Source organism: Rhineura floridana, chromosome 1 (assembly GCF_030035675.1).
Source record: "Rhineura floridana isolate rRhiFlo1 chromosome 1, rRhiFlo1.hap2, whole genome shotgun sequence".
Classification (NCBI taxonomy): Eukaryota; Metazoa; Chordata; class Lepidosauria; order Squamata; family Rhineuridae; genus Rhineura; species Rhineura floridana.
Genome location: NC_084480.1, coordinates 190,155,259 through 190,299,437, shown reverse-complemented (window position 1 = coordinate 190,299,437; position 144,179 = coordinate 190,155,259). Strand labels below are relative to the sequence as shown.

The 144,179-nt window shown below is 41.1% G+C and overlaps 1 pseudogene; it reads left to right on the top strand.

The window, feature by feature from the left end:
- The first annotated feature begins 99,357 nt into the window (after positions 1-99,357).
- On the top strand, positions 99,358-101,962 carry LOC133377145 (serine/arginine-rich splicing factor 5-like; annotated as a pseudogene).
- The last annotated feature ends 42,217 nt before the right edge of the window (positions 101,963-144,179 follow it).

The following is a 144,179-nucleotide window of genomic DNA, read 5'->3' as shown; positions in this document are numbered from 1 at the left end:
CTGCACAGAAATTCAGGAAGATGAGCTTGGTAGCTCCACCGAGAATATCTGGATTAAAATTAATGGGGCAAGTAATAAAATGAATGTGGTGCTTGGAGTCTACTACCGACCACCCAATCAAGGAGAAGACGAGAATGTAACTTTTGAAAACCAAATTGCCAATGTTTCAAGGAGGCATGATGTAGTAGTAATGGGAGATTTCAATTATCCCGATATCTGTTGGGAGACAAATTCTGCCAAACACAGCCCCTCCAAGAAATTTCTGACTTGTGTTGGAGATAACTTTCTCGTACAGAAAGTGGAGGAAGCAACCAGAGGATCAGCTATCCTGGGCTTGATTCTAACCAATAGAGATGATTTGGTGGATGAAGTGGCAGTTACGGGAACTCTCGGAAAAAGTGACCACACCATACTTGAATTCTTGATTTTAACAGAAGCAAAAGCTGAAAGTATCCATACGCACACCCTGGACTTCAGGAAAGCTGATTTTAATAAACTCAGAACAATTGTAAGTACAGTGCCATGGCAAGCCACCCTAATGAGAAAAGGAGCCCAAGATGGGTGGGTGTTTCTAAAAAAGGAAATTCTAAAAGCGCAGTGGCAAGCAAGTGCAACAAGGAAAAAAGGGGGAAAACAACAGAAGAAGCCAATGCGGCTTCACAAAAAGTTTAGAGATGACCTAAAAACAAAAAAGGACACATACAGGAAGTGGAAAGAAGGCCAGGCCACAAAGGAAGAGTACAGGCAGGTATCACGGAATTGCAGGGATGGTGTCAGGAAGGCTAAAGCTGAGAATGAGCTGAGGTTAGCGAGGGATGCTAAAAGCAACAACAAAGCTTTTTTCAGGTATGTCCATAGTAAAAGACAGAGAAAAGAAATGATGGCACAGCTACTCAATGAGGATGTCAAAATGATAACAGATGTCAAAGAAAAGGCAGAAGTGCTCAATTCCTACTTTGGCTCAGTCTTCTCCCAAAAAAGGGTCTATGACCCTCCCGGGAAACATGAAATAGAAGGGGCAGGATTGGAGCTTGAGATTGAAAGACAAATGATCAAGGAATACCTAATCACTTTGAACGAGTTCAAATCGGCAGGGCTCGATAAACTGCATCCTAGAGTATTGAAGGAACTGGCTGAAGAACTTTCAGAACCGCTGTCTATTATCTTTGCGAAATCATGGAGGGCTGGTGAAGTGCCGGATGACTGGAGGAGAATTAATGTTGTCCCTATCTTCAAAAAGGGCAAAAAGGAGGAACCAGTGAACTACAGACCAGTCAGGCTAACATCAATCCCTGGAAAAACTCTGGAGCAGATTATAAAGCAGTCAATCTGTAAGCACCTTGAAAACAATGCAGTGATTACTAGGAGCCAACATGGATTTATGAAGAACAAATCCTGCCAAATTTATCTCATTTTTTGACCTGGTAACCTCCCTTGTAGACTGTGGGAACGCTGTGGACATAATATATCTTGGCTTTTGACAAAGTGCCCCATGATATTCTGATTAGCAAGCTAACTAAATATGGGCTGGATGGAACAACTATCAGGTGGATCCACAGTTGGCTCCAGAATCGTACTCAAAGAGTGCTCATCAGTGGTTCCTTCTCAAACTGGGTGGAAGTAACAAGTGGGGTACCACAGGGCTCGGTCCTGGGCCCAGTGCTATTCCCCATTTTTATAAATGGCTTGGATGAGGAGGTACAGAGCATGCTTATCAAATTTGCAGATGATACAAAATTGGGGGGCATAGCTAATACCGTGGAAGACAGAAACAAAATTCAAAGGCACCTTGATAGTCTGGAGCATTGGGCTGAAAACAACAGAATGAAATTCAACAGGGATAAATGCAAATTCTACACTTAAGAAAAAGAAACCAAATGCACAGTTATAAGTTGGGGAATACTTGGCTCAGCAATACAACATGTGAGAAGGATCTTGGAATTGTTGTTGATCACAAGCTGAATATGAGCCAACAATGTGATGTGGCTGCAAAAAAGGCAAATGCTGTATTAGGCTGCATTAACAGAAGTATAGTTTCCAAACTGCGTGAAGTATTAGTTCCCCTTTATTCAGCACTGGTTTGGCCTCATCTTGAATACTGCATCCAGTTCTGGTCTCCACACTTCAAGAACGATGCAGACAACCTGGAACAGGTTCAGAGGAGGGCAACAAGGATGATCAGGGGACTGGAAACAAAGCCCTGTGAGGAGAGACTGAAAGAACTGGGCATGTTTAGCCTGGAGAAGAGAAGACTGAGGGGAGGTATGACAGCACTCTTCAAGTACATGAAAGGTTGTCACATAGAGGTGGGCTGGGATCTCTTCTCAATCGTCCCAGAGTGCAGGACACAGAATAATGGGCTCAAGTTGCAGGAAGCCAGATTTCAATTGGACATCAGGAAAAGCTTCCTAACTGTTAGAGCCATACGACAATGGAATCATTACCTAGAGAGGTAGTAGGCTCTCCGACACTGGAGGCATTCAAGAGGCAGCTGGACAGCTATCTGTCGGGAATGCTTTGATTTGGATTCCTGCATTGAGCAGGGGGTTGGACTTGATGGCCTAATAGGCCCCTTCCAACTCTACTATTCTATGATTCTATGACACCAAAGAAACCACTTAACAAATATGGAACAAATTTTTCAGTTGCAAGAAAACTAAATTTGTCTGCTTTGTGCTTGTTCCAGTATGAGAGGAAAGAATTATAAATTCTCCTTTTTGCTCCCACAAACTCCACTGTGATCTAACCTTTCCATGACCTTCAGGCCCCTGATAAGGGCTGGCATAATCATCTGCCAACCTGACAGCTGCTTGGGTGTACACGCCCCAGTGAGGCCCACTGATGCCAATGCCTTCCCACCTGTTTTGGGTCTTCTGCCCACCCTTTTCCTCAGTTGCAGAATTATCTGGCAGTTATGTCTAGGGAGTGACCCGCCATGTTAAAATTCCTCTCAACATTTCAGGACACCTGATATAAAGCCACTCCAGGGGGTTGTAGGAAGTTATGAAGGGTGGTTGCCTCTCACATTCAGCTGCTGCAGCTAGGTAAGCCCGACAGCCATGTTAGCCCATTAAAGGGGAAGGGGTTAACAAGGGGCATCCACAAACCTTGAACCAATCACGCCTCTGATATTTCTTCAAAACTCCACTGCTCCTTCTTTCTTTGCCCCCTTCCTACAAGACAGACAAAAGATAGCTTTCAAGCCAATCCAATCAAGGTCAGTGGCAGTTCGCCCATCACTATTTCAGAGAGCGCTTTGACTAGACTAAGAGATGAGAGTTATAAGAATTCTTGCATTTTGGGAGTAGCACAGTTGCTCCTCCTCTTTGACACCATCCCAGGCATAAATGGTTGCTCCCCTTCCATGAATCATTGTGGGTTGTCATTTGTCCACACTTAAAATGATGGGCTTTTATTTAAAAAGTTACATTTCCCACTGCCAGTCCTTCATCCCTCCCCCCCAGAACCACTCACATCAGGCAATACGGAATCCTGCACTCTAGCACCATTATTCCCATGGTGCTCAAATGACTGCCCAATAAAGTCTGCCTTCAGAATCTCCTCCTCATTTTCACTATTGCAATTCGACCTGGTACTGGGGTGAAGCTGACTAGGTTGAGAAGCTACACTACATTTCTTGGGTTAGTAAAGGTGACAACAGGACATCTAGAGCTGTGAATGAGTGAGGATCACATGGCTTTGCCAAATGCAAACCAAGTCAAACACAGGCTCAGGTGGTATGTTGTCCAGTAGCAGCAGAACAGGCTCATTGAAGGTTGCCAGATTAATCTTAAATGACCTGTGATGGTTTTACTCCTCCCTTTTAATTTGAGGTTCTACAGAGGTGGTAGAAGAAACAAAAAATAAATAAGGCATGTCTGAAATATAGGCAGGATGGCATGGCGGGTTGAAAGTCTGCTCGGTGAGTCATATGCATGTCCCAAGCATTCCTCTGTCACCCTGGGGCTTCTGAGAATGTGTGTGTGTATGTCTAGGAAGAAAGGAAAACTTCAAGTTACAGTGCATATCTTTCAGAGAGCAAATTGATTCACAAAAGGAACCAAGCTATTCAGAGTCAGTCATGCTTCCCTGAAAGCCTTGGGCAAAGACTTATTTATCATCCCTCACTCTGTTCCTGGAGCGCTATGAATTTGCTTTCTAGGTTGGCAGTGCAGGCAAAACAATGCATGTCTATCCTTTCAGGCTAGCTTTTTGCTCAGGACCTTGGAGCTAAGCAATGAAAAATAAAACTGAGAAGTATGGTAATAATAATAAAAAATAGAAGCAATCCAGTAGTTCCTATGCACCAGTGATAAAGCTTTGCATAAGAGGCTTGTACTCATCAGGTTTCATTTCCTCTGCTTTTTTACTGGTACTGTGCTGAAGATATCTCAGAGAAAGTTATAATCGCCAAGGTGAATATTAATATGTGTTCAATATGCCCATGAACAACAAGCTCTGCTTCTTGTAAATCCACTTTACTCCTTTTTATGGTTCAGGTGGCACATAGTGTGAAACCTATAATTAGCTGTAAAATCCTTACTCTGATTATGGTGGACAAAGATTTCCATCTCTAGAGATCACTCCTAATAAAAATATTAGCGATTTAGTACCTTGGAGATGTACAAGGTAAGATGATTATTGTATGTCTCTTCAGTTTGAGATGGGCCAAGAACAGTTAAATTAGGACTAGTGAGCCTCCAGGTATTGTTTGTTTGTTTGTTTGTTTGTTTGTTTGCTTGTTTGTTTGTTTGTTTGTTTGTATCCCACCCTTCCTCCCAGAAGGAGCCCAGGGTGGCAAACAAAAGCACGAAAAACTTTAAAACACATTGAAACAAAACATCTTCAAAAACATTTCTTAAAAAAAAAAGTTGAACTCCAGCTTCCATCAGCCCCAGCCAGCATGTTCAAGGATGAACATAAAATCATAGAATAGTAGAGTTGGAAGGGGCCTACAAGACCATCGAGTCCAACACCCCCCATGGTGAGAGATGTTGTCCAGTAATACCTGAAGGACTACCAGTTCCCCATCCTTTGATGCAGCATTTGCTTGGTTCACTATGAGCAGACAATTCTACAATACAAAAGACACGCAAGTTACATGATCAAAAGTGCTGAATTACATCTTTAGGTCAGGGATGAGGAACCTTTGGCCCTTCAGATGTTGCTGAACTACAACTCCCATCAGCCCCAGCAAGAATGGCCAGTTGTTGTCTGAGCTGGGCCACAGACAGCAGTCTGAGGTGAGCTAGAAGCTGAAACCCAAGAGCCATGAGTCAGCCAGTACTCAGAACCAAAGAACATGTTGGAACCATGGGGCAAACCAGGAGGAATGGCCATGAAGCAAGCCAGGAATCAGCATCAGACAGTAACCAAGAATACAGGAATGGAGCAGAGCTCAGGAAGATGTTCGCCCTCTTCAGTCACTAGTCATATGAAGAGAAAAAGCAAGTGCAAAGGGACTGTGGGGGCCTTCTTTTAGCCCTGCTTCCATCACCCTACTGTTCGTGCCAGCTGCTCAACATGTTCAGCTGTAACTCCTGCAGCGGAGAGACATATAATTGTGGAGGTTCCCTGGATGATTTAGAACTCAGGATCTTGTAGACTTGTGAGTGACAAGCACAATGACTGTGGGGATAAAAGCACCTTTTACACTCACTTTCCCTCTTTATGCAAATAATGAGCAAAGTAGGTTCTTGTTGCTCAAACAAGGCTCAAATTCACCTCGAAGCAGTTTTACACTCTTTCCTGCCGAGCAGGGCTGGTTGAATTGAATTGAATTGAACCTTTATTTTTACCCTGCCCTTTTTCCAACCTGGAACTCAGGGTGGCTTACAAATAGAACTACATGTAGTTCTAAAGGGCGGCCAGGTTGGGCACTGGCCTGAGGGCCCCAGAGCTACAGGAGACCCTGAGGGGCCCCTGAGGGGCCCTCCACTCCCCTTCCACGATCCATGCCCCCCACACACCCCACTTACCTGTCAGCCAGCTTTTCAGCATTGCCCTTAATGAAGATGGCGGCCGCAGCTTCCCTAAGGTACTGAAGCCACTGCCACCATCTTAGTTGATGGCAGAGATGTGCACACGTAGCACGCACGTGTGCCATCAACAAAGATGGCGGCGGAGGCTTCATTCCCCTTAGGGAAACTGCAGCCGCCATCTTCATTAAGGGCAATGGTAAAGACTAGACAGGTAGGGGGCTGTGGGGGGCACTTACACACACGCGTGCACACCCACCCACCTGGGGGCCAGGGCAAGCTGATACCCAAGGGCCCCTGCATGCCTGGAGCCAGCCCTGCTGCCAAGGACAATAGAGCATCCAACCAGAGTGAGCAAAGTCAGTCCAGGACCTGATATACTTCACTGAGAAGCTGTCACCTGCAGTGCAAACGTTCACCACAAGAGGGAAATGCACACAGATGCAACAGTTCCTGGCAGTAGTATAGAAGAATATTCCTGTTTTAAATGTAGGACAATTCTGTGTTCAGACTGACCTTAGTCTCCAGTCTAGGACCAACATCAAAATTGAGCGTGTATGTAGCATAGATGGTTATGAGCTCTGTGTCTTGGACCACTGCAAATGGCACAGATCACGGATGTATTGCCCCTACCCAAATCTACCAGTGCAGGCATGGCCACTCAGTTTGGACCATGCTTCATTATACAGGGCTGCTTCACACATGACAGACATTTTTAACTATTCTCCACTTGACTGACATCTAAATGTGTGAACCGACCTAAATGAAAAACGTGCTTGAGCAGATATGAAAGTTCTAAGTATGTGTCAGTCTAGGGTAATTCTCAGAAGGTGGTACCTGTATCTGGGAGCAGCTACTGATCCACACCAATACTGTAGAAAAGCAACTTCTGGTCCATGAAATCCTCTTGAAGATCAGCAGTGGGGGGCTAGACCTTCAGGTAGGAGGGCAAAAGCTTGGATGGGGGTAGTAGGAACATTTTAAATCATGAGGGAATCTGAAGCCTTCTTCCCCTCCCCTTTCCTCACCTTAAAAAATGCCTCGGCCATCTTTCTGTCAGAGGAATGACACAACATCATCACAGAGCATCTTCCCAGGGGCATTTGTAGGCCCATTTCCAAAATGCGTGGGAGTTATGTTGCCAGAAAGTGTTCAACCAAGCTATGACAGAATTGTTGTTATTGTTAAATTTACTCCCTGCCCTTCATCAGACAGTCACAGGGCCTCTTACCAATGTAAAACTCAGTATTAAAAACAGTTTTAAAATTAGGAGAAAGGGGGAGAGAGAGAGAGAGAGAGAGAGAGAATAAAAAAAGCCTTTAGGTAGGTTTGCCTTTAAATGCAAAGTGAATTAAATCCATCCCCTATCTCCAGTCCCAGCCATTTATCATAAGGAGCCACACACTAAATCAAACACCCAGCTAGTGTTAATGTGAGAGGGAGAGAACTGATCTTACCCACTCTACCTCCTGTGTCCCTTCCACTGCTAGCCAGTGCTGGCCCTATTTAGAGGAAAACCATTAAAATCAATGAACCTAAAGTAGTTATGTTCATTAACTTCAATGGGTCTATTACAACTAGCATTGGATTCAACCCACAGGGAAGAGCTGCCCTTACCAACATCACCCTTCCTTCTTCAACTGAAGGAGTGAGTTGTAAGCACAAGGCAGAAACTCTGAGTGTGAGAGAGTTACCTACATATGGCAACAAATCCCTAGCCCCTAGTAAAGCAAACACACACGCCAGAGAATTAGCCTGACAGCATCAACAATAATCCATCTCTGTTGCTTGCACTGGGAGAGGCCCAATTCACAATTCCACTGCAGAGTGCTAAACATTCCCACACAGTTGTGTCCCACACTAAAAAAGGAAGTCACAAAGAGATAGATCTAAATGCAACCTGAGATAACAGGCCAAAACCAAATGGAAGCCCAGAGGCTGATATGCACAGATGCGAAAGGAGAGTCCGGAGTTGTACAACATACACAGTAGGAACATGAAATGTGAGAAGCATGAACCAGGGAAAGTAAGAAATTGTCAAACTAGAAATGGAACGCATCAACATTACAATACTTGGTGTGAGCAAACTAAAATGGACAGGAATGGGAAATTTCCAATCAGGCAACTACAAAATATTTTATGCAGGAAATGAGAAATTAAGATGAAATGGGGTTGCTTTAATAGTGAGAAGTGATGTAGCAAGAGCAATTAGGAGCTACAATGCAAGGTCTGAGTGAGTGATATCAATGAGATTAAATGGGAAACCTATCAACATAACCATCATCCAAGTCTATGCTCCAACAGCAAACACAGAAGAAGAAGAATCTGAGAGATTTTATGTAGAAAAACAGGAAGAAATTGATCACACACCAAAACAAGATGTTCTGATAATCATGGGGGACTGGAATGCAAAAGCAGGGAACAGAGAAGAACTGGAAATTGTGAGGAAATAGGGTTTAGGACAGCGTTATCCAACGCCCCTTTGCAAAATCTTTTTGTGCCCATCGCCCCCCTCAGATTAACTATATGTCAATGCTTTATAAAAACAAAATTATACTGTTTAGGGTAAATTTGCTCACATATACATTCAGGGTACTACAAAATACTGTAATTGGCTTTGAATGTAGGTATTTGTGTTTATTTACAGGTATGTTGCTGTGCAATATCAATATCAGCATTAAATCTTGACACAAGTACTAACAGCATCATAATAACAGTCAGGAGTTGCTCTCTACAGAACATTCCAGGGAATATTTTGAATACCGCTATTGGTCTCTTAAGACAAACATGCACATTAAGCTGATTATTTACAGCACACCAACCACTGCACTGAAGAATTCAAAGATTTTAAATGGCTTTACGCAATGATTTATTTATGTATTTTGATCAAGGAACTGGCTTATGACACACATAAATAATCTCTACAAAGCATTCCTCCCAGGCTTTAATCACAGCAGGTCAGCACGTTATAGTTCTAGGTACACTTTACATCAGAAACTGACCTAATGCCACTTCACCAGGGGAGACAGAATCAAATGCAAGGAAAACTTAAAGTGGCAATGTGAATGCGTAGAGAGGAGGAGAACATTAAAATGCACTGTCCATACACTGCATCAAAAGCTCTTTTAGTTTCCCCTCAAAATTCCTTGGATGTTCTCTTTGACCAAAACTCTTCAAATTCACCTCAATTTCTTTTGCATCAGAAGAAATTTGGACACGTATATTCTGCACAGCCTTAATCAAGATATACCAGGTAGAATAGACCTGTGCAGATGTATTTATTCTATGCTGAATGGCCATGGTTGCTGCTTACTAAGTGGTAGCAACATGATGTCAGAGTCACTGGTAAGCTTCTTAATAAAAATATCATTCTATAATTTAAAAACAAGAGCTTGCTGTCGTAGTAATCAATTATGCTATGCCTAGCTGCTCCCTGCATTGCAATTGATTTTTTTTCCCCTTTGGGGCAGAACTGCAGCGCAAGCAAATTGTGCATCTGTCTAGCATCTAAATTGCCATTAGGATTCACTGCTTAATCATTTAACTATAGAACTGGAAGAGACCCATCTTGTCCAAGGTAAGATGTATAGCACCCAGAAGGTTGATGAGAGATATTAATATCATCCCTTTTCAATCCACCTACCCTTAATTAATCACAACTCTAAATAAGTAGTAGGATCCAATATGAAACCACACTGCTTTTTTCTATGAGGATACAATGCTGCTCCAAATCTGCGAACACCCAGGCTGCCAGAGAGTGTCTCACTTGAAGGGAACTGATTAGCAACATGTGCTCAGATTTAAGCCGTAACCCCCAATGATGCCATGAAAGATGCAATGTCCCTCCCTAGCTTACCAGATCTGCTAGGCTAGCTTCTTTAATGGTTTCCTGACACCTTTTCACGCTGAAAAAGTCCTCCACATAATTTTACCAGGAGTGGCTGCCTAGCAACTAAGGGCTCACCTAGCTCCGCTGTAAGATGGCTGGAGGAGGACTGGGGTGAAAGAAAGGCCTAGCCTGGGTTTGGAGGGAGGAGATGAAGAAAAGGTGAATACTGCAGAGAAGGGAGGGAGAGAATACACATTTTCGTTGCCAGTAACAACCAAGTGCCTAGCACAGTGTTTTTCAACGAAGGACCCATGGAATCCTTAAGCTCCACAAAGGGTTGTGAAAAATGTGACTACCTCCCACCTTAGAGACTTCACAATAATTATTGACTAATTATATAGTGTACACTTGAATTTTGTATTTAAGAAATAAATTGCTGACTACCAATTTTTTACTTTGGGGAGGCAAGAAGGTGGGTGGGGATTCCACAGGATATCACAATCATAGGATATGATCTGATGAATCAGAAAGATTTTCAGCTGGGGCTGAGGGGAAAAGCAAGGCCTTTTGTGTTTCTTCTCTCAGCCCAAGGCAAGCCACTGTTACTGGTTCAAGCCAGCTGAAAATCATAATACAACTGAGGTAGCAAGCTAATTACAAAGGACATCTGCATTGACTGCTTAAGAGATTTTTAAATATTAAACACTCAAAAATGCTTTTAAATAAATAAATAACATTTGCTGAAGAAAACAATTTTGTATCTTCACCTTCCAAGTGAAATGGAAAAAAGGAACAAAACATGAATTAGACACTTGTCACACATTACCCCTCAGTCAGTGAGATGTCTCCAGCTAGTGAATCCCCCTGTTATCACAGAAACTTTGGGGTGGGAAGGGTGAACAAGAGTGATGTGGAGGGAGGGGAAAGGAGCCAGGGATGGTCCAAATCACATGGATGTTATGATAAAATAGACACTGAGAGAAAAGGAGTAGAGGAAACATAGATAGATGGAAGCAAGTTACCTAAAAAGGAGATGAAGAAAATAAAGTATTAATAGTCAGGGAGCCCAGCTGACACAAATGTCAAGGTAACATGTGTGTTAGCCAGCTGTGTGACCACCCATTTCTTTATTAAAGCATCTGCCAAAACTGCAAGGACACAGCAAAGGCATGGTGTGCCAGGAGCTAAATCCCAATAAGGTAAATCCTATAAAAGCATATTTATTATTTATTTTATTTTATTAAGCTTATATACTGCCCGACTAGCAACAGCTCTCTGGGTGGTGAACATTAAAAATACAATAAAAATAACACAATACAGTATATCACAATACAAAACTGTACAAAAAACTGTACAGTCTAAAATCAAAATATAATAATTTAGAATTAACAGGAATTAAAATGCCTCAGAGAAGAGAAAGGTTTTAACCTGGTGCCGAAAAGATGATAGTGTCGGCGCCAGGCGCACCTCCTCGAGGAGACTATTCCATAGTTCGGGGGCCACCACTAAGAAGGCCCTAGATCTTGTCACCACTCTCCGGGCTTCCCTATGAGTCAGAACCCGGAGGAGGGCCTTTGTAGTAGACCGTAGTGTATGGGCCGGTTCATATCGGGAGAGGCGTTCCGACAGATATCGTGGTCCCGCGCCGTATAAGGCTTTATAGGTAAGTACCAACACTTTGAATCTGGCCCGGAAGCATATTGGAAGCCAGTGCAAACGGGCTAGCACAGGTGTTATATGCTCAGACCGCTTAGTTCTTGTTAGCAGTTATAACCCAGGAGCTCAATTCTAAGGATGAACTCTGTTGAAACTTAGATTTCAGCTCTGCCTTAACAGGGCAGCTTTGAGGGGTCACAGTAAATCCAAACCAGAATCCTAGATCATTTCACATTTTGGAGAAGTAGTAAGGGATGCAAGAGGTCAGTTCCTCTAAGCATTAGCATTGGAGCCTATGCTCATTGACTTATTCATAAATGACAGGGAGTTAGGGGTGAGCAATGAGGTGGTCAGGTTCACCCCTGTTTAGACCTTGAACCTGAGGAGGAACAAGGATAGCAGGACTCTCTAGCATATCTTCACACTGCCAGTGACCTTGAAGAGCTAACAGATCTAGGTTTCCCTGCCTTAGGAGTGGAGGCCCCCACACCAACTGCCTGGGTTCCTGGTCATTTCTCAATTCCCACCCCTCAATCTCCCCCCAACAGCACAAGAGCACCAGAGAAGGTGTGCCGGATAGGAACTTCAGAAATAAAATTATGCATGGTAATCAACTTCAGTGAGCCACTGGACAGAATGTCACCTCAGAGTTTCCCTTGCTCCACCTAGCGGCTTCAGCTAGCTTTGTATATGAAGTTATATTAAGGCTGCAGTTTTATGCACACTAGAGAATAAGCATTATTAAACCCAGAGGTGTCTGCTTCTGAATAAACATGCATATGATGCAAATAGCAAACTCCCCAACCTTCATATGTGGCTTTGCAAGGCAAGCAGTTTAAAGAAGTTCCTAAAGCAAACCAAAACTTTTTAATATGCCCCCTCCCCCCACACACACACACAAAAGTCTGGATTGAGTCAGTTAAACTCAAAAATCCAACCTTATTTACTGCATACCTGGGCAATTTTCTTATTTGCACCTATGATGGTTGACACACCTAACCATAAATTGCCTCTCCCCAAAGGCTCAGTTTCTCTCAAATGTAATCTGGCTGCAAATAACAGGGGAAACAATATGTGGTGTTTCAGTTTCTAATCCCAAAGGAAAAAAGACATGAAGACATGGACCAGAATGACATAGACAAGCCTTCCAAAGAGAGAGCATTAGAAGTCGTATAATCCATATTAACAGTGCCATCCACTCCCACAATCCTGAATCAAAACTTGTATAGATTTAGTCCTCATTTTACAGCTTTTTGTTTTCAACAAAGGAAACCCGATAAATTTAATGTATCTATACGAAGGGTTTCAGCACAGATAGTAAATATCACTCTCATCTTGACCCTAGAGATGTCAGTTCACATTCTAGTCCTTCTGAGAATATATTGAATCATGGAAGGTTTTCATTCCAGTATCAATAAGCCAGAAGCTTCTGTAGGTGAACTTTAAGCATGTATAAGTACATCTTAAGAGAAGCTGAAGAACATTCATTTACAATTTGAAAAATTGGGGGGGTATCTCAGAATCACCAATGTGGTTGTTTTTAACATTTTTACAGCAAATGATGTGCTTTCCTGCTTTTAATGTTCTTTCTCTATATTGCTTTGCATGCACAGTTCCTCACTTCTCTGAGTGGAACAAAGTAGCCTCTACAGGGTCTCTTTCCTCAAAGAGAGAGAGGGGACTGTCAACTTATGAATTTTGCATTATCTGCTATTTACACATGTATATGTTTAGCATGGGAGAAGACCAGTACTCTGGCTAACAGTGCTAGTATATAAATAGTTTCAGTTTCCCCAGAAGCTAATAGCATGCACTTGGATCCCTCCAAGGCATCTGCTTTCAGTCAGGTCCATAACTCACTCTCCGTAGTGGATAGAGTACAGAACCATTAGCCAGGGAGTAGGGATGGATGAATTTGTGAATTTCAGTTCTCTAAATTTCTCATTTTTCCAATCTTAAATCAAGTTCTCCATGTTTCTGCAAAATATAAAAAACCCTCCTGAACATTTGTTAACGTTTCAATGCAAATTTCTCCCAATAAACCCATTTTTGTATGCAGTTTTGATGAATGTATACATTTTTACAAGCGGTGTTTCCTAATATAATGCATGTGGAATGTTATTTTCACTAAAATATGTGTTTCTACATACATTTCACCTTAGTATATGCAATTTTGTACATATTGTTTGGTTGGAGAACTGTTTTGCAAATGGGCTCGTATTTCCTAGGAGGAAGATATGAATTTCAAATAATAGTTGTGCTTTGGTTTGAGAACTGCAAATTAAGAACATTCTCACTAAAATGCAAACAAAAACAAATTTCTCCTCCATCCCTACTAGGGAGTCTCTCATTTAAACCTCATCTTGATCACAGATTCAGTGGCGGGTGGGGGGAAGCAAGGCATGGAGATAATGCTAACAAACCTTATAGGGTGACTGGAAAGGTTACAGAAATATTACATGTACTAAATGTTTTGAACACTCAAGAAGTCCTCTGTAATTGATGATAATGATGATTTGGCCACATTGCAACTCCCAGCTGTTTTTTCTCTCTGCACAAACATATAGGGTTTGCCCTAGATTAGGGCTCTCCAACCTTTTTGGGCCCAGGGGCACATTTGGACATCTAATGAACTGTTGTGAGCACATTTGGACATCTAATAAACTGTTGTGGGCACCACAAAATAACTATTTCACAGAAGAAAAACTGGTGATGTTCAGATCCTCTCCCAAACAGGCAAAACACCTATACATACCCCCAAACAAATAAAACACAGAGGGAGAAAAAGCAGGCCATAATCCTCAACTAACACCACCCAGTCTTAAAAGCCCTTCAATTTAAAAATGAAATTTGGGAGGGGCAGAGGGCCTTTGCGGACATCAGGGAGAGTATCTGAGGGTGCTGTGGTGCCCATGGGCACCATGTTGGAGACCCCAGTCCTAGATAGTTGCATATACCATCTATCCTCATACAAGATATATCTTCCAGGTAATCCAGCCATTGAGACGGCATCTTCAGCTAACTCTAGAAACATCAGCTAACCATCACTAAATATGACCAAGTAATCAAGTATGTAAAAGACAGCACTTGACTTAACCCCTTATCATTTATGTTGCCATTGGTTATAATCAAGTGAGCTTTCTAGGAGAAACACTGAAACTTTTAGTGGGTTTGGCTGCAAATTCTTCAAACCAGCAAAAGTCCACAATCGCCAACCATTCTGACAGCCATACTTGTTATCCTATGCAGAACAGAAACACAATGCCTGTACTCAGACATAATGCTAAGCTACGCTTAGCACTGCATGATGTGAACAAACCTTAAGTTCATCAGCTCCCCCCTCTCCTCCTCTGACATGGGCAGTGCAGAGGAGATATAGAAACTTTTGCTTCCATTTAAACTAACCATAGTTGAGTGTTATAGATGAACCCGAACAAATCATTATTAGTCCTAACTATGGCTTACTGAAACAACCCAACTTCAAAGCATAATTTATGAAGTTTGCTTGTTTCAATAAACCCTAGTTAAGATTAACCACAGGTTAGGGTTCATACATAATACTAAACTTCTGCAGTTAACACTAAACCAGGCCCGGTGCCATCGTACATCCAGGTTGGGCCCTGGCCGAGGGGCCCCGAGGGGGGCTGAGAGGTTGGAGCTCCCACTCAGCGATCTACAGCAGTGTCAGGTCATGCAACCTGATGCTGACACATACAGGCAGGAACTCCTAGGTGCACACACCCATACAGGTGCATGGTACACACCCGGCACACTATGAGCACATGTCTGTCATTGCCCAAGATGGTGGGGGCATCTTGAGTGATGGCAGGTGTGCACGGGCAGTCCATGCACACTGACATAGGAGGTAGGTGGGGTGGGCAGACATATTTAAGCCCGCACTGTCTGTATGAATTATGTGGACCAACAAAAGTCAGTATAGGCCAGTCTGCCTGTGTATACATCAGGATCTGCATGCACAGTAACAACACATCCAATCTCCCAACACAGAAACTTTCTGTATACAGTCCCAGACATTGGTTTCAGCAGCTAAGAATCTCTACACTAGCTTTCCAATACAAAATAGTAATTGAAGGCCCCAGGGACAAATCTGGCCCCCTGATGAATATCCATTGCCAACCCAGAAGCCAGAGAAGTATATGAGAAAGAGATGGCAATAGGAATGGAAAGTCCTAGCAGTCTAGTACAGGGAAGGAGGAGTGTCATGACCCACCATTCTCCTTGCCTTCTCCTTATAGTGGCCCTCCTGTAATACTAGCTATTGAGCAGGGCTTTAAGGAATCTGCTTCTGCAGTATATAACCATCTCACTAAAGGTGATAAATGGAAAAACACTCTGGAGAGAGAGTAATTCTTCTACAAATCTAAATGTCTATCTTCAATGCTTTGGGGGGGAATAGTCTCTAAAACCTTCCTGAGATAGCTCTGAACTGCTGGCCATTATTCCCATATATTAACCCACCTGTGACCTTTGCTAAAAGATAAGCTCTAAGCATTTTTACTTAACCCACAGACCTCTCTGCAACATATACAGACAGCAAATGTCAGCAAATACTAGAGATTATCTGCAAGGTAGGTAGTGTAGGCTACATCAAAATATCTCTCAAGATATTATTAGAAGTCATAACTATAAATTCAACATCATTTCATATAATGATTTTTTTAAAACAAAATTCAGAATGTTATTGACAATGCTGGAGGGGGGGAGTTTAAGCCCCGGTGCTTGAGGGGAAGAGTAGGCAAGGATAAATAAATCCATATAACACTAAATTCAAAACTGAAAATAGCTCTCCCTAACACTCAGGAAAACTTCAAGGTCTAAATATAACTGTGATGGAATATGCTAGTCATCAAGCCCCTCCCCCCCTGAAAGCTAGATGCTCAACTAGCATGCCACAAGTCTTCAGTTCATTACCCACTATGATCCAGAAATCTTTTCTGAAATTACTGTTGTCTAGCCTGCTGTTCTGCATATAGCTATTTTCATTTGACCTTGAAAAATAATTGATATCTACCAGCTCTCTACTTTCTCAATAAAATATTAAATGTATATTATTTATTTAAGTCATTTCTATACTGCTTTATATTATTTGGGAAACAAATCTCAAAGTGGTTTACAACCTAGATTAAAACATTGAACAAAACATCACAAAATATTAAAAGAAAACATTACAAATTCAGGCCAAATATAAAAGACACATTCAAAATAGCATAATTAACAGAAAAATAAAAGTATTCTCTTAAACATAAACATTATGAGTTAAGAATCAAATACAAACTCCCAAAACAGCATCATTAGTTAGTTAATTAAAACAACTATACTAGGAGCTGCACACACACCCCAGTAATCCCTCCCAAATATGTCCTTAACAGTCCTCCATGTCTAAATCCCACTCTGATTCATTCCCACAAACCATACAGATAACTTATCTCCAGCCAAACCACCATAAGGAACAAATGCTTAGCCTACAAAAATACATAGCGGCCACCGCAACCGCACCCTCCTCGTTTCTCACCCAGGTAGGGCCATACTCAATACCAGTTCAGTTTCTCATACTGAGTGGTACTGGGCATCTTTGAAGGATACAAAAACATGACAAGCCAGACTCTCAGTCTGGGCAGCACATGCACAATTCAACTATAACCCAATAATACAACATCACACACTCTCTCTCTACTGGATAATACATTCAACAGTACAATGTTTAAAGGGGGTGATGCCCTCATAGAGACCCCAAAAGTTCTGCATTGCTGCAGCCTTCATAGCTAATCTGTGGGCTGGGCACAGTCAATTAGCTGCAGGCATTTCCACTCTCCTCCTCTGGAATTAGCAATAGCGTCCTGACTCTACCTTTTCAGAGGTGAAAGAAATTCATGAGGCAACAAAAAAAATGGAACTCTTCAGTAAATCTCATAAGCCAAGTAAAAGTATCTTAGAACTTCAGCAAACATGCGCATCTATCTTCAGTGGCCAGCTGATTAAGTCTCTTGTGGAAAGCCTCAGCATCAGTTACTGAATTCTGCTGCTACTGCTGCTGCCGCAGCCTTCCCCTCCTTCGCCAAGCTGACGCGGCCGCCTTCACCACCACTGGCCTTGCCTATCTGCTTACCTGAGGCTGAGCCAAGGCCATTGCGGGGCCGGTGTGAGGGGGGGCATCCTCCGTGGGGAAAAGTCTTGGCGGGTCTGCCGGTACAGCCAAACCCCTAGAAATGCACTGAGGAGGGGGCTGGACTTGATGGCCTTATAAGCCCCTTCCAACTCTATGATTCTATGAAAAGGAATAGGAAACCTTCAACTCAAGGGCCACATTTCCTCATGGGCAACCTTCTGGGAGTCATATGTCAGTGGTGGTTAATGAAGCCAGTGGCAGAAGTGGACAGAGAAACAGAAGTGACTCTTACCTTTGCACAGTAGGCTACATTTCAGGCATTCAAAAGCCCGAGGTTTCTATACACATATATACACATCTCTCAATCCAGGAAAGCAAGCAGCATTGTCATAATTCAAGAGTACATTCCAGTCAGGCAAAACCGCTTAGGATGAAAAGCAGGGCTGGTGAGGTATGGCCTGGGAGAGTCCTGAGGGCTGGACAGATAAACCTGAAGAGCTATACCCTTGACCTAGAATGTTTGCACACACACACACATATATACACACACCAAAGTTATTAAGATAGCATCATAGCATGAGAAGAGACCTCAAAGGTCATCTAATCCAACCCCTAACTAGGGTTACCAGGTCTCCGGTTTTTGGCTGAAGTCTCCAGTTTTTTTGGGGGGGGGCTCCCGTTCTCCGGCTAGCACCCCTTAATCTCCAGACTCTCAGCTTCAATTTTAAAAAAATAAAGGTTCTAGGTGGTCTGGTTCCCGAGATATACACCAAAACATCAACTGCCCCCCATGCGACGGTTAAATCTGTTTTAGAGATCTTTATAACAGCTCCTAGTTCTAACTACAACTCCCAGCAGCCCAATCCAGTGGCCATGCTGGCTGGGGCTGATGGGAGTTGTAGTTTAAAAAAGTAACTTTTCCAAGCTCTGGCTCTAACCCCGCCAATAAATGAAGCCAGGGTTGTGACTTGTTGATCCAGGCATGCCTAGGCTTAATTTCAAAGACAGAAAATTGTGGCTTTGAGATTTTGCAGTTTGCGTAAGTAATATGGCTTAACGTGTTTGTTTTTTTCTTGTGTGCAAGAGTCAGACCCTGGGCTATGAAATATGAAAGCATTTAATCCAATACTTGCTTTCCATGTACCTGGAGTAAACCCCATTGAACTCCATTAGGACTTACTTTTGAGTAGACATGGTTAGGATTGTGTTGTAAATTAATGGGACTTTTGAGTAAACATAGCACAGACTTGTGTTTGTGTTGTAAATCTTTCTCTCCTCCTCCAATCCTATTTTTAAAGCAATTAGGCAGGGTTTACCTAGGTATCACAGTTCTTATTATGTAGGAAACTAATACTGATTTTTTTTTAAAAATGTTCCTCAATGACCAACTGGTTTGACAATAAACTATTATATGGGGTGCATTTTTACACGTGTGGGGGGGGAGCCTTTCCAACAACCCTATGAGGTAGGGTTGGTGATTGGAAACCAAGGCAGCTCACAATAAGAAATAAATCCCTTTAAAAACCAATAACCATAAAACAAATAACTGTATAAACAGTTGCAAAACAGCTTAAAGTGGCATGATTCCAAATTTTGGGTTGGGTGAATGAAGTTTTATTTGTTTTTATTTATTTATTATTTGATTTATATCCCTCCCTCTAAGCAGGAGCCCAGGGCGGCAAACAAAAGCACTAAAACACTTTAAAAATCATAAAAACAGACTTTAAAATATATTAAAACATCTTTAAAAACATTTTTAAAAGCTTTAAAAACATTTTTTTAAAGAAAAGGTTTAAAAACATATAAAAAAGCAATTCCAACACAGACACAGACTGGGATAAGGTCTCAACTTAAAAGACTTGTTAAAAGAACAAGTTCCTTATCACTTGTGGGTACAGTTTTCCCTGGTTGAGTAAGCCCCACTGAATACATTGGGACTTGCTTCTGAGTAAACAAACATAGAATTGCACTATAAATATCTTTACAGGTTGTGTAACTAATAAACATATTTGATAGTCATGCTTATATAAATATTTTGTCATACTATGTCCCAATAAGTATCCGATTTCACTCTATGGTTGTACAATACTTCCTCTACATTTTAAGTATGCCTTGGGGTGGTCATGGTTCTCCATTGTTTTCATCCTAAGGGGCAGATAGGCTGAGAGATGGTGAGTAGCCCATAGTCACCCACTACAGTTTATAGCTTATTTCCATTTTGAAAAATTAATTAAAACAATTTACATGCAGGCAAAATTTATTAAGTGGATTCACACAATACGTTTAAAGCACATCCAACTTGCATTTAAAGCGCACAACTTCCCCTAAAGAATCCTGGGAAGTGTCATTTCCCCCTCACAGTTATAGTTCTCACCACTCTTAACAAACTGCAGTTCCCATGATTCTGTGGTGGGATTCATGTGCTTCAAATGGGTGTTGAATGTGCCTTAAATGAATGGTGTGCATCTGCCCTAGGTATGATGTGCATTCAAGAGTGAATTGAAAAGAACAATTTTAAAAGATACTTCTTACTCTTACTCATTTCTCAGACCTCTTTCTGAAATGAAGGGTCAAATCTGTAAAGATGTTTGGAGCAGCCACGTTAAAAGATAAGGCAGGGCATTCCAGGCAGGGGGTTGCCAACCCTGCTTGGAGATGGATGTCTTTGCAGAGGATCCCTAGTCAAGCTTTACCAACAGCACAATCCAAACTATATCTACTCAGAAGTAAGTCCTATTGAGTTCTATGGGGCTTAATCCCTTAGTAAGTGTGTTTAGAATTGTAGCCTTCAGGAGCATCCATTTTTACTCCCCAATGCTCCCATCTAACATCTCCACAACACTAGGCTCCTTTGTCCCTACAGTGCCCTTCTGGTGAATGGCCTGGCCTGAACGCACTTAAACCCTTCTTGCCGAAAGCAAGTAGGCTAGATTAAATGTTCCCTACCCAGGCTCCATCTTTTAGCTAGGATTTCTATTTTAATTTCCAATCAGATGGTTTTTTTAATTCTATGCTCCCAGCAACTGTGATTGATACTTAATGTATCATGCTTAATGACATCACTCGGGCCCGCCCCGTGACATCACTTGGGCCCACCCCATGACATCACTCAGGCCCACCTGCATGACATCACTAGGGCCCACCCCTCAAATCTCAGGTTTTGGAATGCTTCTGACCTGGCAACCCTACCCCTAACAATGCAGGAAATTCACCATTAAAACATCCCTGATAGTGGCCATCTAGCCTCTGCTTAAAAACCTATGGCAAAGGAGAGTTCATCACCTTCTGAAGCAGCCTGCTCCTCTGTCAAACAGATAATACCATCAGGAAGTTCTTTTTAATGTTTAGTCTAAATCCCTTTTCTTGTAATTTAAACCCATTGGTTTGGGTTCTGGCCTCTAAGCAAAAGAAAAAAAATGTTCCATTTTCTGTGTGACAGCTCTTCAAATACTTAATTACAGTTTTCGCATTGCCTCTTCATCATCACATCAAGTTAAACGTATCCCAGTTCCTTCAGCCTTTCTTCACTGAACTTGGTCTCTACCCCAACACCATCCTTTGGACACATTCCACACACTGAACAGCTTCAGCACAACCCCTGAGCAATATTCTATAATAAAGGAGGCTTAGAGACAGAGCTGGATATTCCAAACCACCATGGACATGAAATCAAACCCAGGTATTGATGGGAAGAATAAGGACTCATCTAGATGTAAAGCATCCCAGCACAAAGGGGGAAGTGTGGATCAGATCAATTAATATTGGAATTTGCACAGATCAAATTCCTCAAGTATCCTATTTGTATCTGAAGTTAAATGGAAATTATACAGCCACGAGAGTGGCTGTATACTATAGCCAGCATGGATTTTTCACATTCCGCAATGTTAAATGGAAAATACCCCCACATGCCATTCTGATGCTTCCCATAAGCTCATTTCAAAACAAAACCTTACAAAACTTATAGTTTTGAACTCAGAAATGCTTGCTTAACAACCCTGTCAATTTTCATGGTGATACACAAAACAGTCAGAGAGAATTGAGAGTTCAAAGTCTAAAAAGAGAGAAAAAACCCTCAGAGCCCTTTTGGACGTTTTTTTGCCAGAGTTCTCATAATCTGTTGAAATTCATTAAAAATCAGCCATGTTCACAGAGTACCTGTAATCCTAATACTGACCTTGCCCATACTCTGACCTTCATCTACTGCAGTTTAAAAGTTAAAAAAAATGCCTGGTTGATTTTTAATTAATTTAAGAAATTTTGGCTGGAACCCTATTATAACGTGGGGCATGCTCAGTAAGGACCAACTGTCAGTGTTCTAAAAGCCTCACAGCTGCTGGGCTTGGCTAATAAGAGGGCCACACCCACACCAGACTTGATTTCACTTGGGACAGTCATGGCTTCCCTTAAAGAATCCTGGGAAGTGTAGTTTGTGAAGGGAGCTGAGAGGAGACTCCTATTCCCCTGAGAGAATAGTTAACAGTCAGCCACTCTGATTGAAGGTCTGTGAGAGGAACAGGGCGTCTCCTAGCAACTCTCAGCACCCTTCACTAACTGCACTTCCCAGGATTCTTTGGGAGAAGCCATGATTGGCTTTCAGCCATGGCTTTGAGAGAAGCCATGATAAATTGTTTTAAATAGTTTTTAAAAGATGTGTTTTTAAATTTGTATATTTGTTTTTAATGTTTTTAGTTATTGTAAACCCCCTAGAGAGCTTCGGCTATGGAGCGGTATATAAATACACTAAATAAATAGATAAATAAATAATGATTGTCCAAAGTGTAATAGAGGCCTGGTGTGGATGTGGCCAGGGACAGCTTTGTTTTAAATTTCGGAGGGAGGTAGGGTTGCCAGGTTCAGGGCCTGAGACTGATCCTGTATCTTTAGTAGAAGAGAAAGTCAGCCAAGTGCAGGTGTTCTTGCAACAATGTAATGGGAAAAACCACAAGGTAGAATTCTCCCTTCCCCCTGCCCAAGTTTGAAAGATACAGAAGACATCTTGGTTGCCAGGCCCAGCCTGGTCAGTTTTACCTATCCTAATCATGATTGCATAGGAGTAAATCCAATTCAACTCAATAATCATACAAATGATCATACCTACCTTTTCCCTCCTTCCCCTTTCCTCTCCCTTTCTCCTCCCCTGCCCTCTTCCTTCTGCCTCCTCCCCTGTCCACTTCAGGCTTCCCTCCCCATGGTCAGTTTTACCTTTCCTAAGCATGATTGCACAGGAGTAAATCCCACTGAACTCAATAAACATGCAAATGAACACATCTGTCCTTCTTCTCCCCTCCCCCTCCTGCCTGCTCCCATCCCAGTCCTCCCCTCTGCCTTTCCACCCCTCCCTCCTCCCCCTCCTCCCTTCCCCATCCCCTGTGGTCAGTTTCACCTATCCTAAGCATGATTGCCGTGTGTGTGTGTATAAATCCCACTTAACTCAATAAGCATGCAAATGATCAATCCATTCTCAGCAAACTTGCGCAGGATCCAATTTCTTACCTCCCGGATTAAAAAGCAAGGAAATTCACTAATACGCAAAAAACCTTGCGGTTTAAGAATGTACCTATAGCCCACAGATATTTCTATCAAACTTTAAAAAGCAGGGAAATTGGGCAGCTATAGTGAATGCACCAGGGGAGCAGGAAACCTGAACTCCTCTCTGAGATATTGTACTGCCCTACAAAGTTGTCAAAAAGCAAACACCATTTGGGTTGGTCTTTCACAGTCCAATCCACTTGCTGTGTAGCTTGGAAGAATTTGGTAACATGTGCCTCTGAGCACGGTGAGTGGTGGCAACACCTGTAATCAGCCCAAATAATAGGAAGAAGATATGTCCTGTGCTGATCTTGTTTTAGCCGGGAGGAAGCAACATTATTATGACAGTTGATACAGTTGAGATGGTCACTTTAAATATGTCTGATTTACTTTGCAATTTTAGTGAAGTTTCCTATAGGAAATCATTTTCTTTTGCTTTTGTTTCTATGAATATGTGAAGTACAGCAACACTTTGCAAAATTTATACTAAAAAAAACTCCAAACATAATTGTGGAATAATGGCACTGACTTCTGCAAAATAGTGTCCAGTGGACATCAGAAGTATCTCAATTTGCACAAGATAAGACAGTGGAAGGTGAAATATATTCTAGCAAAATTCTAGATGTGCTGTATGTTTTTAATTGATTATGAACACCTTGCCTTAAATACAGTGGTTTAAACATAGCAGGCTGAAAACATGCATCCTCTTTTTTCCAACAGCTAAAGTCATTCCTGAAGTAGCAACATATTGTGATCAGTCTGATTTTACATCAAACTGCAGTTTCAGATTCAACTGTTAATGCATCCAAAATAGAAATAGAACATAACCTCCAATATAAAACACAAAAGACTGTCTTCACCATCACATGACAATGACCAATAAAAAGGCTTTGAAATAATAAAAATACATTTGACACAGATTTCAAGAATGAATAAGGAGCGGGAAATTTTTCTGGTTTAGATTTTCTGTAGAAATATTAGTAACACAGGAAAGAAGCAAAGTAAGAAGAACACGAACAAACATACAAAAATATAATTCTCCATCTTTGGAGATGGCAGGTGTTGCCACCACTCACCATATGCTCAGAGGCACATGTTACCAAATTCTTCCAAGCTACACAGCAAGTGGATTGGACTGTGAAAGACCAACCCAAATGGTGTTTGCATTTTGACAACTTTGTAGGGCAGTACAATATCTCAGAGAGGAGGTCAGGTCTCCTGCTCCCCTGGTGCATTCACTATAGCTGCCCAATTTCCCTGCTTTTTAAAGTTTGATAGAAATATCTGTGGGCTATAGGTACATTCTTAAACCGCACGGTTTTTTGCGTATTAGTGAATATATATAATGTAATAGCTATTCATTTTATATAACATAAACACTATATATGCTTTACATATTAAGGCAGTCCAATATTAAAATACCTTGGGAAAGCATCAGTGGAGCACCTCCTTTAAGGAGTGGGCTCAGGCCAAATGTCCGATTCATTCTATGAATGCTCCAACCAAAGATGCAATTGTGAATATTTCATTTTCACATCAGCTGTACTGGAATCAAATACAAAAAGCACCACAAGTAATGACTGCACTCATTTTTAAAAGGTACTGTTTGTAATATTTGCAAGAGTTTAAATGAATCACAAATACTTGTTAGAAGGAACAAACTTTACATAACAGTCTGTTGCAGCATAACCAAGAGCTCTGCTTTCGTTTTCCTACTGTCCCTCTCCCAACTGATTCCCCCATCAACTATATCTAATTCACTTGAGTTCCTACTCACATTACATCTCCTTTTTAAAATATATATATATATATATATAGAAATTACTGTCTATATCGAATTGGTTTTCTGATCACTCTGCCTCTTGATGTAGTAACAGATAACTCAGAGTCCAAAATCTTTCATCTGTTTTGCAGCCACTTCTTCTGCCCTGCATATATTCACTGCACACTCAAGGGTTAAATCACTCTCAGTAACTTGGCTCTCAGTCTGTCTGTCTGTCTGAATGCCACACACTATGCGATCCTTAATAAGAGAATCACACAGCTCCCCAAATTCACAGGTCTAAGCCAAAAGCTTCAACTCAGTCACATATTGGTCTATCCTTTCTCCTTCACTCTATATTCTAGTGAAGAACCTGTGCCTTTCATAAGTAACATTTCTTCTGGGCACACAATAAGCTTTACATTTATTCATCAAAACTTGAATTTCATATTTATCTGCATCATCATCAAACTGGAAAGTATTAAATACCTCTTTTGCTTCTTCACCTGCCACATGCAGAAATAATGCTGACTGGAGTCTCTCATCTTTCTTATCTGCTCCACTTGCAATGCAGTACAATTCAAACCCTTGCTTCCATCTTCTCCAGTTCTCTGCTGCATTTCCTTCAAACACCAACATTTCTGGAGGCTTCAGGTGGTCCATTTTTCACTGCCTTATGTTTTTAGATACTCTTCTGACACCATGTAATATTTGCAAGAGTTGAAATGAATCACAAATACTCGTTAGAAGGAACAAACTTTACTTAACAGTCGTTTTCCTACTGGTCCCTCTCCCAACTGATTCCCCCATCAACTATATCTAATTCACTTGAGTTCCTACGCACATTACACTGTTGATTTTTTTTTGTTACATGGCTTTCATAAATTCATCAAAACACAACACCAACATTCCAGGCTTATCTTCTTTTTGCTAGTCAGCTTTAACTCTCCGAGATTAAGCTGGATGCACTCATTGTGGGGTAAACAGATTGAGAATGCGCTGCTGCCTGCTTCTTTTTGTGATGAATCACTTACTATGCTTTCTTGCAGATGTGCACCCAGAAAAACACATACATAAAGGAAAGAAATGTCATTCCCAAAATGCTACTAACTCAGGGGACAATAGCAGATATTATAGGATACCTAATTTGTGCTAGTGTCATGAAAAAGTGAATCCATCAGAAAAGAAATGTTATGTAAATATGTATATGTGCATGCATATATTTTCTAAGAATAAGTACATAAAAAGAGAATCACACTGGATTCCTGCAGGAAAGACTTTTCCTAAATACCCCCCATACCCCCAGGATTGTTCCCTAGGCTCAACAGCTGATGAGCAGAGGGAACAATCCTTTGGAGAGGATTCAAAATGCAGGAAGGAGAGCCAGAGCTGCCTCTTCTTCCTGTCTGATACTGGATCCCCTAACAGCCCCAGGTCGCTCTGGGTCATCCAGTCTGACCCATAGCAATCTGAGGCCCTCTGAACCCAACTCGGTCGAGGCCACAAAAGGTCCAAATGGACCTGGTTTGTCTCAGGCCTCAACTGAATATGGTGCATAGCCCTAATGATTTCCATCAAAATCAGGAGGAATTTAGTTATATCCCATTGATTTAAACAGTGCTTAAGTGCTCTCCATCTTCTCTAGATTGTGACTAGCAGACAGCCTTCTAAAAACCAAACTATGGCTCACTTTGGCTGTCTGCCTAGCACATTGATAATTGATAGAACAGGTCCGCAAATTTGTGACCTTCCAAGCCATACACAGCCCATCAGCCATGTTCACAACACTTCAGGAGCTTGAGTGAGGGAGTAGTCCCTAGTAGCCTCAAGGAGGCAGTAGTAAGACCTCTCTTAAAGAAACCTTCCTTAGACCCAGATGACCTGAACAACTATAGACCGGTGGCGAATGTCCCCTTTTTGGGCAAGGTTCTGGAGTGGGTGGTTGCCGGTCAGCTCCAGGTGCTCTTGGATGAGATCGATTATCTGGATCCGTTTCAATCCGGTTTTAGGTCTGGTTTTGGCACTGAAACAGCCTTGGTCGCCCTGTATGATGACCTTTGTCGGGAGAGGGACAGAGGGAGTGTGACTCTGTTGATTCTCCTTGATCTCTCAGCGGCGTTTGATACCATCGACCATGGTATCCTTCTGGGGAGACTCGCGGAGTTGGGAGTTGGAGGCACTGCTTGGCAGTGGTTCCGCTCCTACTTGGCGGATCGTCACCAGAAGGTAGTACTTGGGGAACATTGCTCAACTCCTTGGACTCTCCATTGTGGAGTCCCTCAGGGGTCGGTTTTGTCCCCCATGCTTTTTAACATCTACATGCAGCCTCTGGGTGCCGTCATCAGGAGTTTTGGAGTGCTTTGCCACCAGTACGCTGATGACACGCAGCTCTATTTCTCCTTTTCATCTTCTACAGGTGAGTCTGTGGATGTGCTGAATCACTGCCTGACCGCGATAATGGACTGGATGAGAGCTAATAAACTGAGACTCAATCCAGACAAGACTGAGACACTGTTGGTGAATGCCTTCCCTGCCCAGATGGTGGATGCTTACCCTGTTCTAGATGGGGTTACACTCCCCTTGAAGGAACAGGTTCGTAGTCTTGGGGTTCTTTTCGATCCTTCCTTGTCTCTGGAGGCGCAAGTGGCCACGGTGGCAAGGAATGCATTCTACCACCTTCGGTTGGTAGCCCAGCTACGCCCCTATCTGGACAGGGATGGCCTCGCCTCAGTTGTTCATGCTCTGGTAACTTCTAGGTTGGATTACTGTAATGCGCTCTACGTAGGGCTACCCTTGAAGACAGTTCGGAAGCTTCAGCTAGTGCAAAATGCAGCAGCCAGACTGCTGACGAGGACCAGCCAGTCAGCGCATATAACACCTGTTCTGGCCTGTTTGCACTGGCTACCTATTTGCTTCCGAGCCAGATTCAAGGTGCTGGTTTTGACCTATAAAGCCTTACACGGCATGGGACCACAGTATCTTGTGGAACGCCTCTCCCGCTATGAACCGACCCGGTCACTTCGCTCAGCGTCTAAGGCCCTCCTCCGGGTACCAACCCATCAGGAAGCCCGGAGGACAGTTACTCGATCTAGGGCCTTTTCTGTAGTGGCCCCCGAATTGTGGAATAGCCTCCCCGAAGAAATACGCCTGGCGCCGATGCTTCTATCTTTTCGGCGCCAGGTTAAGACCTGGCTATGCTCCCAGGCATTTTAAAGCGTTTAATGTTACAATTTTAAATCTCTTTGTTTCAGTTTATTTATTGTGATATTTTGTATTTCTGTACTTTTAATCTTTTGTACACCGCCCAGAGAGCTATTCGCTATGGGCAGTTTAAAAATGAAATAAAATAAATAAATAAATAAATAAATTACCTTGGTTTTCTGCCTTCTAAAACCTGCAAAAATGGGGGAAGGGTTATGCGTGCAGCAGCTGGAAAACCATGATACATAACTGTATCATGTATAAATAACTGCACACAGTAAATGAAATCAAGTGTGTGATAGGTTCAAATACCATCAGAACGTTTTAGCAATACTGCTGGACTTCCGGGAAGGATTGCTTCGCTTGTGCCTGCCTCTGAGACGAGCTCTCGTCTCAGAGGAAGCTTTTTCAGTTTTAAAACAAGTCAAAAGGTTTTTTTTGACTGGTAAAAACTTTCTCCCAGGCAAGGGAGAAACGAAGAGATCATCCACAAGCTTCGTTGTGTTTGTTGGGGGACTTGAACTCATTAGGATTGCCTATGAACGAAGGACCAGCCAACAACGTCGGACGGAGCCAAGGAATTTCAAGCAAGCTCAAACTGATTAAGCGAGACGTTTTTCTTTTCTTCAAAGAAAAGCAGATTTTAACAGGCAAGCATTCTTCTTTCTATCCTTATCATTGGGCTTAAATTGTTGCAGTAAAAGAGATTTGTTAAAAGAATCAACAGTAAAGAATCCCTGGGTGAGTTATAACTTTTCTCTTTTATACACGGAATTAAGGCGGAAGGAAATCGAAATAGCTTATCTTTGTTTTTATTGCAAAAAGCTGGCCTGGAATTGAGAATTATAAAGATACAAATGGATGAGAGATATCTAATCTGAGGAGAAAATTTTTGATTTATATGAACTTTTGAGTATTATATGTCTGGGACTATTTTTTCTGGTCTACTTCATTTTGACGAATCTGCTTGTTCTTTATGCCACTAACTATTTGGATGCTGTGAACTAAATTTGTTTTCCATTCTTGGACACATAAGAGATAAGGCAGTTTGTGCTGTCTACATTATGATGTCATCAGGTTTGGAATATTAACTCCTTTGTTGCTGGAAAAAGAAATAAATTGCTCTTTGCTTGGGAATAGTGCTATATTGGAAATTGAAGGGTTTTTTTTTTCTTCTTGGTTTTAAAAATGACAATTAAGAAAGTGGCTGAGACCCTGGAAGTAAATATGTTTCAGAAAATAATGGATGAGATTGAGATAACGAAACAAGAACTTAGACATGGCAAACAAGAGATGAAAATTGAATTTGGCAAAATGAAGCAGGAGCTGAAAGAAATAGGGGATTTTATGAGAGAGGAGGTTGATGAGATCAAACATATAACTAGACAAGCAATAGAAGAAGAAAGAAAAATTAAAGGGAAGATGCAAGTCCTGGAGTTTGGAACAGATATATCAAATGTGGAACTGGAAAAAGATTTGGAGTTTATGGACCTTAGAGATAAAGATTACTGTTTGGAATTCAGCGTTGTCCCTGAAGAAATTGATGAAGATATCAGAGATAAAGCTATCAATGTTTCAAAAAAATTTCTGGACTGGAATGATGTGATGGAGCTTGAAATAGAGAAAATTTATAGAATTAATTACAGATATGTGACAATGGAAAAACTCTCAAGAGATGTGCTAGTGCATTTTGTAAAAAAGAGGAACAGAGATATGACTTTACAACAACATTTCAGTAACACATTCAGAATTGATGGCAAGGAAATATTTGTGAGGAAGGAAATTCCCATCAGACTCTTATTATATGACTATGACTATGACAGCAAGATTATTATGGATGCAAGGATGGAAGATGGAAGAATGGCTATTGAAATTACTGGACCTAGCAGACTTGATGAGATGGATTAATCGACATGTTTATTTGGAGAAAAATCGATGGATATATTTCTCAAGGACTGGAAACCTCTCTTTGACTTTTTGCGGAAAGAATAAAGTGATGTTAATGAGATTTGATGATTAATTAAGATAACTACTGGAGGAAAGTGATTTTGTAATATATTAAGAGACAGGTTTGTTATATATTATAGACCTATAACTGATCTGCGACAAATCGGAAGTCAATATTTTATTTTATTGTATTAGTTATTAATTTGTTTTTGTTTTGTTTTGTTTTGTTTTGTTTTGTTTTTTGAAACTTTGAATAAAAAATTAATGGGAAAAAAAAAGAACGTTTTAGCAATACTGCCTAAGATTTCCTTGCCTCATACCACAAAAAGGTATACATGGAGAGCAGATGAATTACAATATTCCATTTATACTGTCAGAATGTCAGAATAAGATGTCAGAATAATGTCAGAGTAAAAGGGGGCAGATCATTGGTGTAATCCAGTACACCACTTTATGCAAACTTATAAATCACAGTCATTTAAGATGGTCCTCTGGGAAACCCTGGGATTCTGTAGTAGTTTATCAAAGACCTATGAGAGTACTCGGTGTTGGCTAAGCTTCCGTGAAACACAGCTTGCACCCTATTACTGACCTTCCCCTGCAATATCTAGGCACTAGGAGATTGATCTGATTGCCAGATTCAGTTTGGACCCAGAAACTCAGCACTTTGGAAACAGGCTCAGCTCGCTTTGGTCTGAGGCTCAGGGTATGCTCAAGACTGCTTTATTGCCCCTCTCCCCCACCCCATTTAGTAAATGTAAATTTGGGGAAATTTAAAAATGGCTATAACTTTTTTCCCTTTTGACTGAAGTGGATGAAATATGCAACATACTAGCCCTTCCAGAGTGGATAACGCCTGCCAAATTACAGGCAGATTGCTAGGGCTTTTGAACTGGGCACCTTTAAAGTCAGTTTGGGAGTGTAAAGAACTAAAAGGGATTCAGTTTCAGGTAAACTCATTACCTCTAATTACAAGCTGGATCTGTAAGTTACAATGAAGCTATCCCTCCACCTTCTCCCCTCCATGGTGCTTCCTCTCCCCCCCAAAAAAATCCCACCCATAATGACATTACTTTTGTTTTCAGTTGACACTTATCTGCAGCAATTCTAAACAAATGTCTGGATAGACAAGATGCCACAAAGCACTTCAGGGTCACCACTTCAACTCAGGATACCATGTACAGAGCCCATTTCACCTTTGACAAGGTCCAAATCCCTCTGAGGCACTTTGCTTCAACTCGGGATTTAGTATTTGTTCAAATTCAATGATAACCCTAGCAGCCGAAGATAAAATTGCCTATATTTCAGGGTGTGTTTTCCTTTTGTGCAGGGTGACAGTGAAACCAATATGCCTTGCTAGCCTTTTGTGAATGAAGTCTGCGCTACTGAACTTGAACCAGAATCCTTTGTAATTGACCTTAGTCAAACAAAGATATCTGAAAATGGTTACCTATAAGTAAAAAGTTGAAAACATACTGGATGGTATTCAATTCTAGTCTCACTCAAAGTAGATCCATTGATGTTAATAGACATGACTAACTTAGGTTCATTAATTATAATGGGTCTACTCTCAGGAGGACATAGTTGAATACAACATACTGACTTTGATTATTATAAGCAATGTATTTGTTAGTGACATCCTTAAACAATATCAATATTAATAAGGAATTACTTTGTTAGTGATTTCCTCACAGCCACATAATTGCAGTATTTCCACATTCAGTGAAATCACTAGTTGTGTGATTCTTTTGTCTCCTCACCATGTAGTAACACATCCTTACACTCTGAACTAAACAAGGCTTTCATGACTAATATATTATTGACGAATGTTTGACCATTTAATTTGTATCTTGATGCATTAAGAATGCATTCTTTGAGTCTCACTGAAGAACACATAGGGAAAGGATAGTAGAAAGATAGGGGTGAGAATCCCCCCTCCCCTGCTTTGTTTATAAGAACCTGCTCATGCTGATTAACCAACCTGGATTGAGGGGAGAGGGGCATCCCCAATAAAACCTTCCTCTTAAGATGTTCTGAGTGATGCTGTGCAAATGCACAGTAAAAATGTTGTCATTTCAGTTGTGTGCCATTTGAGAGCCTCAGAGCTCTGCCACTAGGCATCTCATAAAAAGGAGTTCATAAAAAGTTCATGCTTTCTTCCAAGATTTTGAAAGCCTGAGAAGTTCCTCCCACCCAAAAAACCCTCATCTCTGTTGTCCTTTTTACAAGAGAGAGAGAGAGATAATAATAACTAACCAACTGAATAATGAGCACATTTTTAAAGTAGCTACTTTCTTCCTGATGCCCCTCTTTCCTCTTTGAATGAAGTGCCACATGCTGATCGGATTCTCTTCTGGTGCTGGTCACCTTACGAAGTAGGCCTTTGACCAGGGTCGGCTCCAGGCATGCCAGGGCCCTTGGGCCTCCACCTACCTGTCTCCTGTCTTTTACCATTGCCCTTCATGAAGATGGCCACCACGGTTTCCCTAAGGGGATGAAGCCTCCACCGCCATCTTTGTTGATAGCACGCATGCATGCTATGCACGTGCATCTCTGCAATCAACTAAGATGGTGGCAGCAGCTTCAGTACCATAGGGAAGCCGCGGCCGCCATCTTCATTAAGGGCAATGCTAAAAGGCAGGAGACAGGTAGGTGGGGCAAGGGAATGGTGGGCAGGCGGATGGTGCTGCGGATCACGGATCGTGGAAGAAGAGCGGAGGGCCACTCGGGGGGCCCTCAGGGGTTTCTGTAGCTCTGGGGCCCTCAGGCCAGTGCCCCACCTACCTGTATAAAAGAGGAAAGCGACCCAAGGGCCACAGTGACTCAGAAATCTATTTATATATTTTATTTACAACTTTTATATACTGCTTTATTGTAAGAAATCTCAAAGCTGTTTATAGAAGGAATTAAAACAATAAATTATTGGCAAAAGACAGCTATTTCAAAATATTCAAAATAATAAAACCAACACTGAGTTAAAAACAGGAAAAAAATAGCTTCTACATGCATGGGTAGGCTTGACTAAACAACAATTTTTTAGCAGGTGCCAAATGAATACACTGAAGGTGCCTGCCTAATAGAAATAGGCAGGGCGTTCCAAAGCGTAGGTACTGCCACACTAAAGGATCAATTTCTTACAAGGGCAAAACAAGTACTATGTGGCCTTGGCTGCTGGCTGCCAGGATGTTTTTAGTTTTGGTTAGGAACCCTGTCTGGTTGTGGGATGCTGAGTTTTCTGTCTTTCTCATAGGAATCTTGTTGTGGTTGGTATGGTATTGCATTTAGGAAATCATCACTGTTTTTCTATTTGCATCTCATTTACCTCTGACCTTACTCCCTTACATCCATAGAAGCAACAATGTGGTCAGCTCAACCCCCTTAAACCCACTGATGATGCATCTTGTTATTTGCATGATAGTTTGTTTCTTGGCCAATAGTGGTAAAAGAGAATTCACATACTGGAAAGTGTGGCTTCAATTGCAGTTGTTCCCAGTCTACTGTCTGTGAAGGTAGACCAAACCATATGTGTTTTCTCTCTGTCAGTTATTATTCACTGGAATTGGGTTGGCTGTCTAAGTGAGTTTATAGCAGCCAACAGAGTAGGCAGGAAAGAGTAGAGAATTCTTAACTCTTACTCTTTTCTCAAACCTCTGTCTGCAGTGAAGGGTCAAGTCTGTAAAGAAGTTTGGAACAGCCATATTAGAAGGCAGCCAGGGCATTCCAGCCAGGAGGTTGCCAACCCTGCTTTGATATGGATATTGTTGCAGAGGATTCCTAGTCAAGCCTTACCAACAGCACAATCCTAACAATATCTACTAAGAAGTAAGTCCTGTTGAGTTCTTTGGGGGTTAGTCCCTTAATAAGTGTGTTTAAAATTGCAGCCTTCAGGAGCATCCATCTTTCCTCCTGAGTGCTCCCATCGAACATCTCCACAACACTAGGCTTTCTTCCTACAGTGGCCTTCTGGTGACTGGCCTGGCCTGGGGGCACTTAAACCCTTCTTGTTAGAAGCAAGTAGGCTAGATTAAATGTTCCTTATCCAGGATGTTTAAGCAGGTAAGAAGGAATGATCCCATCACTTAAGTTGGACCTGGAAACACCCTTATTTAGTTAAGATTTCTATCTTAATTTCCAATCAGATAATTTTTTTTAGTGGTATGCTCCAAATAAGTGTGGTCAATGCTTAATACTTCATGCTTAATGACATCACTAGGGCCTGCCCCTATGACATCACTAGGGTCCACCTCTAGGACATCACTAGGGCATGCCCCATATGACATCACTAGGATTCACCCCTGAAATCTCAGGGTTTGGGATGTTTCTGACCTGGCAACGCTATTCCTGACTATGCTGACTGGGGCTGATGGGAGCTGAAGTGCAACAACATCTGGATGGCTGCAAGTTCCCCATCCCTATTCTACACATTACAAGGAAGTTATAACGTTTACCTCCCCCCGCCCCATCAAGCCAACAGAGTAAACATGCTCTGTCCCAGTGCAACATAAGATTGTGACTTAGATGCCAGCATGATTCATTGCCCTTTGAATGTCTCAGGAAGCTTTAACAGGTAGTTTTTAGGGAAAAGGTCTTTCCTTCCGCAGTATGAAATCATTCTGGTTGTCTCTTTGCTTGGAATCTAATAATTATCCTTTAAAGTTAGTCACTTATTATTATTTTGCCTTGATACCAGTCTTTTGATGTCTTTATACTTGCATTTCAAAAAAGAAATGTTTTTTCCCCAAAGACACTGAAATATGTGATAGATACATCCTGGGAGTCACAGTTGCCCATATCTCTCAATCAGTTGTTACTCTCCCCGCATGTACCTGCAGGAAAACATGAATGTTGCATCAAATGTGGTGCATGAATTTGCTATAAATGTTAGCAGTCATTAAAGTGTGAAGGTGGATGTGTATGTTGTGAAGGTGGATGTGTATGTTGTGTTTTGTGCCTTCCTGTCTAATAAAATAAGCCTGCAATTAAGCTATTGATGCCACTGCCAGAAGCTGTGTTATATATTAGCTCCCAGGAACATGGATGAGCTTCCTTGCATGTTTACATAACTCACAACTTATTATGTTTCTGAGAGATGACATCACTTGCCCATTATGTAAAATGCACAAAGAAGGCCAAATGTGCAGGCAGCCATTTTATACATTTTCAGAAGAGCAACCACAGAGGAAGCAGCAGTCACACTCTTTTTACTATTTTCAAGGGATATGCATCATTTCTGTGTACTTCCCAAATTATGAGATGTAGCAATGATTCAGGAGAGGTGTTCCTATGCCTGGGTTAGACTGTGCCATTAACAAGGTGTCTCAAGTCAGATCAGCACCCTAAAGTCCAAAGTCCCTTTTGGGACCCAGGGACCCAAAAAGCTGTATTTTTCCAAGCAACCATTGCATTCTTTTCAAAAGCTAAAACAAGCTGATAGGAAACACCCCGAGCTTGAGCAGGAAGGGGGTGGAGGTGTGGGGGGGAATCTTTTGTTTTGACAGACATGTCTAGGTTTTAATCAGAATGTATTATTTTCAAAAAGCATTCCAATCACAGTGATTTGAGGGAGGGACGCTGAAGTAAATATTAAAAACTGTGTTTGTTTTTCATATAGAACTAAGCCTTCCCGTATGCAAGTCAATGGAAAAATTGGTGCTATGCCCAAAAATCTGGAGGGGAGGGAGAAGTCCACCACTATCCATGTAACAGGATCCTTACTGAGGAAGTGACTTTTCCAGTGCCCCAGGCTTTCATGGGCATCCATGTTCTTTTTTCTACCTCCATCCCCACTCCATATTATTCTGCCCTTGCTGGAGAACCTCTGCAGCTATCAATCTGAAATTTGGCAGGCTTCATTTCCTCAGAAAGGTTGAACATGCCTGTAAATTGTGTCCAATTCTGGCAGAAAATGACAGAGACTAAAATAACTCTTGCACAAAAGCTCTTGGATGTATTTGCCAACTAGTTGGCAGGCTTAATCCACTCTGGAGGGACCCCTATACGTGCAAATTCCATCTACTTTTTTGAGAAAGAGAAAGATAAAAAGTTATAGTCATCTTTAGATTCCCCATTATAGCAAGGGGAGAGAACAGTGCTTTGTTTTAATAGATCTAATTCAATCCCAAATAACTAATTGAATTCAGGTGCGTCATCATCCAGAGTCAATGGGGGGTCATGGACCCCTTAAAATTTTGAGAGCAGGGTCCCAGCCAGGTCCCTATGTATTTATTTATTTATTTATTTATTTATTTATTTTGTTGCATTTATATACCGCCCATAGCAAGTAGCCAAGGGGAGCATGTTAACCACTAAGAAGAGTGCTTGTCCTTTTGTGCTGATTGGAGCCAATCAGAGTGAAAGCAGGTGAGTCAGCCACTGAGAATGTTCTTCTCAATCGCTAACCCATAGCCTCCCCTTTCATGTTGATTGGCTCCTAGGGACATCTGTTATAGTGGAGTGTGACCATAGAGAGCAAAGGGGGTGAGGGAAAGTGGAAAAGAGGATGTGGCTGTGAGGGGGCATGGTGTGACTATCATGAAGGGACCCTACACTTCTGAATTTGCCACTACACTACTGATTGAATTAGGGAGACTCAGAATGGCTCTGATCAGATTGGGCTGCTTTTCAAAGCTATGGATACAAGCTGAATCTTGTGGCTGGTGCATATCCGTGGTATTTTCAGCTAGGAGGGAACCTTGTGGTTCATATAAGGGGTCCAAGGTTAAGCCTACATTTTAGTTGGTCACATTCCATGATCCAGGTGCTGTTTCAGGTGGCTGGCCATCTTCACCACTGGAGATGTATGGAGACCAGAGGACTCTAGAATATTCTAGTGTGCTGTAAAAAGATGCTAAATGTAGCTCTAATGATGCATAGAATGTGTGGGTGTCTGAGACAACTTATACAGTTGCTCCCTAATACCTCTCACCCTGTCTCAAAGGGCCTCAGCCCACTGGTGTACAGAGTAGCTGAAGGCTATGAAATACATAGAGATACAACTAGAGTGGAATAAAATTTGACTGAGCCTATCTGTAGGTCCATGAGGTGTCAGTTGTAACTGCAAAGAAAGCTTCCATTTTTAGCTGAGCCGTTATGAGTGGTAAAGGAACATCTGTGCCCAGGGCATACTCATCGGAGGGTGAGGTATCAACAGCTCACTAGGATTATTTTATTTGCCTTCTTGCTGATAAACTTGCTCATATTTGTACAGCTTTAAGTGTTGTAACTGTTTGGATCATTTCACCCTTTTTTCCAGTCCCTTGAGAACAAGCCTCAAGACAAAGGACAAAATGGTGTATCTCCCCACCCCCACTCTTTCCAGGTACAGAAAATGACTGGTCTTGCATTTGGAAAATGGAAATGGACTTCCTTCAAGTCAATTCTGACTTAGGGTGACCCTATGAATAGGGTTTTCATGTAAGCGGTATTCAGAGGTGGTTTACTATTGCCTTCCTCTGAGGCTGAGAGACAGTGACTGGCCCAAGATCACTCTTACTTTAATACTGGAAACAGTATGGCATTTTCCAGTGCCCCTGAGGGAGGCACGTTACTTCAGGAGGTGTATGATGGGTCTTTGGCACACATACCTCTTACCTTGAACAGAAGAGAATGGCTGAGGAGCTCAGGAGGGATGTTTGTGGGGCTACTGCCCCCAGCCTCTGCCACCTCACTCTGTCTAATGGTAGGGCCGGCCCTGCTTGAGAATGTTTACAGAGTACTTTGAAGACATCCCCTTGTTCCTTAGGTCCTTGCTCATCTTGGCTCAATAAGTTGTGGAATAGCCTCCCCAAAGAGGTACGCCTGGCGCCTACACTATTATCTTTTTGGCGCCAGGTAAAGACCTTTTTATGCTCCCAGGCATTTTAATCACTCTAATCTTTTTAGCTTTTTAATCTTGTATACTAAGTCTTTATTTTTATTTTTTGTTTAACTGTATTTGTTTTTATGTCATATATGTTTTTGTGATTTTATTATTGCCATGTATGTATTTTACCCTATGCTGTTTACCGCCCTGAGAGCTATTTGCTAAGGGCAGTATATAAATGTAACCAAATAAATAAATAAATAAATAAATAAATAAGACTAGTACAGGGGAGTTTAGAGGCTGGCTGACTGAAGTACCCCTTATTTCGCAGGGTAAAGTTCCCTACTCTGTTAAAGTCGACAGATCTGCTCACTCTGAAGAAACTCACTTTAAACAGGAATGATTTCCAGAAGTGGCTTTTTTGTCATGTGTAACATTACATAAAATGTGAAAATTAACAGGTAGGAAAATGGGGAAAAAGTGCTGATTAAATTCAGCCAAAGCTAGCTGTCTCCACTGTAGCAAGGCCAGGATGGATAAGTGGAAGCCACAGATGCCTCTGCTTGAGCTTCTGCTTAATCTAAACATGTAGTAATCTCTACAGCAGAAATGGTGAACTGTGGTCTTCCAGATGTTGCTGGACTACAACTCCCATCATCCCTGACCATTGACCTTGCTGGTTGGGGCTGATGGAAGTTGGAGGGCCATTCCTGCTCTACAGGCTGAGGTATATTTGCTAAAAAAAATCTTTACATACCTGCAAACATTTCATGAAATTATTATTTATTTATTTATTTATACCCCGCCTTTCGGCCCAAGGCCCTCAAGGTGGCGTGCAGAAGAGACAAATATCAAAATACAATATAAGAATACATCAATAAAATAATAAAGCAATACAATAAAGCGATACGATTTACAAAACACAATTTACAAGAGTTAAATAACAATAACCATCACAATCTACATTCCAACTTAACACTTGAAATATGAAAATAAGGACATTCCTGTGCTTGAGTAGATGGGACCTGGCAGACAACAGTGGGGCCAACACAATCAAGACTCAAATGTATCCAAGCTGAAAGCAGGAACTCATATAAGATACATACATGTACTTTATTACATTTGCACCATTTTGAGCACATTGGTCCCATTTTCAGGTAAGGAACACTGGGAAACAGTGATCAGGGATTAATCAAAGATCAATCCACAGTGGAGAAAAATCCTTAAGCAAGAAATAACAGGTTAGTAATAATAGTAGCCACATTCGTATGCAGCAATAAATTATCACAAGAGTATTATTGTTAGTTAATTCATGTTTTATTTATTTCAACAATTTATATACCACTTAATTATAGTTGTCTCTAAGTGGTAAGCCTGGCCTGTACCTCCCCATCTTGCATGCTCCCCCCTCCTACTCTGCTGTACCTAGAAGGAGTTCAGAAGCTTCTGCTTCTGTTTTAGAGTAACCACAGCTTAGCATTAGGTATGAACCTGGACAAACACATAGTTAGTCTTAACTAAGGCTAGTTGAAGCTAGACAAATTATTACTACTACTACTATTACTACTATAACTAATAATAATAATAATAATAATAATCCACCCTTCACTATAAACTCTCAGAGCAGGTTACAACAGTTTAAAAATACATTGTTAAAACAGATTGCAATCAAGAGAAAAGGATTGGTGAATATTATAAACAATTGCCAGGCACTTTTCATTTGGAAAAATATGCAAAAAGACTTCTCCATGAAATTTCAGCTCCAAGAATATTTGACACCACTATTATGTGTCATCAAGGCTGAAGTCCTAACTCACTTACTTGGAGTAAGCACTATTGAATTCAATAGGTCTTACTTCTTTTTTTTTTAATAATTTTTATTCAAATTTTCAAAAAAAAAAACAAAAAAAACAAAATCAAAAAAACATAACAATACAACAAAAAATAAAAATAAAATAGTTGACTTCCGATTTGTCGCAGATCAGCTATAAGTATATAATATACATCAAACCTGTCCCTTAATATATACATACAGAATCCCTTTTCTCCATAGGCTGTCTTAATTAGTCGTCAAATCCCAGTATCATCATTTTATTTTGATCTTTCAACAAAAAGTCTAAGAGAGGCTTCCATTCCTTAAGAAATGTATCTGTCGATTTTTCTCTAAGTAAACATGTCAATTTATCCATTTCTACTAAGTCCATTAATTTCAATAGCCATTCTTCCATTGTTGGTGTTGATTCCATTTTCCACTTTTGTGCATATAATAATCTTGCTGCCGTAATCATATATAATATTATTCTTCCATATTTCTTTTCTATTTGTTTATCCATAAAACCCAATAAAAAAAATTCTGGTTTTGACTGAATATTTATCTTTAGAATTTTTTGCATCATCCTACCTATCTGTGCCCAAAATGATTTTGCCTTTTTACACAGCCACCACATATGATAAAATGATCCTTCTTGTTGTTTACATTTCCAACAAACATTAGAAACATTACTATACATTTTTGACAACTTTTCTGGAGTCATGTACCAACGGTACATCATTTTATAAAAATTTTCTTTAAGATTATAGCATAGTGTAAATTTCAAGCCTTTTTTCCACATATTTTCCCATTGATCCATTTGTATGTTATAACCAAAATTTTTTGCCCACTTTACCATACACTCTTTTACTTGTTCTTCCTCCATATCCATTTTCAGTAAGAGTTTATACATTTTCGCAATTATATTTTCATCATTTGTACACAATCCTATTTCAAAATCAGATTTACTTATTTCAAACCCATACATTTTCTTGTCCATTTTATATCTTTCTAACAATTGTAAATAGGCAAACCATTGAAAACTATATCCTTCCTTTATCAGTTTTTCTTTCTCTTTCATTATATATTCTCCATGTACATTTTCTAATAGTTCTTGATAAGTTAACCATTTCTCTTTTCCAGCCATTTCTCTTCTGTAAAACGCTTCTTGACTTGAAACACATAATGGTATTTTCGAATAAAACCTTGGTTTATATCTATTCCATATTTTCAACAGAGGACGTCTTATAAAATGATTATTAAAGTCTACATTTACTTTTACTTTGTCATACCATAGATATCCATGCCATCCCCACTTCAAATTATGTCCCTCCAAATCCAATAGTCTTTTATTCCTCAATAAGATCCATTCCTTTATCCAGACTAGACAGCAGGCAGCAAAATAAAGTCTCAAATTTGGTAATCCCAGTCCTCTTTCTTTAGCATCTTGTAGTAGTTTAAATTTAACTCTTGGTTTTTTTCCTTGCCATACAAATTTAGAGATATCTTTTTGCCATTGTTTAAAAGGTAAATCAGAGGATATTACAGGTATTGTTTGAAACAAAAACATCATTCTCGGTAGTACATTCATTTTTATCACAGATATTCTACCCATTAATGACAGTTGTAGTTTATCCCATCTTAGCAAATCTTTCTTAATCTCTGTCCATAATTTTTCATAATTATTATGAAACAACTTTGAGTTTTTATTTGTCATAGTGATACCTAAATATTTCAACTTTTTCTCTATTGTAAAATCTGTCTTGTCCATTAACTCTTTCTGTTCCCTTAAAGTTAAATTTTTCACCAACATCTTTGTTTTTTGATTGTTGATCTTAAATCCTGCTAACGGTCCAAATTCTTTTAATTTGTCCATCAATACATTAATTCCTTCCAAAGGATTTTCTAGTACAATTATCAAATCATCAGCAAATGCTCTCAATTTATATTCTTCTTTTTTTATCTTTAATCCCGAAATTCTTTTATCTTGCCTTATATCTCTAAGCAGCACTTCTAAGACCAGAATAAATAAAAGGGGAGATAAAGGACATCCCTGTCTTGTACCCTTTTGTATTTCACATGAATCCGTTAAATCTCCGTTAACAATTATCTGAGCCTTCTGAGATGTATAAATCGATCTAATCCATTTTATAAAATTGTCTCCAAAATCCATTTGCTCCAAAACCTGAAACATAAATTTCCAATTCAAATTATCAAATGCTTTTTCAGCATCTAAAAAAATCAAAGCTGCTTGTTTATCATTTCGTTGTTCTAAATATTCCAAGACATTCAAGACATTCCTGACGTTATCACGTAATTGTCTTTTAGGTAAAAACCCTGATTGATCTTCCTGAATAAATTGTTGCAATATTATTTTCAATCTTTCTGCCAAGATCATTGTAAAAATTTTATAGTCATTGTTCAATAGAGATATTGGTCGATAGTTTTTTGTTTTAGTTAAATCTTGCTCCTCTTTAGGTATTAATGTTATGTTAGCATTTTTCCAACTATCCGGTATCTTTCCCTCTTGTAAAATAAGATTCATTGTAAACTGTAAAGGTAGTAAGAGTTCTTCCTCCAAACATTTATAATACATTGCAGATAACCCATCTGGTCCTGGTGCCTTTCCTAATTTAATTTTGTTTATAGCTTCAGATATCTCTCTTGACGTAATAGGGCCATTAATAGCTTGTCTCTGAAAATCTGTAATTTTAGGCAAATTCTGTTTAGATATATACTCTTCTATTTTTTCAGATGGAATTTCCTGACATTTGTACAATGTTGAATAATATTGATGAAAAATCTTTTTAATTTTTACATTATCTGTCAACGTCTCATCTCCTTCTTGTATCTTTAAAATGATATTTTTTTGACGTTCTTTTCTTAATTTATATGCTAACCATTTCCCAGGTTTATTTGCAAATTCAAAAGTCCTTTGTTTAGCAAAATTTAATTTTCTTTCAATTTCTCTAACTGTCAGCATTGATACTTGCTTCTGTAACATTTTAATTTGATTTACAATAGAGACTTTAGTTGGATTCTTTTTCAATTCTTCCTCTTTTTGTTTTATTTCTTCCAAAATTAATTGCATTTTCTGTTGTTTCTTTTTTTTTAATTCAGAGTTACATTTAATAAGATATCCCCTCATAAATGCCTTACTTGTATCCCAAACGATATTTTCACTTGTTCCTTTATGTAAATTATGTTCAAAAAACTCTTTTAATTTCTTCTTACATTCTTGTACTACTTTGTCATTCTGTAATAAAGATTCATTTAGTCTCCATCTAAATCCAAGTTTTTTTTTTTAAAGTTAATATCACAGGATTATGATCCGAAAAAGTTTTTGGTAATATATCCATTTTAAAAGTATCCTTCGCTAAAATTTTAGACATCCAAATCATATCAATCCTCGAGAATGTTTTGTGTCTTTCTGAAAAATAAGTAAATTCCTTTGCATTGTCATTTATATATCTCCAGGTATCCACCAATTCTAAATGTTCCATCAGTTCAAAGCAAATCTTCGGTAATTTACCCTGTGTCTCTTTGATATTTTTTTCAGAAAGCCTATCAATTTTTGGTGAGATTACCCCATTCCAATCACCCATGACACACCAATGATCATATGAAAACTCTGACAATTTTTCCATAAGTCCTGTGTAAAACCTTGTTTTATCTTCATTAGGGGCATAGATACCCACTATCAAAATGTTTGTACCCTGTAGAGTAATTTCAACCCCCACAAATCTACCACTATCATCCAATAATACCAATTTAGGAAGCAATTGTGGGTTAATGTAGAGAACAACTCCATTTTTTTTTTTTGGTCCAGCCGAAATAAATTCTTCACCCAAATTTTTACAAATCAAATATTTGGAATCTTTCTTCTTAATATGAGTTTCTTGTAAACAAATTATATCCAATTTTAATTTTTTCAAATAATGAAACACTTTCTTTCTCTTCTGCGCCGTATTAGCTCCATTTATATTCCAAGTTAGATATTTGTAATCCATCTTTAAGCGTGTATTTTAAAATGTGCCTGATGCTCCTTTTAATCCATCATCTTCCTTCCCTTCCTCTGCATATCTTTGTTGACTTTGTTCCCCAGGAATTATATCCATATCTTTAAGTTTTAAAACTTTTCTCAAGAAGTCCCTTGCTTTTTGAACAGTATTCAATCTATATTTCTGTTGTCTGAATGTAAAAATCACTCCTTCTGGAACATCCCATCTAAATTGAATTTTGCGTTGCTTAAGTTTCTCTGTAAGGAAAGCATATTCTTTTCTCTTACGTAAAAGTCTAGTAGGAATTTCTTTCATCACCAGTATTTCCTTACCATCAATTTTAAAGGTATTTTTAAAGTGTTGTTGTAATACCATATCTCTGGTCGTCTTCTTTATAAAATGAACAAGTACATCTCTTGGAATTTTATTCATTGTTGCATATCTGGAATTGATTCTATACACTTTGTCTATTTCAAATTCCATCCTATCTTCATTCAAATCCAGAAATTTTACTAGAGCATTAACAATTTTATCTCTGATGTCTTCACCTGTTTCCTCAGGGATTGCACGGAATCTCAAACAATGTTCTTTATTTCTCATTTCTGTCACAGCCATATAGTCCAAGTTTTTTTCTAATTCCAGATTTAATATATCTGTTCTATTCTCCAAGATTTGTACCTTTTCTTTAGTGTTTTTTGCATCCTCCTTTATTTGCCCAATTGTCCCTTTAATCTCATCCACTTGTGTTTTAATATAGTCTTTTATATCTGTCAGTTCAGTTTTCATTTCCTGTTTTATATCATTAATCCCTTCCATTATTTTTTGAAACATATCTGGGGGTATAGCCCCTTCCTGTGGTTCAGTAGAACCTCTTCGCTCCTGGGCCTTAGTTGCTCTTTTAGTTGTCATTTTCAAGAGAAGCCTTTAATTTCTGTTATTAATCACTGTTCCAAAACCTAGAGGCAGTCTATTTCTTTTTTTTTTCCTCCACCCACAAAAGAGATAATATTCCAGGCCTGTTATTGTAGTCCAGCCAGCACAGCACAGTTCTTATCTACGTCCAAGAATGCAAAACAATTCTGGTTCCCAACACCAAACGTTTAGTAACATATATGAGCAGCAGATTCGTCCAAAAAGAAATAGTCCAAGGAGAAAAATAGTCCAAAATATATTTCCATCAAATAATAATTACCTCTCATCCGTTTTTAAACTTTAAAACTCCAAATTCAGGCCAGCTTTTTGTCGTAGAAAAAATATATAAGTTGTTTACATTTTCTTTCTTCCTTAATTATATTTAAAAGAGAAAAAGTATGACTCACCCAGGTTTCTCAGTTGCTGATTCGTAAACAAATCCCTTTTATTGTAGTAATTTAAGCCGAATGATAAGATTTAGACAGAAGTAGGCTCGCTGGTTAAGGACGTTTTTTTAAGAAGAAAAAAAAACGCTTCGCATTTTTTCCAGTACAGCTTGCATGGAAATCCTAGCTCCGTCTTCAGCTGCTCGGCATGCCTTCTTATCTCAGGGCTTTCCTGATCAATTCCAGCTGCCGACAGCTCAACGAAGCCTTGTGGAAAATCTGATCGGTTCTCCTATACCTTGGAGAACATTTAAGCCAGTCAAAGTTTCCTCTTGACTGGCTTTTAACCTGAAAAAAGCTTTCTCTGAGACAGAGATCTCTCAGAGACAGTCACCAGCTGAGCACTCACTTCCGGGAAGTCCACCAATAGGTCTTACTTCTGAATAGACATGGTTAGGTTTGCACTGTTAATTGGCTTGATTCAACATAGTTGACTACCCACAGATGTTCATGTTTAGATATAACACTAAGCTGTGGTTAGTCTATTCCCCTCACAGAGCTACAATTCCCTGGGAAGAAGGATTTATTGTTAAACCACTCTGGAAATTGTAGCTCTGTGAGAGGAATAGGGATCTCCTAAAGATTCTCAGCACCCTTAACCAACTGCAATTCCTAGGTTTAAAGTGGTATAATACTGCTTTAACTGTATAGTACAGTTGGAGCCTCAATCATACATCAGGTTAATTTTTTGATGAAAATGTGCTGACTGGCTGAAACGTTGCTTGTTGATGAGATGGCAACCTAATCAGCTGGTAATTCCTAAACCCTTCCCCTATGATAAAGTAAATATAGCCCAAAATAAACCATTTTTTATCATCACCTGTTATGAAGAGCCATCCTGACTTGTGTTCAGACTCAGTCTGACAGTTAACTGCCTCTCACTTTGCTAAGACTTGGAGCTTATGTGACATCATGCATGACATCAGAATGTCATGTTTGCATTCAACCCAGGCTATCTCCATGCCAACTGCAGTGGCCAGTAAACCTCTGTAGCTAGGTAACATGAGCTTGATGGTTCATTTTTGTGTGTGTGCTATTGTAACCTATGCCTATCCTTGAACTGGCCCGTTGGAAAATATTCACAACCTTTACCCCAAAGCAAGGCTCTAGTTTTGGTGTACAAAGCCTTATAAGGCTTGGGACCAGGATACCTGAAAGATTATCTTACCCCTTATATACCCATTCAGTCACTATGGTCTGCAGGTGGGGGCCTCCTGCAGATACCATCTTTTCAGGAGGTCTGTTCAGCACAACATAGAAAGAGGACCTCTAGTGCTGTGGCACCAACACTTTGGAATTCCCTCCCCTTAAATAGACAGGCGCCATCTCTGTTATCTTTTCAGAGCCTATTGAAGACCTTCCTCTTTCAGCACACCTTTTATGTAGAGACCTTATCCCAGTCTGGGTTTGTGCTGGAATTGCTTTTTAAGAAGTTTTAAAGTTTTTTTAAAAAAATATATGTTTTTAAGTTGTTTTGTTTTAATATGCTTTTAAAGATGTCTTGTTTTAATATTTTTAAAGTCATTTTGTTTTTAAGATGTTTTAAAGTGCTTTTAATGTTTTTGTTTGCCACCCTGAGCTTCTTCTGGAAGAAAGGGTGGGATATGTTGTGTTCAAATTGAAACCCCTGTGTTAATAAAACTATAATTCACTGGTCTTACCTAAACCAGCTTAGGCTTCATGAGAAATAGAACCAGAGTGGCATTTATCTGACTTTCGGTATAAAATGTAGATTTATTTCCTTGTGACCTGACCCTTACCAACATTCCAGTGGCTCACATAATAAAAGCCGGATTACGCTAGAGACTCCCCTACTATGCATTTCATACCGTATATATGCTTATGGCTTTGCTTATTACTGTCAAAATGTTTCACACAGAAATGTCAAAGGCTGCTTTATTGTCCCTCATAGCTCTCGAGTTGTATCCCTCCCTTTTGATATGCAAGACGAAATGATACCATGTCTGTGTTTAAGTTAGAGGGCGCCCGGTTGCAATTGAACCTCCTCTTCCCATGCGCCTTTGTCCGTTCCTGCATAGTGCTTATCTCAAGGACATGTGAAATATGTAGACAAGTTGACAGTGCAATGTTTCCACTTTTGTTCTTCTCCTGTACCCCTTTTTGTCTGTCACATACGTCCTAAAGCTAGGGCAGTTAGCAATTGTTTCTTTATGTTTTATGATGTGAACATGATACTGTAAACTTCGGGGTAAACCTATATAAACCCCCATCTATCAATAAACGCGGTTCCCATGCTCACCTGCTTTGGCTTGTAAGTATTGGGTCCCCTTTGCAAAGGCTTTGTTTTGTGTTGTTTGATCTCTGATAGTGGGTTCATTTTTACTCAGCTCCGCACTCTCCCGGGGTGTAATAAGTGAGCTGGGGTAACAGGACAGCTTGCGTGTTGGGTTTGGATCTAACAATTGGGGGCTCGTCCGGGATCCCTTGTGCGGACCCCCTTTTTGCCATTGCACCCCTTAAATTGATAACAGGCGCCACGAGGATTTCCTCGGTTATCAATGCGAGCGGGCGGCTTTGACAGTTCGGGGATAAAGCACAGTTGAGGAAAAACCCGCTATCAGACGTCATGGGAAATACAGAGGGTGTGCCGGTCAAGGACAGCCCTTTGGGAATTATGTGCATGCTGTGGCAAGAGGAAGAGTTGCCAGTGAGGAGGAGAGGTTTAAAAAAGAACCGCGGATGACTGCAGTATCGGTGCCGGGTGAACGGTGGCCGAGGGATGGGTCCTTTGAAACCGTTCCGTTGTTGGGATTGCGGAGACGGATTGGGGATACCCACCCAGACCAATTGGAATTCTGGCTCCTATGGAAAATAGGGTCACAAAAATGGGACAGTCTTACTTTGATGGCAATAAGAACTCTGTCCATTGAGGAACCCCCTCCTTCTTATTTTAATGACAATACGTCAAGTAAAAGAACGGTCCTGAGCCGATCTATAATACCTTCTGCTCCGGATCCGCTCCCAGCTCCCGGGAGCAGAAATCCCACTCCGGAGAAGAGGTTTCTTTCATGTGTGTCGGATGATGACACAGATGAAAGGGAAGAGGAGAAGGGTGCCTCAGGGGGTATGGACACGCGCCAGCGAACAAAAGAAAAGAAAAGGCAGGAGGCAGAAGCGTTAGAGATGCCATTACTTGTACATGATCAGCCGTACGTAGATGCCCGAGGGGGCATCCAGCGTACCGAAGTAGTTGAGCTAAAGAGCTGGTTGGAATGGGATTTAAAGGAATGGAGTAGGATGGCTGGAACTTTTGGTGAGCAGCCAAGGAGAATTAGAGAGTTGTTGGGCAGGTTGTTCGAAAGCCACAATCCGACATACTCGGATGTGGAACATTTGCTGAGAAGGGTTCTGACAGGTGAAGAACGTAGCAGGTTGTGGACGTTGGAGACTGCATGGGCTGCGGAGGCAGCGGGAAATAGAGCTTGGTCGGACCAAGCACGGGTGGCTGCAGCATGGGTAGCGGGAGACTGGACGCAGCCTCGCCGCGCCCAGCTGCAGACCGACAGGGATAGGCTGTTGACACACTTGGAGCGGATGTCACAGAAACCCCCCAACCAAGCTAAATTCATGGCAATAAAACAAGAAGCCAGTGAACCTCCCAGAAAATTCTGGTCGCGCTTGTTAGAGGGAGCACGTAGCTATACAAATCTGAACCCAGAAAACGTGTTGGATCACCCAACCCTCATTGCCAATTTCGTTCATCAAGCGCAGCCAGCGGTGAGGGATTATTTTCTGAATTTCAGACCCGGATGGGGGGGGGAAGCTGTGACAGTGATATTGGAAGTAGCGGATTTTGTGTGGGATAAGGACAAGGAGAAAAGTAGGAAGAAGGAGAAAAAAGAGGACTTTGAAATGCTGGCTCTTGCTATAAGAGGCCAGCCACCAAATAGAGGATTTCGAGGTAGAGGCAGAGGTTTTCCGAGGGGGCCGAGAGCCGGAAATCAGAGAGGAAGAGGACAAACGAGGAGTCCATGGCAAGGAGATAGGGCTTGTTTTCAGTGCGGAGAGTACACACATTTCAAGAAGGACTGTCCGTGGAGGACAGGGAACGTGCAACACATTTCTAACAACCCTTCTTACCCAGATTTCACAGGTGCGCAAGCGGATTACCCACCTCCACCCCCTCCCGTTGTCCAACAGACGCCGGCTTCATGGGATCAGTACGGAGGGCGCCCAGCACACCAACAATGACTAACTGTGGAAAGGGAGGGGGCAGGATCCGGTCTGATGAATCTGATGTCTTTAGCAGGGATGTTTCTTTTTCTCTCTCTCCCAACTCAAGAACCCAGACTGTCCCTAAACGTGCAAGGACAAGCGGTGACCTTTCTGGTAGATACGGGAGCTACATACTCCCTGATTAATGTAGCGCCAGGAAACTGGTTGAGTAAAGAAGTAAAAATGACAATGGGGATAGATGGAAACCCCACGCCCATGTGCACAACACTACCGTTGCAAGTTAAATACAATACAATGATAAAATGTTTAACCACGTTTTTCTCTACTCTGTTTCTTGTCCCATTTCCTTAATGGGACGTGACATGTTGTGTAAACTGGAGGCTACCTTAACCTGCACCCCTGAAGGGGTGGGCTTGCTGATGAGTGTATTAGGGGTGCCTGCGGGTAATACACTTAGACACAAACATGCAGGAGACGGTTTACCGGGAGACCTTGCTGACCTGCCATCTGACTTGTGGGGCACGGAAGATACAGACGTGGGGCTATTGCGATCAGTAAGCCCCGTTCGAATTCAGGTAAAGCCATCCCTCCCGCCACCAAACGTTGCCCAGTACCCTCTGTCATTAGAAGCAAGAGAAGGCATACGCCCCATAATAGAAGGCTTCATTGCAAAAGGAGTTATCCGGCCGCAGCGGACCCCCTGCAACACGCCAATACTACCAATAAAGAAACCTCCAAAGAAACCCGGAGATCCAGTCCGGTGGAGGTTTTGCCAAGACTTGAGGGCGGTAAACAGGTATGTGATCCCTTTGCACACTGTTGTTCCAGATCCAGTAACGATTATCAGTCAGATTCCATGGGACGCGAAGTGGTTTACCGTGATTGATCTCAAAATGCCTTTTTTTTAGCATTGAAAGGGTACCACACAGGTGTTTTCAGCACAAAGACAGCAACAGCTGGAAGCAGAGCTGCTAGAGAATCCAAATGTCAGTTTTGAACGCTGTGGACCATTAAATCCAGCCACACTCTTACCCGATTTACCCCTGCCCCTCCCGGAGCATGACTGTGTGCAAGTCTTACAATCTACCTTACAGATCAGACCAGACTTGTCTGATGAGCCATTGCCAGAATCGGATACAAATGGCAGCTCCTATTACAAAAATGGGGTAAGATATACAGGATTTGCGATAACAACACAGTGGGAGGTGGTGGAGGCGACAGCCCTCCCAGGACGATGGGGAGCGCAAGCAGCAGAGATTTATGCGCTGGCCAGAGCATGTCAATTGTCAGCAGGTAAGAAAGTGACTATTTTTACCGACAGCAGGTATGCTTTTGGAGTTATACACTGTCACATTCATCTGTGGAAATACAGGGGGTTTACAACTGCAGGGGGCAAGCCTATCCAACACTTGGAGCTTGTGCAAAAACTGTTACAAACTATTCTTGATCCCTTACAGCTAGCAGTGGTGCATTGCAAGGCACATACTAAGGAACAGGACCCAGTGACTTTGGGAAATGCCCTGGCTGACCAGACTGCACGCCACGCAGCATTATTACCTATGAGTATGCCAACTCTGGCACTAGTGACCACTGCTTTTGTCCCGCCTGTATCTGTTTCAATACCCCCACAGGAAGTGAAGCAATGGACTGAACTAGGAGCGATCCTGAAACAACAACTATGGACCATGCCGGACGGCCGAGCGTGTCTACCCAGAGCGTTGTATCACGCAGCAGCAAAATGGTTCCATGACCATGGAGGCCATTACGGCATACTTGCCTTATCAGATTCGATCACACGTTTCTGGTATGCCCCTGGAATCCAACCCGTATGCGGCGCAATAGTGAAAGCATGCCACATTTGCCAAGCCAACGGACCAGCTTTACCAAACAGGGCCCCACAAGGGGGTAGACCCGTGCCGGCTGCACCTTTTACTCAGCTCCAAACCGACTTCGTTGATCTCCCTAAGGCGGAAGGAAAGAAACATCTTCTAGTCATGGTATGCCCTTTAACAGCATGGATAGAGGCATTCCCAACCACAAACGCTACGGCAACAACGGTGGCCAAAATATTACTGAAAGAAGTAATACCGCGGTTCGGAATTCCAGAGGTAATAGACTCAGACCGAGGAACACACTTTACAGGACAGATTTTGACAAAAATTGAAGAAGGTCTGGGAATTAAACATGTGTTCCATACCGCTTACCATCCACAATCATCCGGAGCGACGGAAAAACAGAACCGGGAAATTAAGACAGCGTTGGCTAAGTATACTCAGGAAACAGGCTTAAGGTGGCCTCAGGTACTCCCTCTCGTTCTTTTCCATTTGCGTACCCACCCTACCCGGGCGTTAGGGCTTTCACCGTTCGAATTAGTGTATGGCAGGCCTCCCACAAAAGGGGGGTGCTTGCCAAATGTGGAGGTTTCACTATTGGGGGGGGGATCACATAACTGTATCCCAGTATCTTTCTTTGCAGACCAGGCTCCGGGAACTGTGGAAAGCTGCCGGATCCACTAAGACGGTACCCCTTGAGGACCAGGTGCATCCATACAACCCCGGGGACTTTGTTTGGGCAAAGAAATTCGTGAGGGGCGATTCCTTGCAGCCAAGATACACGGGACCACATCAAGTCCTGTTGACTACACAAGCTGCTGTTTTCCTAGAAGGGCGAAAGTCGTGGATACACCATTCCCACGTAAAGCCAGCTGTAGTAGCGGCACCGCCACCACCCCAGGTCCCCAAGATACGGTTGCAGAGGAACGAAGAAACCGGCCAGTGGCAGGCGGCACAATTCCCTTTCCAGAACGCGGACATTGAATAAGACATCAACACAGAAATGCTCCAACAAACAGAAAGGATGTCTATTTACTTATGGGGGATGACTGTGTTAGCTCGATATGCCTTACCCCTTTGCTGCCCCCCAAACGTGAAGATATGCAATGATAATGATTATTACTACCTGAAAGACTTTGGACGAACAATCCCAAAAACACGGGATTGCCCAGACCCTTTTCTTTACGATGAAAATCAGATAAAGGAAGGGATAGTGAAGGCTGACATAGCGGGACGGTTGTGTCATAAAACAGCCGTTATCTTGCAACATAATTATACTGGCCGCTGGGTAACGCATTGCACCCAGGCTGAAATCGAATGGCCTATTAGACTTGCACTTCGATGCTGGCAATATCGACATATGCCTAATTACGGCTGCCCTCCAGAGGTAGACATAACATCTATAAGTTCAGAATATAACATGCTTACTTTCCAGGTTAAATATGGAACAACCCAGCCCAAGATGGCAGAAAGACCAAAGTTTTGTGTAGGTATTGGAGAACCATCATGTTATGCATGGCTAAAAGATAAACTGGGCGCTCAGAAACCCATACAAGACAAGGTGACACAAGCTACACAAACCAGGAAAACATGGGGCGGGTTCAAACATAGAAACACTAAAAGAGGCGATGGGTGGGACGGAAATACTTTTGTTGCCTTAATGGAAGAAACAGCTCCGGAAAAGGGCACCTGTTATGTTTGTGCACACACCCCACCGCACGGACAGGCGGGAGTCCCCTTGACGGGGGCCCCATTGCCGTTAAATGACTATCTCTCCTTCGCCTCACATTCCAGCTCACAGGAACTAGAAGGGGGGTTGGTTCTTAGTGGGCCCATCGCTAGATCAGTATGCGTAGGCAGCGGGAGCCAGCCAGCGGGAGGGATGTTATGCGATGGCTTAATTTACTCTACAAAACCAGGTAATTGGTCTTTTATAAATGAAACACGAAAAGCAGCGGGTTTAACGTGGCTTTCTATTTGGCAGCATTTGCTACACCTGACTTTTGCGGACCACCATTTAGTACCTTTCCTTACAGATCTAGTGGATCATCAAACCCCAGCTGGACTCTGGTGGCTTTGTGGGCACTCAGCGGTAAGGAAATTACCAGTAACGGGCTCCTGGACCTGTACTTTGGGAAGGGTAGTTCCAAAACTCCGGGTTTCCTCCACGTTGCCTACTCTGCGTCGCCGTAACAAAAGAAGCGCAGGGGAGGCAGTGCTGAGAGGTTTCTTTCCACAGTATGGCGCAGCCAAAACATACCAGGAGCTCATAGAATTGTCTCAAGCTTTTGAGCGTTTTATGAATGATTCGGCCATTGCCTTTTCGGATCTCACCAACGAACAAGGGCATAACAGACAGTAAGGCTGATGTCACAAAACACATTAACGACATCGGAAATATATATCACGAAGTAGAGCACATAGGGAATTTTTCCTTGTTCTCGAGCTTCTCCAATTGGTTTTCAGCCTGGCCCAGTTGGCATAAGATCTTATTTTATATTGTTGTAATAGGTGCCTTGTTAATTTCAGTTTGTTGCTGTGTACAATGTATTCCCAATTTAATGCAACTGGCCTCTGCCTGCCTGAACCGACTCACAGTGTCCCTTTTCAAAAAACCACAGCCAACTTACATGGAATTGGCTTTGAGACCGGCTTGGCAATCCAAACAAGGTGATGCAGCTACCTGAGAGACTAACTAGTCTCTCAGGGCTGAAAGGGGGGATTGTTGTGTTCAAATTGAAACCCCTGTGTTAATAAAACTATAATTCACTGGTCTTACCTAAACCAGCTTAGGCTTCATGAGAAATAGAACCAGAGTGGCATTTATCTGACTTTCGGTATAAAATGTAGATTTATTTCCTTGTGACCTGACCCTTACCAACATTCCAGTGGCTCACATAATAAAAGCCGGATTACGCTGGAGACTCCCCTACTATGCATTTCATACCGTATATATGCTTATGGCTTTGCTTATTACTGTCAAAATGTTTCACACAGAAATGTCAAAGGCTGCTTTATTGTCCCTCATAGCTCTCGAGTTGTATCCCTCCCTTTTGATATGCAAGACGAAATGATACCATGTCTGTGTTTAAGTTAGAGGGCGCCCGGTTGCAATTGAACCTCCTCTTCCCATGCGCCTTTGTCCGTTCCTGCATAGTGCTTATCTCAAGGACATGTGAAATATGTAGACAAGTTGACAGTGCAATGTTTCCACTTTTGTTCTTCTCCTGTACCCCTTTTTGTCTGTCACATACGTCCTAAAGCTAGGGCAGTTAGCAATTGTTTCTTTATGTTTTATGACGTGAACATGATACTGTAAACTTCGGGGTAAACCTATATAAACCCCCATCTATCAATAAATGCGGTTCCCATGCTCACCTGCTTTGGCTTGTAAGTATTGGGTCCCCTTTGCAAAGGCTTTGTTTTGTGTTGTTTGATCTCTGATAGTGGGTTCATTTTTACTCAGCTCCGCACTCTCCCGGGGTGTAATAAGTGAGCTGGGGTAACAGGACAGCTTGCGTGTTGGGTTTGGATCTAACAGATATAAGGGTAGCTCATTTGCTACTGGACCAAGTTCAAGGTTCTAGTTTTGATGTACAAAGCCCTATACAGCTCGGGACCAGGATACCTGAAAGACCTTCTTACCCCTTATATACCCAGTCGATCACTGTGCTCTGCAGGTGAGGGCCTCCTGCAGATACCATCTTATCAGGAGGTTCGTTCTGCACAATGTAGGAAATGGACCTTTACTGTGGCAGCACCTACCCTGTGGAATTCCCTCCCTTTGAATATTAGGCAGGCACCATCTCTGCTATCTTTTCGGCGCCTTTTGAAGACTTTCCTCTTTCAACAAGCCTTTTAGGCTGAGACCTATCCCAGTCTGTGTCTATGTTAGAATTGCTTAATATGTTTTTTAATAATGTTTTTAACCCTTCTTTAAAGTTGTTTTTTAAATGTTTTTAACGCTGTTTTGTTTTAATGTATTTTAAGATCTGTTTTTATGATGTTTTAAAGTGTTTTTAGCGCTTTGTTTGCTGCCCTGGGCTCCTGCTGGGAGGAAGGGCAGGATACAAATAAATAAATAAATAAATAAATAATATAAATTTAATTAATAAATAAAATCAATCTATAAGCCAAACTACTGTGTTAGGCTCAAAGAGGATGAAGGACCAGATGATTTCACTGTCATCTATCAATTTTCCCCAGCCCCAGGGTGTTTTAAACTTCACTGAAAGATTTTGACAAAGAAAACTCTTCAGTTTCATTTCAGTAAACCCACTCAGAATGTGTCCAGCAAGTGGGCTCATCCTATTATATGGGCTTCAATCTCAGCAAGTTCTGAAGTGCCTTGGAGGCAAGAAGAACAAGGCTCCATCTGTACTGTACATTTAAAGCAGTCTCATAGCATTTTAAAAAGTCATGGCTTCCCCCAAAGAATTCTGGGAACTATAGGTTGTTAGGAGACTCCATTTCCTGCATGGAGCTACAATTCCCAGAGTTCCTTGGGAAGAGGGATTGTTTGTCTGTTAAACCACTCTGGAATTGTAGCTCCATGAGGGGAATAGAGGTCTCCTAACATCTCTTAGCACCCTTAACAAACTACAATTCCCTGGATTCTTTGGGGGGAACCATGAATGTTTAAAGTGGTATTGTAATGCTTTAAATGTATAGTGCAGATGGGATCCAAGACTTTTCCTGCAACTACCATGCACTGAAATGAGCAATCTATGGGATGGCCACATTGCCATCACATTTACACATCCTTTTTTAAAAGAATCAGAACAGGGATTACAGTCACTACCTGAAAAGCTATCATCAGACAACTACTGGATGAATTCCACGGGATATGTTTTGATGCCAATAGCACATAATAATTACAGTCTATATTGTCACAGTAGACAACACAAGATGTCTGAACAGGGAAGCCTAAGGGATGTAATATCACCTAATAATCAGGGGGAGAAGAAATAACGGGGCTGGCCCTACCATTAGTCAGAGTGAGGCAAGCACCTCAGGGTGTGGGGCAGTGGCAGCATCCTCCCTTCTCGCTGTTTCTTCTAAGCCCCCTAGCCATCCCACTCCTTTGTAGGACAAAAGAACATAGGAGACTGTGACGATCCCACCAGCTGGCTCTACCTGTGATACTCCCACCAGGCCCACCACCTGTCAGGATCTTGGTTTTTATTTGTTCTCTCACACACTCTTGCACAGATCTCACAAGATCCCACTGCTAGGCAGCACCACCAGTCACTCCCTGTAAACAATACTGCTAGAGACTTCACCTTAGTCTCCCTATGGCTTGTTACTTTGTGTCTGGGTGCCCTTGCTGTCCACAACCCTCTTGTATCTTTGTCTATAAAGCATACAATCCTGGGTTGCTCTGGATACTTGACGATGTTACAATATCTCCCTTCACCGCTGCCACCATTTATTTGATACTGTTTCCCTCCAGCCTTCCCTCCCTTCTGGTCTGTGGATCCCCAGCCAAGGATCAGGCTTTTGGTAAACCAATAAAAGTGTTTATTTGATAACACCAGGAAATAACAAGTTTACTTCAGGAATGTTCAACAAGCGTATGGTTTCATATAGTGTCACTCTTTATGTTTCTGGTCATATATAATTTGCCTAAATATCAGCCAAATACAATCCAAGCCTCTCTCAGAACTCTGCCAACCAACTCATCCAAATAACTCTCCACTAACAACTCTCACAACTCCCCCCCACAACTCCCCCTGACTCAACTGTCATCCTCTCATTTATACCTTCAGCCATTCAAACACTCAGCCAATAATCATCCAACATTCTCCAGCATTCTAGCCCATGTACTCCCCCCTCTCACTCAGTCACTTACCATGTATCGCTTAATAAACCCACACTTACCATATTTACAGTTATCAAACTATAGGGACATCACAGAGACCACCTTAAGGACATAAGACAAGTCTGGTGGATCAGGCCAATGGCCTATCTAGTCCAGCATCACAGTAGCCAATCAGATACCTACGAGAAGCCTGAAAGCAGGGCCTGAGCACAACCCCACTCTCCTCATTTGTGATTCCCAGAATTTGACATCCAGAGGCTTATTGCTTCTGACAGTGGGTGTAGTATATAGCACTCATGGATAGTAGCCACTGATAGCCTTATCCTCCAACCTTATAATGAGTCAAGACCATTGGTCCATCTAGTTCAATACTAACAGGCAGTGGCTCTCTAGGATTTCAAGCAGGAGTCTTCCAGACCTACCTGAAGCTGCCAGGGATTCGACTTGGAAACTTTTACATACCAAGCAGATGCTCCAGAGCTACAGAACTGTGTGCCCCACATGGCCTGCCCTGAGCTCTCTAAGCTAGTCTACTGCTCTCAGGTGTGTTGGACAATGCTGACCCATTGCCAGGATTGAAGCAATTTGAATTCAGTGCAATTTTGTGGAATTCAAATTGTAAGGCAAAAAATACAATATATAAAAAATAAAATAAGCAAAAAAAATACAAGTAAAAATCAACATGAATATTTAATGTGATGGATATGCCATTTCCTGTCTTCAACCAGAAATCCACAGACATGCCGCAGACCACCTGAATAAAGCTTGTGGACCATTGGTGGTTCACTGACCATAGTTTGGGGCCCTAGCTTTCTCTCAGAACTACATTTCCCAGTGAAGGGAAAATCCATGCCAGTGCAGGTAATTTAAAATCAGGTTAAGAGTGAACCATTTGAATTTATATATATAATATAGGTGTAGATATATCTGAACAGAGTAAAGCTGCATTCAAGACTTTGGAGAGAGGGCTTCTATAGGTTGAGGACTAATGCTGAGTCTGATGTGAGATTTTATAGCGTGACGCTACAAAAGCTTCCTTAGAATTTAGAGAGCACTATGCTATGGACAGCAGCAATAAGGAGAAATTGTTGCAAGGCAAATCTGAATTAGCCCATCAAGAAAACATGACACATCACACTGCTGAGATACAAATCAACACATCAGCACCTCACAAGACCAGCAACCTTCTCAGCAAGGCTGATTTATTAAGTTGGAAATTTGTGAGCCTAGTTAAACAGCATTACTTGACAGACCCTTTCAGGATATGCAGAGCGTTTTGTAAGTGACAGTAGATGCTAGCGAGAAAAAAAAGCAGCTCTTTAATAGTAGCAGTGGTACCATTGCACAAAGCTGCAGTGCAGAGATGCATCCTTGCCATTTGGATCCCCTGTAGAGGTCAAATCAAACAAATTCCCTTTCCAAAATAAAAAAAACCTAAAAATCAGCAGAGCACTAAGGAAAATGAAGTCAGCAATACCAAGAGTTTTTATATTAAATGTAATAGGAGGTGTGAGGATCTACATCACTATTCACTACTAGGCAAAAAACCTTGCGGTTTACCTACAGCCCATATATATTTCTATCAAACTTTAAAAAGCAGGGAAATTGGGCAGCTATAGTGAATGCACCAGGGGAGCAGCAGACCTGACCTCCTCTCTGAGATCTTGTACTTCCCTACAAATTTGTCAAAATGCAAACACAATTTTGGTTGGTCTTTCACAGTCCAATCCACTTGCTTGGGTGGATTGGGTGGGTGGGCACTGGGCAGAAGAGAAGCCCCTTTCCTTTCCTTTTTTTTTTTTTTTTTTTTCAATAATTTTTATTCAGATTTTCATAAAACATACAAGACAAAATCATAAAACATTCAAAGACAAAAAACAAAATCAAAAATAGTTAAACAAAAAGAAAAAAAGAAAAAAAAAAACAAAAATAAAAAATAAAGAGTAAAATATTGACTTCCCATTTGTCAAAGATCAAATCAGTTATAAGTCTATAATATATAACAATCCTGTCTCTTAAGTCATATTATAAAATCACTTTCCTCCAGTAGTTATCTTACTTAATCATCAAATCTCATAAACATTACTTTATTCTTTCCACAAAAAGTCAAAGAGAGGTTTCAATTCTTTAAGAAATATATCTATCAATTTTTTTTTCCAGATAAGCATATCGATTAATCCATCTCATTACTAATTATGATAATCTTATTGTCATAACCATAGTCAAAATAAACATTTCAATTAATCCATCACATCAGAATCTGTTAGGTTCAATAATTTCAGTAGCCATTGTTCTATTATCTCTATTAGTTCCATTTTCCATCTTCCATCTTCAGTAGTCTTGTTAAGTCCAGTAATTTCAATATCCAATCTTCCATTATCAGTATTCCATAATAATCTTGCTGTCAAAGCCATAGTCATATAGTAAGAGTCTGATGGGGATTACCTCTATCCCAAATATTTTCTTGCCATCCATTCTGAATAAGTTGCTGAAATACTGCTGTAAAATCATATCTCTGTTCTTTTTTTCAAAATACACTGGGTCATCTCTTAAAAGTTTTTCCATTGTCACATGGCTGCAGTTAATTCCATAGATTTTCTCTATATTGGGCTCCATCACATCATTCCAGTCCAGAAGATTATCCATGCCATTGATAACTTTATCTCTAGAATCTTCATTCATTTCTTCAGAGATAACATTGAGTTCCAAACAATAGATTTTATTTCTAAAGTCCATAGACTCCAAATCTTGTTCCTGTTCCACGTTGGTTCCAATCTCCGGGATCTCCTCTCTCACAGGGACCCCTATTCCAGTCTCCAGGGTCACCTCTCTCACAGGGACCCCTGTTCCAATCTCCGGGGTCTCCTCTCTCACAGGGACCCCTTCCAGGGTCACCTCTCTCACAGGGACCCTTATATCTTTAATCTCCTGCTTCATTTTACTCAATTCAATTTTCATTATCTCAATCTCATCCATTATTTTCTGAAACATAGTTATTTCCAGATTTTCAGCCACTTTCTTAATTGCCATTTTAAAAGAAAAATATAGAAAAACCACTTCTTATTTCAGCAACAATTGGGTTAATACTCCAAACTTGGTGACATCACAGTATAGACAGAGCAGACAGCCTTATCTCTCCAATAGTTAAGTAAACAAAATGCAGTTCCCAGGATCGAAACAATTAATGGCAATCGTCAAGAAACAGATTCGTCAAAATAAAATAGACCAAAAAGAGAGTAGTCTCAAAACAGTATAATATTTTTCAAAATAAAAATCTGGAATAGAAATCCCTCTTCTGTGTATATCTTTAGAATGCAAATCCAGGACAGCTTTTTGCAACAAAAACAGAGATAAGCTATTAATTAGTGCGTAGCAGAGAGAAGTTACGGCTCCCCAGTGAGATGTCAAAAACCGATCAATCTGGCAAATCTCTTTTAAACAGCAACAATTTAAGTCAAGTAAAAGAAAAATATAGAAAGAAGGGTGCTTGCCTGTTAGTGCGTTCTCTCTTAGAAGATAAGGTGAACGTTCGCTTTTCCAGATAGAGCTTGCTGTTGAAAATCCGTCCCACCTTCGTCGGCTGGACCTCGTCCCATAAATTAATGAGATCTGGTCGTCCCAACAAAAATAGGCTTTGAGGTTAATCTCTTCGTTTCTCCCTACCCGGGAGAAGTTTAATCAGTCAAAAAAAAAGAAAAAACTGACTGATATATCTGAATAAGCTTCTTTTGAGGCAGGAGCCCGTCTCAAAAGCAGGCACAGGCTAAGTCACCCTTCCCGGAAGTCAAGCCCCTTTCCTTTCCAAAAGGAAATCATTGTGAACAGTATCATTGCTTTTCAGCGTTTCCCCCACCTTTTTATTCTACAGCAGGCACATGTAGCCTCCCAACTAAATTTAAACCAAAGCTGTCGCTGGCCACAGCCACACCAGGCCTTTATTTCACTTTGGAGAGTCATGGCTTCTCTCAAAGAATCCTGGGAAGTGTAGTTAGTGAAGGGTGCTGAAAGTTGCTAGAAGACACCCTGGTACCCCTCACAGACCTTCAATCAGAGTGGCTGACTGTTAAACCAGTCTGACCACTGGAGCTCTGTCAGTGGAATAGGAATCTCTTCTCAGCACCCTTCACAAACCACACTTCCCAGGATTCTCTGAGGGAAGCCATGACTGTCTCAAGTGAAATCAAAGTCTCGTGTGGGTGTGGCCCCCTGATTAGCCAAGCCCAGCAGCTGTGAGTCTGGCTTTTAGAACACTGACAGTTGGTTCTTACTGAGCATGCCCCGTGCTATCATAGGGTGCCAGCCAAAATTTCTTAAATTAATTAAAAAACAGCCAGGCATTTTTAAAACTTTTAAACTGCAGAAGATGAAGGTCAGAGTATGGGGCAAGGTCAATATTAGAATTACAGGTACTCTGTGAACATGGCTGATTTTTAATGAATTTCAACAGATTAAGAGAACTCAGAGAAAAAAGTGCAAAGGGGCTCTGGGTTTTTTTTCTCTCTCTTTAGACTCTGAACTCTCAATTCTCTCTGACTGTTTGGTGTATCACCATGAAAATTGACAGGGTTGTTAAGCAAGCGTTTCTGAGTTCAGGACTATAAGTATTGTAAGGTTTTGTTTTGAACTAAGCTTATGGGAAACATCAGAATGGCATGTGGGGGTATTTTCAATGTAACATTGTGGAATGTGAAAAATCCACGCTGGCTATAGTATACAGCCACCCTCATGGCTGTATAATACAAGAGCTGATTCCAAAGAGTATGGTAATATTACAAAGAAATCACTAGCTATAATCAACAGTGGCTTTCTATGCAAAGGGCCCTTCACTGCTGGTGGTGATTATTCCTTATTAATTATTCATGTTCATTGTTATTATTTATTGCATGGATATCCCATTCTCTGAAAGGGAATGAATTGTTCTATTATGATGGCACAGGTCACTGCTACCTTTCCTGGTGCTTGTTTACTGACATAGCTACTCTTAAGCTTGGTTTGTTAGGCTACAATCCTATACAGGATCACCTGGGTATTAGTCCCTGTAACAAAATTAGAATTATTTATGTTTAAAACTGTTTTGGAATCGTGGTCAGGTAAAAAAGTGTTAATACAATGTTAGTAGGTGCAGATGAGGTATGACTGACAGGTGGGAGGGGATGTGAGAGTGAGAATTCTGAGGCGAATTTTAAAGAGAAAAACCATTGGGCTTTGACAGAGTTAGAAAGGATTAGGGATCAAGAAGAGAACATCCAATGAGAAGGGCTGTGGCTTTGGGGGAGATTTCATTGGGATTAGTGGGGTAGGATAGGTAGATAGGATAAGGAGAATAACAACTTATTCATTTACTATCACATTTAACATCTTGTATATAATAACGTTTATTTGTTTTATTCAAAATCCCACGTGTCAGCTTGGTCAAGCATGCTACCATACTAAGGTCCTATTCTGTACCTATACCTATAACAATTTTACAGACAGATTACACTAGTGAAGTATGGTAGGTATTTGAACCTGGGCCTCCTTGGTCCAAGACTGATACTCCAGCAACTACAATAGACAGACTGGATTATACAAATACTGATACAATCACAATAAAAGAATCCTCATTATTCTCAATGGCCACATTCACACCATTCATTTATTCCAATATTATTCCACTTTAAACAGTTACGGCTTCCCCCAAAGAATCCTGCGAAGTGTAGTCCCAGAGTGGTTTGTCAGTCCCTCTCCCCAGAGAACTCCAGCAACTGTAGCTCTATGAGGAGAATAGGGGTCCCCTAATAGCACCCTTACCAAACTAAACTTCCCAGGATTCTTTGGGGAAAGCCAAGACTGTTTGAAGTAGAACAACAGTGGGATAAATGTATGGTGTGAATGTGGTCAATGCCTCCCACTTCAATCAGGTGGCATCATTTATTTCCCACTAGATCAGAATCCAAACATACTAGAAGCCAAGTGAAAGTTTACAACCAAACAGAGATGCATCTTTTGTGACTATGAACTGCCAACATAATCTGTCTATGACTGCTGCTGACAATCTCACACCTACACTGACATTACACTTACAGGGAGAGTTCCTTTTCTGAACTCCTTTCCCCCATTGAGTGGTGCACAGTTGTTAGAACATTAGGGCCTCCTGTCTGAACATTCAACTGATGCCAAATTATCATGATGCTGCACTGGATTGGACCAGTGCTCTCTTTATAAAGTTCAAGTGCTGCTCTTAGATGTGGACCACAAGCTTAGACAAATGACATTTGAAGCAGCAAACATGGGCAATTGGGAAGTTGGACCATCTGTAATGCTTTTTTCCCCCTCATATTATAAAGCAAGGCAGGGGGGAATCCTGTTCAAATCTTCAGTACAGAAGTTGGAGAAGTTGAGTAGAACTGCAGTACGCTGATGATACCCAGGTCTATTTCTCTGCAACATCTGAATCCAGAGAGGCCGTGCAAGCCCTGGACCAGTGCCTGGACTCAATGGTGGGCTAGATGAGGGCCAATAAACTGAGTCTGAATCCTAGCAAGACAGAGGTACTGTGGGTTGGTGGTTCCCAAGTTCAGATAATTGGTCAGGTGCGTGCTTTGGATGGGATTGTACTCTCTCTGAAAGAATAGGTTCATAGTCTGGGAGTGCTCCTGGATCCATCTTTTGTCACTACAGGCACAGGCGATCTTAGTGGCTAGGAGTGCCTTTTACCAGCTTTGGCTGGTAAGACAGCTGCAGCCATTTCTGGACAAAGATAGCCTGGCCACTGTGGCTCATGCACTGGTAATCTCCAGGCTGGATTACTGTAATGTGTTCTATGTGGAGCTGTCCATGAGGTTGGTCCAGAAGATGCAGCTGGTGTAAAAAGCAACAGCGCAACTGCTCACTGGGGCAGGGTATCGCCAACATGTCACCCCGCTGCTGAAAGAATTGCACTAGCTGCCCATTAGTTACTGGGCTAAGTTCAAGGTTCTGGTTTTGATGTACAAAGCCCTATACAGCTTGGAACCAGGATACATGAAAGATTGTCTTACCCTTTATATTCCCAGTCAATCATTACCTTCTGCAGATGAGGGCCTCCTGCAGATATCCTGCAGATATCATCAGGAGGTCCATTCTGCACAACATAGGAAGTGGACCTTTAGTGTAGTAGCACCTACCTTTTAGAATTCCCTCCCCTTAAATATTAGATGAGAGCCATCTCTGGTATCTTTTCAGCACCTGCTGAAGATCTTCCTCTTTCCACAAGCCTTTTAACTAAAGATCTTATCCCAGTCTGTGTTGGAATTGCTTTTCAATATGTTTTTAAAGCTTTTTTAAAAATATGTTTTTAAAGATGTTTCGTTTAAATATATTAAGAATGTTTTGCTTTAATATATTTTAAAGTCTGTTTTTATGATATTTTGGAGTGGTTTTAGTATTTTTGTTTCCCTCTCTGGGCTCCTACTGGGAGGAAGGGTGGGATGTAAATTAAATAAATAATAATAAACTGTTTACTTTCAAGACTGATGTGTCTCCTTCTTGCAGCTACAGTGAGTCCCAACAGATGGCACAGCACACTCCCCTGATATTGTAAGAGGAATACAACAGCTGATTGCTACAGCATCAAGTTCAATTAGAAGCTTAATGATCTGGGCTCTTCAGTTGTAGTAACAAATTAGAGATGCAAAAAGAAACTATGTGCTGCTGTATATATGGGAAAAACACGGCGCAGTATGGCAAGGGCACACTGAAGAAAAAATCAACAGGGAACCTATCTAGCAATACTTGTAGCAGCCTTTTACACCTCACTAGGTAAACAAGGTAGCTAAGATTACATGCCTGTTTTAGCAAACCAGAATTGGCATGACTTGGCTTGCTCTGATGTGTAATCCTAGATCAAAAAACAAGAGACTGGGAAGAACCCCCACCTGTGTGGAAAGCATATAGCTATGACCACGTCACTCGCCTTAGTCAGTAGTACTAGAACAAGGCAGTAAAAATAGGGGGAGAGATGTGATGTTTCCCTATTGCTGAGGAGGAAACTCTGTTAATCTATTTCCTGCTACTGGGTTTTCTGAGGACTGGACTATCAGCTTACATCTAAAGCAGCATTAGGTCATAGTCCCATCAGTGCAAGGGTTTCTGCTTGCACAATGAGACTTCCCCCCTTGCCTCCCCCTGCCCACCTCCTAAATATGTTCAAGGGGTTCTTCCAACGTTCCGGAGCAGATTGGGGAAGGGCCTAAGGCATGCACAGGGAGAGGAGAGGGGGGAAGGTCTTATTGCACAAGCAGAAATCCTTACACGAATGGGATGAATTAACTGAATACCGTCTACAGGCTGTGTGTGTGAGAAGCAGGTTGTTTCCTCATGAAATTAGGGGGTCACTTTAACCCCTAGGTCATCAGGACATCAACACTGGCTATCCCCCTCCCCCAATTTATGAAAGTGCATCTCAAAACACTTTCAACCATCTACAGAGGACTGCAGCCTTAATGATATTTTAAGGTGATACTATTTATTATATTTTGCTGGAGGAGGTGGGGCATCATTTGTCACCATGGATGGATGAGGTAGACCAAATCACTAAATTAAAATCAATAACAAATTGATAACGGTGGTGATGTTTTTCCTTAAGGTTAAAGTTCTTTTTCAAAATTGCAAATCCCATACTATTTCAATTAATCTTTAATGCAATATCAGCTTTACCCCTGAATTGTTAGTATTCTAGAGAAAGAGGTATAAGAAAATATTTCAGTGAAACATGACATTACAGGTGGAGCAGCCAGATTCAACTAAATGCAAACCTAATTTAATTTAAAAGACAGGGCATCAAATTGAGTTACAACAGAGCCTCTTGTTATATATTTTATTTCCACAACCTGATTCCAGTGCTACACACTCATAAAAGCTGTATGTCTCTGTCAGGGAGAAAATGCAGCCTTCTACATCTACATCTACAGTGCCCCTAGTTACCTTTCAAACCAGTGGCATCACTAGGGTTGGTGTCACCCAGTGTGGGGCCTGATGGCTGCACCGACTGGCTGCCAGGACACCCCAATCAGTGGCTCTGAGCTGGTGGCAGGCCAGCAAGGACGTTCCCCCGAGCCCTGCCCAGCCCCAGCCCACCATGGGGAGGGGCTCGCCCGCCCACTCGCCTGGAGCCTGCCTTTGGCCTGCCACATTGGGGCGCTGAGGGAGCCGGGGGGCAGCCATCTGCCAGGGGCACAGCCACCTTTCAACAGATCTCCTCCTCCTCCTGCGACCACTTCCCCTTCACACGTCCCTCGCTTCCTCTCCGGTCTGGGCTCCGGGCGCCTTTGTGTGGGTTTTGCACACTCCTGGGTTCTGTGCCAGCCAGATGGGAGCCCCCGCGGTAGCTCTGGGTTTCACCCCTCTCATGGTGTCACCCGGGTGTGGTCCGCACCTCCCGCACCCGCCTAGTGACGCCTCTGTTTCAAACCTTGCCTTTTATTTGAAGCAGTACCAAAAGCTGCTACAATTAGCTTTTATATTTTCCATAGTAGTATAGCAGGATCATTTCAATTTGTCAATGCCCTCAGGAGGAAAGCCACACATACAATGCTTTTCTATGGCAAGCCTAACACTACAGCCCATTTAAATCCAAGCAGATTTAGAGCTCTTGGTTTCCAAACTTCCTACCTTCAGGAGCCACTTTTCACATAGATTTACGTCTGCCACAGTACCCTGAAATATTATGGAAGATTCTGAATCCACTCAAGCCACACTAGGCATTAGCTGCACATGTTGCACCATACTGTGTGAACTGAGAGTACATCCCAGCACTTACCCAACACTCCCATTAGGTAAGCTTTGAAGGAAAGGTGGGTACTGATAAGCAAACTGCCTTTCAGGGAAGCCTGTCCACCATTACTGGTCTTTTCACTGAAGAATCCCAATAAGCTTTCAGGAAATCCCAGAGTTTCCCAGAATACAATCTGAACACCACAGATTTATAGAAGGGCATAGAGAAATTGCCATAGAATCATTTCATTCATTAATTCACTCATTCATTCATTGCCTTCCACACAAGTCTCAAAAAGATATACAATATAGAAAAGCAGCTACAAACAGTTAAAAACAACACAGAAGATATCAGCAGATAAATTTTAAAACAATGCAAGATGGACCCCATGGCAGAGACCTATTCATCCAGCGGAGAAAGCTTGTTGGAACAAAAATGACTTTGGTTGTTTCTGGAAGGTGCAGATAGTGAGTGCCTGTCATATCATGACAGGAATTCTGTTTCACAGAATAGGGGCAGCCACACTAAAAGCCCAGCTCCAAGTTACTGGCTTCTGATGTCCTTGGAAATTGAAGGAAAAGCTCTCCCTCAGAATATAGTGACCTACTGAGTAAATAAGGGATAAAGAAATCAAATAAAGGGCTAATATGTGAATAAACAGGAATGGGACTTACATTACTAGTCCCTCCTTTAATGTTGTGCTTGCCTCTGCCCTTGGCTTCTGCACTTTAGGCAAAGGTCTGAAGGACAAACTGGCTGGACTCATATAGGTTTCCCCATATGATCAGAAGCCCCGGTCACTAAGGATGGAGGAGAAATTTGGTTCAGTTCACGTTTAGAAGTGAATCTACCTAATTTGCACTTCCTTAAACCATACAAGAACCAAAATCCAATCATCCTTTGAAATTTGCACTTCTTTGAATTGTGTAATGCCTTCCTCTAACCTAGTAATGCATACAAAAATGCATACGAGTGTAAAAATGCATATATTTATGAAAATAATTTACAAAAATATAACACATCTATATTTTTTTATATTGCATGGAGAATTGCTTGCAAAAATGTGTATATTAGGCAATGTTGCATGTTTGTGTAAATTAGGAGAAATTTGCAGTAAAATGTTGGTGAATGTTAATGGGACTTAAAAAAAACCAGAAACACGTGGAAATGTGGCAAAACAAACTTAAGACTGGAAAAAATGAGAAACTGAGAGAAACCACAATTGAGAGACTTTCCCAACCCTACCAATCACATAAGACTCCCAATTCTATGGAGGAGCCTACACACTCTTCAGCCAGCTCCCACCTTCAGACCTTTGAACAGGCCTAATAAACAAAGCCTGGTACACATGCAACACTGAAGGAAAAAGCAGTCCCTTTCTCCCTCCACATGTTAGACCTCCATGCAGAGGGTTAATGCCTGAAGAAGGCTGCAGTGTGAACTATATAACCAAGTTGAAGAAAATATGGTTGAAGAAAACATTAGCCTCTTTGCCGAAGAAAGCAGATGTCATTCTTTTAGCCACCTGGAGTGACTGTTAGGAAATGTCACTTCTTTAATATTTATTTATTTATTTATTTATTAAATTTATACCCCGCCTTATGGCCAAAAGGCCCTCAAGGCGGCTTACAAAAGAAAACAAACATAACAATACATCAATAGAACATAATACATCAATAAAATAATACAATTCTCAACATTAAATAACAATTCCCAAAGTTAGATAACAAATAACATTATTAAAAGGAAATTACTGAGCAAGTGTTACTTTAAATATTTGTATATACATGTCCACAAGCCAAGAACAAGAATAACACTGGCAACTATTTTCTTCGTTATCAGTCAAATTACTCGTCATTTCCACAGCCAGCTGGGTTCTTCCTTTTCAGACATTCAAATTCTTTGGTCCCCCAGGAATAGATAGGTTATGATGAAGGGAGGGGCCACCCTGAAGACCTGGGAATTAAACCGACTCCAAACATTGAAAAACTCGATATCAATGGCAAACCGCTTGGCGTTCTCCAGACTGTGGAAGATCTCGTCTGGCAGGAGGGTGATGTTCCTATCCAGGCTGCCACCAATGACACACCACCACTGCCACTGCTGTTCCAACCACCACCTCAGCCGCCCTGCTCCACCATTTTTATTAGCTACCTTGGGGCGGCGAGGGAGGCGCCTAGGCCTGCCCAGGCAGTGGCTCCTCCTGGCAGGTAGGAGGGCGAGTCAGCGGCTCTAGCGGCTGCTCCTCCTGCGGCACTCAAGGCTGCTGCTGCAGCAGCCAGTGCCAATTCTCCATGCGCCTGGCGCTCCAGCGCTCACAGGTGGATGCCTCAGCCTCAGCTTGCATAGGATTAGGCTCCGCGTGAGTGAGGTTGTGCTCAGGTATGAGGAGATTCTGATGTTGCTCAGTCTGAAAATAGTATTTATCCTTTTCCTGGCAACACTAGCCTTGAATATGCCACTTTAGGGTCTTGGAGAATGACAATCGTACCAAGAACAGACTGGATTTTCAGAAAAATAGATAGAACAGTCCTCCCGAACAAAAGCAGGAGAAAAAACCCTACATCAGGGGAAAAATTAGGCTACAGTTGGTGTTCTTGAAAGTCTAGCTTTCTGAATGCAGAGAGCATAGCATTAGCTGTTTTAAAAAATAAGTGGATTGATCCCTTTTCATTCTGTCTAAGGATGAGTATCCACCCTGTTTTGTGGAGAAAACCTGGTTTCAATTATTACTTTGCACAAGAATATTAATTTTGGCAAAAGCTTTCCCTTACAATCTGCCATTTATACATATATATTCTATGGTCATTCTGTGTTATAGTGAAAATAAATCTATGCATGCTGAAATCAATATAAACTGAACATTATTACCCAGTTAACACAACTATTGGTAGTATGATTTCACCCAATTATACATTTCCCACTTTAATTAACCGTAAATGCAAAACCCATCAATACTAAAGTTCATTTCACAACACATTTTCTCCACTTCTAGACCTGTTATTGATAATCAATATAATATATCAGTACAAGTGTGAACATATGCCACTACTGAAACAAGCAAATTGATGATTTAAGACAAAATAATTATTTTCCTCAGTCTTAACTTCAGACTGATTAAAAAGTTCCAGCTAAGATATCTTTAAATGATTTTGTTCCCATGGGTTTCTACACACCCATCCTGCAACCAAAGGCACCTTTCCAGCTTTAATTATGGTATGTTTAACCCACACTGTGAGAAAAGCTATGGTTTATAGTTGTGTGGCTGAGCCTTCTCTTTCATCCATAGTAGGGATGCCAGGTGTCTGGTTTTTCCCCGGAGACTCTGGATTTTTGGGGTTTCCTCCGGGTGTTCGGGTAAATCACCTTAATCTCCAGACTCTCAGCTTTCATTTTAAAAAAAAGTTTCTAGGTGGTCTGGTTCTTGATATATACACTAAATGCTGCCCCCACAACTTCTGTTGAAAGAGCTCATAGCTGGTTGCTCTAACCCCACCCTTTCAGGTTTGCAGCCAATCAGTGTTGACCTCCAGACAGTAGCAAGACCACATTGCAAGGCCTGAAAACTGTTGTTTCATAAATTGAGCAAGTATATAATTTTCAGTCTTTTTCTCTCTTGTATGCAGAAGTCAAACAAGTTTAAATTTTCCTGGACTGTTGAAGATGGCAGGGTTTTGAAAACCTCCCCAATATGAAGCTTTAAGCTAATACTCACTTTTGTGGGAGTAAAGCTGCAATGCTAATCCCACATATCTGGAGTAAACCACACTCAATTAAATAGGACGTCCTTTTGAGTAGACATGGTTATGATTGTGCTGTAAATTAATGGGACTTTTGAGTGAACATAGCAAAGAATTGTGTTCGTGTTGTAAATCTGTCTCTCCCCCTCCAATCCTATTTTTAAAGCAATTAGGCAGGGCTTACATAGGTATCACTGCTTTTATTATGTAGGAAACTAATACTGATTTTATTTCTTTAAAAAAATGTTCTGCAATGACCAACTGGTTTTGACAATAAACTATTTTATGGGGTCTATGTATTTTTACATCTCCAGTGTGTGTATATATATGGAGTCTTTTCAACACTCCTGTGAGGTAGGGTTGGTGATTGGAAACCAAGGCAGCTCACAACAAGAAATAAATCCCTTTAAAATCCAATAACCATGAAAACAAGTATAAACAGTTGCAAAACAGCTTAAAGTGGCATGATTCTGAATTTTGGGATGGGTGAGTGAAGTTTCTTATCATTTGAAATTGCACTTCTGTGCACACCTCCCTGTTTGAGTAAGCTCCATTGAGTACATTGGAACTTGCTTCTGAGTAAACAAACATAGGATTGCACTACAAATACCTTTACAGGTTGTGTAAATAATAAACATCTTTGGCAGTCATGCTTATATAAACATTTCTTCATGTAAAGCACATGACTTCCCCTAAAGAATCCTGGGAAGTATAGTTTCCCCCTCACAGTTATAGTTCCCATCACCCTTAACAAACTACAGTTCCCATGATTCTATGGTGTGATTCATGTGCTTCAAATGTGTGTTGAATGTGCTTTAAATGAATGAATGGTGTGGATCTGCCCTAGGTATGCTGTGTATTCATTAGTGAATTGAAAAGTACAATTTTAAAAGATACTTTTTTAAACAGGGGAAGTGCTGTAGCTTAGTGGTAGGACATATGCTTTGGATGCAAAGGTCCAAAATTCAATCTCTGGAAAAGTCTATTGCCTGGAATCCCAGAGAGCCAATGCTAGTCCATGTCATCAGTACTGAGCTAGATAATACCAAATGGCCTGAGTCAGTATAAGTCAGATTCCTTTGTTCCTAAATGTGGAAAGAGACCCACGGGCACAATGACTCCAAAATTTATTTATGTATTGTATTTACAACACAATTATATACCGCTTTATTGTAAAAAATCTCAAAACAGTTTATAGAAGGAATAAAACAATAAAATTATTGGCAAAAACAGTTAAAGACAGGTATTTAAAGCATTCAAAATAATAAAACCAACAATGAGTTAAAAAGAGATAAAAAAAAACAATAACTTCTACATACCTGGGTAGACTTGCCTAAACAAAAATGTTTTTAGCAGGTGCTGAAATGAGTACAATGAAGGCGTCTGCCTAATGTCAATAGGCAGGGAGTTCCAAAGCACAGGTGCTGCCACACTAAAGGACTGATTTCTTACAAGAGCAGAACAAGTACTATGTGGCACCGGTAACATGGAAGCACACCTTGAACTTGGCCAGGTAGGAAATCAGCAACCAGTGCTGATTTCAGAGCAGAGGTATTATCTCCTGACAGAGTCTCACTCATATCAGCAATCATGCCATAGCATTCTGCACTAACTGCAGCCCCTGGGTCAGGTTGTGCTGCTTGGGGATTTCTGTGACCTTGGCTGATTGGCTGCCAGGATTTTTTTAGTTTTGGTTTTTGATTAGGAATCCTGACTGGTTGTGGGATGCTGAGTGTTCTGCCTTACTCATAGGAATTTTGTGGTTGGTATGGTATTGCATTTAGGAAATCATCACTGTCTTTTGTTTTTGTTTTTCTGTTTGCATTTCATTTACCTTTAACCTCACTCCCTTGCAGCCATAGAAGCAACAACTGTGGTTCCATGAGCTCAGCTCAACCCCCTTAAACCCACTGATGATGCACCTTGTTGGTTGCATGATGGTTTATTTCTTGCCCAATAGTGGTAAAAGAGAACTCATGAACTGAGAAGTGTGGTTGCAATTGTTGTTGTTCCCAAGCTGCTGCTTCTGAAGGTAAACCAAACCATGTGTGTTTTCTCTGTCAATCATTACTCACTGAATTAGATTATTATTATTTATTTATTATTTATTTATTTATTGCATTTGTATACCGCCCAATAGCTGAAGCTCTCTGGGCGGGTTACAACAATTAAAAACATTAAAAACAAATATACAAATTTAAAAACACTTTTTTTAAAAGCAATTTAAAAACACATGCTAAAATGCCTGGGAGAAGAGTAAAGTCTTGACCTGGCACCGAAAAGATAACAGTGTTGGTGCCAGGCGTACGTCATCAGGGAGATCATTCCATAATTTGGGGGCCACCACTAAGAAGGCCCTCTCCCTTTGCCAGCCTCCCAGCTTCCCTCAGAGTAGGCACCCAGAGGAGGGCCTTGCATGTTGAGTGGCCAATCCAGTGGCCATGTTGGCTGGGGCTGATGGGAGTTGTAGTTCAAAAAAGTAACTTTTCCAAGCTGTGGTGTAGTGTACAGGTGGGTTCGTGTCGGGAGAGACATTCCATCAGGTATTGTGGTCCTAAGCCATGTAAGACTTTATAGGTTGGCAGTCAGTTTATAGCAGCCCACAGGGTAGAGAGAAAAGGGTAGAGAATCCTCTTACTCATTTCTCAAACCTCTTTCTGAAGTAAAGGGTCAAATCTGTAAAGAGGTTTGGAGCAGCCATGTTAAAAGGGAGGGGCAGGGCATTCCAGGCAGGGGGTTGCCAACCCTGCTTGGATATGGATATCTTTGCAGAAGATCCCTAATCAATCTTTACCAACAGCACAATCCAAACCATATCTACTCAGAAGTAAGTCCTATTGAGTTCTATGGGGCTTAGTAAATGTGTTTAAAATTGCAGCCTTCAGAGGCATCCATCTTTACTCTTTGAGTGCTCCCATCTAACATGACACTAGGCTCCTTTCTTCCTACAATGGCCTTCTGATGACTGAGCTGGCCTGAAGGCACTTAAACCCTTCTTCCCAGAAGTAGGCTAGATTAAATGTTCCACACCCAGGCTCCATATTTAGCTAAGATTTCTTAATTTCTAATCAGAGAAATATTTTTGTTAGAATTGTATGCTCCAAGTATCTGTGGTTGATATTTAATGTATCATGCTTACTGGCATCACTCGGGCCCACCCATGATATCACTCAAGCCTCCCCCTTTTACATCACTTGGGCCCACCCATGAAATCTCAGGGTTTGGGATGCTTCTGACCTGGTAAATATTGTAATAGCCACAAGGAGTAACTATAGATCACTTAAATCTCAGAGCAACTCAGAAATAGATGGATCTTGGTAATACAGAGCTTACTATGCTCATTCCAAACAGGTCTGGTGTCAGCATGTGGCCTCCTTGGGCAGTTTCTGCTCCTGCCTCCTGCAGAAAAAAATGGGTTCAGGCAGCCGCAATTCAGCCAGCAGACATCATTTTCTTTGCACAAATGCCTTGAACACTATGTCGGTCTAGAGCACTGCAAGAGAAAAAATGGTGGAAGCCAGCAGGAGCCACCATGTTTTGGGCTATCCACCATTTTTTCTCCATAGGAGAGTGGTGGTGGCGGGGAGAAATATGCTATCATGGAAGGCTTGAATAATATACTAGGCAAGAACTTAGACAATAATTTTATTGGCCTGCTTAGCACATAATGCTAAACCATGGTTTATTATTGTTTATCAAACCATGACTTAGAGTTAAGTGTGAATGTCACACCACCACACATACCGTCCACCTTTAGCAGAGGGAGACATGTTTTCCCTTTCTTTCACCACTCTTTATAAGAACGCTGCTATTAGGGACTCTGCCTCATTCCCTCAGTCCTTCTCATAAATGTCCAGGTTTACAGTCAAACCTCAACCCCCCTGTATATTATTTATTATTATTATTTAACGAATTTATATTCCGCTCGGGTTCAAAAATTAGAATTCAGAGCGGAGGAACAATAAAACATAGTCCAATACAGGATCGAATAAAACTAAACAATTTAAAAGTACAAGTTAAAAAATATTGTTACTAAACAATTTTCTAAGACATTTCCCTTCAAACGTTAAAAGCTTGGTAAAATAAAAATGTTTTAATCCGGCGGCGGAAATCGATGATAGAAGAAGAAAGTCGTATCTCGGGCGGAAGTTGATTCCATAAGGAGGGAGCAACAACCGAGAAAGTTGTATTTCTAATAGCCGTATGTCGAATGGTAAACATCGATGGAACAGTAAGAGTAGATTCGGTGATCGATCTGATAGGGCGAGAAGACCGAGATTCATAAAGACGATTAGTCAAGTATGTCGGTGCCAATCCATGTCGGGCTTTGAATGTTAAAACCAGTATTTTAAACTGGTGCCGAAATCCAATGGGGAGCCAGTGTAGATGATAGAGAAGGGGCGTAGTATGGACCCACAGGCTGGATCCAGTAATCATTCTTGCTGCTGCTCTTTGTACCAGCTTAAGCGGTCGAAGTGATTTGGCGGGAAGTCCAATGTATAGAGAATTGCAATAATCTAACCGCAAGGTCACTAGTGCTTGGGTAACTTTTCTTAGGTCAGACATTCCCAGGAACGGTCAAAGTTGACAAACAAGTTTTAATTTGGCAAATGCAATTCTGGAAACGGCCGTAATCTGGGGTTCTAAAGTCAGAGCTGAATCCAAAATTATACCCAGACTACGGACTTGAGTCTTTAGAGGAAGAAGAACTCCATCTAGTGACGGTAAATTGCCTGTTTCTTGGAGAGGACTTTTTCCGATAAGAATGACCTCTGTTTTTTCTGGGTTAAACTTTAGTTTATTTCTGTTCATCCAGTTCTGTACTGCCACAAGACAATGATTAAGGGGACGAATAGCTTCTTTTGCATTCGGTGGAAAAGAGCAATAGAGTTGAGTATCGTCCGCATATTGATGATAATAGATTCCAAATTCTCGAATAATCTTACCTAAAGGTTTGAGATAAATGTTAAATAACATCGGGGACAAGACGGAGCCTTGAGGGACGCCAAACCGTAAAGGCCAGGGTGTGGAACAATAGTCCCTGAGGGCAACTCTCTGAGATCTGCCCTCTAAAAAGAGCAGAGTCACTGCAATACTATACCTCTAAATCCCATTTGATATAGGCGATCCAAAAGGATGTCATGATCGATAGTATCAAAGGCAGCTGATAAATCCAATAGAACCAGCAGGGATAAATTACCCTTGTCTAGTTCAAGTCGAGGATCGTCAATTAAGGCGACTAAAGCTGTCTCAGTTCCATGATTCGGCCTAAAGCCTGATTGAAAGGGATCGAAGCCGCTAGTGGAGTCTAGGAATGTTTGAATTTGTGTGGCTACAGCTCTTTCGATGACTTTGCTCAAAAAAGGCAGATTGGATACTGGACGAAAATTGTTTAACAATGTAGGATCAAGAGATTTTTTTTAATAATGGAGTAATAATTGCCACCTTCAGACATTCAGGTAAATATCCTTGTTGCAGGGAGGAATTGACAATCACACTAAGCCAATCAGCTAATTCAGCTCTAGATATTTTTATGAGCCAGGAAGGACATGGATCAAGTGGGCAAGTGGTAGAGTTCATTCCCTTCAAGGATTGGGTGATGTCTTCAGAAAAAACAAATTGAAAGGTGGAAAAAAGAGAGGAACAGTTTGTTTCAGGTGTAGTATTATTTCCGTCTATCAAGGCAGTATGATCTAAAATAGAACGAATCTGGTCAATTTTGGTCTCAAAAAATGTAGCGAATTCTTGGCAGCGAGTCTGAGAATGAACTATATGCGAAACAGGTTGCGGTAGATGCAGGAGATTATTCACTATGCGGTAAAGTTCTTTTGGTTGATTATTCGCTGAAGCAATTTCCATTGAGTAAAAGGATCTTTGGGCTGCATGTCTAGCAGAGGTATAAGTTTTGACAAATTTTTTGACAGCAACTCGATCCAACAGGTCCTTTGACTTTTGCCAATGATGTTCTAAACGCCTATAAGAGCGCTTCATGTTTAACAGTTCTTTTGAGAACCAAGGAATAGGTTTGGGTCTAGCCATTTTCAATGGATGGAGAGGAGCAATTGTGTCTATTGTTTCTATCAACCTATTATTCCATGTGTTGGTAAGAATGTCGATTGGTTCTCCCATATGGACATCAGGGTAGTTTTTGAGCTTAGATAAAAATGCAGCTTGGTCTAATAGTCTTCTGGGGCGATATAATTTGATAGGAGGCGGGGTCTTGGGTGGGGGAGGTGTGAATAATAACTTGAATTGAATCAAATAATGATCAGACCAAAACAGTGGGGAGATAACAATGTTCTCAATTTGAAAGTCGTTCGTATCCGAAACTGACTGGAAAATGAGGTCAAGGGTGTGGCCAGCAGTGTGAGTTGAAGTATGTACTAGTTGTTGGAATCCCAAGGTTGACATCAAAGTCATGAAATTTTTTGTTGATCCGAGGGAGAAAGATTCTGCATGGATGTTAAAATCTCCCAACACTAGAAGATTAGAGAACTCCAGCATCAGTCCTGAAATTAAGTCAAGTAATTCAGATAAAGAGTTTATTAAAGAATGAAGTGAACAATAAATTAATAAGATTACAATAGGATTCTGATGGTTGAATTTTAAACAAAGGGATTCAAAACCAGAGTGGTGTTGAGGTAATAGCCTAGATAGAGAGATAGCTTTGCGATAAATAATAGCTACTCCCCCTCCTCGATTGTCTAATCTAGACTGATGGAAGGCAGAATATCCTGGGGGGCAGAGAGAGTTAAGATTAGCACCCCCTGTGTCTTCCAACCAGGTTTCAGTTATGCATGCAAGATCAGCATGTTCATCTTTAATGAGATCATAAATGATTGTAGTCTTATTGTTAACTGATCTCACATTAAAAAGTAGAACTGAGTAATCCGAATGTTTTAGTTTAGTTTCAAGATGGCGTGTTTCTTTTTTTAGAGGTACCCGAATCGGCGTGACAATACAACGGGGTGGACGAGGGCTATTTGAAAATCGCAGGCTATTTTGACGGTTATGCCTCCCTTTTCCTAATACAGTGGATATAGGTCTAGTTGTACTAGTGTTGAGCAGTGACTTTTTGGGACTAGGAGATATTAAAGGGGATCTATTGAATTCATGTGGCCATATTAAGGGGGGTCTATTGGATTCATGTGGCCGTAGCTCAGTAATTCAGCATGATGGATGTAAAGAATTAATACAACTTGCTATTATTTGTTCAGAAAGTGAGGACGGAGATTTAGGGGTGGTTATCAAAGATATGTCGATCGTATCAGTCTGAAATTGAGAAAAAGAATGTTCTGTAAAGTTAGCAAAAGATGCTGAAGATTGTCGATGATATCTTTTTGAATATTATCAGAAAAACTTGGAAATTTAGATATTATGTCATCAGCTTTGTCATCCGGACACTTTGGAGCTTGAAATTGGTTTTGCTCAGAATTCAACAGTGGTCCTCCAACAACAGCTGAGTGGCCTGTAGGAGCTAGTTGTTGATTTGTAGATGTACGCTTCAAAATTAAAGGGCAGGGGTTAGCTACGTTGATGAAGTGTCTATGTAGTCCAATGTCCAAATTATTGAAGTGATATCTATTCTTCAGAAGTAAGGTCACAGCATTACTAGTTTTAAAAGTAAGTAAGACTGACATGCCACACTGTGCTTTTCACAGAATTTCCACTTTAATTAAGTCATTTGGATTGAACAGATGTAAATTTTGAGTCTGCAAAAAATGATGAATATGTGTCTTGCGTTGAAAGAGTTACAATTATTGTGTCGATTAGAAGGAAAACAATATGGTACTTGAGACAGGACTAAGGTCTTGGAGCTAAGTCATAATTTCCAATGTGTATGAACATCTAATTTTTCATTAGTGGAAAGGCCATCTGAGGGTCGATGAGAAGAAAAAGAAACATCAGGAATTGATAATAGAGTGACTTCCGGGAAGGGTGACTTCGCCTGTGCCTGCTTTTGAGACGAGCTCTCGTCTCAGAAGAAGCTTTTTCAGTTTTAAAATCAGTCAGAACGTTCTTTTTGACTGGTAAAGATTTTCTCCCGGGCAGGGAGAAACGTAGAGATTAACCACAAAAGCCTGTGTTAGTTGGGAGGACTGGATTTCATTAATTTATGAGAGAAGGTTCAGCCAGCAATGCCGGACGGATTTTCAAACAAGCTCTAACTGATTAAGCGACACGTTTATCTTTTCTTCAAAGAAAAATGGATTCTAACAGGCAAGCACTCTTCTTTCTATTTTATTCATCTGGTTTAAATTGTTGCAGCAAATAGAGATTTGTCAATGAATCAGCTATAAAGAATTTCTGGGTGAGTTATAACTCTTCTCTTTCATTCACGAAATTAAGGAGGAAAGAAATTGAAAAAGCTTATCTTTGTTTTGGTTGCAAAAAGCTGACCCGGAATCATGAATTTTAAAGATACAAACGGATGAGGGATTTCTATTCCGAGGAGATAAATAAATAAATTTGATTTATGAACTTTGGAGTATTATATGTCTGGGACTATTTTTTGGGGGGGTCTATTTCATTTTGACGAATCTGCTTGTTCACGACGCCACTAACTGTTCTGAAGCTGTGAACTAAATTTCTTTTGCATTCCTGAACATATAAGAGATAAGGCAGGCTGTGTTGTCTACACTGTGATGTCATCAGGCCTGAAATATTAACCCAATTGTTGCTGAAATAAGAAGTGGTTTTTCTTTTTTCTTCGTGGTTTTAAGAATGGCAATCAAGAAAGTGGCTGAGAATCTGGAAGTAATTATGTTTCAGAAAATAATGGATGAGATTGAGATAACGAAACAAACCCTGAGACAGGGTAGAATGCAGATGAAAATTGAATTTGGCAAAATGAACCAGGAGCTTAAAGAAATGTGGGATCTTGTGAGAGAGGAGATTGATGAGATCAGAGATGAGAAAAGAAAAATTAAAGAGAAGATGCAAGCCCTGGAGATTGGAACAAATGTGGAATCGGAAAAAGACCTGGATTTTATGGATATTAGAGATAAAGTTTCCTGTTTGGAATTCAACGTTGTCTCTGAAGAAATTAATGAAGATATTAGAGATATTAATGTCTTGGATAAATTTTTGGACTGGAATGATGTGATGGAGCTTGACATAGAAAAAATCTATGGAATTAACTACAGACATGTGACAATGGACAAACTCTCAAGAGATGTGCCTGTGCATTATGTAAAAAAAAAGAACAGAGATATGACTTTACAACAATATTTCAGCAACATATTCAGAATTGATAGCAAGGAAATATTTGTGAGAAAGGAAATTCCCATTAGACTCTTATTATATGACTATGGCTATGACAGCAAGATTATTATGGGATACTGACAATGGAAGAATGGCTACTGAAATTACTGGATTTAACAGGATTATTGAAGATGGAAGATGGAATTAACATTGATAATGGAAGAATGGCTATTGAAATTATTGGATTTAACAGATTTGATGAGATGGATTAAATATTTGTGAGAAAGGAAATTCCCATTAGACTCTTATTATATGACTATGGCTATGACAGCAAGATTATTATGGGATACTGATAATGGAAGAATGGCTACTGAAATTATTGGACTTAACAGGATTATGGAAGATGGAAGATGAAATTAACATTGATAATGGAAGAATGGCTATTGAAATTATTGGACCTAACAAATTTGATGAGATGGATTAGATATGTTTATTTGGAGAAAAATTGATAGATATATTTCTTAAGGAAGTGAAACCTCTCTTTGACTTTTTGTGGAAAGAATAAAGTAATGTTTATGAGATTTGATGATTAACTAAGATAACTACTGGAGGAAAGTGATTTTGTAATATAATTTAAGAGACAGGATTGTTATATATTGTAGACCTATAACTGATCTGTGACAAATCGGAAGTCAACATTTTATTTTATTGTTTAATTATTTTTGTTTTGTTTTGTTATGTTTTTGAAAATTTGAATAAAAATTAATGATAAAAAAAGGAATTGATAATAGAGCCTGGGGAGTTGTCTGCTGCATAGGGACCTGAGGTGAGGAAATATATATTTACTAATACGCAAAAAACCATGTGGTTTAAGAATGTACCTCTGAGCATATGGTGAGTGGTGGCAATACCTGCCATCTCCAAAGATAGAGAATTATATTTTTGTATGTTTGTTGGTGTTCTTACTTTGCTCCTGTGTTACTAATGTTTCTACAGAGAATCTAAACTAGAACATTTTATTTCCCTCATTATTCATCCTAGAAATCTGTGTCAAATTTATTTTTATTAATTTCAAAGCCTTTTTATTGGTCAATGTCATATGATGGTGAAGACAGCTTTTGTGTTTCAAATTGTTGGTTATGTTCTATTTCTATTTTGAGTGCATTAACAGTTGAATCTGAAACTGCAGTTTGATGTAAAATCAGACTAATTACAATATGTTGCTACTTCAGCAATGACTTTAGCTGTTGGAAAAAAGAGGATGCATGCTTTCAGCCTGCTATGCTTAAACCACTTCATTTAAGGCAAGGTGGGCATGGTCAAAAACATACAGCACACCTAGAATTTTGCTAGAATATATTTCACCTCCCACTGTTTTATCTTATGCAAATTGAGACACTCCTGAGATCCACTGGAGTCTATCCTGCAGAAGTCAGTGCCATTATTCCACAATTATGTTTGGAGTTTTTTTAGTGTAAATTTTGCAAGGTGTTGCTGTACTTCACATATTCACAGAAATAGAAACAAAAGAAAATGATTCCCTATAGGAAACTTCACTAAAATTGCAAAGTAAATCAGACGTATTTAAAGTGACCACCTGAACTATATCAACTGTCTTAAAATAATATTGCTTCCTCCCTGCTAAAACAAGATCAGCACAGCACATGTCTTCTTTCTATTATTTGGGCTGATGGCAGGGGTTGCTACCACTCACCATATGCTCAGAGGCACGTTACCAAATTCTTCCAAGCTACACAGCAAGTGGATTGGACTGTGAAAGACCAACCCAAATGGTGTTTGCATTTGGACAAATGTGTAGGGCAGTCCAATATCTCAGAGAGGATGTCAGGTCTCCTGCTCCCCTGGTGCATTCACTATAGCTGCCCAATTTCCCTGCTTTTTAAAGTTTGATAGAAATATCTGTGGGCTATAGGTACGTTCTTAAACTGCAAAGTTTTTTGCCTATTAGTGAATTTCCCTGCTTTTTAATCCAGGAGGTAAGAAATGGGATCCTGTGCAAGCTTGCTGAGAACGGATTGATCATTTGCATGCTTATTGAGTTCAACTGACAATGGGGGAGGGGGAGGGGAGGGCAGGTTTGATCATTTGCATGCTTATAGAGTTCAATGGTATTACTTCTGTGCAATCATGCTTAAGATACGTAAAACTGACCATGGGGAGGAGGGAGGGGAGAGGGAGGAGGAGGAAAGGGAAGGAGGGGATTGGAAGAGGATGGGGAGGGAGGGGCAAAGGAAGGGGGAGGGAGGGAATAGAAGGGACAATGGAGGGAGGGTTTGATCTAAGGTTGCCAGGCTCAGGGCCTGAGAACGATTCTGTATCTTTAAGAGAAGAGAAAATTCAGCCAAGTACAGGTTTTCTTTCAACATTCTAATGGGAAAAACCACAAGGTGAAATTCTCCCTTCCCCCTGCACAACTTTTAAAGATACAGAAGACCTCTTGAAGGCTGGGCTAGGCAACCCTAATTTGATCATTTGTATACTTTTTTAGTTCAATGGGATTTATTTCTGTGCAATCATGTTTGAAAATGGAAATGGACTGTCTTCAAGTCAACCAAACTTATGGCGACCCTTTGAATAGGGTATTCGTGGTAAATGGTATTCAGAGGTGGTTTTACCATTGCCTTCCTCTGAGGCTGAGAGGCAGTGACTGTCTCAAGGTCACCCAGTCAGCTTCATGGCTGTGTGGGGATACAAAACCTGGTCTCCCAGGTCGTAATCCAACACTGACGTGGGGGAGGGGTGGGGAGGGGGAGGAGATTAGGTGGGTGGGCACTGGGCAGAGGGGAAGCCCCTTTCCAAAAGGAAAACATTATGAACAGTATCATTGCTTTTCAGCATTTCCCTCACCTTTTTATTCTACAGAAGGCACATGTAGCCTCCCATTAGGGTTGCCAGGTTCATGGCCTGAGACTGATCCTGTATCTTTAGAAGAGAATGTCAGCCAAGTGCAGGTGTTCTTGCAACACTGTAATGGGAAAAAAAACACAAGGTGGAATTCTCCCTTCCCCCTGCACAACTTTTAAAGGTACAGAAGACCTCTTGGAGGCTGGGCCTGGCAACCAGGAGGTCTTCTGTATCTTTAAAAGTTGTGCAGGGGGAAGGGAGAATTCTACCTTGTGGTATTTCTCATTACAATGTTGCAAGAACACCTGCACGTGGCTGACTTTCTCTTCTCCTAAAGATACAGGATCAGTCTCAGGCCATGAACCTGGCAACCCTACCTCCCACCCAAATATAAAACAAAGCTGTCCCTGGCCACATCCACACCAGACCTCTATTACTCTTTGGACAATCATTATTTATTTATTTATTTATTTATATACCTCCCCATAGCCGAAGCTCTCTGGGTGGTTTACAATAACTAAAAACATTAAAAACAAATATACAAATTTAAAAACACATCTTTTAAAACAATTTAAAACACAATTTAAAACAACTTAAAACAATTTATCATGGCTTCTCTCAAAGCCATGGCTCAAAGCCAACCATGGCTTCTCTCAAAGAATCCTGGGAAATGTAGTTAGTGAAAAGTGTTGAGAGTTGCTAGGAGATGCCCTGTTCATCTCACAGACCTTCAATCAGAGTGACTGACTGTTAAATTATTCTCTTAGGGGAATAGGAGTCTCCTCTCAGCACCTTTCACAAACTACACTTCCCTCTTTGAGGGAATCCATGACTGTCTTAAGTGAAATCAAGTCTGGTGTGGGTGTGGCCCCCTGATTAGCCAAGCCCAGCAGCTGTGAGGCTTTTAGAACACTGACAGTTGGTTCTTACTGAGCATGCACCACGTTATCATTGGCTTCAAGTCAAAATTTCTTAAATTAATTAAAAATCAGCCAGGCATTTTTTAAAACATTTAAACTGCAGAAGATGAAGGTCAGAGTATGGGACAAAGTCAGTATTAGGATTACAGATACTCTGTGAACATGGCTGAGTTTTAATGAATTTCAACAGATTATGAGAACTCAGAGAAAAAAGTCCAAAAGGACTCTGGGGTTTTTTTCCTCTCTTTTTAGACTTTGAACTCTTGATTCTTTCTGACTGTTTTGTTAAGCAAGTGTTTTTGCTTAATATGAACAGTATCGTTGCTTTTCAGCATTTCCCTCATCTTTTTATTCTACAGCAGGCACATGTAGCCTCCCAACCAAATTTAAACCAAAACTGTCCTTGGCCACATCCACACCAGGCCTTTAATTCACTTTGGAGAGTCATGGCTTGTATCAAAGAATCCTGGGAAGTGTAGTTAGTGAAGGGTGCTGAGAGTTGCTAGGAGATGCCCCATTCCCCTCATAGACCTTCAATCAGAGTGGCTGACTGTTAAACCAGTCTGACCAATGGAGCTCTGTCAGTGGAATAGAAGTGTCCTCTCAGCACCCTTCACAAACCACACTTCCCAGGATTCTCTGAGGGAAGCCATGACAGTCTCACATGAAATCAAGTCTGGTGTGGGTGTGGCCCCCTGATTAGCCAAGCGCAACAGCTGTGAAGCTTTTAGAAGACTGACAGTTGGTTCTTACTGAGCATGCCCTGCATTATCATAGGGTTCCAGCCAAAATTTATTAAATTAATTAAAAATCAGCCAGGCATTTTTTTAACTTTTAAACTGCAAAAGATGAAGGTCAGAGTATGGGGCAAGGTCAGTATTAGGATTACAGGTACTCTGTGAACATGGCTGATTTTTAATGAATTTCAACAGATTATGAGAACTGTCAGAGAAAAAAGTCCAAAAGGACTCTGAGTTTTTTCCCCCTCTTTTTAGACTTTGAACTCTTGATTCTTTCTGACTGTTTTGTTAAGCAAGTGTTTTTGAGTTCAGGACGATACGTTTTGTAAGGTTTTGTTTTGGAATGAGCTTATGGGAAACATCAGAATGGCATGGGGGTATTTTCAATTTAACATTGCGGAATGTGAAAAATCCACGCTGGCTCTCGTGGCTGTATAATCTTTGTCTCTCAAAGATCACAGCCCTGGGTTGGTCCCCTGCAACCTGTTAGTTACTGTGTCAGGTATTCTGCTGCCACCACTGATACTGTTTCCACCTTTATTTATGTTTTGCCAACACTTGAACTCTTTGTAATAGCTAGCCAAAAATCATAGGTGTTTTAAACCCCAAATTGATTTTATTTGACAAAAGATATAAATAAAACAAGAATACTTTTACTTCAGTTTTTCAAGTGTGTGGTTACAGATTGTTGTTCTTCAGTTCATATTACTCATTCAGTTCTTTTATTAGAAATAATCCTGCCTCACTACCCACTACTAAATATCCATCCTACCCTAGCCCTCTCAAAATCTCTTCCCTGTCTCTTCAAATGTCAAGTCCTATTTCTTCCAAGTCAAATCCCTATGTGCTATTCAACTGCCAAACACTCAAATACAAAACTCTCAACCAATCACAAACCAGCCTGCACCAACATTCGAGCTCGCTCACTCCTCCCTCCCAACACTTAACACTTACCTTAATCAATCTAATAAAACCTACTTGTAGCATAATACAAACCCATACAACATTTTAACATAAAAGTGCGGAACATCACAGTGAATCCCTCCCAACTATGGTTTATTAGTTATGGTTAAAGATCACTTGTTAACCAAGGTTTGTAGTTGGTTTATAAATCCCTCACTATAGCTTAGTGTTACATGTGAACCCAGACCTCCTCAAGTATAATTAAATAGCCATCATCTCCCAAAAGCTACAGAATCATGAGTGAAAGGTGGCAAAATATTCAAAATGCTCTCAAGGCTCAACTCTGTGATGTAATAAACCAAGGTTTAATTGATTGTCTGCCAGTTGCCTCAGCTTTAACTATGCTTTATTAACTATGGTTAACATTAACCATGGCTTAGCATTATCTGCGAACTAGGGTATTCTCTCTGTCTCTGTCTGTCTGTCTGTCTGTCTCTCTCTCTCTCTCTCTGTCTCTCTCTCTCTCTCTCAAACAACAACACTGTAACAGGAAATTCCTGGCTTCACCCATATGCAATTAATTACAGAGCCAACTAGTGCCTCAACCAGGGAAAGTGGATCGGCAAGGCTTTCTAACACCCAACAGCTTACCAATAGAAAGTAAAATTAAATCTGTGTCATGGGCCCTGTGTTAATTGCCTGTCTCTAAGCCTCAGTATGCCTCTATATATTAAAACTACACAAAAACTACACAAGTCTTGACTTCCCAAGAGGATTGCTCCGCCTGTGCTGCCTCTGAGACGGGCTCCCGTCTTGGATGAAACTTTTTCAGTTTTAAAACCAGTCAGAAGGGCTTTTTGACTGGGGATAATTTCTTCCGGATAAGGAAGAAACGTAGAGATTTCCCACACAGCTTTGTTGTGTTTGTTGGAGACTGGAATTCATTAGAATTGTCTGTGAAAGAAGGTCTTCCAGCAGCTCGGACGGAGCTAGGATTTCTAGCTAGCTCAGCTGATTAAGTGAGCCGTTTTTTTTCTTCAAAGAAAAACGGATTAACAGGCAAGCATTCTCCTGTCTACGCTCATTATTTTGTTATCTATACAGCTAAAGAGATTTGTCAAAGAACCAGCAATTAAGAAACCCTGGGTGAGTCATAACCTTCTCTTTTATTCACGGAACTAAGGGGAAGAAAATAAAAATAGCCTATCTTTTTTTATTATTGCAAAAAGCTGGCATGGAAATCAGCATTATAAAGATTACAAATGGATGAGGGGTTTCTAATTGGAAGAGAAAAAAATTTTTTTGATTTATAAGACTTTTGAGTAATATATGTCTGGGACTATTTTTTCCGGTCTACTTTTTTCTTTTTCTTTTTTTTTTTGACGAATCTGCTCATTCTTTCTGCTACTAGTTATTTAGATGCTGTGAACTAAAGCTGTTTTTGCACTTCTGGACATATAAGAGATAAGGAAGTCCGTGCTGTCTAGAGTGTGACATCAGTTGGTTTGAAAGATTAACTCCTTTGTAACTGGATAAAGAAATAAACTGTTCTTTGCTTGGGACATTGAAAATTGAAGGAGTTTTGTTCCTTTGGTTTTAAGAATGACAATTAAGAAGATGGTTGAGACCATGGATGTACAAGAAGGGACTTTATCTTTAGATATGTTTCAGAAAATAATGAATGGGATTAAGCTAACAAAATAAGAACTGAGAAATAACAGACAAGCATGGAAAATTGAATTTGGCGAAATGAGACAGGAGCTGAAAGAAATTCAGGATTCTATGAGAAAGGAGAATAAAGATAGATCTGGAAAACCAAAAAAGGATGGAAGAAAAATTAAAGGCAACGTTCAAACTATGGAGATTGGATTAAATATGGACTTGGGAAAAGATTTGGATTTCCTGGCTGTGATGGATCCTGGAGGCAAATATTACGGTTTGGAACTCAGCGCTGTCCCTGAAGGAATTGATGAAGAGATTGGAGATAAAGATATTATCGGTTCGAAAAAATTCTTGGACTGGAAGGATTTGATGGGACTTGAAATGGAGAAAGTTTACAGAATTAATCCCTGTTTTGTGTCAATGGAAAAACCTTCAAGAGATGTGCTAGTGTATTCTGTAAAAAAGAGGAACAGAGATGCGGCTTTGCAACAATACTTCAGTGATACGTTCGGAATTGATGGCAAGGAAATATCTGTGATAAAGGAAATTCCTATCAGACTCTTATTATATGACTATGACAGCAAGATTATTGGGTGCGTAAAGATGGAAGATGGAAGATGGAACCAACACGGATAATGGAAGAAGAGCGATTTGAAATTACTGGACTTAGTAGACTTGATGAGTTGGATTAATTGACATGTCTATCTAGAAAAAAATTAATGGACATATATCTCAAGGATTGGAAACTTCTCTTTGACTTTTTGTGGAAGAATAAAATGATATGATGTTAATGAGATTTGATACCAACTAAGATAACCGCTGGAGGAAGGTGATTTTATAATCTATTAAGAGACAGGCTTGTTATATATTATAGACTTATAGCTGAACTACGACAAATCGAAAGTCAATAGTTTTTTTTCTTTTTTTATTGTATTAGTTATTAATTTGTGTTTTTTCTTTTTGTATTGTTTTGGTTTTGAAAATTTGAATAAAAATTAATTGAAAAAAAAACTACACAAGTCTTTGTGTAGCTTTACTGGCCGTTTTGTGTTAGTAGAACCCTGATTTCTACTAACTGAGGTGCAGGTTCTATTTATACATACAGTGCCTGGGCCTGGCTCATGGGGTGCACTCAGCAGCAGCACACACATTGGGGCAAAGCCACAGAGCTTCCCTCCAGAAACCAGCAACGCTGCTGCTTATCTGAATGAGGTGGGACAGCAACAAGCTCAGGGTTGCATGATTGCACTGGTGGGGGCAGCACTGCTAATCCAGTGCTCTCACTGGTGTAACCACACAGCCCCCATCTTGTCACCACCCCAACCCCATCCAGGAAAACAGTAGCAATGCCAGGGTCAGGAGGAAGGCTCCACCCCACCACATGCACCTCTACCAGTGGAGAATTGGCTCCACTCCCCACCCTCATTTTGCTCTAGCTCTGATTAATGAATCTTAGTCTTATAGTAAAAAATGAAGTAGATTTCACAAGGCCAAATTCTATCCATCCCTAAACTAAATTATAGTGACATTATCCAATGACATCTGGCCAGAAGTGATGGAAGATGGTGTTTTCAATTATAAATGAAGGTTTCACACTGAGATTAATCAATGATCCATTGCTATGCCTTTTGGAAAATTTGAGTGATCAAAGGACACCAAAGAATATTCCTGCCCAAGTGTTGTACATCTTAACCTTCACAAAAGCTTGGAAGGATAGCTGCAAGCTGGATAAGAAAGAATTAGCTAGGGGCTTATGGGAGCAGATGGTAATGGTTAAATTGACAATAATGTTAAAGAAATATGGAAATTACAAAGAAAAATTGGACAGTTGGAAGTGCATTGTGCAATATAGAAGAAGCTAACAGGATAAGATGGCATTGGCATAGATATCAAGTTAATGTAAAATAAGTATATGTAAGAAAGGATCAATTTTTTATCATATTATGTATGCAACATTTTTGTTCCCTTTATAAAGTATTAACATACAGGTATTTAAAAATATTTAGAACATACAAGAAGCGCATGGCTGGAATGTGTGTGTATGGACTGCCTTCAAGTCGATTCTGACTTATGGTGACCCTATGAATACGGTTTTCATGGTAAGCGGTATTCAGAGGTGGTTTATCATTGCCTCCCTCTGAGGCTGAGAGGCAGTGACTGGCCCAAGGTCACCCAGTGAGCTTCATGGTAGTGTGGGGATTCGAACCCTAGTCTCCCAGGTTGTAGTCCAACACCTTAACCACTACGCCACACTGTAGTTGTCATTTTATACAAGAAAAATAAATAATAAAGCAACAGGCATCCTTAAAACAATCAACCATACACATGATCATATAGGTTTGTCATCATCTGATGACACTATTCACACATATGCCAGGAATCCTAGATACCCTCCCAGCTGCAATTATCCCCTTCATTCACACCATTATGTAAACTTCTTTACTATTTCTAAATATCTTGTTACATTCGTTCATCAGTAAAGATGTCACTCGGTAATGAGGTGTTGTCATCTCAGCCTGGAGGCGATGTCTTAATGTTACTACAAATCAGCCTTTTGTAAAAGCAGGTGTAATGAAGGCTTTGCAGACAGTGGCAATGTTTTATAACTTGCCAACCCAAAGGTGAGAATATAATACAGTAAACTTAGATTTTACAGTCCCCCGCACACGTATTAAAAAGTAAGATCCACTGGAATCAGTGGAACTTCTGAGCTTCCATGCATAGGAATGCAATACAAAGCATTTAGAATGCAGATCCTCAGAAAGTCACATCTACACTGGAAAAATAAAATACAAAATATTAGTGATAGAAATGGATTCCATTGTTATATATACACAACTGGCAGCTTTGAAAGGGAGTGGGTGTGCATTTAGTGAAACACGGTGTTGTTAAAAGTTCAGACACGAAAAGGTTTAAACAGTAAACACGTACCACATGCTGTATGACCAAGCAAAACTGTAGCTAACACGAAGAAATCAATCCATTAAACAAATTGGTTGCTATTTTGGAAGACATCATTTAGAGGAAACACATAGTATATCTAAAATCCCTCTTTTCTTGATTGCATTGGAGTGTGACCAAAATATGAGGCTAGCAGTGAGGCTATTTATACCTTGGATTTGACATTTTATCATATCTGATGAAATGTGTTACCCCTGCTTAATGGGGGGAGGGGAGGAAAACAGGACCTCAAAAGTGTCCCAAGAGCCATATACTTGGCCCAATGTGTGTCAAGTCATGGATTATTTTCCATGGCAAATTATAGTTTCCAAGGGATAACCTGAACTGCTGTCTTACAGTAACTCTGAGATATCATACAAGACTTCTAGCTGTCTGTTGAAGAGATTGTCAGATGTCCCTGAAGAAGTAGCCATTTCTTGAAATGCATTGGGCCAAGCACATACCTCTCAGTGTACCTCTGAGATTGCCTCTCCCTTTTTGTACTCCTACCTTCCTTCCTGAACCACAGTTGATGGCCACAAATAATCAATTGCTTTCATTATTATTTAAAAAATTGTGCTGATCTTATCAAATTGTGTGGATTTAAAAGATATTCCCAAGTGGGGGAACTTTCCAAATCCAGTTCCAATTCCATTTCAAAGAAAATCTTGCATCAGCCTAGGGAGCCATGAACACGCCCGACACACTCAAGGAAATTGTGCCAGTCTTTCCGAAGCTCATTTGGCTTCCCTTGCAATTTCTTCAGATGTTTTGTTCAGGGGGGAACTCCCAAATGCATTTCAAAAGTCATTTTTAAGTGAAATTTCACTGGCTACTAAATCATCAGTAAGATGCTTTGTGAGAAGATTTTCTAAAAGATTGGAGACTTAGGTGGTCTCAGTGGCTAGGAGTGCCTTTTACCAGCTCCAATTTGTCTGTTGAACCCTTTTGACCACAGCACTCCATGCTCTGGTAACTTCCAGATTGGATTATTGCAATGTGCTCTACGTGAGGCTCTCCTTGAAGATGATTTGGAAACTTCAACTGGTCCAAAATGCAGTGGGCAGATTACTGGCTGGAGTTCCCTTTAGAACTCATATAACCCGTTTTAAGACAGCTGCAGTGTTTGCTAGTTCATTTCCGGATCCAATTCAAGGTCTTCACATTAGTGTTAAAAGTCTTAAACAACTTCGGTCCCAAATATCTGAAAGACCACCTCCATTCCTACAGATCCTTTCAGGTGTTGAGATCAGCAGAGGGGGTCTTTGGGTAGTTCTGTCACCCTCAGCAGCTCAGGGGTAGTGGAGGTCCAGGAGAGGGCATTCTCTGTGGCAGCCCCTAAGTTGCAGAACTGCCTCCCCACAGAGGTGTGTCTGGCAATTTTGCGGTACAGATTTCTGCAAATGTTGAAGGTGCACCTTTTTACCCTGGTCTGGCACCTGAAATGTATAGTTTAGGACATACCCTATTTTTTGTGATGTGGTGATTTTAGGTTGTTTTTAACGAATTTAAATGATGTATTCTGAAACTGTTGTAACCCAGCCTGGGTGAAGGGCAGCTAATAAATTTAATTAATAATAAAATAACAATAATAATATTCCAAAATCATACAGATGTTGCTTTTTACTTGTTTTTGATTTAGTCAGTAGCTAGGGAATTTCCTAGTAAGATGGCTTTTTTGCATTTGAGAAATAATATAGATGGGACTTGTCTACTGTGGAATCTTTTCTTTTCAAAGATTCAGTTGTTCTGCCTGCTATTAGAATGACTAAGGAACTAATTTTTGCACCAGGAAGTATCCATACCATTTTGTTTCTGTTGTCAGGTTCCAGTATTTGGAATTTTTTATCAATTTAGTATTATGATGACTGTTACTTGATCTTGATTGGTTATTCGAATCATCAATTAAATTTGCATGTGTAAAAACAATAGTTCTGAAGCAAAAAGCACAAGACGCATGTGCTGTAGCAGGCAGCATCTTTCTCCTGTTTGGGAGAAAAGGAAGAAAACATCTTAAGTTTATGCAGCTTTAATATTGTCCCAAGGAGTCCAGCTGCCCCCCCCAGCTGGCAGTTGCAGACAAGAAAGGGGCTGGCTTGTGCAGCTTTGGCAAGCTGAGCAGGCCCTAGCAAGCTGGGGAGGACTAGCCTCAGAGGGAGGCAATGGTAAACCCCTCTGAATACCACTTACCATGAAATCCCTATTCATAGGGTCACCATAAGTCAGGTTCGACTTGAAGGCAGTCCATTTCCATTTTCCATTACTATTTTTTTAAACTTGCTACTTGTTCAACAGCAATCAAAACCAAAAGTGGAGTGGTTTTTACTCGGTTAATCTAACCAATGAATTGATTAAAAGTTGTAGCCCTTATTAATTACTATTATTATTATTACTATTACTGCTAAAGTAGCTTGAGCAAGTAGGTGTCCTTCAACCACATTTTTTGTTCAATTAATGACATATATCAGTCTTCTGCTACTTTGAGGCAAATATCTAGGATGATATCTCATGAATGACATATGTGACCTTTATCCAGTGTCTCCCTCTCAGTGATTTTCCGTACATAGAAGTTTTATACAACTTGACAGATATGAGAATATTCTAAATCCAGAGTTTCATCTATGCTTAAAACTCCTTCCTGTCATCAGCTGCTACTGTTTTCAGTCATGTTAAGTCTAGCCTTAGAAACCCATTTGACTCAGATCCATGTACTTTACTGACCAAAAGGCAATTCTTTCCCAATGTATGCTGCAGGCAGATAAGAGGCAAGACTTTTGTACTTCAACATGGGGTGGTGAAACATGGATCTTTGAATTTTCACTGTGCTCAAACATTTCTACATAATGTGAGCTGACATTCTGTCAGACAGGAGGGAAACTGCTTATACCTCACCTTGAAGTCCTGAATGTACCTGCTGAGCAATGTCTCCTGAAATTTAGTTGGACAACAGCTCTAGAACTGCCTTACGCTTCAATAACCAGAAGCTTACTAGCCGACAGCAGAAAGACCTGACTCCTCTGGTTCAGGGTTCCTTTAATATTCCAAAAATGTTATATCTAGCAGTTCCTAACTAATAACTGTAGAAAATCCCTCCAGTGCTTGCTATTAAAGAAAATAATTTGTACGATACAGTCCACTAATGGAACTTACTTTATTTTTAGCACTTACTAGACATGGCGCTGTTAACATTTTGTGAGCTTTTCTGTCAATGAGACATCAACAAATGTCACTCATCCATGGGGTATATGATAAAAGTGATATGAACCTTTTAGCACTATGGCTGGAAAAAATAGCTGTATATAAAACATATTTAGTTCTCAAAGTCCTGCACATCATTAGGAATGCTGAAGAAAGTATCATTTAACAAAGTCAACTAAAGATAAAACTCAACACATGGATGGCAGAATAGAAGAGCATAATTTGGATGGGAGACTGACTGAAGAATTTTTTATTGGAATAATCATCGGCTCCTTAACCAATTAATCTAATAAGAAAAATTAAATAAATCTGCACATAACCAAAACCTCAAAAGAGATACAGTTTTCTATTACTGAAGAGAGTTTTGGATAGCTTTTGGTTATTAGTTTGCCACTGCTTATGTAGGAAATGTGGCTTTTCCTTTTATTTTACTTTTTCATTCCCTATTACACAAAGCAAAGAAAATGAAGGACTAAAATGTACCAAACAAGGATTTTAACTTACAGCCCTAATAATTTTACACCAAAAAGTTATGCATATAAATAATTTTCCATACATCCAGATCCAATCAGTTGGCGTGCTGAAGTAAGAATCCATAGGCTATAAAGGGTTGGATCACTTGCACAGAAATACAACTTTGTTACCAAAGAGCACTAGCTCATCTCCATTTTATTTCTACACTCTCAATCTGTCTCCATCTTGTCTATAACAGCTAGGTGTTTCCAGGACCAGTCCCCACCTTTATTGAACTAGAGAACATTCTGGCTAAGGAGTGTTTGAATGTAAAAAGGCCCACACTCCTCCATATTCTAATGCAATCCAGATTGCACCTTAGCACTTACTGAATGGCTATTGAGAACCCTGAGTTCATACTTGACCTACTGCTGGACACTCCTACATTCTAGCCCAGTGAAGCCTTCCCAAGGCCACTGACCACTGGCTTTCATTCCCATTTTGGATTCACTCTTGTATTGTAAACCATGCCTACTCTTCCCCTCTGATGAGCTTCTGACAGATCAGAAAGGAAATGAACAAATCAGAGACAACAAGAAAACAGAACAGAAGAAGTATGTGTGTGTGTATACATCAAGTGTAACCATGCATCTATCATAGATCCTTCAACTCCCTTAGAAACATCAACTTCCAGTCTTGCTCACACCCAAGAATTCCTTCTGCCCATTTTTTTTTACTAAGTTGACCAGAGATGACAGTGGGACAATGGCAACCTCATTCCACCTACAGTTCTCTTCAGAGCTGTTATCGGCCTCAAAACTCACCTTCTTCACCTAGAGGTGAAGTGTTTTTAACACCATCTCGACATCACAGCAGGAAGAGAAGGTCCTCAAATGCAAAGATGTATCACTGAACACTAAAGTCAGGATCATTCAGACCATGGTATTCCTGATCTCTGTGTATGGATGTGAAAGCTGGACAGTGAAAAAAATGGATAACAGAAAAATCAACTCATTTGAAATGTGGTGTTGGAGGAGAGCTTTGCGCATACCATGGACTGCAAAAAAGACATATAATTGGGTGTTAGAACAAATTAAACCAGAACTGTCACTAGAAGCTAAAATGATGAAACTGAGGTTATCATACTTTGGACACATCATGAGAAGACAGGATTCACTAGGAAAGAAAATAATGCTGGGAAAAACAGCAGGGAGTAGAAAATGAGGAAGGCCAAACAAGAGATGGATTGATTCCATAAGGGAAGCCACAGACCTGAGCTTACAAGATCTGAACAGGGTGGTTTATAATTGAAGGTCACTCATTCATAGGGTCACTGTACCATCGACCTTAAGGCATATAACAACAACAAATGGTAATGAAAAAGCCAGACAAAACTGCCTATATGTCAATAGTTCTCATTGTTACCTTAACACCATTCTTCTGACATCTGATGAATCACCAGTGAGATGAGAAAACAAGATTCTGAGAAATTTCTTAGTCTTTGAGAACATCCATAGGCATGAAATTGCATTAAAGACAGATTGCTGAAGGACCATTTCCCAGTAAATACAAGATGATAGGTTACTCTAATTTTTAAGTTTTTTGAGCAATACAATACAATCCTTACCCTAACAAATCATGTTTGTAAGCAAGTGTAAAACAATTCACCTTCCATAGCTTTTAAGCATCAGGGGTTGGCAAAAGTGACAACCAAGTAATTGTGTAAAATTATATTACTAAGTACAGTTGCTTATTTCCTTTTAATAATGGATGTCTGAAAAGGCAATCTTGGAGCTAAGGGCTATGATTTTCGTGCATTGCTTAGCAACATGTGCAAATATAGAAGCACAGATGCAAAACCTAGTGACCTTTCTTTTGTGCTCAGCTCTGAATGCTTGGTTATTTCCGTGCAATATATGAAAAACCGTGATCCACCCAACAAAAAGATGTTCATTTTTGTTTAGCAGTTTGAAACAATTAAATCAAGCGACTGCCATGAGCCTCACAGAAGCTGAATTTGACTTTTTAAAAACCGCTCTAATTGATTTCTGCCAACTGGGAATCTGGTTTACACAGAATCAAACAAGGCAAGCACAAGCATTCACCCATGCTAAAAGCTCTCTCTTGTTTACACATCCTTGGAACAGACCAAACAAAGCCAGGAGCATTTCCTGATGTAATTCTAAAGTGGAGGACTTACAAAGCCATTTATGATAGTGACTAACATCATCAACCACCACAAAGAATTTGTTGAGAATGAGGATAGGTTGTTTGAATGCTGCAGCATATCACAGACTCACAGGTGTGAGTTTCTGTCTTGCCACACCTCTTGGGGAAAAAGGATAAAAAAAGGGTTGCAGCAATAGGTGTTATGATCTCACTATCTCACTACTATTGAATGCCTGAGCATTGAAATGGCTGTCCAGCATGCCAAAAATAAACAAATCATCAAATGGTAGCTTCACCATATCAGTCAATGACACAAATGATCATTTGCTACTTTAGACTGAATGAAGACCGCAACTGATTGTTTGAGTATGAACTAATTTCACTGGATATATTTTCTAGCATTTCCAACTTATTCCATTTGAGGAATAAAAGTGTCTGTATCTGTGTCGGAATTGCTTTTTAACATGTTTTAAACCTTTTTTAAAAAAATGTTTTAAAGATGTTTTGTTTTAATGTATTTTAAAGTCTGTTTTTATGATGTTTTGAAATATTTTTAGTGCTTTTGTTTGCTACCCTGGGCTCTTGCTGGGAGGAAGGGTAGGATATAAATCAAATAATAAATAAAAAAATAAAAAGTGAAATGATGCTAAGAAGAAAAGCATCCCTATGTGTTTATGAGGTGTTCTGCACATGCAGTTATTTCTTCAGTTTTGCAGGAGGTTACTGGAGGATGCAGCTTTTTTGAGCAGATTCATGAAAGAGTTATATATACAATCTCCCAAAATAAACATGCCATCAAAACATGTTAGGTGCATCAATCCTAGCAGTTGTGCCTTTTGTGTGTGTGAGGATTTTCTCACCTCTGCACGGGAAGCCACACTTTTATCTTCTATATACCAGTGCAAGCTACAGTAATCCTATCCTCCTTTTACACCCAATAACTCTAATTTGGGGAGCAAAACAGAAATAACTCATAGTGTCTTATGTAATGTTCTGTCTTGGCCACTTGAGGTCCACTCATGTGGGAGAAAATCTGGTGGGGACAGTCAAGTGCTGCAGAGACAGAAAGTAGTTTATACTGGAAGTCAGTAACTAGTTAACTGTAGGGGAGCTGGTGAAAGGCAGTTGAGAAGGACAAGCACCTGGAGGACCACCTTCACAACAACACTCAGAAAACGGGTGAGACTTTTCCAAACACCCACCAATGAAGCTTATAATTACCAAGTTGATTCCAAATCAAGCTGAGGGAAGTTTGCCCCTCACTTACCACTGAAACATTGTGTGCAGGCAAATGTGCCAGTTCGGCAATCATCCCCGCCCCCAATTTTTGAATTTAAAAACTGCAAGAATTAGGAATACGACCATACACTTATGTTGCATATTACATCATATTATTATGAGGGTGTCCATTTGAGCCCAGTCCCCCCCCCGCAGGCTTACAACATTTCCATGCTGTATAAACCACATATTTTCAAAATGCAAAAAGCCTGACATCCTTCGCAAAACATTGATCTGGGGAACTGGAAATCATGAGAGCTGAAAATACAGTGTAAAACGTGTCTACTATAAAGGTTCAGAAACATTTAAAACAAAGCCTGCAATGTAGAATATAGGCTTTGTTTTAAATATTTCTGAATCTTTACAGTACATTTCTACCAGCTTTTAAAACATTTATGTTCTCTTGAGAACTAGAAACATTTTTAAAATCATGAATGATGGTATTCTCAGGATTCTAACAAGCCCACAAAATGTGTCAAAATACCACAGTGGTCATACACAATTAAGGATGGGTGAGAATTTTGATTAAGTTCACATTTCAATCTGAATCTATCAAATTCACACTTCCCAAAACTATATGAGAATTGAAACACAACCATCCTTCAAAATGAGCACTTACCCAAATTTTGTGATGCAATTCGCCAACCAATGTTTATAAAAATGGATATGTGAGGAGAAAATGTGCATAAATATGAATATATGGGTGCATATAACATGCAAAAATACATTACACGAAAAGAAATGGTTTGCAAAAACATGTAAATTAGTCAGAACTGCTCACATGTGTTTATTAAAAGAAATTCGCACTAAAATACTGGAGAATTTTCATGAAGATTTTTTTTTTATTTGCAAATTGCTGCAGAAATGTGGAGAACCAAATTTAAGACTGGAAAAAAATTAAGATTGGAAATCGACAGATATTTCCTTCCCTATACACAACACGCAAATTGCAATTTGCCCACCCCAGTGTTAAGCTGTTATATGTGCAGTAGATTACAGGGCTTTTTATATTTCAAACCTCAACATCTGAGGGACTCAAATCATCTTGAGTTGCTTATGATAGAAAGGCAGGATATTAACATCAGAAATAAATTCATTTTTAATTTATATTCTGGTCTTCAGTTTGTAATGAAATTCCCAGAATTCCCAGACAGAATTTTAGAGTCGGCGTAAGGACACCAAAATGATGCTTTGTCCATTTGCCATCCATCCCACCTCAGAAGTCAAGGCACCTGGAGAAAAGATTTTAGAGACAATCCCAGCACTTGGGCAGGTTTGTGAGGAAGATACCAGGCCCTGGGCAGTAGAGGGCTTTAAAAGAAGAATCAAAGGAGGACATAGCAACTTTGGGCAGTATTCAACTAAAAAGTTTCACTAGTACAGTGGGATCCCCCCTTTCCTCCCCCCCCAAGGGCCCTGCACCATCCCCAAATCTGCTCTAGAGGGTTGATAGAACCCCCCAGAACAGATTTAGGAGAAAGGAGAGGGGGAAATTATTCCATTGCATATGGAGAAATCCTTGGCTGATGGAACAATCTGCTTAGGGCTACATTGAACACACCCTTAAACTTTAACAATGATGTAAAATCAGGAATTTTCATCACTTTTTCTTCCTCCTCCAAATTGTGCTCACCAAAGTTCTCTTTTCTGCACAGTCTAAAGGTAGTGAAGTCTTGTCCTCTTTTGTTTCTATTTCTAGTCCACCCGGGGGGAAAAGGATGTCTTCAGCTACTCTAGCATATTACACAAAAGGATCCATAATGCTGAAAATAAATCTTAGATGTAGACAATGTGCAGTTAGCTGGCCAAAAATAAAACCTTATGTCATGCTGTGCAATTTGAGGTAAAATGAGAAGCAGGAGCTTGTTTTAATGCCAAACTGCCTTCCAAATACATTGCACAATAGGATGTAAAATAAGAACAGTGCATGATTCCAATTAATATTTCTTCTTGAAACCTCATATCCATTTCCTGGCTTGGCTGTGAACCAGGCATATAGGCCAATGTTGTATTGATCCACAGATCTAGACTCTGCCCAGAGGCTCCTCCTTAGCTTAATTGTCCTTCCTTTGGTTCCAGCCTTTATGAAAAATCAGCTGGTGTTGCTGATCATTTGTTTGGCCTCTTAATCAGCCTTCTATATCTGTCCAGTCTGATATCATGCGTAGCTCCTGCCTTGCAGGTGCCATATACTACTCTACTATTGGCAAGATGCAACACTTATTCAGCAGCATAGAAACATTTTCATGACCTGTATAAACATTCTTTATGATGTCTGCTTTTTTCTCAGACTGAGGAAACTGATCTGAAGAGAATCCAAATACAGGAACACAGGCACTGTATTTGTAACCGTGTCACACCAATGGTGGCATTATGAAATTAACACACAGAGGGTGGCAACAGCCAACTGTTGGCTTCTCAAATGGCCTTGACAATCTGTTTCTTCACCTCCCTGGGTGGGTATCACAGGTTCAAATAATGCCACTTTCTTAGTGTGTGTTGCTTCTGAGGGATTGAAATAAATGCATTATACTGCAAGACTCAGGCAGTAGACAATAAATTCAGTGGTGTGCTCTGGGTGATAAATTAGAGAGCAGAATATGATCCACAGAATATTTGTGCATCTTCTTCATCCGTGAGTGTCACAGCTGTGTGTGGGGGTAAACAAGTTTAGTTAAGCCCTAACGTTGCCACATAACTAAAATGAGTGGCTGTCGGGTCTTTGTGGATGTCTAAGTCCACATGCTCAGGAGCGAGATGTGGAGAAATTTTTCAAGGGATATGGCCGTATACGTGAAATCAATCTGAAAAATGGCTTTGGTTTTGTGGAATTCGAGGATCACAGGGATGCAGATGATGCTGTTTATGAACTGAATGGTAAAGAACTGTGTAAGGAAAGGGTTACAATTGAACATGCCAGAGCCTGAAGAGGGGGTAGAGGCAGATATCCGCAAAGGTTCAATTATTACCAATCCTATGGGGGTGGATCTAGCCAGTATGGTCTGCCTCTTCGTACTGAACACAGGCTTATAGTTGAAAATCTTTCTTCACGCATTAGCTGGCAGGATTTGAAAGACTTCATGAGAAGGGCTGGAGAAGTTACCTTTGTAGATGCTCACAGAAACAATCTAAATGAAGATGTGGTGGAGTTTGCATCATCTAGTGACATGAAGAGTGCACTGGACAAGTTGGATGGCAGTGAGTTGAATGGATGCAGAATTAAACTAATTGAAGATCACAAAAGGCGCAGAAGCAGGTCCCGTTCATGAAGTTACTCATGATCTCGCAGCAAGTCTAGATCTGCAATATCTTCCAAGTCGACCAGCAAGTCTCGTTCTTGAAGCCACACACCTGAAAAGAGGGGCTCTCAAAGCCGTACACCTGAAAGGAAGGGCTCTGAGAAAAACCACCACTCTGGCCCACAGAATTCCTCTCCATCTCCTCCCCCAGCCAAGAAGAGGTCTCGGTCTAGATCAAGCTCTGCTGAAAGCTGCAGTTAAGGTATTTCGGGAGGTGTATAAATATTTCATTTCTAAGTAAAATTTTCTACAAGCCTGAATAAGATGCAAATAGGGTGGGGCGGGATAATTCATCAGGTGAGCATAGACCTCTGAAAAGTGGATGTAAACTTGCCCTCTTAATAGAGTTAGGTAAATTGTAACCAATAATAAAAAAATTTAAATCATCAAATTATAATTACCCACATGTACTATGTACTTCTATAGGTGAAGCCTTACTGACTAAAGCAGCGCACACTGGAGTTTTGTCCTTGTTGAATGTGATGAACTTAAGACATGGACTGTGGTGCCACTTTTCAGAGTCCTTTGGCTGTGCTTCTTGGTTGCACATAGATTATCTTCTAGTTAGCATCAAGTAAACCACCATGGACAGTTCAACTGGCCATTAACATGCAGTTTTGAGAAGCCCCACGTACCTTGTCAATGTACAGTTACTCTCCTGTGCACTACTAAAGGGTATCTGGATTGTGAATGAATAACTTTGTTTATTCTTAACTAGTATTTACATGAAGAGTAGCAAAGTGGGGAATGTGTTTAATATGTTATCTGGTTAAGCAGATTCTGCTGCGAATTTTTAAATTCTACTTTAGAATAAACCCTGGTCAAGAGGTGCATCTTCTGCATCAAGTTCCATCTGGATAGGGTGCAAAGTTTCACAACTCACTTCATGATATAAAGAAATGATTCAGACAGAACAGAGACTTCAATACAGCAGCTTAGAATATTTAGCCTGCTGTCTTGAAGGCCTCATTTTACAGAGAAGTCCTTTAGAAATTAAAAATACACCAGTTTTACTGAAATTTCAAGTTTTTTATTTTAATATTGCAGAGAACAATGTTTCTATATGGCTGCCAGAGTGCGACATTAAATATTGCAGGTACATGTGGTATCAGAAGCAGTACATTGTCAAATTAAATAGGGGAGGATTGTTTTCAAACTGTCAAGACAATTTCCAGTAAAGCTTTAATGTGATGTGAATTTATTAATGCTAAAGTGTAAAAGGGCATTTCCTTAGGTTTACAAAACATGATTTTGATTTTGTTAGTAAGTAGTACTCTGTTAATCTTTAACAACTTTGTGATCACTAAACTATCTGGTTTCCACATAACTTAATGAGGGAATCTGCTTGAAATATTTGTAAACTGAACCCTAAAATGATTAAACGTATTGATGTGGTACAGTAAATACAATAAATGTTTCCCCCCTGCTTACTGCAGCTTCAGCGACCTTTTTGTGTTGCTCATTAAAGCTAAGTTTGTAAACTTTCTTCTTTGTTAGCAACAGTTTTATTTTCAATAAAATTGATACATAATGATAAATTAGAGAACGTAACCCACAGAATATTTGTGTATCTTCCTCATCATTGGGATCCTTGGGAAGACATTCCTAGAAAAGGCCACAAAGACTTTAGTAACTTCAGCCACATCATTAACCCAAACTTTGATGATCCTACACAACTACAGAATTCATGTTCCGTCCCATCCCCTTATACCAGAAAGGCAATGATCATTTTACTTAGTGTACTTATTTTCCATCTGTCAGGGTTCAGCCCTGCTCAGACCTCAGTCCTGAGGAGCAAGGAGAGCAGGACCCTCTAGCACATATCCACACTGCCAGTGATCAACGAATCCAGATATTCCTGACCCAGGCCTGGAGATTCCTGCATCAACTACTTGAGTCCCTGATACTCATACCCCTACATCTCCCCCAGGGCCGCAGGAGCAGAGGAGACAGCAAGTCAGACAGGAGCTTTCAAGTTGCAGGTGAAGTGCCCAGCTATCTGCACGTGAAACTACTCTGGAGTATGGGGAAGCATATAGATGGTGCTGATTGTTATTGTTTTACTTGTATGCTCTTAAACTGGGTTGCAGTATTTTAAGTGTATGGCTACTTGGTTTTACCATCTTAATAGTTTAATTCTGTTTTAATGTTGATTTTTATATGTTTTATATGTTTATATGTTCTTAATGATATGTACTTACTTTTATCTGGAAGCCGCCTTGAGTTCCAGTTTGGAAAAAGGGCGGGGTATAAATACAGATAATAATAATAATAATATTAATAATATTAATAACAACAACAACAACAACAACAACAATAATAATAATATAATTTAAGAAGTATGCTTCCAACAGCTTTTTGTTTCTTAACAGTTTAAAAATCACTGGCTATTGCAGGGTGGCAGTCAAAACAGAGTTCCATCTCCTATGTCTTGTCCCATAATGCCTTTGGAACGTCATTAGCACCACACCACTTGCATTCATTCCAGAATCATTCTGGGAGGAAAACTTGGTGCCAGGAGCTCTGCTCTGGCCACTGCCACTGTCGGAGAAGGGGGGTAGGAGCTGGTTCATCAAGCACCGTTTCTTAAATGTTAAAGAAAAAGTGAGAATGTGCCACTGTGCCCAGGATAAACACCTCTCCCCCATTCTGAACCTCCCCAAAAAACATTTTTGGGTGTGTGCACCCAAAATGGCTCATCCCAATATGAAAGAAGCAACTCAGTGGAGCCCGATCCCCCCCTCCCTTGATGGAGCACCAGCAGACCTCTGATCCACAGCATGTGTCAGTTGTTTCTTCATCCTCCTAAGGATGGTTCAGAGATCAGTTGGCACATGCTGACAGGCACGCAGTGAGCCCTCTGGGCTGGGCCTCAGCTCATGCTTAGTGCTGTCTCTGCAGCAGAGTGATTGTAGAGCAGGGGCAGGGAACTGCGGGGACAGGGGCCAAATGCAGCCCTCCAGGTCTCTGCAGAGCCCTTGGACCTCTCCCCAGGCTACACCCCCTCCTCAACCATACCCCCCCACCTACACTACTTCTTATCCTCCATGTTTTTGCCTGGCTGGAATGTGCCTTTGAACTCTTGGTTGCCTAGCTGGAGGACAGGGAGGAGAGTGTAAATGTATGTAGAAACTAGCCAACTTTACACCTACAGTGTACTGTTTCACCTCCTTTGCCCCCTGGCTGTGCCCATCTCTGGCGTGTGGCTCCCAGAAGGCTGCCCAGTTGAGAATCTGGCCCTCAGTTTGAAAAAAGTTCCCCACTCCTGTTGCAGAGGGTCTGGATCTGGCATGTGTGACCAGACTGCATACATCAGCTCCCTTGACTCTGTGGACTGTGAATAATCAACAGAGGAAACCACTGACTGACCGAGATAAAATAAAAGGAAGATGGAAGCAATACACTGAAGAATTATATAAAAGAGATGCCAGGATGAGAGATTCATTCATGGAGGAACTGTATGATGAAGAACCAGAAATTTTAGAATGTGAGGTGAAAGCTGCTCTTAAAATACTTAGAAGAAACAAATCACCAGAAACAGATGGTATACCAATAGAGTTGCTACAAGTTACTGAGACTGAATCTGTCCAAATTTTGACAAAAATTGTCAATATGGAAACTAAACAATGGCCCACAGACTGGAAGTGTTCAATATACATCCCAAATCCAAAGAAAGGGGATCCCAGGGAATGCAGTAATTATCAAACTATTGCCTTAATATCCTATGCAAGTAAAGTAATGCTCAAGATTCTACAACAAAGGCTGTTACCATATTTGGAGCAAGAAATGCCAGATGTCCAAGCTGGATTTAGAAAAGGAAGAGGTACCAGAGATCATATCGCAAACATATGTTGGATAATGGAACGGACCAAGGAATTCAGAAGTAAATCAACCTTTGCTTTATAGATTACAGCAAAGCCTTTGATTGTGTAGATCATGAAAAACTATGGGATGCTTTAAAAGAAATGGGGTGCCACAGCATCCGATTGTCCTGATGAGCAACCTATACTCTGGACAAGAGGCTACTGTAGGGACAAAATATGGAGAAACCGATTGCTTCCCAATCAGAAAGGGGGCAAGACAGGGATGTACTTTATCACCCTATTTGTATCTATATGCAGAACATATCATATGGAAAGCAGGTTTGGACCAAGATGGTGTGAAAATTGGAGGGAGAAATACCAGTAATTCAAGATATTCAACAACTGAGGCAAAAGCTTCAGATCTCCTCTTTGTGGCCATGCTGGAGGAGAGAGGTTGTGTGAGCCCAAGGCTCTTCTAGGCACATTCTAATTGCAATAATCCATAGCATTTAATGCAACCAATTGACATTGGTAGCATATTTAGCAAGTAAAACTTTCCACACCATCAGAGCCAGGCTACATGCTACATCAAGCACATAAAAAGCAGCCCAGCTCTGCCTGTTGGAATCTGAGGTAAACTTGGGCAAAGAGAACTGGAAGAACTTAAAGTACTTGCTCCTCCTCTATCCCTTTGCATTCAGATGGAAGGATTGTCTACTGGAGGGATGGAAGGATCTGTCAATTTCAGTTCTCTCCGTTTCTCATTTTTCCAATCTTAACTTTGCAACAATTTTTTATTTTTTTTAAAAAAACCTCAATGAAAGTTCTCCAGCATTTTAGTGAGAATTTCTACTACTAAATACAAGTTTCATGTTAACATACAGTTTTGACTAATGCACACATTTTTGCAGGCAATTTATCCTACTGTAATGCATTTTTGTATGTTATTTTCACCAACATATTTATTTTTATGCACTCTTTCCCCTAATATAGGCATTTTAGCAAACATTGCTTAGTTGGAGAACTAAATCACAAAATTTGGGTATGTGCACATTTTGAAGGTTGGCTGTGTTTCAGTTCTCATGTTTTTTCAGAAAGTACAGATTTGATAAATTCAGCTTTAAATTTATTTATTTATTTATTTGAAATATTTCTATCCCACCCTTCTACCCTAAAATTCGGCACTCGGGGTGGCTCACAATAAAATCACACACAACAAAAACACACCAAAAATTTAAAATAGATAAAAATACAGTTAAGAAATTTAGAGGAGTGATATTAAATGAAAGCTGAATCAAATTTCTCACCCATCCCTAATCTATTGGCAGTTGTTGTTTTTCTTCTTTTGTTGTTCTCTCTTTCCTGTGACAGAGGAGGTTGGTCCATTAGGGTAAATGGGGCACTGCCTCACCAACATTAGTATGCCCTTAGATAGCCATCACCTGCCTGCATTCCTACTTACAACCAGTCTAGGGGGCGGCACTCTGAGTCTCCTCTCACTCGGTCCCTGTAGGACTCCAGGGAGAAATATGGGGACAGAACTAGAATGAGTTGCCTCCACTTGTCATTGGCTCTGGTTCCACCTATTGTAGAACTCCCTGCTTTCCACCCGACCAGTCCCAATTAGCACCTACCACCACTGCTTTGTGATTAATCTTCCCTAGCAGTCGAAATGGGCAGAAGCAAGGAAACTCCACTGACAGCTAGCACTTTAATTCCCTCCAGACATCTTTGCCTGCAGGGAGGGAGCCTACAGAGTTCTGAACAAGCAGGCCTCAGCTGCTTTTCATTCAGTGAGTGTCAGGTGTAATAGGGCAGTTAAATGACTTGGCCTGTTCCTGTGCCTTTAACTGCAGCTTTATCTGAAGAAATCAGCTGGTGAAGCTTGTCATGGCATGGAAGTTAGTATCATCACCTGACAATGTCAGCAGCTCACCCTTCTGTTAAAGTCCAGAGCTGGTAAAATAGTAGTAGTAATGGTAATGGTCAAGGCCTAATGCATGAGCCAGTTCTCCACACCAACTAAAATCTCACCTACTAAGTGTGTGTGTTTTTCTCTCTCCTGTTATGAAACAGGAACAGTGAAGGAAAGTAATAACCCTAATCCCTTGAAATATAGTAAGGAATGTGTTTCTTCTCTCATTTGAGGCAGTGTTCCTCTCCTCTCCATCCATGCAGGATGCATATTTAAATGCTATCTGACTCAGCGTAACCAACGCCTAGGTAGCTGTTAGCCATCTGATCGATCTCTCTCCCCATCCAAAGCAAACATCTGATTTCCTCATGCTTGTCTGAATCCTGTTTATCGTGTACTATTCACTGAGATGAAGAAGAGTTGGTCTGTAATAAATTGTTCATAAATTATACCTCTTGCCTAAGTACACACTCAAGAAAATGGGATGCAACCTCTTTTCCTTCTTTCTTGGCTTAGAATCATCCAGGCTGTTAGATCTGAACTCAATGGTTTGTTTCTGCTGTTGCTTCAGTCTGTTCTAGTTTCCCTGCACATCACAAACAGCTCGGGAAAAACACAACTCCATTTTTTAAAAAATTAAACATATTCATTTGTATTTAATTGCGGCAAACATCACCTTTCTTGCTGCCGAGGCATTAATGGAAAGGAAGTAATTTCAAAATGTGCCGAGAGCTCTTTTGTGGCTCCAGCAAGAACTTGTTGCCATGGCAACTGGCATATCGTCCTCTATTTGTTCCAAATAAATGACATATCAGAGAGTGCAGCCGTAATATTGCTAAAATTGTGATTCTTCCAACAGAAACAAATTTGGCTATATACCTTAGATTTAACATGCTGATAACATAATCCGATATTAAAAGATAAGGCATCTACTTTTGAAAATAACAAAAATGCACATGCAGCATTTACTGTCGAATGTATATTGCCTCTCATAGTGACCGTGGCCTCCTGTTCCATAATTTACTCTTGGGTGAGAAAGAATGAGGAAGGGGTTTATTCCTCTCATCACTTTACGTCATAAAGGATATGTGTTCTATGCGCCAAGACAGCAGTTCCAGTTCAGCATTACCTGAGAGACACTGCGGCAAGCTGCCTATACAATTATCACTCTGGAACTCCAACAACAGCTGCAATATGCTAACCTAACCCTATTTGGGGAAAGAGGAATGAAACAACAGCCAGCAGGCTGCCACAAAGCAGAATGAAGCTGTTGCTTCAAGCAACTGAATCCAAAGGAGGCACCATTTTCCTAGCTTCAACCTCCATCTCTCCATTTATTTATTTTTTAATTAAGCTCAGACCAAAAGTGGGGGCTAGGATGATGAACTGTGATTTTTTTTATTTTTTGGGTTTTGCTTTACATACAAAAACGTCTAAGGCCACCTCTCAACAATAATGTACCATTATTTACTCAGTTTAGCCAATACTAAATGACATATGTTGAAAAATAAGAAGTGAATTCCAGACAAGCATCGCCCTCAATTTTATTTTCTCATCCATGGATTGGTCACAGTGGAATTTTGATCTTTTTATTACAATTTTCTTATAATATAGTACTTAATGTTAAAGCAAAAGTTTTGATGGCATGGTTAGTGCAAAGATGCCCGCTTGCACAATGGAACTTCCTCTTCTTCTACCTGCACACCCTCTGTGCCCCCTCCAAATCTGCTTCAGAGAGTTGGGGAAAGCCCCTGAACAGATTTGGGGAGTGTGTGGGGAGAGGAGAGGGAGGGGGAAGACCTGTTACTAATGGAATGACTTTGTTGGATACAATCCCATGGATCTCACCCACATATAGATATAGATTCACTCATAGGCAAAAAAAACTTGCGGTTTAAGAATGTACCTATAGCCCATATGCTCAGAGGCACGTTACCAAATTCTTCCAAGCTACACAGGAAGTGGATTGGACTGTGAAAGACCAACCGAAATGGTGTTTGCATTTTTTCAAATTTGTAGGGCAGTCCAATATCTCACAGAGGAGTTCAGGTCTCCTGCTCCCCTGGTGCATTCACTATAGCTGCCCAATTTCCCTGCTTTTTAAAGTTTGATAGAAATAGCTGTGGGCTATAGGTACATTCTTAAACCGCAAGGTTTTTTGCCTATTCGTGAATTTCCCTGCTTTTTAATCCGGCAGGTAAGAAATGGGATCCTGTGCAAGTTTGCTGAGAATGGATTGATCATTTGCATGCTTATTGAGTTCAATGGGATTTACTCCTATGCAATCTTGTTTAGGATAGGAAAAACTGACCATGGGGGAGGAGGGGGAGGGGGAAGGGGAAGGAATGTATTGGAGGGGGAAAAGGAAGGGGGAGGGCAGGGCAGGTTTGATCATTTCCATGCTTATAGAGTTCAATGGTATTTACTTCCCTGCAATCATGCTTAAGATAGGTAAAACTGACCATGGGGAGGAGGAAGGGGAGGGGGAAGAGGGGGAAGGGGAAGGAGGGGATTGGAAGGGGATGGGGATGGGAGGGAGGGGCAAAGGAAGGGGGAGGGAAGGGGCAAGAGTGACAGGATAGGAGGGAGGAGACAGGAGGGTGGGTTTGATCATTTGCATACTTTTTGAGTTCAATGGGATTTATTTCTTTGCAATCTTGTTTGAAAATGGAAATGGACTGCCTTTAAGTCAATCCCCACCTATGGCAACCCTTTGAATAGGGTTTTCATGGTAAAAGGTATTCAGAGGTGGTTTCACCATTGCCTTCCTCTGAGGCTGAGAGGCAGTGACCGGCCCAAGGTCACTCAGTCAGCTTCATGGCTGTGTAGGGATTCGAACCCTGCTGTCGCAGGTCGTAGTCCAACACTGACTTTTAGAATTCTGACAGTTGGTCCTTACTGAGCATGCTCCGCATTATCATAGGGCCCCAGCCAAAATTTATTAAATTAATTAAAAATCAGCCGGTCATTTTTTCAACTTTTAAACTGCAGAAGATGAAGGTCAGAGTATGGGGCAAGGTCAGTATTAGGATTACAGGTACTCTGTGAACATGGCTGATTTTTAATGAATTTCAACAGATTATGAGAGCTCTCAGAGAAAAAAGTCCAAAAGGGCTCTGAGCGTTTTTTCTCTCTTTTTACACTTTGAACTGTCTATTCTCTCTGACTGTTTTGTGTATCACCATGAAAATTGGCAGCGTTGTCAAGCAAGCGTTTCTGAGTTCAGGACTATAAGTTTGGTAAGGTTTTGTTTTGAAATGAGCTTATAGAAAGCCTCAGAATGGCATGGGGGTATTTTCAATTTAACATTGCGGAATATGAAAAATCCCCACTGGCTATAGTATACAGCCATTCTCGTGGCTGTATAATATATATAATCTGTTAAATGAAAGACAGGTAGATGTAGATAGATTAAAAGGAACAAACATCTGTGGGTACCCAGGGTACAAGACAAAGAACACATTCCAGTTGCAAAAATCCTATGATAAAAAACAAGTTGCCATCACAATGCAAATAATCACATCCTAATTAATGTCTAGGAGTTAAAAAATATATCCAAAATAAGTAAACTCATTTACCCTCTTAATTAAAGTCATTCATTTTTAATGGCATTTTCTCTCTCTGCCTCAGTTGAATTATGCACAACATTTGATTTCTTATAAATCTCATTATTCTTGTTATTGGGCTAGATAGGACCTACCTCTTGCTGTTTTGACATACAAGGATGATTATTATGTTTCTATATTCAGTGCCATCTGCAGAACATTAAGAATCATGCTACACGAAATATGACTGACGCAACTGCATTTTCTTGGGAAGGAGCTACAAAACTATCTGTCTTCTTTCTGTGTGCATTAGAAGTGTACACTAGGAATGTGCTATAGCAAGGAGATGCTAAGGCTTCAATCCTGCACAAACCTGGCAGTAAGTCTAACTGAACCCAAAGGGGCTTCCTTCTGAGAACAGAAGTATAGGATTGCCCTGTAAATCAGTCTGCAACTGGTCATGAACAATATGAAATTCCCATAGTTCTCCATCTCCAGAACAACTGTAGATCCAGCTCAAATGCATTGTTTCATTTGCACCAATAATTGCACACCAGAATGGTCTCTTCCCATTTTTAGACAGCTGCTGAAGACTCATTTTTTATCCAAGCATGTGGTTAAATTTTTACCTTTTTGAATCCTTTCTAAGGATTTTAAGGATTTGTTTATGTATGGTTCTTCGTATGTTTTTGTATTTTTACATTTCTATATGGTTTTATGTAAACTTTGTATTTTTAAATCTTTGTAAAATGCCTCAGGACCCTCATTCCATGTAAGAGGCGAACAACAAAAATAAATTTATTCTTAATCTATCATTATTATTTGTGTGAGCAGTGCAACATCAGATAAGCAGTAGGTTCACTTAGTAGAGATTTCTTCATCCCCAGCACACCCTACTCAAAGACTTTGCAATCAAGACTTCAATGAGAACACCCATCCAATGTTACAGAACTTACATAATAGACTCTGATGTGAACAGTTGTTTGTGCAAATGAACCTGTAGTTACAAAGCTTGGGCCATTTCAAAGTGGCTATGTGAGCCACAGGTTCAAATTCATGATCAGACATGATCTTATTTGTAGTCTTTAATAAATGATTCTCCCTTGACTGAATCCCCTCACATTTAGGTTTGTTGGGATTAGACACAACAAATGGGCATGTCTAATCCTTCTGCATTCCCAAACTGTACAGACAAAGGGTAGCCAATGTGGTGACCTCCAGATGTTGTGGACTGCAACTCCAATCACCCCTGACCATTAGCCATCCTGCCTAGGCTGAAGGGAATTGTCGCCCGCAACATCTGAAGGGCACCATGTTAGTTGGTTACTCCTGGTGAAAACAAACACTTGGGCTCCAAGCCAAGGAGCCAGTATTTGTCCACAGACATACTAAACTGAGGATATATCTACATTACTAAGTGATCCACCATAAACCAATTTAACTGTCATAGTTTTCTCCAATCCGGGAATTTTAGTTTCATGAGGCTGCTTAGAATTCTTTCTTAGATATCTCTAGCCCCAACAACATATACTTCCCAGAGTTGCCTTAGAATAAAGAATCAGGGTTGTATCCAATATTAATTCCACTCAGACTAAACACATTAAAATTAATGGACATGACTAACTTAGCTCTATTCATTTCAATGGGTCTATTCTGAGTAGGACATAATTGGATGCAACCCCTAATATTTATTATTATGTATTTGTTTAATAAATTTATATCCCACCCTTCCAGAAGGAGCCCACATTTAAGTCTGTAGTGTATCCATTTCCCCCTTTCTGAGTCATGACAGTGAACTTGTAGAAGGCAGCCTTCATACAATTCAGCCAGAGTGGCCTTCAATCATGTGTGTGACCACAATCATGTGGAAGATATATCACCTGGCCCAACCACAAAAGTTAAAGCTACAACAATTTAGCAGCAATTTATTAATTATTTATTTGTTACATTTATACCCCGTCTTTCTTTCACCATGGAACCCCAGGCGGTATACATGTGGTTTCCAGGAGGTCTCCCATCCAGGCACTGACCAGACCCAGACCTGCTTAGCTTCAGCAAGGTGATGGCCTCATGCAGCAGTGACCTGGCCGTATATACATATTACATCTTCCTCTTAGTTGTGTCCTGAAGGGTGTACTGCATCAGAATTTTTCCAGTCATGTGAATGAGCCTTAAACTTTTTTCAGGTCATTAACAGTGTCTTTATTCCAGGTTTGCATCTGAATTTCAAAATTTCTAATACTTTTTTAACCTAAGGCTCTACATTAATGAAAGAATTGAATCCCAACTTTTTCTATAGATACATTTCCATTATTGCCAGTTGGGATGTATGAATCTGGCGCAATATGTTCCTACATTCAGTTACATGGTATTTTCCATTCCTTTGCAATTGGAAACAACTGTTTCTTCCATTTCATTGTCTGCTGGTGCAGAAATATACTTATCTTTTTATGTATATTATAGTGCCCAATAAACATACCTCAACCATCAACAGATGTTTACAAATCAGTTACCTTCCTTGCATGATCCATTTCAAAGTTAATGAAATTTCTAGAGGGTAGCCCTGTTAGTCTTTAGTAACAAAAACAACAACAAAGTGGACATTGGCCCATCACAAAGCTGCAATTCTAACCATGCCTACTCAGATGTAAGTCCCCTGAATTCACTGGAGCTTATTCCCAGGTAAGTGGGGTCAGGATTTCAGCCTGTCTAACTAGCCCAACCATATAGGATCACAGGCTCTCTCACTCACTTGACCACATATCAGTCCTTTGTATTGCAACATTTCATTTCATAAATGCATATTTTATACAAAATATGGTGTATGTCTGCTTAGACATAATGCTTAAGCTAATTTGTTTTAAATGTTTGTAGTAAACATGATTTTGTGTTTGGTAGCTCTCAATCCTTTTTGTGCCATTATATTCCTGCCATGTTTTAAAAAATGAATGATGTATTCCACTGGTTTTTAAATCTAACTGGGATTTGCTGGGAGTGGGGCAAGGATACTTTTAAAATAAAGGTTTTAAAACAAAAATTTAGGGGATGGATGGTCAACAATGAGCAGTACATTAACTGAGGAGAACAGATAAAGTTTACAGGTAACAAAAGAGATCACATGTTTTTATGTGAAAAGAACAGTAATCATCAATGTATTCCATTGTGTGTGTATTTTTAAAATTCACAGTAGGAAGTGGATTAAGTCTACAATCCAAACCCCACTTACCTGGGAATAAGCCCCATTGAATTCAGTGGAACTCACTTCTGAATGGTTAGGATTGCAGCTTTATCACATATGGCTACTTCAAGTAATGAAGAACTTACAAAAACCTCAACAAACACTTCAGAAAAAAAGAAAAGCAACAAAACACTTGTCAGGACAGCAGCAATTATACATCAATGAATGTATAAATAATGTACATTGTAAAGCTATTCACCATACAAATGTTATGAATATTGCACTTTCATAGCAAATATTTGTAACTGCCTGCACTAAACTTTCCTAGTATTATTTTTATTTCTCAAGCAAGAGACACACCAAAGTGCTGTTGTCCTCCTCAGAATTGTTTCTGAGCACCTTCATCTATTATCATGCATCTGGAATCACATCATACTACCACAATATTTCATCCTTACCTTATCTACTACACAATATGGTGATCAGGCCTCAGCAGCTGCGAAAGAAGTCATTAGCACCATTTCTTCAGGAGAATCAATAACAGCTACAGGATAGAAGATACACCTTTCAATGTTCACACTGCACTGCAATAAAAATACAAATTAGATTTCTAGTTGTTTTTGCTGCTTTTGTTGCTCAAACCATTCTGGCAGTTGAAGAAGCACTAATTTGCATTCACAACCCATATGGGCATGAACTCTCCTCCAATATCACCCCAAGAGGAAATTTAGAAATTGGAGTAACTTCAAAAATCAAACAAAACTCCATTTGAATGGGGGGGGTGAACATTGCCATGATTCAGTTTAAACCTATACAACATTTAAGGCCTTCTATTATTTAGAAGCCATGCAAGTTTATAGCTTGGAAATCAACATTTTAGATTAAGATTCGCCCAAACTGTGTTTAAACGCATACACAGTGTGACACATTTGCCATCAAATGTTTTCTAAAAATATTTAAGTGAGATCAATTGAATCTAATTAATTATTTGGAGAGTTGTATTCATCATTCCAAAAACTCTATTTATTTTAAGACTTTTTTAAATGTGAAAGGATCTTCAGGCACTGCCTGAACAAGCAAGGGTTAAAACTGTGTAGAGGGGCTGAACATGGTTAAAGAAGCCTCTGCAAGACCAGGAACCCTGACTTAACAGGGTTCCAAATTGTGCAAAGGCTTCTAAGTGCATTCAGCTGAATGCGTGTAGAAGCCCCCTTCAGTTCTGCATATTCAACCTGTGAAGGTCTGAAAGAAACCCACCCATCCTTTGCATATAAGGACCCTGGTGGTGGAGCTGCAATACATGTTCCTGTCCCTCTACACAGTTTTAATCCTTGTGCATTCAGACAAGTGCCAAAAGAGGGCTCCACAGCTCTCTTTCATGATGTTGTTTCCTGACGTCCAACAACAATACTGTTTTCCTTCATGGAGCCATGTCAGGAGCATCAAAGGCTTGTGCGTTTAAACACAGAGCAAGATTAGGCATCATTATAATCGTGTACATTAATACAAATTCAAGCCTTCCCATGCTCATGCTTATGTGACTAAAATAGCACTGTCTATACACAAGAGTTAATGGCAGTCTCAGTGTAACCCTGAGATTTTGCAAACCTGAGATTCTGCAGAAAAAATCTGAGGGGATGCACACACACCCAAAGCCCCATAACAACTCAGTGGCATGGAATGTTGCGTGAAACAGATGGGGTGGGGAATAGAGTGAGATGGCTGGAACAGCGAGGGATACATCACTTCGGGATGCCTCATGGAAAGCAATTCAAAAATGACAGCAACTAACTAAATAAACCATGCCATTGTCTAGATAGCTCATTTCCTGGTTCACACTAAGAAACATTTCTTAACATTTCCCCAGTGACAAAAGCTGTTTACAGACCTCAATGGAGAAGCCCAAGAGTTCAGTGTAACACGGATTGGCACCCCCCCCAAACAAAGATGGTACCAGCAGCTGCAAAGGCAAGAACGCCTGTTCTTACTAACCAGCACCTATTTAATATGAAACATTTGTAAGATACCCCTGCTCATGCAAAAATCAAATACAGTTCACTGTCACTAAAGTGCAAGTCAAAAGGTGCTGAGGCGGAAGAGAGTGGCTTATGATAGCCCTGCAACATAGATCACACTGAATATGGCAAGTCAGGATCTAAATGGTTAACAATAACTCTGCAATGTTGACCTGCCCTTTTTGACCCCTATTGCAGGTTATGCTGAAGGTGAAGCTGAGTGAGTAATTTATAATAACCCTACAGTGTTATCAATTGAGTTTATCCCCACCTTTTAAGTTGGGTTGAGAAAGTATTATGCAACAACCTTGCATTGTAGTTCACTTTTATACTTCTATTGCAGGTTGGAGGGCTGTGCTAAGAGAGAACAGCATACAGGACCCTGGCAGTGTGCAACACGTCAGAGATGGGGCTGAGTCTTGTTAGGATTCTCAGTCATAAATCCCCCATACCTCCTGGGTTGCAGGAAAGGGCAATCTTACGCCCCCTCAGACTTCCTCCCAGGCCAAATCAAGCATTCATGTTCTGCTGCATAGCAAGCAGTCCAAAACACCAGAGATAAATGTGTGAAATTTCTTTATTCCAGTAAGTCACTCAGAGCTGAAACTAAAGCTCATCTTCCTTCCTCAAAAACCTCGACCTCAGCCTTTCTTTTATCTTCCTTCCAGATCCTTTTTATGTTTTTAACTACATATACCAGTATGCAACTCATCTACCACAATACCACTCATTCAGAAGCCTCATGCTTTGTTCACTTGCACACAGACTGGTGGCACCTTTAAATATTCAAAAACTAATAATTTTGCACATGAAGTAAGACCCAAGTTGGAGCAGAGACTTTGATACTAACTTTGATGCTCTGGTAACACTTGCATCCCAGGGATACACTGAAACATTTGGTTGATAGACCTCACTTCTTCCTTCCTAATCGCAAAGAGAATGCCCCAATGAGAATGTGCTACATCATACCATTCTTTCCCAGAGGCATTGTTTGGGGAGGGGAGGAAGATGCCTGTTCCCATTTTCTTTATCTTACAATGTCTCTGGGAATGACACTGCATCATGACATGGTGCGCTTTCCATGAGGTGTTCTGTTTGGGATTAGGAAGGAATGCTCCCTGGAAAAGGATGCTTTCAGACTGTCACTATTTTGTGCACGATTCAGTTATATACCAGCAAATTTAGATGGTGCAATTAAAGTGGATTTGATGCTCTCATGGAACGAGCCTGTTTCTGCCAAAACAAAAACAGCCCAGAATTTTGGGAGTAAGAAAAGTCATAGGAAAATGCACTAGAAAGGGTGGGATATAACTACAGCACAAATTCTGTGCAAACAAATCAGAATGAATGCTCAAAAAACAAGTTGTCAGGAAAAGCCCTTAAAAAGTCCTGAGCTGCCTTGTTCTCAACAGTGAGCCATTACCATTTCCATGCAGCAGAATTTGCTCTATCCCACCACCACCCTGTTAAAAACAAACACACACACACACACACACACACACACACACACACACACGTTCATGAGGAGCTGAATAACCCAGCAATTACAATCAGCCAAATTCAAAAGGTCTCAGTGCTTAAAACATCCTTTTTTATTGCCTATACCAGGGGTTCCCAAACAGTGGTTGGCGAACCTCATTCAGATAGTCCACAACATTAAATTTTCATATTGATTTAATCATGTTTTATTGCTTCTTTTATGTCTCATTTTACATTTTATTTATCACAGTTTGAATTCTATGGAATACAAATTGTAATACTATAAAAAATATAAGAAATAAAAGAAGCAATAAAAGTAGAATTAAAAACAGCACAGCATCTAGCCCAGCATATTACAATTGCTACAACAGGCAGAAAAATCATTACGTGGTCCACCAAGACCATCAGCAATTTTCAAGTGGTCCGTGGGGAAAAAAGTTTGGGAACTGCTGCTCTACATCAAAACTGGATTAGGAATGTTTTGGGGTGCTATTTTTTTTTCCAGATTGTCAATGGAAATATAACGAGTACAAAAATACGCTGTAAGGCATTATACCAAGATACAAATGAATACTTACATTTTCAGAGGGGATAAAAATCTTTGTGCATTCATTTCTCAACTAAAGCTATACACATAGGCATTTGCCGAATTAGAACCATACTATATTGGTACAGGGAAAGACTTAACAGCCTGAGTTTAATGAGAATCATATTTCCTTTACACAGGAGAAAATTAGAAAATGTAGAGGATGCAACACCCTGGGTGTTCATCATTATATACATTCAAGAACCATACCACTTTGTGTATTAATCAGGAAAGGCCATATCCCCATGACACATCAGTAAGTTGCACCAGTTAGGATAAAAGCATAGACAAAGGCTAGGTTTGGTGTGTTCAACTAGGTCACTGAAATATGTTTGCAGTTTACAAGCACACACACATTTTCTATTACACATATACTCCAATTAGAACAATCAGTTATATATTGCCACAAAAGAGGACATTGTTTTGCATAACGTGCATATTGCAATATATAGGCAAAAAGTTAGAAATAATTACTATAATTCAGGTGTAGGGAACCTTTGGTCATCCAGTTGTTGCTAAACTACAACTCCCATCATCTCTGGCCATGGCAAAGGAGTCGTAGTTTGGCATCATCTGGAGGACCAAATGTTTCCTGCACCTGCTATAATTGAAGTAGAAACACATCTCACCATAGTGGGGAAGACTCCAGTCTAGGTCATTTGTGTGGCAACAGAGTCTGCTGACCAGATGTTGATAACTGATGGTGGGCAATATGCTCACCTGGACACTCGGTGCAACACCAGCACAGGCTGCAGAGTCAGGGGGAGGATGCTGTGATCTACAGAACTCCCATCTCTATCACCAGGAAACCACTTGGAGTTGCCTGCGCCTGGTGTCGGTCCAAGGAGACAGTAAACTAGGGTTGCTGCTGGTGTACCATCCACCCTGCTGCCCGGGAGCTTCTCTGACTGTGCTGGTGGAGGCCATGTCGGCTGTGGTATTGGAGGAGTCCAGAACAATAGTCCTGGGTGCCTCTAATGTTCTGGCTCAGGACTTCATGGCCTCCATGATGACCATGAGGCTGTCTCAAGTTGTCCCTGGCCCAACACATAGGGCAGGGCACATCCTTCACTTGGTTTTTGCTCCAAATGGATGAAGGGTGGTCTGGAGATGGAGGGATGGATGTCACCCCACTGTCATGGTCAGACCACTTTCTGGTGAAGTTTAGACTTATGGCTCCGATCCTTCCCTGCAGGGGTGGTGGAGAGATTAAGATGGTCCGTGTCATGGCCCCGTCAGAGGACTCATCAGACGAGGATGACTCGGGAGTAACAGCAGCAGACCCAGAAGCAGCAGACCCAGAAGGAGAAATGGAGGAAACTCCTGACAACCCAGCTCCTTCTCCCCCTCAGCTGCAGAGCACCCCAGACACAGCTGAAGCCCTTCAGCCAGACACAGAAAGTGAACAGGATACTCCCCCCTCACCTGCAGAACATAGACAACAGAAGGTCAGGCAAAAGAGGGGCAGGCCTGTCCACTTAAGGCCAAAACACTGATGGCTCACACCTGCTGACAAACCTGCTCCTTAAAAGTCAAACTTTGGCTTCAGCTTGTTGCTGACTACAATGTCAGGTGTGACCACTGTGTGTCTTCCTATCCCCTGAACCTTGACTTGGACTGATCTCTCGGCAAACTAGACCTGGACCTTCACTGACATCTCTTCTGGATTTCTGGCTTGGCACGTAAGCTTTGAACGGTCTCTGCCCTTATCTTGCTTCCTCCTTGCTAGCCTGGCAGATTTATAGCCAAGCTGCCAGCTGAGGACTTACAGCCTGGCAATTACCAAGGAATCTCCAGCCCTGCCTGCACCCCTACCGACACTGCTGTCTCAGTGAAGAGCTGACAGTCCACCCCTGGAGACTAATGGAATCCACTGGATTCCTGAATGTCCTTGGGGAGTTCCCAATAGATAGAGCAGATGATCCTGTTGAAGCCCTTGTCATGCTGTGGAACAGTGAGGCACATCAGGCTCTTGACATGGCTGCCCCCGAGCGCCCTCTCTGGCATCATGTAGCCCGGCTTGCACTTTGGTACACCAGTGAGCTACGGGCAATGAAACCGGCTGGATGACAGCTAGAGTGCAAGTGGCAAAAGACATGCTGTGAGGCTGATTGGGCATGAGTAAAACATCATAACTGTGCCTACTGTGTGGCGGTGAGGGCGGTGAAGAAGGCCCACTTCTCTGCCTTCATTGAGCCCTCAAGTAGCTGTCCAGTGGAACTTTTCCATATTGTCAGGGGTCTGTTGACATCAACTCCAGGAAATGGAGTTTTAGAACCTTCGGAGGCTCACTGTGAATTGTTTGCAAGGCACTGTGAGGGTAAAGTTGCTCACCTCCGTAGCAGTCTTGATGCCCCATCCACATCTACTATAGTCCCAATGAGGTGTCCAGTGCAATGTCTGCTGCAACGTCTTGGGAACGGTTTCAGTTAATGCAGCCTGATGACATAGACAAGGTGCTTGTGATGATGTGGCCAGCAATGTGTTCCCTTGACCCTTGCCCTTCTGGCTTATTAAAGCTTACCAATGGGGTTTGACCAAGTGGATCCAGGGTGTGGTCAATACATCACTGCAGGAGGGAGTGGTTTCAGCTGCCCCAAAAGAGGTGGTGATCCAACCTCTCCTGAAAATCTCAGGAGTGACAGGAAGGGCAAAGATCATGTGTGGTTTGTGGGAGCCAGTTGGAAGCAGTGTTAGAAGAAGAAAAGATCTGCAGGCCTCAGAACATATGAGAGTAAATGTGTTAGGCCGCTGGCCTCCATTTTGCAAAGAAAAAATAAATTTCAGGGGCAGGGAACAATCTCTAAAGGGTATTTAGTCAGTGCACTAGTTTATAATTAATATATATAAATACATGCAAACCACAATATCTGGTTATAAACAGAAATTAGTCAGTCAGCATAGCATTGTAAGAGTTTTAAACAAGGAAAACCAAGGCTGCTTTCACGTATGGGGCTTTTTGCATCAGTTTTTTTGCTAAAATGGTAGACTTCTGTCCCGATTTCTTAAATTCCTTTCACTGTGGTTTTTCTTCTGATATATAGCATTTCACGCAAATGTCTTTGACACTGCTACAACGATTAACATCTTGGTTTCATCCCTCACCCATTATGAACATAGGCACTGTAGCTCCCCCATAATTCACTGCTTGAGTTATTCTCTGGACACGGGGATGGATATGGGAAAAGGAAGAACTTCCTACACTGCAATACCGATACAAATTTTGTCAGGCAAAAAAAAAATGATGTGCAGCTAAAAGGCAGGAACACAATGCATGTCATGTGAGCAGCTGCAGCTAGCACAAAACCTGCAATTTTCAAGGTTCCCAAACTTGCAAATGGATTGCTTCTGAAATAATTTATCACGGAAATGAGCACTAAATTTCCACTATATTCCATAGATGAATGGAACTAGCTTTTACATTGCGTGAAAGGTTTTTTTAAAAAATGCACAAATTACCGGGTAAGAAAATGTCAGAATGATGAAATAAAGTGCAGCGTGAAAGCAGCCTAAAAGATGCTGAAGGACACCAATCAAACCTCCAGTTTTCAAAAGAGATGTGGGGGGAAGGAAGGCTTCTGGGGAAGGAAGGCTTCTGTTACAAGTTGGTGCCATTATGAACACATTTACGAGCTCCTACTGGAAGGAAGGGCGACATATAAATCTAATAAATAATAAATAAATAAATTTAACAAATGGAGAAAAAGTGTCTGTTAGCTGAATACGTGTGCTATCATTTGTGGTGCTTTTGTGGCTGCAGTTTTGCAAACAGTCTGTTTAAATCCTGTTTTTTAAAAAAATGAAATTTAAGCAACCTGCGTGCAAGTTTTCAGTGTATCTTTGCATGCATGTCTGGAGACAAAAAATGACACATAGCACTCTTCTTTTCACTCTCACTCAGCTTCCATATAATGCACCCTTGTTGTTATGTGCCTCCAAGTCGACTACAACTTATGGCGACCCTATGAATCAGCGACCTCCAAGAGCATCTGTCATGAATCACCCTGTTCAGATCTTGTAAGTTCAGGTCTGTGGCTTCCTTTATGGAATCAATCCATCTCTTGTTTGGCCTTCCTCTTTTTCTACTCCCTTCTGTTTTTCCAAGCATTATTGTCTTTTCTAATGAATCATGTCTTCTCATTATGTGTCCAAAGTATGATAACCTCAGTTTCATCATTTTAGCTTCCAGTGATAGTTCTGTTTTGATTTGTTCTAACACCCAATTATTTTTTTTTAGTCTTTTTTGTCTTTTTTGCAGTCCATGGTATCCACAAAGCTCTTCTCCAACACCACATTTCAAATGCGTTGATTTTTCTCTTATCAGCTTTTTTCACTGTCCAACTTTCACATCCATACATAGAGATCGGGAATACAATGGTCTGAATGATCCTGACTTTAGTGTTCAGTGATACATCTTTACATTTGAGGACCTTGTCTAGTTCTCTTACAGCTGCCCTCCCCAGTCCTAGCCTTCTTCTGATTTCTTGACTATTCTCCATTTTGGTTAATGATTGTGCCAAGATATTGATAATCCTTGACAAGTTCAATGTCCTCATTGTCAACTGTAAAGTTGCATAAATCTTCTGTTGTCATTACTTTAGTCTTTTTGACGTTCAGCTGTAGTCCTGCTTTTGTGCTTTCCTCTTTAACTTTTATCAGCATTCATTTCAAATCATTACTGATTTCTGCTAGTAGTATGGTATCGTCTGCATATCTTAAATTATTGATATTTCTCCCTCCAATTTTCACACCTCCTCCTTCTTGGTCCGATCCTGCTTTCCGTATGATATGTTCTGCGTATAGATTAAATAAATAGGGTGATAAAATACACCCCTGTCTTACACCCTTTCCAATGGGGAACAAATTGGTTTCTCCATATTCTGTCCTTACAGTAGCCTCTTGTGCAGAGTATAGGTTGCGCATCAGGACAATCAGATGCTGTGGCACCCCCATTTCTTTTAAAGCATTCCATAGTTTTTCATGATCTACACAGTCAAAGGCTTTGCTGTAATCTATAAAGCACAGGGTGATTTTCTTCCAAAATTCCTTGCTCTGTTCCCTTATCCAACGTATGTTTCTGATATGATCTCTGGTACCTCTTCCCTTTCTAAATCCAGCTTGGACGTCTGGCATTTCTCGCTCCACATATGGCAAGAGCCTTTGTTGTAGAATCTTGAGCATTACTTTGCTTGCATGGGATATTAAGGCAATAGTTCGATAATTACTGCTTTCCCTGGGATCCCCTTTCTTTGGAATTGGGATGTATATGGAATGCTTCCAGTCTGTGCGCCATTGTTTAGTTTTCCATATTTCTTGACAGATTTTAGTCAAAATTTGGACTGATTCAGTCTCAATAGCTTGTAGCAACTCTATTGGTATGCCGTCTATTCCTGGTGATTTGTTTCTTCGAAGTATTTTAAGAGCAGCTTTCACATCACATTCTAAAATTTCTGGTTCTTCATCATATGGTTCCTCCGTGAATGAATCTGTCATCTTGGCATCTCTTTTATAGAGTTCTTCAGTGTATTGCTTCCATCTTCCTTTTATTTCATCTCGGTCAGTCAGTGTGTTCCCCTGTTGATTATTCAACATCCCTAGTCGTGGTTTAAATTTCCCTTTCGTTTCTCTAATCTTTTGGAATAGGGCTCTTGTTCTACCTTTTTTGTTGTCCTCTTCTATTTCTATACAGTAACTATTGTAATAGTTCTCTTTGTCCCTACGTACTAGTCGCTGTATTGTTGCATTTAGGGTTCTGACTGTGTTTCTATCTCCTTTTGCTTTTGCTTTCCTTCTCTCTTTAACCATTTGAAGAGTTTCTTCAGTCATCCATTGGGGTCTTTCTCTCTTTTTAACTAGAGGTATTGTCTTTTTGCATTCTTCTCTGATAACGTCTCTGACTTCATTCCATAGTTCTTCCGGTTCTCTGTCAACTCTGCAGCCTAGCAGATTGTTATTTTGTATATCAAAGCAACCTTTCTCTTTTTGGATAAACCCATGTGGACGGGCAGTTTCTCCTCTAGTCTGCTCTGTCTAGCAACTGCACATTCCATGATGGTTGTAAAGGATTGTGTGTAAAAAGGTCTAGAGACTGAAAAAGTTTGCCTCTTGAGACCATTTTGCATTAGGGATAATAGATTTTACAAAATACAGTGAAAGAACATTATAACATGGGGGTTGGGGGAGCAAGTATGCAATATAGGGGTTCTGCATTATAGTGAAAGCAGCTTACTGCATACAGTATTTTTACTCAAGGGCCATCGTCATACCCATGCTATATCTGAATCCACGGTACAGCGAGCCATACTATAAGGAGCCTCCACTGTAGTAAGGTTGTCATTCACTGCTATGACTTCTTGAAAATTCTTTCTGATTTTAAAGGTAATGTTGAAGGCATTTACTGAAAGGCAGGACTGCCATTTAAAGTCTGCATTTCCCAAGTTTCTGCAAGACAAGAATGCCACTCCCACTCTTAAGTGGGGGTGAATTGGCCACACACACCTCTTACCTAAGAAGCCTCAAGTAGTTTCTCCCTGGGAGCAGTTGTTGTTGGGCAAGTGTGAGAGTGAGGCTTTCTAGCCCAATTAGGAAGGTTTGTGCATCAGCCTTAAGTTACCTCTGACCCCAATTCTTTCGTCTTCTTTGCAGCACCCTCCCTTCATCCCTCCGTTCCTCCCCATACAGTAGCTTTGCTAGTTGCCAGGTGGGAGCTGAGTAGGAGTCTTTTGGTATTTGAAACTCCTCTTTTTTGCCTGCTTCACACTGTTGTGTGATTCCAGTTGGCATTCTAGAGTGGCATGTGTGAGCCTTTGTTCATTTGACATTTAGTCCACGCAGGTGAGGCCATTTTTAAATAAGTGGTTGGTTAAACACTTGGCATGATTGGGTTAAGGAAACTCTTTAGTCACCTTCCATTGCCATTGGTTGGGGGGGTCATTGCCCTTCAAGCTAGATGAACACTAGACAACAGGGCTGGGGGCATGCATCAGGCTCACGTACCCAAGGCTCATGTAGCAAGGAGGGAGAATTTACTTAGAATCATAGAATAGTAGCGTTGGAAGGGGGCTATAAGGCCATCAAGTCTAACCCCCTGGTCAGTGCAGAAATCCAAATCAAAGCATTCCTAACGGATGACTGTCCAGCTGCTTCTTGAATGCCTCCAGGGTCGGAGAGCCCACTACCTCTCTAGGTCATTGGTTTCATTGTTGTATGGCTCTAACAGTTAGGAAGTTTTTCCTGATGTCCAGTCAAAATCTGGCTTCCTGCAACTTGAGCCCAGTATTCCATGTCCTGCACTCTGGGACGATCGAGAAGAGATCTGGGCCCTCCTCCATGTGACAACCTTTCATGTACTTGAAGAGTGCTCTCATATCTCACCTCAAGTCTGCTCCAGGCTAAACATGCCCAGTTCTTTCAGTGTCTCCTCATAGGGCTTTGTTTCCAGTCCCCTGATCATCCTTGTTGTCCTCCTCTGAACCTGTTCCAGTTTGTCTGCATCCTTCTTGAAATGCGGAGAGCAGAACTAGACTTCCAATCCAGTTCTTCCAATCCTTTGCTACGGCGTGGCCACAGTTTGCGACTATAAACATGCCCAGGAGATGGAAAGGATGTTATCCTTTCTTGTTACATAACCTGCCTGGGCTCTTATGATTTGTTTAATCTGGTGAATTAGTTGTGCAGAACTTCTAATTTTGCTATATTTAATCAGTGTAGCCATTTTACCATTTGATTTGCCTCTCAAGACTTGTTTTTGGGTGTGCTAGCAAAGGAAAAAATTGAGAAATAATAAGTAGCCAATTCAGCTAAGTTGCAATGTGTAACATCTTTATTTTATTATTATTATTATTATTATTATTTAAATACTGTACACATCTAAACCTGAAACAGAGTTGTGTGCAGCTTCAAAATTTGTTTCTGTTATTTTAAAATATCTTTATCCCAGCATTCCAAGGATGAAGCCAGCCAACTTGACCAAGAAATGATTACAACACAGCAATTTAACAAACTCCAGCAAAAAAACCTCAAACTAATAAAATACCATGAACAACAAAATGGCTATTTTTAAGAACAAATGAACCTATAATAGTTTTTCATCTCCCTTTCCCCAGTGCTATTTTATGGGTGTAAACCACTCAGACCAAGTTCACTACACAGTTTAATCCATTAGCACAGACTATTTCTCAATACTACCACCTTCTGTTAGGAAAAGAGGCAACTATCTATAGTTATAGTTAAAGAGTCCCCAAAACATGCCATTTTCAAGAAAACATACAGCCAAGCAATCTCTTCCATAAAACTTGTGGCATGGCCATGCTGGCTAGGGCTGATAGGAACTGTAGTATAAAGCATCTGGAGGGCACCAGGTTGGGGAAGGCTGCTATAGACTTAGGCCACATTCACACCATACATTTATTCCACTATGATTCTACTTTAAACAGTCATAGCTTCCCCGAAAGAATCCTAGGAACTGTAGTTTGCAAAAGGTGTTAAGAGTTGTTGTAAAATGTAAATGTACTGCCTTCAAGTCGATTCCGACTTATGGTGACCCTCTGAATAGGGTTTTCATGAGGCTGAGAGGCAGTGACTGGCCCAAGGTCACCCAGTGAGCTTCATGGCTATGTGGGGATTCGAACCCTGGTCTTCCAGGTCATAGTCCAACACCTTAACCACTACACCCCACTGGCTCTCACCCTTATTCCCCTCACAGAACTACAATTGCAGAGTGGTTTAACAGTCACTCCCTCTTACCAGAGAACTCTGGAAATTGTAGCTCTATGAGTGGAAAAGGGTCTCCTAACAACTCTCAGAACTCTTCACAAACTACACTTCCCAGGATTCTTTGCGGGAAATCATGACTGTTTAAAATGGAATCATAGTAGGATAAATGTATGGTGTGAATGTGGCCTCAAGATTGTATTCAACTGGTGCTGCTCTACTGATCTTGGATCCAGTGGATTTTTCCATCAGCATAACAAGGATCAATGCAATCTTCCCCCTCCTTACTGCAGCCACTCAACCACCTCTCACAATGTTCCTAAGGGTCCCCCACCCAAGGGGGTACAGAGGGAGGGTGAAATCCCCAATGTTTATCTTGACCCCTATTCTGCTGATGGAAGAATCCACTGGATCAAAGACTCTTCCATCAGTGGAGGGACACCAATTGGATGCAACTCTCACCCTCCTCTGAATATTTTGAATTGTGGACATATTCCATATTGAACTGAATCACTGTTGAAGGCTTTGACTAAAACCTGAGCGTTTAATCTTTTGAAGCTGCACTGAGTAAATCCACAGACAATATCAACAGTGTTTGACTGTAACACTAGTCACTTTCTGGTACTTTTATTAATAAACAGTGGACTGAACATAAACATTGATCTCTCCATGGTTTTGTTTTGTGCTACAAGATTGTGGTTACACAAGGAGTTATGCATTTTTGTGTGTAAATATTTATAATCATAATGATGCCTTTTTCCAAGTGATAAAGTGGAAATATGCTAAAGAAAATATTTACGCCTTCTCTACTCCTATAGAAAAGCAGTCTACTAATATGTTATTGGGGTCAAACAGACCTCAAATAGTTCAGAGAGGCTAAAAGAGATACTGTTTATGGGCACCTTGTGGCAGAGACAGTATTATCTCCACAATGGAAATACAGTCTCTATCCAAAAATCACAAAATGGCTGGCAATGCAGTCCTCTGTATTCAGAAATAAGTCCCACTATGCAGAAATAAGTCCCACTGAGCTCAAGGGCTTACTCCCAGTTAAGTGAGTAGGACTGCAACCTTTGGAAAACTGGGATATTGTTTTGACAGGCTTAGTACATAGAATCATAGAATAGTAGAGTTGGAAGGGGCCTATAAGGCCATCAAGTCCAACCCCCTGGACACTAGCTGAAATCCTATAAACTATTAGAACACTAACTGTAAACTCATTCTAGATTTGAATCATATATTAGGCATGGGAAGCAGACAAACACATTTGACATGCTCTCATCAAATTACAAATTGAAAGCAAAATCATATAGAAAAACAGAGTACAATAATTCAGAGTAGCATGTGTGAAGCCATATATCCTGAAAATACAGGAAGAAGGTGATCTGAGGGTGGAGGGGTTCTTAGTGTCTCCATTGTCATAGACAAATCACCACCTGATAAGGTTTAGACTTTGGCCGGGGGTGAAGGGCCAATTAAGATGGTCAGCCCCCAGAGACTCATGGATCCAGATGGTTTCCTGAATGCTCTTGGGGATGTTCACAGCATGGCTGGAAATACTGCTGAAGCCCTGGTCAATCTCTGGAATACGGAGATGACCTGGACGGTGGACACTATTACTCCAAAGCACCCTCTCCCACTAGAAAAGGCCCGTAATACACCTTGGTTTACTCAAACCTTGGGCCTGATGAAACAGCAGGAAAGACGGCTAGAGCATCGATGGAAAAAAACACAATTGACTTCCAACCGAACACAGGCTAGAGCTCATTTTCAAGCCTATCATGTGGTGGTGATGGCAACAAAGAAAGCTTACTTCTCTGCCACCACTGTGTCTGCTCAGTGTCATCTGGGGATGCTTTTCCGGGTGGTCTGGGTCTTTTGGGCTCTGGCCCTACATTAGACTCTCAGCTCTCAGTCGCTCATTGTGACATGTTTGTGAGGCACTTTGCAGATAAAATTGCTCGCATTCAGACTGACTTGGACTCCTCATTAATTACAATTGTGCCAGATGTCACTGAGGTTTCCTCTGATCACTTTTCTATGGATACTTTTCAGCTGGTAACACTGGAGGATGTGGACAGGACTCTGAGAGAAATGAGGGCCACTACATGTTCTCTTGACCCTTGTCCATCCTGGTTAATCAAATCTGCTGGAGTGGTTGACTGGTTGGCATATTTAATTAAGGTGGAAGGTTCTATGTCTACATTGTTGAAGGAGGCTGTGATAAGACCTTTGTTAAAGAAGCCTTCGTTAGATCCTGTGGATTTTAACAACTTCCATCCAGTCTATAATCTCCCCTTTGGGGGCAAGGTGATTGAGAAGGTGGTGGCTGCTCAGCTCCAAGTTTTCCTGGATGAATCGGACTACCGAGACCCTTTTCAATCAGGCTTCAGGCCTGGTCATGGGACAGAGACTGCCTTGGTCGCCTTGCTTGATGGCTTACAGTGGGCATCAGACAGGGGGTGTGCATCCCTGTTGGTGCTGCTGGACCTCTCTGCGGCCTTCGATACCATCGACCATGGTATCCTTCTGGGTCGTCTAGCTGGGATGGGATTGAGAGGCACTGTTTTACAGTGGTCCGGTCCTACCTGATGGACAGGACACAGAAAGTGGTGCTGGGAGACTACTGCTCGACCCCTTGGCTGTTGGCCTATGGGGTCCCACAGGGCTCCATTCTGTCTCCCATGCTCTTTAACATTTATATGAAACCGCTGGGAGAATCATAGAACAGTAGAGTTGGAAGGGGGCTATAAGGCCATCAAGTCCAACCCCCTGCTCAATGCAGGAATCCAAATCAAACAGTTAGGAAGTTTTTCCTGATGTCCAGTCGAAATCTGGCTTCCTGCAACTTGAGCCCATTATTCCATGTCCTGCGCTCTGGGATGATCGAGAAGAGATCCTGGCCCTCCTTTGTGTGACAACATTTTATGTACTTGAAGAGTGCTATCATATCTCCCCTCAGTCTTCTCTTCTGCAGGCTAAACATGTCCAGTTCTTTCAGTCTCTCCTCATAGGGCCTTGTTTCCAGTCCCCTGATCATCCTTTTGCCCTCCTCTGAATCTGTTCCAGTCTGCATCCTTCTTGAAGTACATAAACCAGAACTGGACGCAATACTCAAAATGAGGCCTAACCAGTGCTGAATAGAGGGAAACTAATACTTCATGCAGTTTGCAAACTATACTTCTATTAACGCACCCTAATATAGCATTTGCCTTTTTTGCAGCCACATCACACTGTTGGCTCATATTCAGCTTGTGATCAATGACAATTCCAGAGATCATCTGGAGATTTGGAGTACAATGTCATCAATATGCTGATGACACTCTATCTTTCCCTACCACCTAATTGCAGGGAGGGAGTGTACATCCTAAAACGGTGCCTGGAGGCTATGAGGGGCTGGATGTGGGCTAACAAACTGAATCCAGACAAGACGGAAGTGTTGCTGGTCAAGGGGGAAACTGTGCCAGGGATAGGGTTGCAACCTATTCTGGATGGGGTTGCACTCCCCTTGAAGGAGCAGGTTTGCAGTTTGGGAGTCCTCCTGGATCCTGCCTTGCTGCTTGAATATCAGGTGGTTGCAGTTGACAGGAGTGCTTTTGGCCAACTCAGACTGGACTATCAGCTGCGTCCATTCCTGGAATCAGTTGTCTTGGCCACAGTGACACATGCATTGGTGACAACGAGGCTTGACTACTGTAAAGCACTCTATGTGGGGCTGCCCTTGAAAAGGGATCAGAAATTACAGTTGGTTCAAAATGGAGCAGTCAGAATGTTAACTGGAACACAGTGCAGGGAACATCACCCCTGTGCTTTATCGACTCCATTGGCTCTCAGTTTGTTTCTGGGCCCAATTCAAAGTGCTGGTTCTGACCTTTAAAGCCCTAAATGGCCTTAGACCAATGTACCTGAGGGACTGCTTGCACCCATATGTATGTACCCAGGCTTTAAGATCATCTGATTCTGGTCTCCTCTGTGTGCCTGGAATGAAAGATGTTAGACTGGCAGGCATGTGGGAGAGAGCCTTTTCAGCTATGGCCCCCAAGCTTTGGAATACCCTACCCCAAGAAGCCTGCTCTGCTCCCTATCTGATGGTTTTCCAGAGATTTCTGAAAATGATCTTGTTCCGGAGAGCCTTTGGAAGGGACTGATGGAGAGCCTGAGACTGTTTCTACACTTTTTATTTTAATTTTTAATTTTTAGTCCTTTTATTATTATTATTATTATTATCATCATCATCATCATCATCTTTATTTATACCCCGCCCTTTTTCCAAACTGGAACTCAAGGCAGCTTCCAGATAAAAATAAGTACATATCATTAAGAACCTATAAAAATATAAAACATATAAAATCAGCATTAAAACAGGATTAAACTATTAAGATGTTAAAACCAATTACTCTTAAAATACTGCAACCCAGTTTAGGAGCATAAAAGTAAAACAATAACACAAAGCATCCTCTTCAGTCACTACCCTTAAAACCTTCAGTTCCAAAGGCCTGCCGAAAGAAAAAAGTCTTTAGCTGTCAGTGGAAAGACTGCACAGAGGAGGCCATTCTTGCCTCCCTAGGGAGGGAGTTCCAGAGCCTAGGGGCAGCCACCGAAAAGGTCCTATCTCGTGTCCCCACCAGTCGCACTTGTGAAGGTGTTGGGATCGTAAGAAGGGACTCTCCTGAAGATCTCAGGGCCCGGGCAGGTTCATATAGGGAGATACGGTCTGACAAATAGCCTGGACCTAAGCCGTATAGGGCTTTATAGGTCATAACCAGCACTTTGAATTGTGTCCAGAAACAGACGGGCAGCCAGTGGAGCTGTTGCAGCAGGGGAGTTGTATGGTCCCTGTAACCAGCCCCAGTTAACATTCTGGCTGCAGCTCATTGCACCAACTGAAGTTTCCGAACAGCCTTCAAAGGCAGCCCCACGTATTGCGTGTTACAGTAGTCTAAGCGGAATGTAACTAAGGCATGTGTCACCATAGCCAGATCAGACGACTCCAGGAACGGGCACAGTTGGCGCACTAGTCTTAACTGTGCAAAAGCATTCCTGGCCACCGCAGAAACCTGGGCCTCCCAGTTTAAGGCTGAGTCCAGGAGCACACCCAAACTGCAAACCTGCGTCTTCAGGGGGAGTGTAACCCCATCCAGCACAGGCTGAACCCCTATTCCCTGATCTGCCTTTTGACTGACTAGGAGCACCTCTGTCTTGTCTGGATTAAGCTGCAGCTTGTTCACCCTCATCCAGTCCACCACTGCTATCAGACACTGGTTTAGAATCGAGACAGTTTCCTTGGAATTAGGTGGAAAGGAGAAGTAGAGTTGGGTGTCATCTGCATACTGATGGCACAGAACCCCAAATCTCTGGACAACCTCTCGCAGCGGTTTCATGTAGATATTAAATAGCATGGGGGACAAACTGAACCCTGAGGGACCCCACAGGCCAACGGCCAAGGAGTCGAACAGGAATCCCCCAGCACCACTTTCTGGGTTCAACCCTCCAGGAAGGAACGGAGCCATCGTAAAACGGTGCCCCCAAGTCCCATCCCGGTAAGGTGACCCAGAAGGATACCATGGTCGATGGTATTGAAAGCCGCTGAGAGGTCCAACAGAACCAACAGGGACACACTCTCCCTGTCCAGTTCTCTGCATAGGTCATCTACTTCCACTTCCCTATATACGTGTGTGTGTATGTGTGTGTATATAGTATTTTATGTATTTTAATTTACTCTAATGTTTTTGCATTTTTATTGTGTATAATCTTATTATGTGTGTGTGCAATTTTATTGTAAGCCGCCCTGAGTGCCCTATTATAGGGCAGAAGGGCAGGATATAAATATTTTAAATAATAATAATAATGAAATCACATCAGCTATTTCCCTAATAGGCAGAAATAATGGGAGCAGTGCTTTTCCAAAAAGGACTCCGGTAGCTTCAACAACTGGATAGTAGCAGAATTCTTTCCTTTCCCTCGTCCAGGCTGCCAATGGGCAAGAAAAAAACAATCTGGCCTGCTCTAATGCCTTTAACATCCGGTGATGCTTTTTGCAAAATTACTATTTTTATTATTCTATTTAATAAAAAAACTGTATTGAGGTAAACATTATTACCTGCTAAATCTGCACACTGAAGGCCAGACTAGATGCTATGTAAATATGGGGGCACATTTAGTGTAGAAATTGAGAAAATTGTTCATTTCACATTTTATAGCAAACTAACTCGATTAGCCATTCGCCGACTGACATGCGGATCAGTACAGAGTTATAAATCAGACGAAGCACTTATCTGAATGCTACAATGTAAAAAATATCAAAGAGGTTTGCAACAATTACAATACAATAAAAATGAAAACAAATTACTAGCTGACTATCATGGATAATGATTTTCTTAATTGTCTGCATAAGCCTGGTGGCAAAAAGCATTTTCAGCAAACCTTTGAAAGTTAAAATAAAAGGTGCCTACTGGATCTCTGTTGAAAGAGCCATCCACAGGAGTGGGTCAATAATGCTGGAGGCTCAATTTTCTGTTGATGTCAGATGAGCCTCATGAACTCCGAAGACAACCAGTGTCGTTCCTACAGATGATCTCAGTGATTGAGCTGGGATTTAAGAGTTCAGGTGGTCCCTAATGTACACTAGACCTAAGTTGTTCAGGGCTTTGTAAGTTAATACAAGGGCTTTGAACCTGGCTCAGTAGTAGATGGGCAGCCACTGCAGATTTTTTAACAATGGTGTCACATATTGGCGGCTATGTGCCTCCATCAGCATTCTGCACTAGCTAGAACCTCCGGACCAGGCACAAGGGCATTCCCACATACAGGCCAGTAATCCAGACAAATCAATTCATGCTGAAAAGGTTGCAGTGCCATACAAACTAGCTCATCACCCATGGCAATGCACCTCACAACCCCCCACCTGCCGGCCACACATTTGACATTTGTACAAAGAGGCTCTGTGCAAGTCCTACTGTATGTCTATAAAGCTCCTATATGCAGGGGGAATCCTGATTGAATTTGAACGGAGAAACTCTACATGCATGTATTAGTACTTCCATAGGGACCTTTCTCATACATGCCAAACATATTGCTGGTGGGAACATGGCCCCCAGACACATGGCTGGGCACAACCCTGAACATCTGAACAACCTTACCTTCTTTGAGATAGCTTACTAGTTTTCTGGATCCTGACCATTATTTATGAAGTGCCTAAAAGTGGACTGTACATTAAAACAATGAGTTGACAGTTACTGCCTACAGGGTAACAACAACACAGTAGGTAAAGGAGCTAGAAAAGGCAGAGGGTTTTTTTTACCCAGCATTCATGTCAGTGCTGCTACTCTCTTTTTCTATACAGAAGCAAGCTCTAACTTTCCTGTTCAGGCTTTTCTTCCCCCTCACCGTTTTCTACCGAAAGAAATGCTCTCCTATTTCAATTTTTAGCTATTGATTTTGATCTGTCTTGCCTCGTTCATGGAATTTATTAAATTCATGTTTATCTATATTGTTGGCAGTATTGCATCACCAGGGGTAATTGCTGGTGTCAGTATATTTTATTACATGCTATTTTTAAAAGTCTGACAAGAGTGATCTGGTAGCAGAATACATTCAGAATTTCTATCCATAGACCCACGGCATCTGGCCCAGAGAAGTTACCACTGGAAAACATTTATTATTTTCTCTTCTCTTTCTAGTGGCGATCCACAGCCAATGGCTTGTATTTTGTTGTGTTTAGTATAGAGTTGAAGACCCCCATTCAAGATTTAACAAGAACCAAAATTAATTTGCTCCCAAAAATTATCCTCAAATCCTTCTCTGTGAATGCCGATGTAAATTCTTCTTCAGATATTCAGATTATTGCTGAAAATGTGATATTTTACTTCAGTATTTGATATTTGACAGTATTTGACAGACGACATGCAATAAAATTAGTTTTTGTATTGATTCGCTGGCATGGAACAGTAATGAATATCTGAATGTATTGGTCCATTGGCATGCAATGGCATTTAGCATCTGCCAACACAGGACAGATGATATGCAGTGGTGTTTAGTACCTGACCAACAATATTCAATAGCTAATAAAATATGCAACCCCACATGTGATGCCTGCCAAAAAATTCAAGACAAGAAATGCCAGTGCAATCATGTACAGTCATGATTTCCTCCACTCAAGAGGTTTTGGAGGGGGCACCCCAGAATGCAAACCTCAGACCTTCTTTGCCTCCAGGCCTTGTGAAGACCATTAAACAGGCAATTGGTAAAGCGGATAGCTCACAAAGGCATAAGTCTAAAAAGCATTAAAAAATCCTGCCTTCAATTTCCTCATCCTCTCCCTCCCTTGCCACAGGAAGTAAGCTAAAAAGGCACATGACAAGGCCAAAAAAGCTAAAAGCAAGTCCCCTGACAACTCCTCAAATTTGTCTCCTAGGGACTAACCTCTACCTATGATATCTAGCAGAACGGTGCCTCGGGTAATAAATGTGTCCTGTCCATTTCTCCAGTAGGAGATCAGGCAATAAGCATTCCACAGGTGGATCTTAGAGCCAGTGGCTAATCCTCCAGAGTTTTTCTATGCTGTCTGAAACTGCTCCCATTGGGGTGCTTGAGAGGGAAGAGGGGCAGTGGAGTTCCATGTCTGACAAGGAAGGGGATCCAAACCCACTCCTGAGCCATGCCTTTTAGAAGTGCAACATTTCTTTCCCCCCCCTTTTTTTTCCCCCAGAAAGCCGTTTCTACCATTTGGTCTCAAACTTTTTGAGTAGCCTTAAGAGGAACTATTCCTTAAAGAGGCAGCAGTTCTCCCTCCCTTGGAGATCTCATCCAAGACCATTCCACTACCTGAATCATTCAAAAGGCTGACCATAGCTGAATGGGACACCCCCCCCAACCAGCAAAAAAGTCTGAACCCTATGCCAATATTCATTATAGATGGTAACCTGGAATGGAAGAGTTTATTCGTTTTCCATGCGTGGTTCAGCCACTGATTTATCTTAATACTGGGATTTACTTCTAAATACACAGATGGATCCTACAACAACCAGGGGGAAAGAGGTGCAAGTCGCCCTCAAAATGCAATCATGAGTCTGCCAACTTTATTTACTGGTTTGTCACCCTATCTCCTTGGTGGGCAGGGCTTCCCGTATGAGGCTTTCTCAGGGAATGACTGATCCAGACATGGACGCTGACAGATTATTCATCAATCTGGTTGCTAGGAGGACCCTTTGGCTAACTTATTGGAGTGTTGACAGTACTTCTCGTAATAATTTGTCTACAGCTCCCTTTAAGGGACTTAACCTGTTTGGGGTAGAAAATGTGAATAAAATTTTAGCAGAGATGAAAGACAAAGTAAGGCAATACCTTTGGCCCCCAAAGAAATGATAAAATCACAACAAGAAATCTTGTTATTCCTTTTGTCCGCAAAGAGATTTTCGTTACAGGGATTTTCATGGACAGAGGCCAGCTTGAACCAGATCACATTTCTTGCCCAGGCAGGAAATCTCTCTTGTTAATTTGAATGCTACTTCTCCTATCCCTCTCAGTGTCTCCTCAGTTTCCCTTCTGGCCCAGCCCTAAGACTGTGTGAACTTGTGAAGTAAAACCTTAGAAAAACATTAACACAGAACCGGGTGGTGCCCGAAAGAACAGCGTAACATGTAACCTAATAGGAAAAACCTATGCATTGACAGAGTGAGCGGATGAGTGCAGGGTGAGGCGTGGCTATGTGGACTTCATCTGCCAGAAAAAAACCCTTCACGGTAAGTGACCAACGTTCCATTTTCCTGGTAGACTCACCCACATAGCCCACATTGGGACCTACCAGAGCTTAAGTCCATTTTGGGTGGAAACTTGAAGGTCCGCGCACTATGAAGGTAGTATTGATTGAAGGACACTACATCCAAAGGCCACTTCAGAAGAAGAGTAAGTGTCCACTTTATAGTGTGTCTAGTGAATGTAGATGGTATTGCCCAGCTTTTTGCAGATTTCTGAAATGCTGGTGTTGATGGCTAAAGCCTCAGAAGTTGCTGCTGCCTGGTGTAATGAACTGTAATGTGACCAGAAGCCATAGCAGTTGGGATTCATGAGCTAACGCAATAGAGGCTCTGATCAAGTGGTCACCTTATATGTCTTTGTGCATTTAATGTAAATTTTAAGTGCCCACCTCAAATCCAAATTGTTGCCATAACTTTTCAGATGAAAGTGACGGCTAGGGGAAAAGAAAGGGAGGATCAGTTCCTCAGACCTCTGAAAGGTAGAATTGGCTTTAGGGATATAAGGTGCGTCTGTCCTGAATACTACTTTGTCTGTATGAAAAAATGCAGAGATCAGCCTGGATGGACAGAGCACTGAGTTCTGCCACTCTCCTGGCTGCAATAATAGCCACCAAAACACTACTTTAAAAGATAGTAATCATAGCAGCACAGAGGCCAGTGGTTCAAAAGGAGATTTAGTAAGGGCATTGAGCTCCTTGTTTAGGTTCCATGAAGGAAACCTGTGAATCATGGGCAGAGAAAGTAGTTGCCCCACGCGAAAAATGTTCAACATGTGGGTGGCCTGAGAGCGCCACTCATCCAGGCCTGGAGCAAACTGAGGACAGAGCCATTACTTGATGCTTTAAGGAAGTGAGCTTAAGCTCTTGGTCTAAGCTGGCCTTGAAAAGTCATAAAGTGACTGGAATCACCAGCTTCTTAAAGTCCATGTTTTTTTGTTGTTGTTTTTGTTTTCTTTATTGCACTAATTGAGAAAGGCTTTCCACATTGCCTTATAAATCCTGTTAGCGGAAGCCCATCTGGATGCCCGCTTAGTGACTATGCCTGCTCCCTTAGCAGAGAATCTGCCAGTCAGTCTCCACGCAGCTTGGTTGAGCCATCTGAGATCTGGACATTGTGTGAGAAGATCTGTGGAGAGATGGTATGGTGGAGATAATGCTAGATGTAGGATTTCAGACAACCACGGCCTCCTGGGCCGTTGAGGACCCAGAATGTTCTCTGAGTGTTCTAGCCTGACCTCTTGAAGTACCTTTGCAAGGACAGGAGCTGAAGGAAAAGCAAAGTGGAATTCTTGAGGCCACAGAATGTTGAGCACATCTGTCTCTTCTACTCTTGAAATCTGGTACCTTGAGTAAAAGTGAGGGGTCTTTAGATAAGATGCAAAGAAATTGAGGACTAGATACCCCAGATGGACTTGAAACAGTTTGAATGCTCTGTCGCTGAGAGTGCATTCTCCCGGGTGAATCTGATGTCTGCTGAAGAAGTCTGTTGTCACAATCAGCTCCCCTGTGATGTGATCTGCTGTTAGAGAGGCCAAATTGGGTTCTGCTCATTTTATGATGCCCTGCTGGCTGGGTGAGGTCTGAATCCTCGTTTGTTGAAATGACATTTGGTTGAAATGTTGTCGGTGAAGACTAATATGTGTTTGTGAAGGAGTATGTGCCTGAAGTGTTTGAGGGCAAGGGCCACTGCCCTGAGCTCCAACCAATATATGTTATGACCAGAATTCGCTGGAGAAAAAGGAGTGGAACTCCTTTCAGAAGGTTTCTGAGAGGCAACGACCATTGGAGAGATTGTCTGAGAACTGCAGGCAGCAAGATCGACTTGTGCATTTTGGCTGCAATTGCATCCAAGTGGGGAAGCAGGAGCCACTGTACCTGTCTGGTATGAGCTTTGACTCACGGAATTAGGTCCATACAAGCTATCAGGAGGCCAGGCACATGTTGAAGGTTCATCAGGTCTGTGAATCTGTGTACTATGAGAGACTGGACTGAGGCCTGGATCTTGACTATGTATCTGGTGCAGGGGTAATAATCCCTGTGGAGGTGTCTATCAAGGCTCCTAGGTGAACCCGATGACTCTTACCAGCATTGATGAGGAATCCGTGACTCCTCAGACAGAGCAGTATTTGCTGAACATTGCTATGTGCCTGAAGTACTGATGGGGACCTGATCAAAAGGTCGCCTTGTGTATTTTCTGTTGCCTGAGTTGTGTCACCAATGCTATCATGGGCTTGGTGAAAACTCAAGGTGTTGAAGCAAGCCCAAAGGGCATGGCCTTGTACTGAAATTGTCTATGCACATAAGCAAAGCAGAGAAATTTGCAATGGTCCAGGGGAAAATAGGACCTGCAAATAAGCCTCATTGAGGTCTATGGAAGCAATGAAGTCTCATAACTGCCATGCCTCCATGATGGGCTTTAACATTTCCATCCAGAATGTCCTGTATCGAACATACTGACTGAGTGATCAAATGTTTAAAACTGCCCAGGCACCCCCACTTTTGGGGGGACCAGAGACAGGTGGGAGTAAAGCCCCATCCCCTCCTCTCCCCGCTGGAACTGGCTCTATCGCTCCTGCTGATAGGAGGTGTTCTATTTGTTGAATCCGGTTGTGAGCCTCAGTCTGATCCTTGGGGACAGGTGTGGGATAGAAGCGATGGTGTGGGAGGGAGTCATGAGTTTAATGGGACTTATTTCCAGGTTCAAGTTCCAGGTTCATTTAGCTCATTGTTAAGAGGCTGCATAACCACGAGTCTGACAGTATTGCTTTGGGGCTTCATATCTCAGTTATCAGCAGCTAAACATTCCTCAGGGTGGAACTACATGTGACAATGGCAAAGCTGTGTTTTCAACTGCAGGTCAATTGCAAGTGGTGGTTAGGAGAAGGGTGCTGAATCCTACTGCTGCTGCTTTTCTCCCACAGGCCCCTCCTACCTGTATCACCCACCCCCCTCTTCACACCACTAGCTGTGTTCATTTCCAGTCTTGGAGGAAGCCTATTTTAAGGACACATTCTTGTGGAAGGAAGCCTACCTCTCTCCTGACCTCTGCTTAAAGTCAATTTTACACAATTTTGCAGGTGTTTGGCAATGACCAACCTTTGAACACATGTTCCCAATCTTACTAAATTTGCTGGTGGTTGTGCTCTCCGTGTACATTGCACTTTACAGAGTGGCAGAAGGAAAGGTCTCTGTCCTGAAGAGCTAAGAAGAAGAGCTTAGGTGAGCTAAGGTGGAATGCTCACAACATTCTGGAATATTTTGTGTTGAATCTTAAGCACAGAAGACTCCAGAATGAGGTGAGCATTCAACCTCATGGGAATGATGAAAGGTAAAGTGCTATTATCTCACTTTTGATCTGTGAAATTGAATCATGATAGAGCTGGGCCAAAGCTATCAGTAGGATGAGGCAGGCCTAAACATGGACTTATTCTTAATGTGTGGCCAACGACCACCAAACACTCAAGATGACTGGGCCTGAAAGCCACTCTGTCATCACTTACCCTCTTCCTTTGGTGGTAATTACCATTCTCATGCAAGTTTCTTGCACTGTTTCTAATTCTACACATAGAAGGTTGTCTTCTGCAAGCAAACCATCATGGGAATTTCCACTACATAAACAGGAGGATGGGCTTCTGTCTGCCTGCCCATGACGTTGTTCTTTCTCTTGCATTCTAATTCCTACACTTTAAGAAGTTTGAATTCTAATGAAGAAAAAACTGGCTGGAGATATCCAACTTCAGCATTTTGTCAGATGAACCTCCTGTCCTGTTGATGTAGATGCTTGCTTTCTCAAGAAATTACATCACTGCTCAGTGAGCTGGTTTTGCTTTTCATATGTAACAGAAAGAGCTGCCATCAGCTTGTGGGTGGATATCCCAATCACGGAAATAGTAAAATGTTTGATTTATTTTTAAATTATCCAGCTACATCATCCAGCTAAAAATATAAGTGTATACAGTGTTTTTTGGTAAAAAAAATGAGGTGCCAGCACTTATATCTTGATAAAAGTACCAGGGTTGGCAGCACAAAATGGCTGGTATGAGCAGTAAATAAGAGGTGCTGGTACTATGTACCAGTGAGTACTGCCACACACAAAAAAAGCCCTGAGTGTATGAATCTTTGTTTTGAAAAATACAATTTCCTTCGAACATCAAATCCTGCAGGATGTAGCCGCATGAACACAAATCCACAGTGAGCAGTACAGTGTGCTGAAAAAAAGTACATGTAATGTATGTTGCAGCTGATATTAGTTGTGGACCAACTATGGGATGCTGCACACACAAGTCTCAATATGTAGAACGTATATCACAGGATAGCAAATACAATACCTTGGTAGCATCAGCGCAAGGAAGAAAGTTGTACAGGTGTCTATTTATCTTATGCCACACAATTCCTGCTTTAAGGCCACAGGCACCCATGCTGCAATCGCTCACGGGCCCTGCTCAGCATTATAGCACTACACAACCAGAAGCATGGAAAAGCATCCACTGGAAAGGAAAGAATGTTCTCTCTGGAAGACTTTGGCACCCATAGCAGAAGACTGGATGGCGTAGCATCTTCTAATCCTGTGATCGCCCCCATCGGTCACGTGAAAGTGCCGACTTGTACCCATGACAAGGACTGAATGAAAAGCACAAGTTCGTTGGCTTTCTTAAATAAACACCAGGGAGGCGTGCTCAGCATGTTGCAAGGTACCTCTGGGCCCCTCTTCCCACCTAGAGTCCCATGGAAGCTGCAGATACAGCATTACAGTGTAGATGTCCATATTAAAGGGTTGCCACAGTGGGCATTACTGCTTGGAGGGGCACTGTGGTTACTATTCCAAATGTTCATATGATCACATCATTTTTTATCATTTAGTTAGTTCGTTGTTATTACTGCACATTAGCACCTACACCTACAAAATGTTGTGGTGCAAACTGCTGCTGTTCCAGCCACTCCACTCCATACCTATTTCCTCCCAGTGTTCTGCTTTCCCCCTCCAACAGTCAGCCAGCATTCCAGGACTGCTGAGCATACTCATCCCTCATTAGGCTATTCCCCATCCCTCTAGGGACCCAGGTTCCATTTCAGGCATCATCCGCCAAAAGGATCTCAGGTAGTAACAGAGCTGGGAAAGAACTCTGCCTAAGGCTGCAGTCCTAACCCCACTAACCCCATGGGCGAAGCCCCATGGAATTCAATGAGACTTCCCAATAGGCATGGTTAGGACGGTACTGTAAAACCTTGGGGAGTTGCTGCCAGTCAAAGTAAGCAGCACTGATCTAGACGTACCAATGATCTAACTCAGAATAAGGCAACTCTGTATGCAAAATGCAATTGAATCATGGGAGGCAAAACTGCAAAGACTGGCTTCTTTGTGCCTCTGTTTCAGCATGATATTTTGCCATAATTATAGTTGTAAGGATCCATGAAGATGGCAGCAAGTAACTTGATAAAACACATAAATTGTTGTTCTTGCAGCTTCTATTGGGAACTTTCATGGTCATTTACCCTGATTAATTAAAATTATTTAATCCTTTTAATTAATTAATTAAGAAGGTTAAATTCCTTGTAATTCAAAAGCTGTTCTACTATATGGCAGACTATGAATGCACATTGCTTTGTAGTAGAAAAGATATCTTTTTACCGACACTGTGAATGTAACTAACTAGGGGCTCTTCCCACCCCCACCCCCCAACTCAAGCTCTGATTAGCACCATGGTAATTTAATCAAATTAGAATCTGAACCCTATAAAGGGATTACCATTTCAGGGTAACCGGACATATAAACAAGGTTTAATAGTGTAAAAGCTTTTACAGTTCACTAACAAATATTTCTTAGAGAGAGAAAAAGGCTTTCTCATTTATATGTGAGTCCATTTAAGAGTATGCAAAAATAAAGTTTGTGTCCATCATCTAATGGTGAGATGAGATTTAAAAAATAGGCCAGTTGAAAGCCATGTTGCACTGTAAATAAAACAAAACTGTTATTGCTCTGGTATCAGCTTGATCGCAGAATGAGAAAGGATTTTTGTGAGTGTCGAAAATTGTCACAGATAAGATCAGTAACTTAGTGTTAAGTTACAATCATAGACAGCTACCCTACAATACCATAGTTGTACCCTATAATGCAATGCAATGTATTATATTGCATAATCTTATCAGATTATATTTTCCCCATGTATCAAGTCAAGACATTTATTAAATCCATGACAAACATATATCAACTCTTTTGAAGCAAGGGGTAAAGCAGCAGAGGGATCAGAAAAATATTGAGGTTCATAGAATGTGTGTGTGTGTGTGTGTGTGTGTGTGTGTGCAAGCAATGCACAAAGATAAAAGGACTGTTGAAGATGAGGCAGAGAAATGAGGATAGATAATAATCATATATGATATATAGAAATTAGTGATAAGTTACTGGAAAACCAGTACCCAGGGAACATACATAATTGTATGGCTGTGTGTTCTGCTTTGTAAGTTCTTAACAGCATTTTTGTCCCTAGCCATATGATCCATTTCCAGTCATGATTTTATGGAATGAAACTGGTAAAGATGATGCAACACTGCTCATGCAGTCTGGCCAAATGGTACATGTAAAGATTGACATATTACGACATAAACAGCCTTGCTTCGTCAAGCCAAAGGCCCATCTAGCCCAGTACCCCATTGTGCACAATGGCTAGCCAGATGCCACCAGGAGATATTAGCTATTGTGGATAATAGACCCTGATAGATGTACCCTCCATGAGTTTGTCCATTCCCCTTTAAACTACTTGAACTCGAGTTCCACTGGGTGACAAGGGGTATCTTGATTCCTTTCATATCCATATTTTGGCTCCTGATTCCTATGGTATAGAGCACTGCAACCTAAAACATTTCTGTAGCATGGTAGATGCCATGGGCAGATTCATGGATGGGTATGCTAGCATGTCTGGATGAAGCTATGACATGGCCATTTTCTACACTTCTCCCCCTGGCTGATGGATTGGGTGGCACATACCTTCTCATGCCAGTCAACAATGTTCCAGAGCATCTGGTCATCTTCACGGACCAGGCATTCACTTTGCAGACTTGGGTCATGGTGCTTCACCTTACTCCAAGGACAGCCATAGATAACAGCTTCAGCTACTACCAAACAGGGCCAGACTGGCTATGGAGAGAGCCTTCAGACCACTATAGTTGAGGAGGAGGTCCCCATACAATTTGTTGGACATTGAGGAAGAGTCACTGTGACACTGTGATTGTGGCAAGTTACATTCTCCACAGCTGTGAGGGGGGGTATTATCCTGAAAGTATGCCCTAACCTCTCTGAGCCAGGGGACAAGGACATTGCTGTGCCTTTACCAGGTAAACAGCCAAGTCAGCCACCTTGCCCAATAAACCTGAACCAGCCAACCTTTGTCCAACATAGACCATGCTTCTTCAGACATGGCCCATTCATTTGGGATGATTACCCCCATGTTACCTATGTCACAGGCCTCCAAGATTGTCTGTGTACAACCATCAGTAGTGTAGTGGTAAATTGAGAAGTGCAGGGTCCCTTCATGATAGCCACAGCCTCACCCCCTTCTAAGATCATACAACTTTCTAAGGTTATAGAATAATCTGGCCAGTTTTGAATACTGCCTCTCTGTCACTGTCACCATTTGACTGTCCTTTCTCACTGTCAGAGATATTGCTTGAATTATGGAAGAGTATTCTCACTGACTCACCTCCTTTCACTCTGCTTGGTTGCAATCAACAGGAAAGGACAAGGAAGAATCTTCTTGGTGGCTAACACACTCCCCTTTCATGCTGATTGGCTCATAGGATGCAAGAGACATAGGGACCCTGCTGGGACCTGGCTCCCAAAAAGTATGGGGTCTAAGATGCCCTCAGACCCTGGATGACTACACCCCTGAACCATGCTAAAACCAACCACTGTAACTGTTCATCTTATACATAACTCTGTTTCTGGTGCACTACTCCAAGCCCCTATTATTGTCTAACAAAAGTTATAGTTTTCACTTTTCTCCTAGCTAACCAGAACAATGTCTTAAACAACCCAACTTTGGTTCATTATTGAATGAATGAGTCCAAATGTAGAGGGGTGGATCTTTGAGGAGTGGGTCAGAGATTTGTTCTCAGGACATCAGGTGCCAATTTCAGTTGTGTTCAGGTGTACTATAAAAGCTGGTATGTATGGATACAAACACGTCTGTGGAAAGTTCATTTTACATGGCTTATAGCTGGGTACTAATTCACAGATCAGAGGTCAGAAATGGGATCCCTCTGGATTTACTGGATGACCTGATAGGAATAAATAGCAAAAACAAAACAAAACACCCAATGCTCCCCACGTATGTTTGACTGAAAGCTAGGAGATTTCCTTCAGAGTCAGTGCTAGGTGGTTGAGTGCCCAGCAGAGAAGTTTCATATATTCTTTCACCACAGATCAATCACCTTTTGGGGTTGGTAGCAAATCTCATTAAAAGCCTATAGTGTTTTACAGGAAGATACACTTTTGTTCCGGAGGGTTGGAAGGAAAAGGTCAAGAAATAATGGCAGCAAGTCACCATGGGACATGTCCAGAAATGGCAGAACCTTTCAGGCTGTGCCAAGAGCAACTGAAGATCTGAAGAGGGAAGTGTTTGTGTTTCCCATCACATTTCTGCAACTGGCCAATAGTAAGAGAACAGATGATATTACAAGGCCATGCCTGACCTCAACAGCCACAGAGGTGTTTGGGATAGTAGCCAGGTATTCAAATATGAGCCCATTAGAGTAATGGCAAATTCAGAAGTGTAGGTTCCCTTCATAATAGTCACAGCCATGTATCCTCAAAGCCATGCCCCCTTCTAAAATGACACAACCTTCTAAGATTATATAGAATAGCCAGGCTTGAATACTGCTGTAGAAGTCTCAGAAGAGTCTTAGAAGTTGCCCATACCCTCCCTCTCATGCTGATTGGCTCATAGAATGCTGGAGACTACTGGGACCTGGCTTCTAAAAAAAATAAAGGGTCTAAGACCCCCTGAGCCCCTGGACAACTACACCCCTAGATGAGACAAGGGGGAAACAGACATTAGGTGAAACAAACTGCAGTTTCTCTTCTCATCTGTGAATAGGATCCTGGTTCGTTCAACAAACTCTGGCTTAGCACAGGGATCAGCAACATGGTGCCTCTGGTGACATGGTGACATGGTGACCTTGAGCTCTTCCCCTGGTGCCCACAAAGTCTCTGAACTCCCCCCCCCACTGCCCCACTGGGCATGAGA